The 141,488-nt window shown below is 49.0% G+C and overlaps 2 protein-coding genes across 2 annotated transcripts; one reads left to right on the plus strand and one right to left on the minus strand.

Annotated features, from left to right (window-relative positions):
* Positions 1 to 4,419: 4,419 nt before the first annotated feature.
* On the plus strand, positions 4,420 to 78,761 carry TTYH3 (tweety family member 3). Its single transcript, XM_059826298.1, has 14 exons — positions 4,420 to 4,542; positions 44,368 to 44,537; positions 51,891 to 52,002; positions 52,625 to 52,845; positions 53,633 to 53,728; positions 56,270 to 56,342; positions 56,671 to 56,746; positions 64,416 to 64,471; positions 65,743 to 65,835; positions 65,945 to 66,037; positions 66,786 to 66,922; positions 68,919 to 69,095; positions 70,028 to 70,103; positions 77,764 to 78,761. The coding sequence occupies exons 1-14, from the start codon at positions 4,420 to 4,422 to the stop codon at positions 77,833 to 77,835; spliced, it is 1,575 nt and encodes a 524-aa protein (XP_059682281.1). The 3' UTR covers positions 77,836 to 78,761.
* Positions 78,762 to 92,152: 13,391 nt separating this feature from the next.
* LFNG (LFNG O-fucosylpeptide 3-beta-N-acetylglucosaminyltransferase) lies at positions 92,153 to 102,506 on the minus strand. Its single transcript, XM_059826236.1, has 8 exons — positions 102,111 to 102,506; positions 94,771 to 94,819; positions 93,751 to 93,850; positions 93,449 to 93,602; positions 93,261 to 93,346; positions 92,804 to 92,969; positions 92,425 to 92,510; positions 92,153 to 92,336 (listed from the first exon to the last, which is right to left on the minus strand). Exons 1-8 carry the CDS (start codon positions 102,504 to 102,506, stop codon positions 92,270 to 92,272), a joined length of 1,104 nt encoding a protein of 367 aa, XP_059682219.1. The 3' UTR covers positions 92,153 to 92,269.
* Positions 102,507 to 141,488: the final 38,982 nt, after the last annotated feature.

The raw sequence follows: 141,488 nt of genomic DNA on the forward strand, positions 1-141,488 counted from the left end.
AGTATAAAAAGACCGGTAGAACATGAGAGGGAGCAAGCATTGCCTCAGGACTGGAAATGAGAGAATTAACCTTTTCATGTGATTTCTTTGAGTTTGCTTAAAGCTTTTTATGCTGTCCCTGATTGTGGCTATTCTTTCTTGAAACCCGTAAGTCCCTAGGAACTCTTCAGAGGGAAAGCAATGAAGACCCAGATGTATGTTCCTGCCTGCAGCTGCCTCTGCTCAGGGGAAATCCTTCAAGCCGGGAGGAAAAGTCAACTGGGAAGAGCCCTGGCAATGTGGCTTTGCTGGGAAGAGCAGAGGTTGGGGACTGAGCTGTTGTGGAGGGGGCAGCGAAATCTGGGGGAGGCTGGAGAGCAGCCCTGGCTTTGTTATTTCCTTTGACTTTCAGCAGAAAAATACAGAGGAAGCCCTGGGAGGAGAGGAAGGGTAATCTTAACAGAGGCACAGCCTAGCTCAGCGGGAAGGAGGCACGACTTGATGTAAGGGCAAAGTCTATGGAGCAGCAGAGGCAAGCGGGGCGGAGGTGTTGTCTAACAGTGGCAGCTGAGTGCTGAGACACGGTTGTCTTGCTGACCTCCCTCTGACTGCCCCTAGTTTGGTCCCTAGTGTTAAGAGGGCAACTCATCCATCTGCTGGCAGCTGGTGTTCAAACTTGCCTTTTTTTTAAAAAAAATCAGTGTTCTTGGCTCAAACCTTGCATAACGCATTTTAGGTCTGACAGTCAGGGGAAGAATGCTCGCTTCATAGTATGTTAAAAGCTGAATTATTTCATTTCATAGTGAATAAAAAAAAGCCAAGGGTATGGGATTGCTGCTTTAAAAGGCGCTCTCGTTGCAGGTATCACGTCAGCAGTAGGGATGTCTGGAGTCGGAGAGAAGCTTGTGAAGAGTGAAAAATGGTACATTTCTAGGAGTGCTTTTGCAGACGGCCTGATGGCCTCAAGGGGACAGCCCTGGCTGCCTTATTTTGGAGTTTTAAACTAGTTTTTTTATCTTCATTAATTTGGAACATCTCTCATTTGCCTATTTTGTCCAGTGATTCTTTAGCAAAGCCGCTGTCAAAGCAAGTTAGCGAACGCTAATACAGCTCTTAGGGTTACTTTTCAGCAGGATTACCAGCTAACAAGCTGACATTTGCAGTTTGCTTTGGTTGACTGTAGAACTGCTTTCCATGCAATGGTGATCTACTGTTAGTTTTTATTCCTGGGATATCACAGCAGTGGCTTGCCTGTTCATTTTGCTTTGGCAAAACAGAGAGTACCTATTTGTGTGGTGAGGGAAAAAGGCTGCTGTAATCTAAACGTGAGAGCCTTGATAACTGCCTTGTTGTCATGTAATCAAGAATTACCTGAATAGGATCAAATGAGAGATGCTAGACATCTAAGAAATGCAAACACCGCTTCCTGACGTGGTACAACAGGCGGAAGTGCCCTGCCATGGAAAGTATGGCTAGTGCTAGATCCTGCACTTTGTCCCTTATTCCAAGTTTGCTGAATTCATTTTACTCTTCATTTTCATATTTTCCCGTACCATTACAAATAATTGTGGGGGAGAAATTAAAACTGTGGATGCCTCTCTTTCTCTGTAATCCCAAATCCTCATTCTACTATAATTTAATCCAGTTGTCTGCACATCAAATGGCTGTGGCAGCGTTGCTGAGCCTGCTCCCTTTCCCACTTACCCCCGGCCCCCCGTATGGCACCTCAAACTGCCGCGCTGATACTCCAGTGCCTACCCCCCCATTTAATAGCATCCAGCTTTTTCTGTCATTTGTTCCAAAACATTTTATTTGGTTTGATTTACATCAATGCCGTCAAACAAGATCTCGGTGCAGAGTGCTTGCTGCATCTGTTTCTATTCCGTATCCATCGTTTTGCTGACAAAGGTACTCGGACTTGCAGCCTGGTGGGGTTTTTCTGCCTATCCAGAGGCTCGTGGCAGCAGTAACATCTGCAGGGCAGATTCCAGCCTTGAGCGTTTTAGTGCCGAATTGCATAAACTCTGCGGCATAAGTGGCTTATGCAGAAAGATCTCTTGCCCCCAGCGAGGTCTCTCCGCTCCTTCTCTTCGGGTTGTTTGAACTGGAGGTGAAATATGTTAGATCATTGGGCTTTAAAATAATTTCTTCCTCATTCTTGCTGGCACTGAGAAAAAGGAGACAAAAAAAAAGGCAAGAAAACAAAATTGGCTGTTGTTCTGCTGTCCTCCTGCAGAAAAATAAGGACTTTTCTTGGAGAAGGCTGGAGGGAGTTGAGGTCTTCTATCTCGTAGCCTTGATATCTTGTACTTCTGCACATACTGCGTGGCTGTGAACTCTCTGACGCGTGTCTTAATGCTATTTGTGAATGATAAGATTTCTTTTTAGTTATGTTGATAATGCTCACATGAAAATTCTGTCCTTGTCAAAAGCTATTGATGTTATATTTCAGAACATCAGCAGAAATATGTTTATTCGGTCCTAATGTGTTAAACAGCCCATTTTAGCGTTTTTGCTCTCCTTATTTATGTGTTGGTGAGGACTGCGTAAAGTATAAAGTCCTAGCTGCTTTTAGGGAAAGTAATAAAATCATGCTTGCAAAAGACACGTCTCTACACACTCTGCTGATCTGCCAGCATTTAGGAGAAAAAAGCAGTCGGTATTACCCTTTTTTTACACACAGGATACACAGCACTCCAATATTTTTTGAGTTTTCATGGGCCATAACAGTTTCTAACTCCAAACAGCACTAATTAGATGAGAGTTTCTCAAACCTGTGAGCCCAGTGAGACATTTGCTTGAAGTTTGTTAGGAGGCTGGATGGTCCTTTTTCCCCTTCCAACTCCAAGTTGCATTAGGTGATGTTTAAAGCACATTGCTTCCAGCTTGGCAAATCGGCAGTGGGTGAGGTGCGCTGCTGCAGAGCTGGGATGGGGAGACTTTGGTTCATATGACGGTACGGAGAGAGCGAAGGCCCAGGAGATGGTCTGAATAGACTGGCCAAATTTAGGAACCTCTGCATTAATGCTGGACCGCACTACATAGAGCAAGAGTGAAATTATTTGATTTGTTCCTTTCAGAAGAAAAGAGCAAATATTTTTATACATTTCAGTTTTAATTGGAACAGTACAATCTTTGTAATGAAGTGAATGAATCTGGGATTGGTGCAGCTTACTGTTTTTATCTTTTCTATTTTACCCTGCTATCCTAACGTTTTCCGGAGTATTTATGTACTTACTGGTTACTGACACGTCCCCCCGAAAGGGTATGCTCGTATTTTCTACCTTTAAGACTAAAAATAGTTTGGTTATGTTTTGTTTAGAAAGAAATTAAAAGCCTTTCTCATGGGATCAGAGTATAATCCTTGGGAAAGTTGTGTCTGAGCGGCTCTGAGGGGAGCACAATATGCTGTTACGCGCAGCTCCGCTGTGTTATGCGCTGAGATGCTGTCATTGCTTAAATACTGAGGTGTTTAATTCACGGCTCCGATTTACGTAGTCATCAAAACAAGCTGCCGATTCCAAGTCCATTGAAGTTAATGAACCAATGTAATTGGCTTTGGGTCAGGGTCTGGAAGAGGCCAAACCTTTGCCTGCAGAGAGAAGGGTGGAAGCTAAACCCGAGCGCTTCATGTCTCCATGAAACAGGTGAGGACTGGGTACACTTCAAAATCGCCCGAGGGGCCCGTCTGCATCTTTAGATGCCTCAGTACTTCCAGAAATTTCCACCGGGATTTTGGAAAAGCCAAGACGGGCTGGGGAAGCAAACAGGGAGCCGATGCCACGGGGCCAAGTGTGTTGCACGAAGTGCGTCAGCTTGAGTGGATGTGTTGCGTCTGAGGCCTGGGAACGGCGCCTTCCTCGGCGGCACCGAGGGACGTAAGGTGCCAAGCGGTCGGGTCCGCTTCGGGGCCATTTTGGAGGGAAAGGTGCTGGTGTGAGCGAAGGGGACATCGGCTGACGCCGGCTGTGGGACGTCCACCCTCTGCGACAGGCGACCCTGCGCCAAGGGGCCATGTTACAGCACGAGTGGCGGTGGCGGCGAAGCACGGCTGCCGAAGGGCGGGCGGCCCCGGGCGCTGGGGCAGCGGGCGGCGCGAAAGGCAGCGCGGGCCCCGCCGCCCCGCTCCGCGGGCCACCCCAGCCGAGGGCCCGGGGGAGCCCTGAGGGGCCGCGGCGGCCGGGGCGGGGCGGGGCGGGGCGCGGCGGCGCCAATGGGAGCGGGCGGGCGGCGCCGGGCGCGGAGGCGGCGGAGCCTCTCGGCGAACAAAGAGGGAGCGAGCGGCGCGGCGGGAGGGAGGGAGGAGGCGGAGGGTGCCGGCCATGCGGGGCCGCCAGCCGAGGCGCGGGTGAAGCGAGCGGGAGGGAGGCAGCCGAGCGAGCAGAGCGGGCGGCGGCGCTCCATGGCCGGCGGGTCGGGGTGAGGCGAGGCGAGGCGGGCATGGCGGGCGTCAGCTACTCGCCGCCCTGGTGGGTGAGCCTGCTGCACCGCCTGCCGCACCTCAGCCTGCGCTGGGAGCTCACCGCCGCCGACTTCCGACCGCACGACGCTGAGTACCAGCAGGTGGGTCCCCGCGCGGGGTCTCTGTGTGTGTCCCGCGGGGAGGCCCCTCGCAGCCCGGGCGGGGGCAGTTTCTTCCCCCGTGGGCTGTGCGGGGCAGGGGGCGCGGAGGGGGCTCGGCCCGCCTGGGCGCTGAGGAGGAGGTGGGGGGGCACGGCCCCGGCTGGGGCTCCTCGGGTGGGTGTCTGTGGGTGCCATGTCTCCCCCGTTCCGTGTGGTGTGTGCCCGCCCCACGAGGGGCAGGTGGGGGGCTGCCTCCCTGCTGGGGCGGGCCGGGATGCGGGGGTCCCTCCGGCCTGGGCCGGGGGCAGGAGGTCACCACCCCCCGGCGGGCTGAGCGGGAGCCCCGAGCTGCTTCCAGCTTGCTGGAAGCCCCAGTTCTTCTCGGGAGGAGGCGAACGACCCCCTGGAAGGGGAGGCAGGAGGCAGCCCTGGCCCAGTGCCCTCGCCGGGGCCCCGGCTGCCGCAAGCTGCGCTGTCCGGGCGCAGGCACCGGCCCAGCCTGGTGCCCCGGGCCGGCTCGTACCCCACCCCGCCGGTGGTAACTGCACCGCCCGCTGCGGGCCCCGCTCGTCACCGATCCCGCCAGCCCCGCACCGCCGCGACCTGCGGAGAGGCCAGCAGTGCCTCTCCAAAACCGGCTAATTGCCTGCTGGAAAACAGATGACTTAATGCATGAGAGCAGTGTTAGCGTCAAGTGCACGGGAAGATGCTCGCAGAATACTTGTCTGCCGCTTTTTTTTTTTTTTAATGCTGCTTAGCCTGTATCCTGTGCTTGGTTGGCTAGGCATGTAATTAAAATGATTGTGGAGTGAATCTGTGTGCTCTAACATCTGTGTTCTCTGCTGTCATCTTGGAACGGAGCTGCAGTGACTCTGCTGCCTCGTTTTGCCATGGTCTCTGGTTTTGAAAACACCATTTTGCTTTTCTGAACGTACTTGCAGTGTCCTATATATGCAGCCTGCTATCACGCACACGGGCAGAAAGGCTAGGGCATCTAAACACTTTTCATTTATCCCAGAAGTGAAAGTATTAGAAATACTTTAGAAATCAGTGTGTTTTGGCTTTTTGTTTTAAACAGATCTGTGGACTGAAGCTAAAGCACAATGTGAGGAGTGTATTTAAAGAGCAACGGGTGGATACAAAGAAACATCTTTAAACCGATAAACAAAGCAGACTTTTGACTTAACTTTTGTGTTTGGGGCTTCAATTTGTTGATTTGTTTTAGTTCCCTTGGCTTAGCAGAGTTCAAGATGGCCACACACAGATGTAACGCTGCACAGCAGCTTAACTGTATTTCCGTGACCTCAGAGGGTACCTGCCTTTAAAACGAGGGATATGAGGTGCTGAAGATCAGAAGTTTAGAATTCACAGAAAGATGTTCTTGGGAGTGTGTTATCATGAAACAAGCACTCGTTGACCTTTGAATAGATGGCAGGTGTACTGTTTTTCACTTAAATTGCTTAAAAGCATTCCTCACAACAATCTGGGGTTGTATTCATCTGTCAGATAATTTTTCTACAGTAATCATATTCTGACTTAAAGCCTTCTGCTGTTCTCCTGTGTAGCTGCCTCTCCTCCCTTGATGATATTAAGGACTACTTGCACAGCAGTAGATGGCCTTTTAGGTCTTAACATCAGCTCACAAGAAAATGTCTTATCAAATCCAAACCCGAATGTCTAGATTACTGAAGCGTCTGATCATCAAGAGAACGATTTGAGTAGCAGCAGCTTTGCTGGTTTTGGTGTTGGTGAGGGATAGCAAGCAGGCTCCAGTAACGTAGCCTGTGTTATCGGTGTCGCCGGTTATATAATGAAGCCGCTGTGGCTCTGCGAGTTGACTGTGGAGTTCGTAGCCACGTAGATTAATTCTAATGCAGTGAAACAGGGAAACTTAATCCAGGAGCGGGAACTGTAATGCTGAATGCTCTCTCATGCTTTAAATTGTTCTGAAGGCCTTTTGGTTTGAATTCTAGCTTTTTCTATTGGCTTTGTTATGAATTTGCATCTCTTGCTCTGTTTGCAGCCTATGCTGGCATAGTCTTCCCTTTTCTTTAGGAACCTTTTGTATTTAGCAGGCGAGATGGTATATGTCCTGAAAATAAGAAAAGTCCATTTTTAATTGAAATTTTGCATATTTTTCTTTTCTTTGTAGGTCTCATTGGCACAGATTGTGTGTGTTTTTGTTTTCTGTTCCATTAGTGGTTAATACCCCAATTCTTAAGTATAAACTGTTAAACTGCACGTTGCGTTTGAGTTCTCCAGTGGCTGAAGAGAGGTCAGTGGGGGATGCTAGCTGGGAGTTTATGGGGATGGGAAAGGGCAGAGTGTCCCTAGCTGTAGTAAGGAAGGAGTGCCTTTACTAAACTGAAAATACCTTTAAGTTTCCATGACTTCAAGTCATCAGGTAGCTAGACTGTTGTCATAAATAGGCATACAGCAGGGCTCAGTGTCCATTCTCATTCTGATTTGTTATGAGGAAGGAAGCAATGTATCCTTTCTGATTCTTCACTGCTTCTCTAGAAAAGATCTGCCAACCTATGACCAAAGGAAAACATTGCTTTCCTTGTAAAACTGTTTTCTTGAGTAACCTCTTAGTAAAGACCTACCTTTTTTTTTTTGTACTCCTGTTTTGATGATAGACTTTGAACTTGTGCATCAACTGAACATCCCATTTCAACCAAAAGTGAAATGCAGTGGCTTGGATTTGAATGTTGTCACGTCACTTGTTGCAGTGCCACGTGCTCTTGCAGGTGAGGAGGCTGCTGATTTAACAGGCTTTCCACCTCTACCTAGCGAGGATTACTGTAATGCGCAAGCCGCTATTCCACTGAAGCAGCAGACAAGCTATTGTCCCCTGAAACTGCTCTGAAGCGCGTGTAGCTCGTAGATAAGCACATACTGCCGGTCTTTGAAGGCTAGGTCTTTGTTGTGTCTTCTGGGCCCCTGGATGGTGGGGAATACCTAGAAGGATGTAGATCTAATGACTAGTTATGCTGTTCTGTCCTGTGTAGTCCCTTTCGTCAGAGTAGGAGGGACACCCGCTGTGCACCGGCCTGTCTCAAGGCGGCTGCGTCCATTGTGTACCAACCTACAGAGGCTTCCTCCTTTTGTCTGAGAGTGTGAGAAATACTTACAGCAATGTTGTTGCCAAGGGCTGAGATCAATGCAGCTGCAGGTTTTGGCTGCGTACCTTCTTCACCTGAGTCGGTCTCTAAAACTCTATCTCGTGGTGTTACTTCTTATCTTCTCTCACAGCATATCTTGTTGCATTAGGTTAGAATAGTGTGTGCGAGCGTGGAGGAGCAGAACAGATCCTTCCCCTCTGGATGAGATTGTTGAAAAATGTTTGTGTGTATGTATGTCCTTCAGATGCTTCACTTCCGTCATGACAAGCTGTCGACAGCAGTACAACTAGTTGTTTCCTTTTTCTGGGGGAAAGGAGGTGAGCCTCAATGTAGAATGAGCTGGGGTTGTGATCCTTCTTCTCCAGGGGCTTTGGCATGCTGGTGAGTCCTGTCAGAGCTGCCTTAGTGTGCTGCTTGCAGGACTTGCTCCACAGAGTCAGCCCTATAGAGGATCTTATCAGATCAGTTATTTTCCTAATCCTCCCATGAATCATTGGGGTTGAAGATATCTTGATACGAAGCAGTTTAGTTCTGGCTGTATTCTCATCTGAGTCATACTGCAGTGCTCTGCAAAGCCTTTTCATTGTGTAGTGAGTCACAAACTCTGGAGTGAAGGGAATGTAAAAATGGAGCAAAGCTCGTGTTCCTTCTGACAGCATCATGCTAATACGAGTTCTGGTCTCCATGCCTTTTGCTGCTGAACAAATGATGATGATCTTACCAGTACTGTCTACTTACTTTCCAGTTCAGTTAATCGGACCAGTAAGATGGTCCTGAGACTGCTGCTGTCACTAGTTTAATCTGTTCAGTAATGAAAGTACTTCTACTTTTGACTTATTTAGTTGCATGATATTGAATTCACTTTACTTCTAAGGCTAGAATTGATTAAGAGCCTTGAGGTAGTGTGGAGGTTACATGCTGGAAAGAAGCAGAAAAGCTGAATAGCTTTTTAATTCAGCACAAGAACAGGTAATGGGGTATCTGTTTGAGACAGGGTGTCTTTGGTACCGACAGAAGAGGAGCCTACAACACTTCATTGTAGCTCTTGAGTCTCACTGTGTGCTGAGAAGTGTACTATGAACAGTGAAGAAGAAAAGAGGCTGTAAAAGCTAAGCTACAGAGCACCTTGACTTGAATTTCTGCGTTTTCTTGATTGCTGGAAAATAGCAATGTTGACCTGAATCTGTGTAAACACATGGGTTATGCATGAATCGGGCTAGAAGAAAGCAAAATTCTCCAGCATCTTCGAAACTCTTTCCTTGCACTACTCTTGTCCTTTTCCTGCAAGAGTTAGAACTGCAAATGCATGGATAGTAGGTGTAATGGCAACTGTATGCCCTTTGGGAAAAAGCGGGATGATTGATTCACACCAATTAAGATGCAGAGCCATGCTAAAGGAGGCATTGGTAAGAACAGGGGTATGCTTGAGTCCCTGGTTTTGAGATGGTCTCTTTAGTGTTGTCACCCAGGAGTTTCCTGACATACATATGTCAGTGCTTTTGTGTTGTAACATTCTTTTTCTACTCCTGTATGTGTGTTGAGGGGTGGATCCAGCAGTGAAAGGTTCTGTGTAAGCTCAATGATGCTACCCTTTTTTTGGCTTGCAGATTCTAATCCACGGCATGTGTTTTTGAACCTGTAGGCAAAGGTTCAGCAAGGAATTAATTCTGTCAGGTACTTTCTGGCTCTGTGAGGCTGTTTCCCTACACATAACAGCTAATGTCGTCTTTGGAAGTATTTCTTGGCTGGGGAAATATGATGGAGCCTAAACTGCCAAAAAACTTGGATTAGAGAGATTGTTTTAGAACTTCCTCTACTGTACTGGCGTCTTATTTCAATTCTGAAACCAAGAGTCTTTCTGTAAATTGGAAACATGTGTATTAGTCAAGTTGGATGACGTGTTTTTGTCTAGTTGGCTCAAAGTCAGAGGGTAATGTGCCTTTCTTAAAGGGGTTAGACTGAAGGTTTCTTTCAAGAATAGATGGACCACTTCCAAGGTCTGATCAGCTATCCTGCTGCAGCACTAGTTTGCTGGTATTTCCAGACAGGTTAGGTGACCCTGGTTAGTAGAATCCAGTGTTTTCTAATTAAATTGAAGTTGCTTTTAGGTTTTTAAGAACTGATGGTAAATCCCCTCTTCCCTTTAGTCATCAGTCGTGGTTGCATGAGTAACCATGCAGTAATACTTTTTATCAGCAAATTGGTGCTGGAGTCTGACTCCTCAATTCTGCTCTGGAAGAGCCTTTACTAGGGAACTGCAGCATAATGAATAAACAAAAATGTAGAATCTAATTTTTACCAAAGGTACACATACAATGGCTTCTGGTGACCATACATGCAGTCATGCAGCAGCATATGGTATACAGACAGGAAAAAAGTCAACCTTTGCCAGCTTTGTGTCTGCAGCCTTACTTGTTTGCTGACCCATGCTGTGCTGCTATGTTTTCAGATGGTCTCCTGACAACTGGCAGTTTCTGGAAACCCTGACTGTAGATTACCTTACTCCAGGCAGAAAAAGTAACTGTTCTGAATGTATGGTTTTAGCAGACCAAAGTACACACAGAGGGGTAAAAGGTGACTTGGAGAAATGTGAAACGCATTGTGGGGGGAGGAGGGAAGGAGATGCAAGTGAGTGTGCGAAGATGCAAACCATGCTTGCTTCATCTGGGCAGAGTCCTGAAAGTATTAATCCCGCACAGAGAAGATGCCTTTGCCAGGCCTGGTGAGCTTCCTAGTCTTAGGAGGCCTCTGTGCAGCATGCGATGCTCTGAAGGTATCATGCTGGTCTTAGCTGGAAGAGCAGAACCATAGTTAGAAGCATTAGTCTGGTCAGGGGACAGACAGCCACTGACACCTTGGCGCTTCTGCACCAAGACAACGTGTGTCCTCTTGAAAAGCCTCTTTTTTTTTTTCCTACACGAGCGTAACAGCTTATGTCTCCCAGTCTAGATTTAAGTCCTTATGAAGTAAATCTTGGGTAATGCATCCACCTCCTCTGAGCGCTGCCTATATATTGCACTTACCTGGATGCACACAAGTGTTTATCGGTTTGGAGGAGCAGAAATTCAAGAACCTTTTGTTTTGCATTTGCTTTGGAAAAAGGAAGTCTACACAGGAACTGAAAATGCTGATGAGGGTGTCTAACCTTCAGTTTGCCACCAAAATTATACAGCTACTTAGGAAGCTTATCTTGGTGTCCAGCTGCAAATCCTGATCACTAGCATTCTGGAGGAAGGACTAATCAAAATCAGTTCAGTTTTACCATCTCTTCTCTTTTTTCTTCCCCTCAATTCTTAATGCCTTTTTGAGCAGAGGAAAATCCACACTTTTCAGGTTAACAAAAACCCTTTGTTTAAATGTTGATCCAATAAAACAAGCAGTGCTTCAAGCAGATGATGGTGTGGATTTTTAGTGCTCCTTATTTTTCATTATTAGGGAAAGTGAGGAATTCTCACCCAGAAGAACATCCCATTAGGCATGACTCTGGAGATTAAGGGTGGGAAGTCAGGTGCTTTCCTCTGACTTAATCCCAAGGTTTTGAATGTGCCACAAGTCGTCTTGATCCTTTACTTGTATTTGGGGATTAGATTTATTTTTGAACCTGTAAACAAAAATCTGTATTGAGAATGAGAGAGATGAAAGTTATAGGCCTTTGTCACATCAAGTTTCTTGACATGTGTCTTCAGAGCAGACAGCTGGAGGGACAAGCGCCCTCCAATCCCTTGGCATTTCTTTTTTTTTCCCCCCCCTTTCTTTTTATTTTTTCTCCTTCTTCTTCTAGGACAAGGCTAATTTTCCACCTCTTCTCCACCCCCCACCCCCCCCCAGCACACTTACTGATGGAAAGGGTGAAGTCCAGATTTGATGGTTCGTGCTGTTTGTGTTGATGTGGTAAGAGTGTTGTGGCAGAGCTTGCCCGGTGAGTTCTGTGCGACTCCTTTCTGGCGACACTTCTGTACCTGTAAGGACCAGTGTGTTGAAGACTAAGCAGTGATGGTTAACGCTTCTCCTGAAGTCATTCTTTTATGTTCTTTGATGTCAAGTGAATACACTTGGGTGGCTGCAAGCAAGCATTGAGTAAGATGGTGCTCACTCTCAATTTTCTTGAGATGGAGGGGAGTCAGCATCTCATTTGCAACTAACCTCTTGATGACTGTCAATTCTCCTCTCATTTCTGTTTTATCTTTTAGTAGTAAACTTTCCACCAGTTATGTTGAGATTTCCCATTCCCCTTGAGTGGGTAGGAGAACTTGGCTTGTTTTCAACTGAATGTAATTCCAATAGCTGGGGGAAGGGACGTGATGTCTGGGAATTTACTTGCTCTAAGATTCAGATGAGACGAGTAACTTCGGAATATATCAGGATTACCTTCTGTACTGAACTTTAATTCTCGCTTTTAAGACATGGATAAGACTCAAAATACTCAGGGACATACTGATATATGCTGGAGAGTTGTCTCTCATAATAATAATAATAAAACCAAACCCCAGTAACCCTGCTCCTCTCTCAGCAAGGCTGGCTGTACTTTCTGGGTATGTCATCCTACCAGTTCTTTGTTTTAGCTGATGATAATTAACAAGACAGGTGAGCTAAAATCAAAGAGGGTCAAGTTGATGCAAGATTTTTAGTCCTGGGGATGCACTCAGATAACAGTCTAAAAAAAGAAAAAAGCCGTCCCTGGTAGAAATCCTTCCTTTTCCTCCACTTCAAGGAGTGGCTGAGACTGTTGGTTGTATTTGAGTGGTGAAAAACTAGGAATTGGTTACATTTATCCCCAAACCAGAAATAACTTTTGCTGCATGGTGGAAAGGTCTGCAGGTATCTAGTGAATAGTCACTGTGGGGCAGTGCTTTTTTATTTTTTTCAGATTAGATGAACTAGGAAAGAGCAAAACACAGTGTACTTTAATGCTGCAAAGGCTTTAATTTCAAACTTTTTTTTTTTAGCTTTCTGGGTAATGAGCCACTTGTAGTTTTTGAGCCTGGTCTTGTAATTGTGAGCTTTAGGGTTTGGTAAGCCACAAATGTGCATGTTCTTGCAAAGCAGTCATTTGTGTACTTAAGGCTGCAAGGCTATTCTCTTGCAAAAAAAAAAAGTAGGTTAGCATGCAATACACAGACACAGCAGTTCGTGTGACTCAGTCATGATACTTGTACTGATTCCCTTCTCTAAGTACTTGGATGTGAGGGTAACATTTATAATAATGTGAGCTTTCACATGGCTATCAGGTTGCTTGCTTCAGCAGATATAATGTGTGCCAGATTTCTTTTAAGTTGTTGTTTTAACAAATGAGCATTATTTGGTCCATAGTAAGAGCAGCATTGAAACCAGCCAGGGGAAAGAGCTGAAACTCCCCTTCACCCTCACCTAAACTGGAGCTGCACCCTCAGAGTGCGATTTCCTCGGTCAGTGCTAAATGCTTTTTCTGGCTGATATGTCTCAGAATGGTGCCACACGTGCATATGCATGAAAGTCCTTTGTAGTGTGAAATTAGGGATGAAAGATATTGCTAATCAGTGCTAACAATGCCAGACTTATTCCTGGACAAGGGGAAATGGGAATGTGGGGAATGGATGTTTCACAAACGTGTAACACATTCAGACGCGTTGTTATGCCAGTGTTGGTGTCTGTGCATGGACACCCTTTTCAGTCTGCAAAATGCTGCTGTTCATGCAGAGAATTTAAACAAGCCTTCTATTCAACACTGAAATTCAAAATAACGCCAAAATCCAAATGGAGGCACTTCAGTTGCATAATAGTGTCTGTTACAAGGAGGACTCGGTGCAGTAGATGATGTCATGCTCCTTAAGATAAGGCCCAGGCTGGGGGGGGAGAGGGAAGAGGGTGTTGGTGAAGGAACCATTAAGAGTATTGGTAATGGTATCAAAGCTATCCATAGGGTGTTGATTAACAAACCTGAATAATCCCAAAGTTGATTGCTTTACAACTGTACATGTGGAAAAAATGACCCATTGCTTAGTGCTACCTGTTTTCTCTGATTATAATTGCTTTAGTGTTGAATAGTAGATTCTGAATAATATGGTGGGCAGAGTATGACCTCACCATACTTCATGCTCTTTTCTTGGGGTAAGCTTTCTTGCAGTTTAACAGTGTGCTCAGTTCCTGTAGCTGATACACTGGTAATTTTGATCCTTGGTATAGTAGCTAAGATTTCTTCAGCCCACTGAAGAGGTGCTCTCTGTTGCATTGCTGAAATTGTAATGCTTTGCATCTGGGCCATGCCTGTAGCCTTGCTATTTAAGTGCTAGTTGTAACAGATTATGTTATTGTTCTGAGGCCTCTGGCAGTTTATTTTCCTTCCTCCCTAAACTTACCATTTAGCATATACTGATTTTCTTCAGCTTAGGAATAGTCCTTCTGTGTGTCACTTCCTCGCTGCAAATGCCTCTGCAGTCTCTTCTCGGACTGGCATGGTCAGAGGGGTGGCATACGATTGCTGCCTCGCATACGGCCCCCCCAGCCCCCTTTCTCCCTTGTTTTACAGTATTCACTCCAGGAAATGCTGAGAAAGTCGAGAGTGATGGAATTCATGAAATTCAAGCTGTGCTTCAATGAAAACGTGTTTTCAATTTCTGCCTCCTTGGGAGCCTGAGACTGAACTGTAATTGTTGGCGCGGGGTGGGGGCTGGGGCTGTGGATGAATGAAAGCGGCGGAGTCAGCGCTCTGCCGAGCCTCCCGCCCGGCATCTCGCCGCTTCTCGCCATTCAAAGGCTGGTGTGTGCTTTGTGGCCGCTTCAGGAAGCGGTTTTGTATTCAGCTGTCCAAAAGGCCCAGGCATTTTCCTGCTGGGTTTCATCTGGCTGTCGGGGCCTGAATGACAGTGACATGGTGGAGAGGGACGTGATGGGGGAAGCATCAGCTGGGGGTGGTTTATCCCCCCTCTCTGTTCTTGATCCTGCTCATGCTGTCCTTCGAGTGTCCTGCACCGATTAAGGGTGAGAATTATAATGGTGACCCAAAAGCCTTTGGTAAAACTCATTAATTCATTCCTCCTTTAATTAGACACCCAGCCATGGGCTTATAATTATCAGAGCCTAGGAACGTTTGCAGCTGTAATATCTGTGCTGCATCAATTGCAGGAATCGTGGATTTTTGTCAAATGCAGATGTGGCAAGCTCTTACTCGGTTTGGTTTTTGGTGAGGAACGTGGAAGGGCATAGAAATGAAGGAAGTAGCTGAGAGTGCGTAGTGGCTGACCTTTGGCTGAATCTTGCCTCGTGGTGTTGAACTAAGAGGAAAGGGTGGAGTTGTCCTGCTTATAAATATTTTTTTTTTCCTTGGGAGGTGTAATAAGGTAACCTTCAAGGACAGAAAAGAGGAAGGAGAATCTAGTGAAAAGTTATGCAAACATCTTTTCTTAATACTTTAGGACCTGAGGAAATTTTACTTTTGTAATAAGAGTGTAACAGGAGCAGTTGCAGGCTTTGCAAACAGTGCCTGTTCTGTTTGGAAGTTAGGGAACGGCCGAGTGTTTTACAACAAAAAGTACCAGGTACTTTCTTTTGAGTCTTCTGGGGAGGGGGCAAAACCAGTAGTAAACTTCCATTATTTCGTAATCTCTTCTTGTTTCTCAAATATGAAGGAAGGTAATTTTCAGAACTAATTTGTGTGGGTGACCCCTGGCAACAGATGACAAGGGTCTTCTGAGAGAAGTTTGTGCTGCTTCTGGTATCTTTGAAATACTTGTTTTGTTTTTTTTTTTCAGAAGGAGAACTAGAGGGAAGGCTGAAAGGACTTCAGGGAAGGACTTGTTATTTCTACCCTACTGCAACTCTACTTGTAGTTACGATCACTGCAAATGCAATGGTAGAACCTGAAAACGTGATCTCCATTTAGCTTTGGACTGACAGGCTGTCAAGTGCAAGCAATACTGAAAGGCACAGACCTAGGAAAAGGCGAGGGACGGAGATAGCTGGCTGTCAATGGGCTTGGACAGATACGATTTAAAAAGATAGATTTGCACTTTTTTTCTTAGGATTTGAACTTGGGTAAGGTTATACTGAATGCCTTGGACTTGAGTAAGTGGGAGCTATTGTACAAGGCTAGCTTAGAGGTACTTCTAGTCAATGGCAAGTATTAATGTTTGTGCTCCCTTAAGAGGGAAATCGTTTCAGTTGTAGTAGGTGGCAGGAAAAAATGGATCAGCTGTGTTTTGGGTCTTTTTCTGTCTGGATGTATTGGAAAGTACAGATAGCACATCCAGTGAGGAGGGAATGATTTGCTTGACACTTCTGCTGTAGCTAAACAGGAGTCTTTACTTCGGATGAGAGTGCTGTATTAAAACCACCGTACAACACTTCCTGTGTGCCTTTTAGTATTTCAAAATGTGACCAATGTCTTCTGTTTGTCCTTCTCGTCCCCTCCCCGTGCAGTCTGAGTTACTGTCGGCTTACGAGACTGAGTAAGTGCATAGAGCTTGGGTAGGACAGGGTTTCATTCCTGGTCTCTGAGGTCAAATATGCTGGATTGCTGGCTGTTCCTTATATACCTATATATACAAAAATCTTACACGTTAGACAGCAGATGTTGAATCAACCTGAGTAGACAAACTAGTGGGAGCAACAAATTTAAAAGGTTAAAATAGCCTTTTGTTCTCATAAGTACAACTAGGTAAAAATCCTGGTAAAGTTCTTGGCTGGTCTCAGAGACCGTGTTCTGGGGCAGGTTGAGTGCTCTAACAGTGAACCTTTTCATCACTGCAGGGGTTGTTTTTTGAGCTTTTTCAGCTTGACTTGCTGCAAGTTAAAAGATCTTCCAACACAAGCTCTTCAAAAGCATTTTAAACGCTTTATTATTAAAGGGTAAACTAAAGGTGATGAATATAAAATATGTCCAGTGCTGTTGACAAAATTCTCGGCGTGGACAAGCAGTACTCTGCGACGTGTTTCCAATGCCTGTGTGTTAGCTTCTTGGAGAAGCCGTGTGAGTGATAGATGCTGGGAGCGTTCTGCTGAGGTGTAAATAACAAGGTTGGACAGTTTACGCTAGCTCTGCTGTTTTTATTAGTGCAGCTTAGCTTTCGCCTCGGGCAATGTGGAGGTTATGGAAGAAGGAGGAAGGGACAAGCTGTGAACTTTCCTACTCTCCCAGCAGAAGATGGTGAGAAGGTATGGGGATCTTGTTACCCTAATCCCCCCTTGGCCTGTTAATTCTTCTTGTCCGTGTACTTGTATCTTAAGTCTGAAATACTTACTGAGGCAACTGCTTGCTGGGTCACATGTGTGTCTCACTCCAGTGCCCTTTCAACCTTTTTGGTGTATGTGTGAATTTTGTTGCAGCTATTAAAATTCAGTTGTCTGCTATAGTATTTAATTGCTATTAATTTTGTTCTTAGGAAAATGTTGCTCTGTGAGACTGCTGCTTGTCTTATTACTGCTCCTAAATACATCTAGTAGCTATTCGCTAGCTATTGTGTCTTCTGACTGTGATTGACCCACCTCTTAACATGTTCCCAGTGCTGAAGAAGACTGCAGATACAAGTTTGTTTGGTGGGTAGATCTGAATCATCTTCTGCTGATGTCAGCTACACTTTGGCCTGGGAGGAGATGTGCCTCTTGTACCACAGCAGTGGCATATCCAACAGGTGAAATGTAGTTCTGCAGGTATAACCTATGGGCAGGACTTTCAGCACTAACTTAATTATTAGGTTTGGTTTACTTGTGCTGACTTAAGTAAGAGTGATCTTGATTATTTGATGCAATAAATAAAATATAAGGTTCCTAAGAAAGAACCAGTTTCAAGGATAGGCCTTGAATACTCATCAAGGTTCGAGTTCAAACCAGGCATGTCTGTATTTCTTTTCCCTTCCAAAGTGAAATTTGCTGCTTGATATCTGATGTAGTGAAGGCTGAGCTTTCTTTGTAACACCTGTCCCTTCAGAGGGGGTCCACCAGCAATTTAGTTCTCTACTTCCTACTCACAAACACATAACACCGCCACTTCTTTGATACTAAAACTAGTCCTACAAGACTTTTATCCTTGGGGATGTAGTCAAGTCCCCTTGACATGCTACTGCCTTCCAACAAGTCACCGGTCATTTCTGGGGGAGAGAGCAAACCAAGAGATCCTGAGTATTTTCTGTGTGGCTGCACCTGGACCTTGGTCAGTGTGCGATCTCTCCCATGTGCTATGAACATAGGCTAACTGTAAACAGGGCTGAGAGCTTCTGGAAGCTACAATGTAGTCCTCAGCTTTATTCTCAGCGAGGAATATTTTTTTTTCTCTTAAAACAGGACACGTGTGAAACGGAACCACAGCATTGTTCTAATGTTGCTGTAAGGAAGTATTACGTGGTGCAAAGTTTGATGTAAATTGCAAGCTATATATTCTTCTTGTAGTCAAAACATTAACTATACTGGGATAAGAATCTTGTTCTTGATGCAGCTGTGGTTTGGATTGTGCAATGGCTCTTTAGGTTCTACCACAGCATTTCTGTATTGCCTGATCTAGATAAGTGTCCTGATGGCTGAAACCGTGCTATAAGGCCAGGAAGAGTTCAGAAGCATGCATGCATACCTACATACCATCAGTTGGGGGAACAGTGCTACCCACTGCATGTGAGCATTGATGCTGTACTTGGGGTGCTGGCTCCTTGCACAATCCTGGCTTTAAAGATCTAAAGCTCCTCCAGTGCTGCTGAGTGGGGTCTCAGTAGGTAGGAAACTGTCTTGTTTAATTCCCAGCTGCCTGCAAGGAATGGGGTCTTTAAGCTATTTATGCTGCACTCTTAGCTGTCATGTATTTAACTTCCAGGCAGCACCTGGATAACTCCCTATCCTTGCGCCCCTGGTAAATAGGCTTCCAAGTGGGGTTATGCATTCCAAGCACGTACGCTGTCCTGCTCTGTAAGCTCAAGCTGGGTTAGTCATGCGTCTCACCGAGCGTGTCACATTCTGAGATGGTCTGTCTCTCTTGCTTCTGCTCTCTGAATCCTTGCGCTATAAAAGACAGTAATCAACAAAAGGACACTTAGAGTTGTGGAGCTTGGTTCCATGATCTTGTCACTTCTTTCACCCTCTTTGGACTAAGGAGATAGTGTTTTGAGTGCAGAAGAATTTTCAGGGTCTGGGAAAGTGTCTGGGACTGTACTGTTCAGCTGTAGGGCACTGTCTAAAATTAAATAGTTGGAGCCAGTGACAGGAAAATGAAGCACCTGATTCTTAGGAGAAAACCAAACAAAAACTTGATGCCATGCTATTCCTCATGGTCAGATTTTGCCTCTGGAAGCTACTGTTAAAGCTTCTAGTCATTACATGAGGATTGCACTATCATGTCTTTAAATGCATGCAAAAACCTGCTTATGTTCCTTCACTTACAGGTTTTCCACCTGAAGGTATAATCTAGTGACAATATAATCACTTCCATAGCAACCAGCATGTCATAAACAGGATTATGGTGCCTAGTAAGGATGGAGAGCACAAAGAATTTAGGAAAGAAGTATCCCCTCATGTAAATACCCTCATTAACGTGGAGCGAAGAAGGGTAAATTCAGTGACGTATGTGCAGAGAGCAGCATCCTGCTGCGTGGCACCTAGGGGCTGTGTCCTCAGGAGGACAAGGGAGGAGGAAGGGCACACATGCACGTGTAGCATGAGGTCCTTAAACTAATGCAGCAAGGCCTTAAGAAGGTGAATCTTTGTTGTTAGCAAACAGAGGTAAACTCTCCAGAGAGCCTTTTACTCATCTCAAGGTGCAAGGGTGGTTGGTTGCCTTATCTTGGCTAATGTGATTAAAACCCTGAATGAAGGCACTGGGGACATACTCTAGCCATCTCTTTTCCCACCTTCCTTCTTTCCATTCACCCATCAGGAACACCCTTACCCCCCAGTCTGGTGAGGGTAAGGTTTGTCTGCCACAAAGTACTGCGTTTTTTCTACTAGTACTATCTGTAGAGTTAAATTAAAATGCTTTCTCAATACACATTCAAGCTTGCTTTCTTTTTTTTTAGTAAAAACTTGAGCTGTTTTATTGTTAAAGATGATCGGAAGAACCAGTAAAATAAAAAGCGCTCTCTTTAATTCCTCCTGCAGTGAAGACTAACAGTGTCTTGCGACGTTCTTCTGCAGACCCATAAAGGAAAGAGAGCTACTTTACTTGCAAACAGTTACTGCCAGAGGTATCATGGTGGGTTTTATGCTGCATAGAGTTAAGTGAGAACAGTTATTGAATGCTTTGTAAGAGTGTTTGAGCAGATGCCCTGCTCTACTTTGTTCTGCAGTTTATGCACCACTTGCTTACATTCAATAAAAAGCAACATGACATGAGAGTTATTGCAGATATTTGCTTTGCGGCTTCTGGGTATCTTATCTTGGGGCTGCTCAAAACTTCTTTCTAGTGAATTGCTCTCACTTTTTGCAGTGTTTGGGTGATGTAACGAATGGTTTGATTGCTTCAGTGAGTCGAAAGTACTGCTTGGCTCTTTCCCAGAAGCTTTAACACCTGCTAAAAGGGTGAAGAATTCCAGGCAACTGCTGCCATCCCCTAAGCGCTGTGAAAAGTCTCTTGTCTAAGATTCAGTTTTCTGTATAGGTTGGGAGTCAGATAATGTGGTTGGTCGGAGCGGATCTAAATCCGTATTGCTGCCCAAACTACTTCTCGTGTTGATTGTGTTTTTAGTGAGCTGAGTTTGTAGCAAGGGATCATGATGGCTAGTGGTGATACAAAAGAGGTGATAAAGCTAAGAAGGGCCTGGCTCTCTTCTTTCTAGCTTCAGAGAATCTGCAATGGATATATGTATATTGCTGGTCCTGTACTTAGTGAGGTCTGCCAGCCTCACCTGATTAGAGAATAAGCTTCAGTAAGAGATGCTGAGTCCTCTACTGGAGCTTATAGTTTTCACTTCTCTTTGTTCCTGATTAGGATACTCTCTGAAAATAAGTTCACAAATGAGGCTTAAAATGCCCATCTATAAAGAGTAGAAAGGAGAATTATGTGTAGGGAGGGATGGATCTTAAGTTTGAGACTTCAAGTGCAAATTGAATGTCTGGTGCAACCTGGCTTAAAAAAATCTATAAAACTACTAAAAGGCGGAAAGATCCACCTGGCTCCCTTCTGTGGCATCTTTTATAGGAGAGTTCATAAACAACCTAGGGGATTTCTGCTTACGAACTGGTGAATCCCACTTTGTGATAATGTTCCAAATAGGTAAACTGCTGATCTGCACAGCTAACAAGATACTTAGTGCTTTGGAAGAACTATTTTCAAATGCAAAGTTACCTATGAAGATAAATGTAGGTATTAACACTGAGGGTTATTACAAAGCTAAAGAACGTGATTCACCAGTTGAGATAGCTGGCTGAAAGTCCATCCAGTCACAGTAGTGAACTGAAAGACAATGAACTAAAAATAAGCAAGCAGGAGATGGTTGGCAAATAGCAAATAAGTAACCAAGCACCAGTTCTTGGTGTAGATCTGATGAAAATGTGTTTCAGGAACCACAACAGCCAGAAAAGGTGAGATCGTGTATTTCTGCATTAGCATTGGGGAACCTCTAACTTGAGAATGCTGATCTGGTGGCAGCCCTAACAGCTGTTTTTAAATAGCCTTTTTTTTTTAAAGTTTCTGTAAGCACTCCCCGGAGGACTGGTAAATGCTTGGTTGTTGCTGTTGTTTAGTGGAAGTGGTCAACCTTGGTGACGTTGCAAACATACTGAAGTCATTGTAAAGCACCACAAGGTGCGTGTTGGATGGCTTGCCAAGCCAAAGGTCAGAGGAACCACAGGGACGGTTCATAGCAGGAATGGCCCACTGCTCGGCTGCCAGTGGCTGTGGCCTGGATGTTATACGGGAGACTGGATTAAATAGCTCTTTCCAAGAGTTTTCAGGCCAGGAATCTATCCTGACTCCAGATTGCTTCAAAGTGCTGCAGTACATGAGTGCTTAATAGCAAGTGGATGAGGCAGCTGGCTGTTGTCCATTGGATTTCTTCTTCCTTTGCTGGATCTCTCCTTGTACTTCCAGTTTGAATGTCAGGGGGCTGTGTTTCTAACCCCAGATGTGAGGTTAAAAACAAACCAGCAGAGTGAAGAAGAGTCTGTGCTCCGGGCTTTCTTTCTGAAAGACTTTGTAATGCAAAATCTGCCACTCTTCCACCAGCCAGTAGTTGTGAAGATTTTGGAGGAAGAGTCTGGTTTGTGGTTAGAAGTTAAAAGTCCCTCGCATGATCACGTGAGGACCTGGTGTGACTGCTGCTTGAGTCCTGCTCCGGTGGTGACTCTTACTCATGTGCCAGATGCAGATGCCATGACGGGGGTGTGTTCACAGCAGCTGTTTTGAGTGAAGAACCTTTCCCTTGAGGTTTATCGGGTGGCTGTGCAACACCTTGGACTTGACCTGTTAAGCTTTTCAGCTGTAGTGCTTCTGGTTTGTTGTGATTCTCCATGGATAGAAAGGGTTCATCTCAAGCACTAGTTATTAATCTAAAGGTAGCATTGAGAAGACATGGAAATATACAGTATATACAGTAATTACAGTATACCTAGCTAGAGACAAAGAAAAAGGGGTCGGTGGGAAGCATAGCTCAGGATTACACTGTTGGGGGGAGCTATCAGCCAGTTTAGGATGTGAAAGAAAATGTACTTCCTTCTTCTTCTTTGTAACTTTGTCCTCAGTGAGTAGTGTTGCTGCTGCTATCTGAAGGAAGGCTTCAGTGTGTTTAAGGTTTTCAAGGTCAAAGGCGCAGGGCTGCTGACTGGTGAGACTGTCTGTTGGTGGGAGGATGCAATGCTTTCAAAATGCAGGACAGCAGTGGTGAGATGAATAGCCTTTTAGTGGGTGGAGAAATGGGGACAGTCTCCGTATCAACAGCAAGTATCCAAAGTAGCTTAAATTTCCCAATGAAATGCAAAGGGTAAGTTGATCACAAATGGGGAAACCAATTTGCAGTCAGTGTCTTTTTATAAAAGGCACAAATTTTGCTTTTAGCTTGTGGGGATCTCTTTTTTTTTTTCCTAGACAAAAGTTGGCACTTTTGCAGTATGTAAATCATGCATTGAATGGTCCTAAAAGAACAGTGTTGCCAGATGAAGGCATGTCAGATGATGGCTTGCCTCTCTGTGGTTATCAGCAGGTGGCTGAGGCGTGACAATAACAACAGGGGAGCTGTTTGCTGTTATCTCTAGCACTGGTACTCCAGGCCCAGCTTCGGAGCAGCAGTCCCAGGTAATGAAGCATGCTTGGTGGCTGTGTCCAAGTGACACGCACATGGCTCAGTTAGCGCAGAGGGCTGGGGTGGCACTTATTGAGGAGGAATGGATCTATGAAGCTCTAAGCAGCTGAAGCTTCAGTAGAGCATACGGTGTTTGAATTTTCTGCCTCTAAAACTGATCCAAGTAGTGTTCTGCTGAGAGGTAGATGCTTTGCAGTAATTTCTTCTCCAGATGTAGCTGCTATGAAAACAAATGTTGAAGGACTTACTTTTTCACAATGGCCCTCCCTATCAAGGGCGCTTCAGTGTTCACAAGTTACTGGATTAGTATAACAGGGGTGGCTTGAAGCAATGCTGGTAAGAGCAGAGTGTTTGCTGCTAAAATTATGACTGAGTGACTTATAATTCTGCTGTCTTGCACATTTTTCAATCCTGGACTTAATAGGAAAGCTTTGGCTGCCTGAAGTGTCACCACTTCCTCTTTTGCATCTGTAAATTGCAGAAGGACTTGATGGTGTCCAAGCCTGCAGCACACAGACTGGGGTTAGTGCTAGAAGAGGTCCCTCTTTGTTCTGGGAACTGTGAAGCATTACAAACTGTTTCTTCCCTTGTGCTGTGTTTGGAAATACTATTCTTTCCAATAGCCCAGAAAAGCAGGGTGTTCTCAAGTCCTGTGTGGGTGTTTTTTTGTTAAAATTTTTTTTGCAACATGCAGGTGCTTAGATATGCTGAAAGGATCCAAGAGAAAGCTTACTATTGTCATTTCCTTTACAAGTTGGACAGAAGTTTTGAAGTTGTATAAAACTAACAAAAAAGCCACCTTTATATTGTAGAAGTCCATGCAAACGAATTGACTTTAGGTTTGCCTGTTTGTATACTGAAAACCCAGGAAATACCATAGTTGTATGCAGTCCAAACTTTGCTGCATGGTTTGTACTTGTGATCTGAATGTTTGAAGAATGAGTCCATTTCTCTGCGGAGCGGCAGATCTTTTTTTTTTTTATAGCTCCACAGATTGCTTCTGCTAGGCAGGCCATGACTGATTTTTGAAATGCACACTGGAAATCGCGCTTGCATAATGCACAGGAGAAGGTAATAATGTGCGGTGTACAGGTAACCTCTGCTCGTGGCTGAACTGGATGTCTGGGTTCTGTAGCTGCGTGCTTGGTTTGCGTGCACTGGAGGGTGGCTGTGCTGCAAACAGCAAGGGTGGAGCGTGCTGTTGCTGGCAATTCCTAAACCACCTAGAAATCTAAGGTAGTACATACTTGATTATTTGTCAGTGAAGTTATAAGTAAAGCAAAAAGTCAATAAAAGTTAGTACAGGTCTCCAAAGAAGGTTGTGGTGAATGCCGCACGAGAGTGCGCAAGCTGCAATGCTAAGCTGTGTTTACAGGGAGGTGTGGTTTATGGGGAGCAAGGTTCTAACTAGTGCTTTCTGGCATTATCTGTAGCTGTGTGCTCAGTCTCCTTATTCGCTTTCTCTGTAGATGTCTTTTGCACAAATTCAGCACTGAGCTGCAGCCTCGGAAAGCGGGATTATTTTTTAATGGCATCGAGGACTTTTTTGCTCCTGAACTCTTGTGGAATGGCACTGCTGTATCACTGCTGCAGTGCTAAAGACCTGTGTGCATTGGTGAAACTGCTTCCAGCACCCATTTGGAATAAATACATGCGTATTCCTTGTTGGATGATATTTCTGTACAAGAGAAAAAAATTGATGGTACTGTATTCTAACATGCTGAGCATGATTTAAAAGTAGATTTGGGCTATGAACATGGATATTTGTCTGTGCTAGGCCTCTTCAGGCAAGACCTCGGTGGAGAAATAGTGCAAAACTGTGGTTTCAGCATTGTGCCTTTGCTTGTGTAAACAGGACCTAAACCTCAGGGCCTGCATGGGGAATCTTAAAATTGATAGGACTCTTCCATCCCTAATAAAGTTTGCAGCTTCACACCTGTCTGAAGTGGAAGTTTGTGGCTCCTGAGGTCATGGTCCGGGAGGGCGGCTGGAACACTTTGCACCCTGGAGCTGCTCAGTGATGAAATCAAGGAACTGACCTGGCTGAAAACGGGTTTCAACACCAGCACAAAGGTATTTCTGATTTGAGTTACAGTGTAACTAGCCCTGCTGCGGAAAGAAGCAGTCCTGCTAACTAGAGGCCAGGGTATTTGAACGGCTGCCCAGTGAACCAGATCGAGCACCTGATCCAGGCGTAAAACACTGTTTCTTCTTGTCAGATGAGTTGTTGTAACCCTGGTCTGGCATAAACCTGGGGCAGGAACAAAGTACCTGTGCTTCATAGTGCTTCAACGCTAAGAGTTGGGTAGAAAAGTGTGGGGTGCACAAGTCTTTGTGTTGAATCTCCCTTTTGGAATATTTTGGGGTGTTGAATCAATAAGCAGAATTCCGGAGCCAAATAAAACATTCCTGGCTGATTTCTGTCTTCATGTGACCCCATAGGTTTTTCTAAACCATAGCTTTTTTTAAAACCATCATGGAAAAAACACACTTCTGGGTTTGTCTTATAGATTAGCTGTTTCCTGCTCTTTATGGCTTCTCTCTGTTCTGGAGTCAGCAACAATGCTGAAAGCTGATAGAACAAACCACTGTACCACCAGTGAAAGGGGTCTGTAATAGCGTTTTGTTTCTGCTTACTTTGTGACCTGTGGAATTGTAGCTGAGCAGGTAATATTCCTGTTAAAGTACTAGCATCAACCCATCCTTTTCAGAGCTTGTTCTTTCTTTGTTTCTCTCTGCCCTGAAGACCACGCTCTCCATCACTTTAACAGTCTTGAGCTGTTCTTGTTGCCACATGAGCAGCTGATCAATTTTTCACTTCTACAGAAGTAGATTATGTGTGATTTGATGCTCTCATTGGATGGTGCATGTGCATCTCCTCCTCGCCAAAGTGCATTAAAGCTTTGGATGTGACCTGTGAAATCACACACAGCCACAGTATGTTGACGTTGGGCGTCTTAAGGTGGTGGTGTAATGCCACTTTGCAGCTGGCCAAGCAGTAACACAAACGACTGTCTTCACTAGACCCCTGGAGTTGAGCTGCATGTCTGTAACGTAGCTACGGTCCTACAGTCCCCACCTTCCCTGCAAGTTCCTCTGTTGCAAGTCTGTCTGCATTCTGAAGCCCTTTGCAGAGCTGTACCTCTTTTAAAGAGTAATGAGGTTGAAAGCAAGATACAGGACTGTGTGACTAGTTTGGGCCCATCCATTTATCAGGGAAATTGTTTTCTAGTGCTGCAGACCGATAGAAAGTGTCAAGCTTGATAAATATGCTCGAGCTTCTTCACTTCCTCATTCTCCCTAGAGCTTAGTTTCTAGAAAGAAATATTGATATGTAAAATAATGGAGATACTCACCAGGGATCAACCTGGAGTGGAGACAGGGCAGGAATATTTTAATTTTGAAGCTGGCTGGATAAACAGTCAAACGAACCAAACAGTTTCTTTTGTTTTATGAAGACTTTATTTAACAAAAAAAAAGGAAGGGAACTGAACTTCATACATTGAAGTGTCTGGGAGGGAACATCCTTTCAGATGTTTGGTGTGTTGGAGATAACAGCACCCTTCCTTTAATCAGTAGCCTTTTTTCCAAGTGCTTTTTTAATGCAGTGCAGAGTCAGTGAGTCTGGGCTTCTGGGCATCTTATTTCTGTGCTCTGGTTGAAATAGCTCTTCCTGTGCTGGAATCAAAATCGGAAATGACCTGAGCAACACATGCTGAACAAGAGGAAGAGGGGGAGTGGCTTGCTGGCTGGAAACTTGTTAGTTCTGTTTATCTGTTCAGTAGCTTAGAAATAATTACTTTTGAAATGTTAGGGATTTGACTAGTGGGAGCATTTGCTATCTTGCTATCTATGGAAGTATAATGTCGGGAAAAAGTGGTATTCTCCTTGTAAGATTTTATTTACCGTAAAATTTGTGACTAATACGGTTACAAAACTTTTTTTTTCCCCCTAACACCACTTTAACAGAGAGAGTTGCGTTGAATCTGCACCAGAACTATTAGTCTGAATAAAGATTTCCACATGCTTGGTGAACAGGAGAACAGCAGTCAGATGATAGCTGTGCATGGGATATGGCTGGACATGCTTTAACCCCAGTCACATTGATTTGCAATGTCACATTGGCCATGTATGGTATTTAAATGTTATGCTGGTATTCCTGGGGTCCATGGGTGGAATTTTAAGTTAACTTTAGAACCGAGAACCTATTGAATAGTTTTTTCCTACAATATCAGCATACAGGTCAATATTCAAAAGAGTTGCTTTATTTTAAAGATCATAAGGTTGATACTTTTGAATGCTTTAGTCTAAAGTGCATAAATATGAAAGGGCTGCTTCTCCTATTTAATTGTTGTGGGAATAAATTTTTCCTAATGCCTGATTGCTAGGGAGTAGCCAAAGGATCTAGATCTTGGCTATGGCTTAAAGTTTGTCTTCTCGGTTGGAGGGGAGAAGAAAAGAAAAAGGGTGTCTCTGAAGCCCAGACTGAAGTGGCCAACACGTCTTAAATGTGAATGATCAGCTCTGCCTAAATGTAAATGCTTTGCTCTGGCAATCTATGGGTGCTTTTGTATTTGCTTTAGGATGGTCGCTATCTTCAGACTAGCCGTAGTTCCCAGGGATGGTCATGTTTTCCAGAGGAACAACTTTAAGTTGAGGAATGATTATAGTCATGGGCTTCTGTGAATAGCAGGTCTTCCCTATACCTGGGAGAGCCATTTTTGTGCTTGGAGCAATCACTAAGGATATGAGCAAAAAGGACAGAAGACTAAACATAGCTTGTCTAGAGATCAAATGGTGCACTAGAGTAAGTATTAAAAGTAGTTTGGGGAGCTAAGAAGGTCTTCGGTGCCTACAGCAATGAACTACATGAAATAAGCCTGCTCAAGTCCTGGGACATCAGAGGCTTATTTTGAGCTGACCTCCTGTTAAAGGACTTGAAAAGACAGCCCTTGCAATTCAGCTTGTACAACTTCATTAGATTTTATCTGGAGCTTGATTGAATTTGTGGACAAGATTATGAAAAGCAACATGACTGTCAATGAAGTGAGCAGTCTTTGAAGGGAAATACTCTAGTATCCCAGAGGGCAGTGTTTTTAAGTTCAGTTATGGAATATTAGAATTCTTGATTCAGTTACAGGTTTTTAATAGGATATTCTTGCTGCTGTGCTGTCAATGATACTAGTTTAACACGTAGCTTGCATGGTGCCTGTTACTCTGAACTCGGTGTTCGTTTGACTCTTAAGTATCCTGAAATTAGAGGGGTTTCTTCCCATCTCAGCTGTTGCCGAAGTGGTGGTCTTAGCCCCTGGGATCATAGCTTTTTAGGGAAAAGCTTTGATCCTCAAGCGCAGCAGCAAAAATAGCCTTGCTCGTGAGGGTGGACCTGTGTCTGCTGTGTTTTGTTGCTCTGGCAGGTCAGACTGGCTAGATGATGACCTCTGGATAGCTTACTTAACACATCTTAATATTTGTGTAGTGGATATCCAAGTCAGACTCTCCTTTGAGGACATAGGGATAGCCTTTTTGTAAGATGAGAGGAAAATGGAGGAAAGCCTCGGTATCTTCCCCTGTGGGTGGGGTGAATAACAAACTTCAGAAGCAGCTATGCTGCCTGCTCTTTCCTCCTTTTGCGGGCTCTGTTGTAGTAAAAGTGTGGCATTGTCTGCAGCTCAGAGACCGCACCACTGGCGTGTTGAGTGATTGCTTGAGCCCAGTGAGAGCCAGCCTACCCATCGCAGTGCTGAATTGTCACAACCTTTTCGTGTTGGTGTTCTTGCTTTTCTTCTGTTGCTAAATGTTCAGCAGCGATCCTGGAGAAGAGAAAGAAAAAAAATCTCTGACATGTTCATGTATAGCAGCAGCTGTTAATGGGGAAAGTAGTACTTTGTCAATACTGGGGAGATCTCGCTTGTTAAAACTATGCATTTCACCTTTTTTTTGTTGTTGAAGTAAAAGCGAGTTGATGCAGAAATAACAGTAATTTATAAGCTTGAGAACTATGCCCATATAAATGATTACGAACCTTTTTGGCTACTGCCGAATAAATGAAGAAATCTAATCTTTAGCTGTCTGCTTGTCAAGTATCTCCACAACTAGTTTTGCTGTATGTAACTCAAGGGTACTAACAAAAGATGTGACAGATTTTCAAATGAATTTGTTCTCATAGTCCCTGAAAATTTAAATTTTTTTGTACTGGGTATGCTGGCTGGATCTACCATGTCTCTCTGACAAGAAAGTGTATGGGGAAGATGCTGTATTTCTTGGAGATTTTTCTCCATTTGAGACAACCATAGCAGAAATGGGCATGTGTGTGCATGCAGGGAGTCTGTGGTTTTTGTCTTTAAGATATTAAATCTGCTTTATGCTCTATCCCCAACAGAGCTGGCAGCATGGATTGCTTCAGGGCCTCCCATTTCAGTGCAGAGTTTGGTTGTCAGGAGCCAAGCTTATCTATTTGACTTCATGCTAGTGCTTCTCATCTGCTTGAGTGCAGTGTGATCAGCTGAGGGGCAGGCAATTTAGGGGAGGCAGTGACATAAAACACAGTCGTTCCTGCAGTAGTTTGACTTTTGGTTTATAAATAGTGGAAAGCAGGTAGCTTTTACAGGCTGCATAAGCAATTGCTGTAATTACAGTTGTGTGATGGCAAAAGGGAGAGATGCTAATGCTTCTCCATCCTCTAACATGCTTTTCTTTGCTAGTGAAGAGATGGAGGTGACAGTGTATGTGGTGGACTCCTGAGGTTTGTAGCAGCTGGACCACTGAAAAAAGCTAGAGTTGTATGTGCCTGTGTTCTAAAATACCTTCTCCCTGTCCCAAAATTCTGTCGTCTTCCCCTGGGGCATGTTGTAACTTACCTGGGATCTTGTATGGGCCTCAGTAGTAGCCGGCATTGACTTGTCATGCTCTTTGTATGTTCACTATGTTGCCCTAAGACCTTGCCATGGTCTCTGGTTTTGTTTTCAGTGGCCAACTCAGGAATGTAACATCAGAGAACTTTGATTTGCTTTCTTTGAAAAATGATAAAAGTTGGGCTGTTTGTTTTTCTTTTCAGTTTTCAGCCTTGTTCTTTCTGCTAGCTCTGCTTTTCCAAGCTGAGAGTGAGCACTGTGTGATAAGGCGCTGTCTGCGAAAACTCACCTGATCAGAAACGACTGTTCAGAAGACGAGCTTCTCCTGTGCATACTGGGAAGTGGGGCAGAGGAGTTCATTCAGAGCGTCCTTTGCTTGGCTCTCAGTACTTCTGGGAGACAATAATTTTTGGTCGGGGCAGAAAGAATTCCACACCTTTCTTGTGCCAGAGCCTGCAAACCATTGCATTTGAGTTCTTTGTCCGGTTGCAACCTTGTTTGGTGTTTTTTTTTCCTTGTGTCTTAGATTAATTTTTGCTTACATCTAATGCTTTGGTTTAGGTGGTTGTGCTAGAGAAAAGCTGTAACAAGCTCTCCTGCTGTGAGCTGTCGTGCTCGGGTACTGGAACTAGTTTTCCTCCTCTGCATCCATAGTACGCTTCATGATCTGTTTTGTGGCTGCAGTGGTGGTAAGCCCAACAGCTGGATCAGTTGCTTTTCCACATTATGCCAGTTTCTGTACTCTCTCTTACTTCTCCTTCTGTGAGATGCTCTGATCTCCTTTTGTAAATGTCTGTGTGGTCTAGGACCCTGGGATTGAAGCTTCTTCCCTGCGGAAGCTGAGGCTGGGTAGCTTTCTCTGTTGTGACCGTTTCCTCCCTCACTTTCCTAAGTTAAGAGTGAAACACCTACAAGAGCAGCATTCATGCTATGCAGTGCTGCCTTAGGAGTATTAATACCTTTTGGGTGTCAGCACTTCTCCGACCTGTCAGACACAATCGTAACTGCGCATCTTACCCCTTCCCCTCCACCCCATCGTTATTTCTGCAGTACTGTCTTCCCGCTCGCCAAGGAAAACCTGAGCCGTGGACCGAGGTAGAACATGGGGTCGTCCTATCCTGCGTTTGTTGAAATAACCTGGTGTGGCTGCTCTGCATTCGACCCTGTCATTCATTTGACCGAGGTCCTGCCTGCTTTGGCTGTCTCTCCCTGATTGACCTCTGGTGGGGGAAGAGCGATCAATATTGCGATTCGCTGGAGAGCTGGAACGGTGTCGGTGCTTGTCAGGCTGGGCTGCGGGGATGCGGAGGAGGGGTTGAGCAGGGATCTCTCATGCGTGCTGGCAGCCTCCCACCGCCGGGCTCGTTGCTGTGCAGCTCTGGAAGGCGGCAGCCAATGGGAAGCACGAGCATCCGTGCAGTTGGGCTCACCGAATAACTCCCGAGGTACCTTGTTTTCAGTCTGAAGCGTGGAACTTCTCTATTGCTGCTTTTTTTTTCCTTCCCTACCTCTTGTTCCTCGCCCCCTTGGCTGTCTCATTTTGTTGTTTTGAGGAATAACATCCATGCTGTTGAGTCTCTCGCTTGGTCTCAAACGGTATTTGCTGCATTTCTCACGCCCACAGAGGGACTGTCTGTGCTGTTCGGCGTGGGGGGAGATCTGTCACCTTTTGGTGCTTCGTGACTGTATCAGGTGGGGTAGGTCATGCAGCTGGAGGCAAACGTGAGCTCTGAAGGCTTGTGCTTTGCCTAGCCCTCTAAGCAAGCTGAAAATAGCCCTAAAACGGGGTCATCAGCTATTTTGCGTGCACAGGCTCTCCTCCAGTTGTGTGTGCCAGCATAAATGCTGTAGAATTGCGTAATGATTTGGGGCCCCCAGTGCAGGAGAGATGTTGACTAACTGGAGCATGCCTTGGGGAAGGCCACTGAGATGGTTAGAGCCTGACCTGTGAAGAGAGGCTGGGAGGCTTGGGACTCTTCAGCCTAGAGAGGAGAAGGCAAAAGGACAGATCCGTGAGCAGCCTTCGCCTACCGGAAGGAGGGACTTGGAGAAGACGGCACCAGGCTCTTCTCAGAGGTGCCCACCAAAAGGACAAGTGACAACAACCACAAGTTTGAATGGGGAATGGCACTTTGGTGCAATCACTAATGAACATTTTTCTTTGTAGTGCTGGAGCAGGGCCTGAGGGAAGCTTGGGAAACTCTAGCCTTAGAGACACTTGAAACTTGGCTGGGCAAGGCTCTTAGCAACCTCATCTATCAAATTATCCCTACTTCTAGCAGCAGGTTGGACTACAGTGACCTCCAGAGGTCTTTTCCAGCCTATTGTTTTCTGTTGTTTTACGGGATCTGTGAATTTGAGGTTTGTCTCTGAAATCTCGTTGCAGTAACGTGTTGACTTAGTGGAGTGAATGCTATAAAACTGGAACTTTAAATGTGCACATTTAACATTTATGGGAATGAATCTTTCAGGACTCTGTGGTGCCTATTTTCAAGTTACTGGAAAGGACACCAGATGGCTGAATGCTGCTTTCCCTCTTCTCCATGGGACGCTGAGTTAAGGCTGAACGATGCTCTGTTTTCCCAGTTACCCCCACCCCAATTAGTGTGATCTTTATTTAAAAATGCCTTACATTCACATATTCCCCATATAGTCCTTTCAAAATATAGTGACTCCATGTCAAGAGTGACATGTAAAGAAACAGTCATTTTATCTTTAGCTATCAAAGTCCGGTGGTGTGCAAGTGGGTTACAATCTAACTGTAATGAAAAGGTAATCACCAGCCTTCTCCACCCTCTGGGACCCCAGGAGGTTACTGGAGCAGCACACTGCCCCAGTTTCTCTTCGTCATGTGTGTGATGATTGAATTTTTTTGTTTTGTTTGGTGTTTTAAGCATGACTCTTGATAAGCTAGTTTAGTTGGCTACTATGCGTAGGGCCAGCATTTGACAGATGACTTTAGAGGGGGAAAGCAACTTAAGTAGCTTAATAGGATTTAGCTCTGTCTACACTGTCCTGCCAGAGCACATTATAAACCACTTTAGTGGGATTCCTTCTTTAAATATAGCCATGACATCAGTGTAGGCAGAACCTCTAACAGCTCTGGGAACTTTCCTGTAAAATCAATCTCAAGATGCAGTTCAGAAGAATTGATGAATGAATGAATGCCTGCGCTGGAGCTTGAGGAATCCTACCAGCACTGATCTCGTGAGCAGGATAGAAGGATCTCTGAAGGTGGGCTGTGTGCGTATTAGTTTACCTATAAAGAGCATTGATTTCTAGTGGAAATGATGCATCTGTCTTGGGAAAGCAGAGCAGCTAACAAAAAATCCTGTTAGGAAACAGTGGGGCAAGCACCTGCTTCTTTTAACTGACATAACTACTATTACAGCAAAATAGCCCCATGTCCTATGTATTCCCAAAGTTTGGTGGTAAAGGAAGCTAAAAGTAGGTATATTTGTCCCTAAATAGCTGATTATTTTTTTTAGGTCAGTGATCCATGACGACTTTCGGCTTTGCAGGCAGACAAGTCCTATGAGAGTTGAATGGCTTTGCTTAGTTGAAAGGAGGCAGTTTCCCCTCTTCCCCATGGGGAAGTGGAGAAACTGTGAGAAGAGATGCTCAGACCCGAAGCTGCAAGGCGAGATGCCCTCTGTAAATACACGTTGTGGCACCAAGTTTGGGTTTTTTAATCTATGTGCACATCTACTGTTAGTTGTTTCCCTATTCTCATAAATGGCATTTGGGAGGTGAATTTAAAAAGTGTGCGTTCCCCTTTTTATCAGCATGACGACTGGGCAGCAGAAGTGGGGGACGTAAGGCTGTGACCGCTTGCCAGAATGCTGCTCTTGAGGGGGCAGCATCTGACTTTACCCTGGTTGCTGAGAGGGCCATCTGCAGCTCTGCACTGCTTAATGGGGAAAGCTGTAAAGAAAGCATCTCTATTCAAATTGTATTTCTCTTCAGTATAGCTGCCGGAGGCCCTAATCCCTTCTCGGTATTTGGCGAGGAGCCTGCATGAGGCCTTTCTCAGCTCTGTAGCTTCCCTCGCGCAGGCTGCAGCGCTGAGCGGAGAAGTGGTTAATGACGCTCCCAGTCTTGTCAGTGGTGCAGAAACACAGGCTCCAGCTGTGACTGTGGTGGGTCTTGGCTAGCTTGGATAGTTTTTTTGATCTGCTTCCTCTGTTAGTCTCTGTATGGTATTTTTTTTCCTGGGTTTCAAGGTTCTCAATAGTGAATATTGGTTGTCTTTGTCCCTGAGGATTTTTTGAGAGCTTTTTTTTCTTTAAAGAAAGAAAAGGGGAAAAAACCCACTCAAAAAAACCCAAAATAAAACCAAGGAAAACTCGATGTGGAAATGTTTCCTGCACATGAATGAGCTTCTTTTGGGGGAGGGAAATGTACAGCTTTAAGTTGAAGGCAGAGGTTTCCTCCTTTTTTTTTTCCCCCCTGTTCTTTTTTTTTTAACCCCAACTCAGGTAGTCTTCAAAAAGGAAGTTTGGAGTGAATTTATGGTGAGAACTGTGACACTTGTTTGTCTCTGACAGTTAAGTGGCACGTTTGCATTGTTTGTGCAAGGAGGTCAGTTCAGGTCCACAGTCAATAGATGGGTCAGAGGTCTGTGTTCCTCCTTCCCCAACTTACAGAAGATAACCCTATGGGATATTGCCCCTTTCCAGTTCTTCGCAGCCTCTCCGCATGACTGACACGCTGCATTAAAGCCAACTTCAAATACAAACTATTTTAAGGAAGATGTCATATGGACTGCTAGCTGTAGCACAATGGGCTGTGACTTTCTAAAGATGTAGGGCAGCTTGCCTTTGATTTTGCTCTTTATCCCCTCCCAGAGGTCAGCCATCAGGGCAGCTAGACCAGTGTAATTTGCTGATGTAATTGAGTGTGCTATTTCTCTCACCCTGTAGTAGGCTTAATGTGTATTATGAACTACACTAAGTTTTTGCTGTGTAAACAGCCATTTGGTCTGCTTCGGTTGTGTAGACAAATGCTGGTGAAACTGAATGGTGTAAATATCAATGGAAATGCAGTGCCCCATTTTTATTTTCGTTGGTCTTTTTCTTGTTGTTCCAAAATTCTGACTCGATTCTGAAGATTGATTTCAGGTTGCAAACTGAGCATGAACTGGATGTGGATCTTCGTGTTAAAGACACCTGAGTAGCACCAATCTAACCCATTCCCATCACTGATGTATAAATGCAGTAGGCCAATTATAGCAACTTACCTTCCTGTCCATTCAGTGCTAATAGAAGCAGTTTATGAAGCCATTTGCAGTGGATTTGTTATCTTGGCCAGAAAGTATCTCTTTTTCTCCTAATTAATTTTTTTTAAACTCAGGTGCCTCTAAATGCCAAAATGTGTACTAGAGCTTCTTACTGTGGCTTAAACATTTTCCTCATAGCTGCTGTTTAGAAAAAGACCTCTTTACGGTGCTAATGATATGAAACAAGTTGTATAAATGTTAGCAGGCGCCTTAAGTTGCCTTCTAAGTCTAACATTAGTAACAATTTGATGTTGGAGTTTCCATTCCAATTTGGACTCTCTCAAATTATTCTGCATCGCTTATGTGGTTCAATGCAGCAAATGTTATGCTTGAGTTTATAGTGTGCAGCAGGAGATGCATGGCGCAAAAACTCCTAAGACATAAATGGGATTAAAATGGTGCCTGCAGAGATATTGCCATTGAGAATTTTCTGGGCAAGACATAATTCTGCAAGTGAGTCATGGACACAACCCTATTGGTCCAGTGATGATCACATTTTCTACATTTGTCTAAAACTTTTTTATATCTCTTGGGTTTCTTCATACTTTCTGTGTTCCTGTGGTACAGTCAGGACATTTTCATAATCCTTCTGATTACAAGGAGTACTAATTCCTTGTTTACAGGTATAGCTGATTAAAAAGTGTTTAATGTTCTTTGCAGATCAGTTATGGGTCTTGCCATTAATCATTGCTCTACCCTGAATAGGCTCCTTAAAAATGAGCTTGGTAAGTCTGAGCAGATGTTGGACTACGTTATTTGCACACAGCGCTTGGGAACCAAGGTAAAGTTGCTGCTTCTGTTAGTCGTGTTGTTGCACTTCTCCCCAAAGTGAATGAGCTTCCCTGCCTGTTCGGGCCTGATCAGCGAGCCTTACCAAATCCTGGTTACAGTCCCACCAAAATTACTTGGCAGTGGAAGGTTGCAGTGATGTTGTGAAGGGAATGAGGTGCCGTGCACGGTCCCATAGTGGAAACCCATGAAAGGCAGCCTGCTCTGGCTTTCCAGAATCACTTCAGTCCAAGTGTGGTGGTTAAAAATATCTTCTCTTAAAATGAACTACTTTCATGTGGAAATTTTGGAGACAAATTTGGAAACTCAGTGTGGGTTTTTTATCACTTGGGGTAGATGGGAAGTGGCCATACTTGAACTGTTTTCCTCTCAGCTGCTTTGATATGTCTGCAAGCCATGAGCTGCATAGAGAAGATGCCAGAAAAGTACAGTGAGAGGAGGAATGCTTGTGCTGGATGTCTGTGCTTGTATTCTATGCAACTGAATGTATGTGTTGCTAAGAAATTCAAACAAATCTTTGCCCAGCAAAGCCTCTTGACTAACACAAGTGATGTGATACTGTACCACTGAAGACAAACCAGCAAGTTCAAAATAACGGCAGAAGCGAGAAGAACCGTGTTATCTACAGCAGTCATGCTTATGGAAACGCTCCCGACCCTGATGATGGGATGGGGTAACCCTGTTGAATGGGTTGATGTTCCTTTGGCGAAACTTTCCACAACTGGGACAAGTTTTTGTTTTCTGTTCCGCTTAGGGGTGGCTCTGCTTGTTTCCGCTCTCCTTGTCCTCCCTCCCCCATGCCTTGTTTATCTTCTTCCAAATAGAAATGGCGTGTGAAAGCCTCTCTCAAAGCAGCCTGCGAAGGGAGTACTGCATGGTGTACGCAGCTTGCAGTGACCTCCCTGCCAGGCCTTTCCTGCTCTGGACATCAGAGCCGAGGGTTGAGCTCAGTGTCTTCAAACTCTGTAGTGGCTGATCTCTTCTGATTTTTTTTTTTTTTGTCAGTTTAAAAGGAGATGATTAAGAAGATTGAGAAGCTGCTGTGAGCCTAAATACGGCATTTAATCTTAACGGGTGCCATGTCATTACCTATCCAGCCCTGGAAAGGACAGGGTTTAGGTCCTACAGAGGAATAGGAGACTTGTAGGTGATGCATGTAATCATCTCTACTGAAAGACCCTATCTTTGTGGAGAACTCTTGAAATTCACAGGAGCAGTACGAATACTTGGGTTTCAAACCATATCTAATAAGAAGCAGCAACAGCTAAAGAGCAGCTAGCCAGCAGTAAAACACAGATTCCTTACAGCTGGAGTCTCAAAAGAAAATCCTTGAGGTTGGCGTCCACTCCAGAGCATGCATGGTCAGCATAGATAGATTAAAAAAAAAGCAATGTCCTAGTGCTTTGCTTGATAGTGTGTAAGGATAGGCACATAGGAGAGATTTCCCCCCCGCCCCCCAAATGAAGTGTATTGTCTCTGAGAGCTCACGTTATAGGAGGGGGAAGGGAAAAAGGATGGAAATTGGATTAAGTCACTGGGCTTCAGGCCTAAGCATTTCCTGCTTTTTTCTTTTTTTTTTAATACACCAGTGCTGCCTAGCTCGTGTGCTGGGCTGTGCGAGCATGCCCTGGTCCCTGCCTGCATGCAACAGGCAGCTTGGCAGTGCCACGTCTTGCCTTCAGGGAGTTCCAGGCCAGCAGAAGCGTAGCTGAGCTCCGGCTGCAGAGCTGGGGATGGGGAATTGTCTTGGCATGGGAATTTATACAGCACTTGGGCTTGAGCCAGGTAATGCAGGCAGTGCTTGCTTATCCCTGAGTTGTAGGAGCATTAAGTTCATACTTCCTTTATAGCATGGGGTTTCTTTCCATTATCCAGTTTGCTGGAAAATTACCTTGTGAGGAGATTGTGTTCTAAGACTTTAATGGATGATACAGCTTTCTAACCAAGGAAATAAAAGCTGCTTCTAAAAGATCTCGAGTAGAGAAGCTGCTGTCGGGTGGGAACATGTGAGCTAATCCGTTGTGGGAAAGGAATGCCTGGTGAAATTGTGCAGATCTGCCATGGGAGAGCTGGGCAAGCTGAGCGTGGACACAAGCAGTGCAGGAGACCCACCGTTCTTCCAGCTATCCTTTTGGTGCCTTTCGCCTCAATATTCCAAATATTTATCTGATTCTTGCCTTTAAACAAAGTTAACTGATGATTTTAACTTTGTCCAACTGGGAATACTAGGAAGGAGTAAACTTCTAAAGCTGAAGGCCTGTTCCCAAGAGGATTCCTTACACATTTTGCTGGTCTGGGATTTGGGGCAGACCTGCATGAACACTGATGCATCCGTGGTGGTTTTCTTTTGAGCACTGCAAGGGAATTTGCAGAATCCCCAGAAAGGAAATCCGCCTTTTCAGCGAGAATGCTCATTTGACAAGCTGCCAGTTCTGAGCTAAGCCTCATTTAATAAAGATTTAGTCTGTGGGGACCTGTCAGTGGAAACTGAATTTGGTGAGAGTGTCTCATTCTTTTCATCGCTGTAGTGCATAGAGGCTTTCAGCCAGCATTATGGAGAAACTAGGGATAAGAACATCCAATTTAGAGGACCCCCTTACCTCTGGGAACATTTCCTTGCTGTGTAAGATGGAGATTGCTGAGTTGGTAACAGCTAAGGGAATAAATGGATTGTTATTTGACTTCAACCCAATAGGATTCCGGTGTTCACTGCTGATTAGCATGGCTTAGATTTGCATTTGTGGGCAGAAAAAGAAAATCCAAGGAAATTGCTAAGCAAATCCTTTCTACTCTGTGCTTTCCATCTCTCTTTGGTTTCTGATACGAGATGCTCTGAATTCTAGCACCTGCCCCCATGTAACCTGTGGAAGTTGAGGTGTGCAGACGTACCTGCGCTATATGTTGTTTTAACCATGGCTCTCAAAACTCTGGTGGTGATTGTATTGTGTGTTGGTTATTGCCATAAACCAAGTATCACAAGGTTGTGTCTTTTCAGCCTCTGCACTGATGGCTTCTGTGTATTGGACCAAATATAAAGGCAGTGTTGAAAGTCTTTAATTATGAGATAAGGGGTCAGAATGTTAGTATGGAGGAAATGATGATGAATCTTTAATCAACCTAGCCGCCTTCTCGGTTGTTGACTGCACAAGGGCACTTGAGAAATTAATCTGAATTAACTGGAGGAATAAATTCAAAGCACATTAGTTAAACCACTTTAAATGCACTAAAGTGAATTAAACTACACTGAATTAAGGCTGTTCTAGTTAAACTACATTAAAACCCCGTGTGAACACTCATTTGTAATTAAAGTGGCTTTAGTTCATGGCTCTAATACCAATTAACTGTGGAATGCCCTTGCCTGTGTAGATAGCTTCTCCGCATTGAGGAAGGTAGCCTGTTTATTTAACCAGCTTGGTTAAATAGATTTGAGCTATATAGTCATGCTAGGAGATGTTTCAACTGTGGAGATGTTTAAACTGTAGATCTGTTTCATTCTAATGTGTCTGCTCTATTGTCTTAAGGTGACTAAAAAAAAAATGACATCATCCTTGGCATTTTCTCTTTCCCAGAAAGGAAAGCCAATAGCCAAAAAAAAGCTAAAGGCAAAGTGTTGGCTTATATTGCTTGCTCCAGTGTGGACTTGCCCTAAAAATATATATATATAAAAAAAAATCTACTGCAGTCCCCTAACATCATGCTTTCTTTGGGAGATGTCTGTATAAGGAGATGAGACGGTGGAACCTGTCCTCTGTTTCCATGGTGCTCTTCCATGCTGCTGAGGGATCCCTCACGAAGGAGGGAGAATACATCTCAGTACTGTGGGAAAAGCCTCTTCCGCAGCACGTTTCCTGCTCAGCCTTGTTCCTCTACTGTGTTCAGTACAGTAATTGGCCTGGGAAGGCCTGTCCCCTGGGCAGAGGAGATATGGATGGTTTAGTGCTGAGATAGCAGTGGTTTCCACATCCTCCCCCCACATTACATCTGCCTCTACGCAGCTGGCTGCCTTCCCTACCAAAGCCTACATCCTTCCGTAGAGGCTGTAGGATGAATGACGTCCTGAGACACTTAAGTATCTCAACAAACACCACGTACAACATTTTTCAGAAATTAAAATGGAGTGTCTGAACACACAGCATGTTTAGAACAAGTTGATGAGGGGGTCAGAGTGTGTTCCTTGTGTTGCCAGTGTTACAAAAAAAAAAATCACTTTGGGTAGAACATACTTATCATCAATGAGTACGTAAGCTTCTTCGAGATGTCCTGAAGCCTGCAAAAAAACCGATGTAGGAACTAGTGTAGGCTTGACACTATCCCACAGCAGTTTCTTTTCTTGCTAAGATGACTTCCGTCCTTCATGGAATAAATAGAGATGAGTGCTCCTTTGGCAGCAACCCAATTTGCTTCGTTTGTTCTTCTGGGTGAACGTTTTTCTCTTCCCACACTCCTTTAACCTCTTCTCTCTGTTTTATCATCACAATCTTAAGTCGCTGCTTGGAAATCCAGAAGGAACATTAGTTGCAAATTCAGTGGAAAACTTTCTTTTGGCAAAAGCTAACTTTAAGGTAAAATGATAAACAGTTTTCAATCTGGCAATGATTAAGACAGCTGTGTTGTTGAGATGCTCAAAAGCTGTAGCTGTTTTGTCCTGTGGGTTGAAATTGTGAAGTTTTAAGATGAAATAACTTTAAAACTATTGATGGAAGATTAAAAGTAAAACTGCATGCTTTTCAGGAACCACCCGAAGGCTTCAGCTTTACTCTCAAGTTTCTCAAGGAGGTTTTAGTGGACTTTCTAACTAGTAGTAAAATAGCTATCATCTATTCCATGTGAAGAGCTGCCCACTATGCCATGCTGCTGTTAGTGCAGTTAAGGACTAAAGAATGTGGTAATTGGAAGTCGGATAGGTTGAGGTTGGTAAAACTTGTACTTAATAAACATATAGATTATTTTGAACCCATGTGTATTCAGAATGAACATTCTACACCTGTTCTGTCACCAGGACTTCTTGGGCCAAATAACCTTCATGGCAGAGGGGAGATGGTGGTGTGAGGGGGTGTCCCTAAGCCAACACTCCTCGATACAGTCGAGTAAGAAACAAACAGCACTTACAGCAGTGCTAAACCTTGACGCTTAGGTGAATGCAACCCAACATTTACCTCCTGTGTTACAATGCTTTGTGGCTTTATTTAGGCTTTCCCTTCTAAGGAAACATACTCACATGTATCTTGTGTATCCTTTTCTAACGTTATGTGGATCAGTTCTCTTTGTGACTGCATATGTAGGATGGGATGGAGTACACATTCCCTTAAGTGCAGTTTCAGCAGCTAAAATTAGCCTTCCAGGACCACAGTGATCAGAGATGCGTTCAGGTAATTAATGCTGTAGATCTCAGTTTGGAACTTGTGGTCTGAGACCTGAAACCAGCTGTCTTGTATGGAAATTTTTCATCCAGTAGACAAGTATATTGGTTGAATCGATCCACAGTAACGTAAGGCATGGTCTCGGAGACCAAGGATTGTGCTAACTGAAGGCTGATCTACGTATGTGTCCTTAGGTATAATATCTGCACCTATGGGTACCCTTACACCATGTGGAAGCTAATCAGCCCCAGGTATTTTTGCAGGAGATGTTTTTGCTGTACCCTGTGTTTCTTACTGTGATGGTGACCCTCTCTGGGCATGGGGACTTAGGTATTTTCTGCCCCTTTTTTGGCTTCTTACTCCCATTGAGAGAGTAAATACCATAAATGCTGGCAACCATGCTGGAGCTGAGAAAGGCTGTTAACACTGCAGTAGGCTGTCGAGCACTGTCCCTGCACAAGACCAAGTATATTCAGGTTTCATGGTGCCTTTCCAAGCTAGCAATGCTGCTCATGGTTACTTCTCTGTGTACTGCTCTTAACTTTTATTTTGAAAGTGCTTCCTAACACTGTAGCTTCAACTCCTGCCAGTCTGGCTGATACCGCTTGGATTTACACTCATTTTCAGGGACTGCTCTGTCTCCACTTCTGCCATTAGTGTCAGCACAGTGGTAAAATGTTGCTCCTCCAAGTTGTCTCCATTTTCCTGTAAGGGCAGTTCATGCATCACTTGCTATAAAGGTTCTGATAGCTCAGCAAATGTTCGAAGACGAATTGATGCTCTTTTGTGGCAGAAGGCCCAGTGCGTAATTTTACATTTACTCAGGATAACGTGGCCTTGGATAACCGAGTCCCAGATTTACTGTTGCAGGATAGAGTGTCTGAGGGTTTATCCAGCCTCAACCCCCCTTTTTTAAATACTGTCATTTAATCCTGACAAGCAGGCACAGGCATATCTTTGGTTGCAACCAGGCTTTCACTGCCAGCTAGTCTCTGGGTCCTAAACTGACTCATCAAGTCAGAAAGATTAATAACTGCTCTGCTGGATGATTTCACTTGTTGTCATGGCACATATCCATTAATGGAAAACAAATATTCTCTGGAAAATGAAACACAGATCGTGGTGTAGTGGCCAGCCAAGTCCTTTTGGCTAGATGCATAAATTAAAGCATATATTAAGTGTCAAGAACTTCAGGTTGCTTGCTGCATGGCAGTCTTGAATTTTTCTTTCTTTTTAGTGTTTCCTTTTTTCCTTTTAATGGGGGCTGTTCCCCTACATTTGGAGCTGCAGTGTGAATTTTTTGCTGATAAAGAGTTGCTGGGAGGATGTTTTCATCTGGGTTTGTCTTTCCAGCGGTAATGCCTTTTAGCATGTGCAGGAAGGTTGAGGGTGTAAAGAAAGAAGTGCAGGAAAGCTTTGCATTACAGCAGCCTGACGTGTTTAAAGAATATCCCCGAGGAGCTTTGGTATGCCGAATAGTGTTAGTTAAATTACTATTGAGTGCTCGTACATGGCAAGCCTTCAGAAGTGGGAGAACGTGGGGCTCTGAACACAGCTTCCCTCTCGAAGGCCCCTTTCTGCTCAGGAACTTAAACAGTGCGCACACCATCTGGCCTAATCATGGGAAAGGGGGATAGGGTTTTTTCCCTTCCACCCCCACTCTTCTCCATTACGGCTCCCAAACTTCACTTTCTACAGTGGGACCAAGTTTCTGCTGTTTAGTTTGGGAAAGCGGCACCTGTAAGCTCCCCCATCCCCGTGCGCTTGATGGGCTTTGGGTGGGTTTCTTAAGGCTGGGAAAGCAAACAGCACATGGCTATGTGGAGTATCTGTGATGCAGCAGTTAGGTTTAACCAGCGTGAATCTCGTTATGTATGGCTGATGGGCCCTACAGTCTGTACGCACTGACGTTAGCTTGGCTGGGAAGTATGTAGTATGGCTCGTGTAGTTTGCCAGGATAATAACTCAGCAGGGAGTACCTATGGAGCAGATGCGGGGGAGGAAAGAAGGGGAAGAAAACCCTATGAAGAGCAAGTCACTACCAGACCCTGTTAGAAACGGTCACCGGTTTTGTTGAGAATCTTACTTTAATCGCAGCATTCTTTGTTTTATTTCTTTAACCAGGAGGGAAGTTATTGTTTCAATCAGGAGGAAGCACATCAATGTTCCTTAAGGAATTTCTGCATGAGAAGGAAAAGAGATACTGATTTAAAACCCCCATACCTTTGTTTTAGGTTTGCTGATACAGATCTATGTCTGCCTTCCCAGCATTGGGGCAGCAGTAGGTGACTTAGGCCCTTTCCAGATATTTAAATCATTTCTAATAACTTGGCATTTGTCACCACTACCAAGGGTTTATCCAAAAAAGCTTATGGATAAAGTAACATCTTTTTACTTGATTCATTCATGTGGGAAAGTGTGGCTGGATTTGGTGTTAGAATGGATTTTAATTTTTTTAATTTGCATTTTTGGGTTTCACCCAGGATTTTCCAAATAAAAAGAAATTGGAATGGAGTTAAATGAAATTGGAATGGAATTAAACACTTATTGCTTCCTTTTCCTCCCAGGAACATCTGACTAGAAATAGGTATAACACAATAATTCAGCTTGTGATGGCTTCAAGCCAGTGTGTCTGTAGCATCCACGTTTGTTGTACCTATATATGTGGATGGTATATGGAGGGCTTTAGCATTTATTCTAGGTCTACCTTGAACAGAAGCATTGCATGGGGATTCATTTTTTTTAAAAATCAATCTCACGCATGTATAATAAATTCCACCCCCTTTCAAACCCACTCATGCACTTGGATTTCTAATGAATAAGCCTGCATATTTATTCATGAAGATTAAAGAACTCTACAGATAGAGGCAGCTGGCTGAACTATTTTTTTTTTTTCTTTTAAATCTGGTGACCTCTGATCAGGAGTGAAGAGGAAACCTTCTCTGATTCACTTACGCTGTTTGCGGACTGGGACAGACAAAACGGCTCAGCTATTTACCACTTGGCTACAGAACATGGTTTCATTTGGTGGGATGCAGAGAGAGGAGAAAGTGGGGCTACAAATCTCCTGTTTATATTTAAAAATGTACAAAACCCACAAAACGACTTGTTTTCAAGGTGTGCCTTCAGCGCTGCCTTATTGCAGAGCCCTCAAACATCTGGGCGCCAATTCACATCCCCTGCTGTGGCTGTGCCGTGGTCAGATGTGACGCCTGTCTCTGTTTTCCGCAGGCCCTGTTGCTGTTGGGTGGCATCGCTCTTTCCTGCCTCGCTCTGGACCTGCTCTTTCTCTTGTTCTACTCGTTTTGGCTGTGTTGCCGCCATCGGAAGAGTGAAGAACATCTAAATGCTGACTGCTGCTGTACGGCATGGTGTGTCATCATTGCAACCCTGGTGTGCAGGTATGGTCAATGCCTGAAAGGGATCTTCCCTGTTACTTGGGGTGGTGTATCCTGTGCATGCATTTTCATACTTGGTATGCTGTATCTGTAGTTAATGATTGTTAGCAGTAATCCCTCTTTTCACTTGGTGTATATATATGTTTTAAATATTTGTAATGTATTTCCTTCCTTTCTACCACTTGCTGAATTGCCTAATGGTTTGAGCAATGTGAAAAGGAATAGCTAATGTCCTGCTCTTTTCTACTTTGCAAGTGGTAAATCAAGGACACTGCGTCCTCGGGAGCTTATCACTTAAATAGGATGGGTACAGTTGAAATATTTATCAGGTCTAGATGGAGATTTCTTAGAATATGGCATCCAAAAAGAGTCATTACGTGGGAGAGTAGATTAGGAAGAAAGAGGCACAGATGATTCTTTTTGATTTGGAATTATTGGTATTTGACTGGAGTGGACATTCAGATTTTGCAGCCTGGGTAAGACACTGCTGCATTTCATTGTCTGTACTAATGTGCCATCTCCAAGGGTTGCTAGTAATGGTGTTAGAGTCAGCACTGTTTCAGGTTATGACTGAGCAATAGAAGCTTTTGGAGGTGAGGTGTAAAGAAGGGTCGCTGAAAAACAAGAAAAATTAAGTAATTAGCAGAGAACATGTGCAGAAGAAGTTAAAAGGAGAGAATTCACATCTTCTTTGTTTTTCTGGGTTGGTTTTTTTTTTCAGTCAACACAGATGAGGATCCCATTTCCTAGAAAGTTAATGATGGGGCATCTGAGAGCAGGGATGTATTTGCAGACTTCTGAAGGAGCCTTGGACTTAGTTGGGTTTGACTTGGGCAGAATGAAAATTCTGAGCTCTATGGACATGTGCCCTGAGATTGAGTACTGCGTTTCTTTACCAATTCCAAGCATCATCTACTCTTGCCCAAGACTCCAGGGTTAGTTGCCCCTCCGCAGGGCTAGCAGGTCTGGGAGCAGTCCCATATTCAGAAAGAAGATAACAGTGAGGCAATTGTATTTTGCAGTGGCTTGTGGTTTGCTTTTTCCATTAACCTGCTGATAGGTGGTGGATCTGGTATGTGATCTTTTTGGAGGCGAGCATGTTGCTTGAAGGCCAGGCTTAGCTGTTCAAGGACTAGATTGTGCCACTAATGCATTTATGTATTTGCTCTTTCAAGGCACATACTTAAGAGAATAGAAAACCCCTGAAGTACTGGAACAAACACTGCAGAGCAGACATGATGTTGTGAGTTTAGCAGCTGGGGATGGATTTGCCTGTAGAGGCAGGGGCTCAGCGTTGAGGAGGCGAGCTAGTGCACTAGCCAATATTGCCATCTTTGCAGGGAGCTCTTCCGTGCTTTGCTGACTGCAAATAGGTGCCTGGAATGGAAAGGTAAACCAGAGAACAACTTGCAAAGAAGAAATCTCAGCCTCATTCACCTTTCTTCTTAGTGATCTCAAGAGCTTCAGCTGCATCCATTCCAATCCACTGAAAGTGCTGTGGTCCTAACCCTTTCTTACAGAAGCTCTAGCTGATGCTATTTATAGTTGTGCTGCTGCTACAGGCTCTTGTTAGCCATTGTTATGCAGCATATGTGTCCAAGACAGCTGCTGCGGAGTGTGGTAGTTGTGTTTCTTTTTAATTGTGAAGGGGTGAGAAGGAGGTATTCTGCACGTCTCCCAGAGCGTGCATGAGACAATTTACAGTTGGAAGGTAAGCATATAAATTCTGGTAAACTTGATGCGACTCCCAGTCAAATCCGCAAACTGGAAAACTGCTAGGCTTCCTCAAAATCTGAACCATTGGTTCTTATCCTTGATGTACCATTTGTTTTTAAAAGTATTAAATGCAGGAGTATCCTTAAAATTAAGAGTCTACCTGAATCTACAGTGATGCTGCATGAATATTTGTCTTGACCTTTTTAAGTTTTAGATTTGCACTCTGAAGTTGGTGTGCATGAGCAATAGCAGGTTGGTACCATCCGTGGTGAGTGAAGGTGCTGTCCAAGTGCTGCCGCTCTCCTGCAAAGCCGAGATCAGTTTTCTGCCCCTCTTAGAGTGGCTGGATGTGTCAGTGCACTCGAACCGGTGCCTCTTGGCACTCTGTGCTCAGCGTCTGGCTGGGAATGCAAATACAGCTTCTGTGATAAGCAAAGAATCTAGTCTGTGCTAGCAGGAAGTCCCAGTTAGATACCAACAGTTAGGGTATATCCAGTGGACTAATCTTTACCTTAGCTGTGCGTTACACATAACAGAAGTGCCAGACTGGCAGATGCTGTTATGTTTCAGAGTGATTGGGAATAAGGCTATTCTGAAGGTCTGCCTGACAGTGGGCTGACCTGAGAGGCAGTAGACCATGAAGTAGACTGTTGTCTTCCTAGCTGAGAACTAGTTAACTCTGGTTAAGTCCAGCCGTGCCTTAGTGGATGCTTATCTAGGTGTACTTAATCCTAGAGGGCTGTTTGTACTGTGAATCCTGCTGAGTAGTATGGATCGCTGTTTCTTAATGACTCGATATTTCTTGCACAAAAGGGAGAATGCTGAGCCAGCAGGAAGGCATAACTGGTTAATAGGGCCTCTCCAGCAAAATGTCTCTCTAATGAGTCTTCCCAGTTGCTCTAGCCACAAAGATGCAGGAATGATTGCCTAGATTATTCCTTGAATATTTAGTTCATTTCTAGTCTTTACCAATTTCAGTCAGTTTCTGTGCAAGGGGAGTTGTCTTACAAATCATCTCATTCACCAGTTAGGTTGACCCTAACTCTCCCAGAAGGGAGCTCAGCTCCGAAGGTGGGTAGGAAGCTTCATGGAGAGGGTACCTGAAAGAAATGGTAAAAATAGATGGTGAAAACTTGCTTTCTCAAGTGCCAGTAATAGCACTTCCCTTTGGTGCGAAAGTGCAAGGTGGTAATTAGACAGACAAATTAACATTCCTCCTGAGAACATGAAGTCTAAAAAGGGCTCTCCTTATGAAGTTCCTGTAATTAAAGATGACTTGGTGTAGTTAGATTATTCATTTCTAAGGATGTGATGTGAATGGCTAGTGTTCGTCTTTTCAGACTGGTGACTGGGTACCCAGAGGGGTTTTCACTGTGTGTGCGTGGGTATTGCAAGGGGAGGATCTCTGCACCAGAAGGCATGTATATGCTCTCTGCATAAGATTAACGCTTTGCTGTTCACGTATACCTTGCATAATCCAGAAAATGGTTTTTTTGCAGGTCGTGTTGCAAGTGGATTTGGAATTACACTTGATAAAGAACCAGAAAAGAAAAATCAAGGGATGTCCTAAGCCCGTGTGACTCTTGCATACAAACAACAGGAAATCTGTTGTCCAGACTTGACTTTCTTGAGTCTTGCTGAAAAGTGATACTGAAGTGTGTGTATACAACCTGCAGTACTTTAAATCATACTGTTGTATCTGTAGGAATGCATAGAAATCATGGCATGCTGCTCTTCTGTCTCAGGTCATAGAACTCTTGGAAGAGCTGGTATAGCGTACTGTCTCTCTAGTGTGTTTCTGTGGCTGTGCACCGGTGATGATAATGTTAATCTCGGGAGTACAGTGGTTTTTTGACTTAACATAAGTTCCTAAAACTTACCAAAATGACTGAGTAGCCAAGTGGCTTTTTAAATTGCAGTATTGAACAGCAGGAGCAACTTTTTAAATGGCCCGTGAGAGCTTGGTAGATTGATTTGATTTTAGAACTTTTTTTTAAAAAAAGATTTTTATTCAAAAATATGAGTGAGAAGGAAGGCAAGGGAGAGGTGGGGGTAGTAGAAGCAACAGGAGACTGACAAAGGTAGGTTTGGAAGGAAGAACTGAGGATGGGATGGTGTGGATTCAGGAGGAAAGGTGTGTGTGCTAGGGCAGGGAGTGTGACAGAAGCAAGAATAGCACAAGTGGAGATGACTTTCCTATAGAAGCATTGAAAATGCGTTGGAGTATCTGCCAGAGGGTGCTAGGGTGGAAAAAAGCTGTGTCATTCAGGAATGCTGTTCTTGTATCCACACTGCGTGACAGAAATGCAGGCTTCCCCATTGGGCGATGATTTTGTCATCTTGTACTGGGAGATGGATCTGCTGAATCTTAGGCTACAGAGCCTCCCGGGGTTTGTGCAAAAAGCCATGTGATTTGTCCTGACCTCAAGGAATTATGCTGTTGGGTTAAGATGAGTTGATCTATTTTTACTTTTAAAGAATGTGCTTAAATAGAAGGAGCCCCTCTGTTTCCCTTTAATCAAATAAAAGGTAGTTTAGGGATTTGCACTAGTTGTTAATCTGCTTTAAACAATAGCAACTTACACCAGTGTGTGTAGGCAGGGATTTGAAACAACTGTTGGATTTAGATGAAGCCAAATGCAAACAGAAAATTAAACAGCAGAGGTTCTCTCCTCTTCCCCCACCGGCAGTTCCCCCCGCTGCCTGCCCTTCAGCTCTGCCCCCTCCTCAGTCACCACGTGGGTCCGGACAGCTGCCCCCAGCATGGGCTTTGGGGATGGTTTCCTTCCCTCTCTAGCATGATAGAAAGGGCAACTGCCACCAAACTGTACATCTTGCTCCTAGGAGAAGGAATGGATGTGTAAATGGCTCTTGCTAGCACAGGATGTGAATGCAGAGCTGGCTTTTGCTGGGTACTAGTGGAATAATCAATGCTTTTTGTGTAGTTTCCAGTGAATGTGTGATATGCATGTCTACAGGAATTTGTTACTTGAATTAAATGGCTCTTATCCCAATTCCTGTCGCTCCACTGTTTTCTTTCAGGAGTACTGACTGTGCCTAGAGGGTGGGTTAAGAGCGGCTGAAGCTGTGGTTCGTGCAGGGCTGGATAGGAAGCCTACGAGGATGGCTGCTGGGGTGTTCTGCCTTGAATAGGGTAACAAGTTTCGAGTCACTTGCCCGTAGTTGCTAGCACTTCATAAATGGTACCTTTGAGTTAACTGGCTAATATACCTAGCTGTGCTGCATCTTTAAGGACAAGATGACTGTAGCTACTTCAGAGTGCTGTTTCGGAGTCTTTTCCACCAAAACAGTGCTACTGTGCTGAGAATACTGAGAGGCAAGCAGCAGGTTTTGGGCACTTACCAAGCCTTTGCTGAAAGAATAGGCTTCTAGTAGCTGTAACAGGCTGAATAAAAATCGCTCACCGATTAAAGGGGTCAGATCTGCATATTCAATGTCAAGAATGTTCTGGGGTTTGTTTGGTGTCTATAGTAGAAACAACTGTTAAAGTTTTCTGCAGCTCAGGAGAGTGAAAGGGTCTGTCTGAATCTCTTTGCTCTGATAAGACAAGGGGAAATTCAAGCCAGAGGTTTGTAGTTTCCACGATGGGATGCTGAGTTGCCTTATCCTGGGCATAGCTCTGGATCTGTAATCTCTCTAGTTCAGGGGGAGGGGTGTGTGCATATTTCGTACCCCCTCCACCCCCGTGCACCCTAGGCATGCGTTATCAAGCTCTGATAATAGCTGCAACCAGGGAGGAATGCAGAGGGCTTTTCTCTCTCTAATTATCAGCATCATTTGCATTAGGAAGATGTTTGAGGAATGGTGTTGTGAAGAAAGAGGCTGATTTCTTCTATTAACACTAAATATTAAGAGTCACATACCTGCTGCCTCTCTTTCTGTATATGACGTAGGCTGCCTACTGTCCCAGGAAGACTCTTCAGCTGAGGCTTTTATGAGCCAAGCTCTCTATAATCTATGGAGATTCAATTGCTGGAAAAAGCATGAGGCTGATACAGATTTTCATCATGGATCCGCTTCCAGTGCGTGATCTTTGCTTCCATTTCTTGTATGTATGAGGAGAAAGTAGAAATGCAGCCAGGTGAACTATATTGTTCTTCTCAGTCTTTCTGAAGTGGATGAGCCCAGGAAAGGAGGGATGCCCTCTTCCTGCAGGAGAGGAGCAAGAGCACAAACAGTCGTTTGGACTGCAGATTGACGTACGTGCCAGAGCAAATCTGTGCAAGGGTCTGTTATCTAGACAAAGCCCCGTCTGGCCTGCCTGCTTGGGTTCACTTCCCAGCTGGGTGGTGATGGTGGTGAAGAATGCCCAACATCCTTTAGTGACCCTTCCTGTTAAAAGCACTGCGCTTACTTGTTCTGAAAGCTTTTGTTTCGCTTGTTCCCTTCCTCTTTCATTCCTCTCTCAAACCAACTCTGTGTGGGCAGTGCTATAACCCAAGCACAAAGCTGTTGTAAAGAAGCTAAGTGTTTCATCCAGAATCACTTAGACTTACACCAAAACCACCGCCACGTTCCTTTCCACTACCACAAACTCAACCTTGGTGTCTTGAGAACCTTCCCAGAAATGATCCTGGGTGCTCTGAAGCTAAATATGACATGAGAATAGGAAACTTGTATCTTGGTAAAATTTGTTTGCCCTGAGTTTAGTTGTGTGACCCCCTCACAAGTTCTTTCTTCCTCTATTATTAGGAAAGATGGGCTTGGGAAGAGGAACTGTGAGTTCCTGCAGCGATGTCTTAATAGAAGAGGTATCGCTGACTTGCATGAGATAATCTCCTGGTTGCAACTCATTTACAGGATCTTCCTCCTTTAAGTGAGGCTTAAGCTAATATGGTTTACTTCATAATTGGGACAGACTGATATGTGCGGACAGTTATGGCAAATCAGCTGATAGGTGGTAATTTGCTAAGCAGCTGGAGTTGAATTGTGTCTGCAAGCTTGAAATTCACTTGCTTTAAAAATAAATAAACCTTTTGTCTCAGTAAGTTATTAAGCCTTCCTTCCCAGTACTCTAAATCAGTGTGACACAAATGCTTCTAATGGGAAGATAAATCAAGATAGATGATGTTCATAGATATTTCACAGTGCAGAGAAGAGGGTGTGGATAATGTATCTAGAGAAACCACCACCATGGGCAAGTAGTCAATGCAAACTCTGTGTGTCCTGCTTTTAAAAAAAAGTAACGAAACAATCTGTATTTCATGCCCAGAAGAAGGCACGCATCTCCTGACACAGCAATGGTAGCTTTTGCAGGAACCACTGGAGAGCTGCTTGGCTGGCTGGATTTCTGGTTGCCTGTGGCTAGATCTGAACTCTAACAGTTCTCGAACAGATTTTCATTGTTGTACCATAAGTGAAACATACATGTTCTGCTGGATGCTGTAAAGAGAATTGTTGGCTGTGTGGAAGACACAGGTGAATGTTTACAGGTGAATTTTTTTTAGTGGTGGCTGAGGAGCATGACTACCCCAGCTACCCTTTGTGGAGGCACACGGCTTCCCTTTCTGTGGAGAGTGCTGATGTGACTACAAAAGGTGCTGTGTAGCAGTAAGCTGTGCATTATATAGCTTGCCTTTTAGCTTTAACTCCACCCTTTCTTGCTGGCTTTCTCTGCAGTGCTGGAATTGCTGTTGGCTTCTACGGGAATGGAGAGACCAGTGACGGCATTCACCGGCTGACGTACTCGCTACGCCATGCAAACCGCACTGTGGCAGGTGTCCAGGACCGGGTAAGCACCAGGGGAGACGTGCTAGCAAATGGGGAGTGTGGGAATGAGCAGACTTGCTCAGCACCTCTTCTCTTGAATCTGGCTGTGCCTGTGTCTCTTCCTCTTTTTTTTTTGTTAGTCTCTGGGCTTAGAGATGTGCTAAAATTTCCGTTAATGGAGTGGTGCTTTCTTCAGCTCTTCTAAAAATATCAAAGCAAACACAGCTTGTTAAATGAAGTCTTCTCTTCGCTAAGTTTAAAAACAGCTTCTGATCAGCTCTCTTCTACACCCGGAAGAGGAGGCAGGCCAAAGCACACAAGTCTCTTAGTAAAATGTATCATTTTAGAACAATCAGTTGTTACTGTGCTACCTCTAATTTCATGGTATCATTCTGCAACCCTGATGGCTGTAAAATGTGTACATGTCTTAAAGGCTCAGCTGAGATGCCATCATTGGACTCCTTGCAACCAATCTACTTCATAGATGCTTAGAAGTTGCTTTTGAAGGGTAAGCAGTCTGAGCTTCTTAAGACAGAGGACTGGTAATCTGGAAGGTGTCCGTAACTTGTTAGTAAGGATGAATTCTCTTTTACTTCCTTGACTGCCTGTCTTTTAATTATTTTTTTTTCTTTGCCATACTATAGGTACTAGATACTGCAGTGGCCCTGAACCAAACAGTGGAACCAAACTTGCTCATCCTGGAGGAGATGTTCACGAAGCAGACAGACTACCTGCATGTTATCCAGAAACTGCAAGGTCTCTTGGATGATCTGGTCAGGCAAACAACTGAGATCCCCTTTTGGAAGAATGAAGAGCTGTCTCTGGAGGAGCTGGCAATTCAGATTGACCTCTATGACTGGTACAGGTGCGTAGCATGCTGTAGTGTAGTGGTTGTAACATCTGTTTTGGCCTGTCTTGCAACAGTGATGTGCATGTTCTGGGTGGCTGAGCCAAAGGCTGTATATATTACTGCAGGTGTTCATGGCCCACACAGCTGATTTGTTTCTTATAGTAAAATTGCATATCACTTAAATCAAAATGCATGGCAGCAACTCTTTTTCTTAACTATATTTATCACCAGCTGAAGGGAAACTTACTCTCAATGTACAAAATCTGTAGCTTGTGTTATAACACTGGGGAAAAAAACCAGCCCCAGAGATAGCTACTCTTGTGTTCTAATAAGTGCATTGTAGTTGTGTGACACTAACTAAATAGAGTGGAAAACTGAACTAGTTCCATATGTTAACACTGTACCCTAATGTTCCTTTTTATTAAACTTCTTCAATAAAAGATTGCGTGTAATGGATTCCACAAAAAAATCCTCTATCCACACATGTGGAATAACTGAAGCATTTTCTAACAAATGTCTAGGAAGTTCAAGAAGCTGCAATGCCTGTTCTTCACCTGATGGTGTCCAGTTGCGTTCTCAACAACTGTGTATGCTGGTGGTGTTGTATAAATGCTTTTATCTGCCTCGAGTCCAGATCCAGCAAATATCCAGAGCTCTCTGGAAATTAATCATTAGTGGTGGCTTTTACTTGAAGGAAAGAAGGGCTACATTTTTCCCCAGAGGTCACACTAGCTTCTTGATCTGTGCCTTTTATACACCAGTTTTCCTTTGCAGATTATGTGTTGTGGTTTTTTTGCTGCAGGTGGCTGGGGTACCTGGGCCTGCTCCTGTTCCATGTCCTGATTTGCTTGCTGGTGCTCTTTGGGCTCATTAGAAACTCCAGGGCCATTCTTATGGGGTAAGTCCTGACCCAGGCACAGCGCATAAAAGGTCAGCTGAATGCAAGTGCCTGCTAGTTTAAACCTCTAGACTCTTGTCAGTTGATTTCAAGGACTTCTGAGACTGAACATCTTAAATTTGCCCCTCAGTGTAGACAAACTTTGTGGAGTGTAGCTCTGTGGGTAGGATTACGGCTACATGAGAGATGTTCACAGGAAGGTTCTTGAGCTATAAAATGTGATGGTACTGGTGTCCATTGCATCAAAAACCAGGAACTCATCTGGGCAGTCTGCCTTTCGCTGGGTAGCGTCTGTTTGCTGGGAGATAGTAATGTGAACATCCTCCCTTAAATTTACAGGTTTTAAAAAAAAAAAAATCTGCCTTTAATTCTCTACAGTGGTGGAAGGCATTTGCTAATGGATGATAAGCATTGCATATGTCAACACAACCTGGTAGCATGCCTTTTGTGTCACGATCTGCTCTTGTTTACCTTTGGCTGTCACACCTGTAGAAATGTTAAACTGAGAACAAGCAATGGTTTGTACAGTTGTGAGGAGGAGTCTTGTTGCCATGGTACCACACTATTAATGCGTGTCTGTTTCTAAAAAGCACTGCAAATGCTGCTGTGCTCAGGCCCCATTACAAGAAAAAAATATTCCTCTCCCTACCTTGTAGCTTGGTTTAGCTTGGCATATTTGGCAAAGATACCGGTATCATAAACACAGTGACAGTTTGACAGCTGACATGGCCAAGAGTTTATCCTGGTACATGGTGATGCCATTAATAATTGGAATGCGTATTCAGATTTACTGTTTGCCAGATGACTTCATACCTGGCAGGTTATACAGACTAAAGTCCAAGTGTATGCACAGATGGTAAACCCAGGGTTTAAATTAGAATCTCATTCCCTGTTAGCCAGAAGTTCATATTAAGGCATTCCCCAAAGGGAGCACATGGCATAAAGAAGCAAGTGTATCACAGCCAAGCAAGATGGTGAAATGCCAGTTTTAGATCTTTTAGCCAAGCAATCAGTTACTGACCCGGTCATCTTCATTTGAAGTAAAACAACAAATGTGTCTTATTGATTACCATGCTCAGCTGGAGGCACCAAGCTGTGTTGTCCTTATGTCGTAACCCCATAGAACCTTGCTGATCCATGGCTCATAATTTTTGCACCCATTTGGAAAAAGTATAATAAAGTTTTTAGCGTCTTATTCCAGAGTGCTGCGCAGAGGTCAGTCTGGTGAAGCTCCGTTATTTCTGTAAGATGAACCATGGATCCATTCACTGAATAGGGATTATTTAGAATTAAAATAAGTTGGTAAACTGAGAGGTTTTTTATTTTTTTTTCAAATGGAGACCCATGGATTTGTTTTTTTCTTTTTGAAGCTGCAGTCTTCAATGAGACAAATGTAGCAGAAAAGACATATGTCCCTTCCTCACAGAGGTGCTTGCACTAGGGTTGAATAAAGAATATCTTGGTTATGAACAGGTTTTTCTTTTGTTTTCTTCAGGAGGTGGGCAGGAGGAACCTACTTGTGTTTCAAAGTCTGAAGGAAAAAGCATCCCTGAAAGAGCAAGCCAGTGTCCCTTTACTTTGAAGACAGGGATACATAAAACAAAACTGCTTATTAGTCTGCATCCCCATACCTGAGGAGCACTTTTGCCTAAGTATCTCTAGTGCTCATACTGACAGCAAAGGTGAAGAGCTGATGTGCTGGTTGGGGAAGTGCAAAAGCCTTTTCCACTGATGTGTGCTAGCTGAATGTCACTGAGACCACTGCTCTGTCATCCCTCTGCCTTGTGTCTGCTTGATAGCAGACACTTCCCACTATTTCTGTCAGTAATGAGGTCCAGCTATTAGAGCAAAACTTTCAAATCTGCGCAGAGATGGATTAGCATGGCAGTGGTAGGCACCTAAACTGTTGCTCTGAACTGTTTGCCTGCAGGTGACTGACTGTCTCCTGGATGCTTTAGGTGCTGTTCAGATGCATGCAGCTTGGAACCAAAGTCAGGTGTCCTAACAGGGGCTGAGTATTCCCTCCCACTGTCTGTAGCTGTGCAGTGCTTATACCTGACAACCTCATTTATTCTAGAAACACGATGTATTTGTCTAATTTTGGATCAGTATTGTTTTGTGGTTTTTTGACATGACATATTTTTCTTTGAAAATCTTTGGACTGGGGAGGTAAAGTCCAGAATGGGAATAGTGAAAGTGATGGGATTGTAGTTATCCATCTCTCAATCTGCCTTCCCTACAGCCATCCCTTTGTCTCTGTGCCTTTGGCTTCCCTGCTAGAAGCAGGGTAAGACCTTGCTTCCACCCTCTTCTTCCTTCTCTATGGCCCCAGGGCCAGGTAGTGTGGGAACCAACTGCTGGACATAAACTTCTCTGGTTGCTGCTGTCCACGCTGTATAAAATGGGTTGGTTTATCTGAAGATACAGTGGTTGATAATTTCTTGGGTTTTGTAATTGCTTTGGATTCCAAATAATACATCTTGTGAAAGGATCTGCTTGAAATCAGAGCTTCTACATCTGCCATCTGTCTGTCTCCCACAGGGTGTGCTTGCTTGGGGTGTTTGCCCTGATTGTCAGCTGGGGATCCTTGGGTCTGGAGTTGGCTGTCGCTGTGGTAAGTGGCTCTGATCCAAGCCCCATTCACCCTTTGCTGCAGGTTTATCAGACACAAGATTAATTTTACACTGTGCCTGTTTTATAGTGCATCTTGTTCTAAGTAGCTGTCCTAGAAATTTGCATCTGTGAAAAGTATAGAGCTCCTCCTTCCTCCGTGGTGTGCTAGCTAGTACTGCTGTGGTTGTGTAAAGCAGTGCTAGTGGAGAGACTTCAGCATCTGAAACACCCCTGTAATAGAGGGTTCCTTGATGTTAACCTGGCTCAACTGCTCTTTGATATTGGTGTTCTTTGATACTCCTTTTCCCATTTGTCTTGCATCTATCTAGGGCTCCAGTGACTTCTGTATTAACCCCGATGCTTATGTCTCAAAAGTGGTTGAAGAGAACGCGGTGCTTAGTGCTGGTAAGTGCTGGGACTGGCTTTGGCATGGGGTACTTTGGCTCCAGCTGTCACATAGGAGCATGGCAGTAGCTGAGAATTTAAGGCTGTTTGGAACAGAGGAGCTTGCATACAGTGGGAAAAGCATATGTGTGTGGAGCTCTGGAAAACCAATGTTCTTCCCAAAGAAGCATTTATATTCCAGTCAGAAGTGCGTGTGTATGCTTTTTTTTGTCAGAAGGGCCTTCAGAACCTTTCTTCTGTCTTGGCCCTTAGGTGGAAGTAACTGATAAGACAGAATAACAGAAGTCCCTGGATTATTTTGCTTTAAATGTAGCACTCTTGAGTCTTGTTCTCCTCTCTAAGTGACAGAACTGTGGCAATAGCAGTGTGCAGTTTGAGTTGTAATTTTTAAAACTTGCTCTTGAGTCTGTGTTCCAGAATCTAGAATACTTACTTTTATATCTGTTATCAACAAATATATATAATTTTCTCTTTTATGGTGGCTATGAATTAGGAGTCTCCTTAAAGCTAATTTAAAGGGTAGATGAATGGAAACAGCCACAAAGAGAAGTATGAATTTCCCTTTCCATTATAAATGTAGTATTTTGACTGCTTTGTTTATCCTGTTCCATTTAAAGCAATATGCCTGCATCACAGTGGCATCCAGCTGAAGCACTGATGGATTTGGGGTTTGTTGCTCCTAATTTAGACTCAAGTGGTTGGTGAGATGAGGGGTGCCTCCCATTTGGACCTCGGGGGGGCAAAAGTGGTTCAGAACTGTGGCTTAATAAAACAGTGGTTGAGCACCTGCCAACAGAGATACCATTAGTGCTCAAAAGGAAAAGTATTTTTCAGGACTGAGTTTGCTGATTAACAAAGTTAACTTTTCTTTTCTCTGACCTTCTCTTTTCCCTGATAGTTCTTCTATGTAGTTCTGTGTATGATAAAACACAAATAAGCAATGACACTGATTTGCAAAAAGAGCCAGTTGTGTTTTTCCTGGTTCTTTAGCAGAATTGGAGAATCTTCACCTTGTGTACAGAAGGTCTAGTGTACGGCCATGTGCTTAGCCAGATGTTGCCTCTTACTGTGCAACTGATAGGGAATTAGGTATGTAGCTATAGCTGAGGATGCAGGGGTTGGATGCAATAAGAAATGTTTTATGTCTGGAGGCAGAATGTAGTATAAAAGAGTGTATGCAGGTTGACATTACCCCCCTACAGTTTATTTTTGGAATGCCTTATTTATTGATTTCCCAGGAAGGAGAGGATAGAGCCAGGCAGCTCAATACAGAAGGGTCTTTGTAACAAAGAAATGCAATAAGGGAAGAGAATGAGTGTTTAACACTGCACAAGATGAAAATTCTCTCTTGGCTGTGAAGGTGGTGAAGGTGTGGCTTCAGGTACTAAGCTAGCCTCCTAGTTGTTCAAGGAGGCAAATGGGTCAGTGAGGCCAAGGGGAAATATCTGATGCTAATACCAGCTGCGCTTGTAATAATGTGGTAACCCAAATCAGCTCTGGAGCATGTTTGGTAACAATTAGATTGACCCTGGGAAACTGAAGAAATGCCCCTTTGTGCTACTTCTCCATTTCAGTTGTCCTTGTCTGCTTGGCTCCTGCAGTTTTCTGTTTATCAGTAGCATTCATTTGGACGCTAACGGTGAGTGCAGAACTGACATTCCTGTCCCTCCTCCCGCTTCCCCCGGCAGGGACAGTCAGCTCCCCTGGGTGAAATCAGGCTCTGTTCTGGCAGCACCATCAGTTATAACAGTTGTTAAGGCTCCATAAATAACAGTGAATGGGTCTAAGCAAAACGCTGAAGAGGAGGGAAGAGCAGGTGTTGTCACAGGCTTGAGTTGGAAGGGTGGCCCCTTCCGTGGGCTGCTGGTGTGTCAGCTCCCTGCTGTTAGGCAGACGTTGAGTGTTCGTGAGCGCCTTTTCCTTTTTTTCAGAAGCAAATCAGTCTAACTTCTGAGCCTGCCATAGCACGAGGCAGCTGGTTGGGAGATGATCGAATGTTCTGCCTTCCCATGTGGATTTTCACTGCTGTGTCAGTTTATGATCAGGAAGCTACAGAAATAGCTCTTGGTCCCCAATGTCGGGACCATCCTGTGCACCTGAGCAGGAAGGAAAATCACAACACGAGGACTGCAGTGTGGCACTGCTCAATGACACTTTAATCCCAATAATGGCTCCTTAGAAACATCTTTAAAAGTCTGAAATAAGTGTTGGCATCCCTTAATATGCTTGGCTGTAAATTGTAGCAGCTGCTTTGTGATCAGTTGAGCCGTTTATACAAGAGCAATGAGCTCGAGGAGACAGGGCAGGCAGCTGGGAGCCCGCATCGATACTGTCCTCTTGGAGGAAGCTGCCCTGTTTGAAGGCTCCCAGTTCTAGTGCACAGACTCTTCACACTCTCTGGTTTGCTGCCTCTGCTTTGTGAGTGATGGTCTCTGACATTAACAGCAGTATAGACAGATGAGGCAGAAACACTTTAAGATTGCTCCAGCTAGTTTCACCAGAGTGTATCCGACCATGCATTTTTCAGTTCAGAAAAGAGATGACTAAGAGGGTGTGAGTGGATGGAGGGGCTCATGGAAGAAGAATCCTTTGGGAGTTACCATATAAGAATCACATTTATCTTGGGAATCACTTGAGCTGAAGTTGGACTGAGAGGGCACTCGTGTTTTCAGTCTTGCCTAGCTGTCTGCTTTTGGCCAGTGCTGGGGTATGGTGTACTGGGCTAGGTGCTGCCATCTGTTTTTAAGGATATAAGAACCAACAAGTAATCTTAAGCTTTGTAGTGCTGGGTCAATTTTTCCATTCAATCACTACTTTTAGCTGGTTTTAAATATAATGTGTTGTAATATTCCCAGCCCTGTGCTCTGGCATTCAGACTAGGACTGAGTCCTCTAGGTTTCCATATTTGCAATGCTTTTTTGTTGGTGGTGGTTACAGTAGTTTTCACAGAAAAATAACTGTGTTGGATGCTCGGCAACTAGTATGTTAATATTCCTGTTTGTGTATTAATTGCTGTTTGCAAATCAAATAGAATTAATGGAGCTGAGAATAATCTGATTAAGTGCATTATTATTGTAATGTTTTTAGCTGGAGAAGAGATGTCACGTCCTTGTTTTGTAGATAAAATGTGCTGCATTTAAAAAAAGGAGGGGGAACGGCGGGGCTAAGAGCCTTAATGCAGGTTTCCTGAAGAAGGAAGGACTTAACTTGTTTTGCAGAAGAGGCTAATACATGTGCCTAACTTGCCCAGTATTCATTACTCGAGATAAAGCCAATGAAGTTGAACAGTGGCTGTATAATCGGCTCCTGCTGCTAGTAACAAGACTTGGTGCAGCCAAGATGTTTATTTTCAAAGCAGGAGGCCATCTTCTAGTCTCATTCTTTTTCATTGATATTATGTTACTATCAATGTCTTATTACATAAAATTAAATAAAAAGGCACAATCTGTCTAAACAACAGGAAGAGCTTTCTCCAGATTCTCTTACTAGAAACCTGCCTGGTGAACAGCCATTCGCTTCATCTAAAGGAACTGTAAACCTCAGGGGATGGATAATGCAGCCTTTTACCTCTGCTCCAGCCAAGTTGGTCAGGCTGGATGCTGAGACTTAGCTGCTCAGATATAAGCAGCAAGTGTTCTTGTTGCGCGCAGCCTCCTATTTGACCTGTCACTGATTCACTCTCATCTTAGAAGCCCAGAGCTGAATTAACTGGAGGACTGACACCACCACCACCTCCCTTTCCTCTCTAGAAGTAAGGTCAGGATAAAACCTCATGTGGGGCTTGTGGTGGTTGCACAGTTGTTATTGAGCTCAACGGGCACTGCAGAAAAGAGTTTGCCCGAAGAAGCGCTCTCGAGAATCCTGCTGCGCTCATGTCGGCATTGAGAAGCTGTGTTTTGCTGTGTGGTTTTGTTGGACTCCTGATTAGCAGAAAGCTTTGAGTGCAGGGCATGCGGGATGGCTACGAGCTCTTTGCTGAAGGCTTGCGATGACTGATTTCACCAGTGCAAGAGTGGTGTATATGAGAGAAATATAAATGTGATGCAGATACTTCCCTTTGCTGTCAGACTGTTGCCTTAGGGAAACAAAACTCCTAGTGGAGAACATCTTACCTGGGCAAGAAAATCTGGCCAGAAGAGTCGTCTTCCTTTGACATCACAGGCGATATCCTTCAACTTTCTCTGATGGTTGAACCCACAGAGACAGTCTCATCTGGGTGTATATGTAAAATGCAAGCTGCTTCGAGAATGCTCAAATAAAGATGAAGGGATGGGAAAAGCTGTTCTAGGTGTGGGGATTTTTTTAACTAGGATCATTTTTCTGATTGCTTTTTACCCTACAGACCTCGCTGCCTTTTGGTGGGTGCATAATGCCATTTTTGCGTTTCGGTTGGGCTTTGAAGTCAATAGTAAGTCTCCATGGTTGCAGAAGCAATAAGTAGTTCTAGCAGCTGAATCTATCTTTAGTAGGCAGTTCTACTTTCCTTTCTAGGAAAAACAGACTTCGCAAAAATAAAGCATTTTGGGTAGTTCCCTTCCTTGCCTTCTGCTCCCACACTGCCTGTGCTCCAAGAGAGTGGGTCAGGAGGATTGCTGCTAGCAACAGCAGGCATAGGCAGCTGCAGATGTGACCCTGCCTAACCCTTCTCCTATAAACTAGATCACCTAAAGGCCGGCTTCAAAAATCAGATCTAACCTTCAGGAATTTTCCCTGAGAGGAAAATGCATCAGAAGGATAATTATAGAAAGCAATTGCCTGGAGCTGTTAGCAGAGTGCAAATGATGGGTTAGTATAGCTGTTTTCTGGATAGAAATGTGAGATTTGGTGTTGTACAGGACAGCCTCCACCAGGTTTAAAATGGGTGAACGGGCCTCCTTGCTCTTTCCTCTTTCCCATTCTGGTGGTATGGAGGCAGGGGTCATGCTCCTTTTAATTTCCAGGCTTTGCAGCAGAGGATCACTTTGAGGCAGCTTCACTGCCTATTGTAGCTTTAGTTTTAAAGCACCACAGCGATTAGCCCAGTGGGTTCAGTGTAGGGGAAGCTGCTCCTGCTGGCTTTTGCCATTTTGGAAAGCATGTTTTATGTACGGAGTGTCACACTTGTCAGCTGCAAAGCCAGTGCTGCCACAGTGAAGCCTTGTTGATCCTGCCTTCCAGGGTGAGGCAAGGCAAGCACTTATTTCACTGTACTGCTTTTCGCTTCACTTGTAACCAGCAATCTTTATCCTGGGCTTACAAGCTGCAAACTATGATGATATCAGGAAGTCTCATCTGTAATCTGCCCACCAGGGATGATCCAGAAGGCCCTGAAGAAGCATATCTGGAGCTATGTATTAGCGGCATGTCATGCAACTTAATGCACCTACAAAGGTGACGTAAACTTGAAACCACTGTTGGAGCTTAAGAGAAACTTCTAGCGGTTTGTTGTTCTAAAATAAACAGGTGACAAGATCATGGTTCCTTTAGGTCACTGTGTGTGATGCTGTGGATTGCTGTTGCTATGCTGTTCTCTCAGTGCAGGTGCGTTTTAATCCATTTTTCCGTAGCCATTGAGTGTGATCTATGAGCCTGGGAGGAGCAGTCCTTTCCTTGGCTCAGTGGTTGTGGACAGTCATTTGAGTGGTCTGCCCAAAGTGAGGTGCATAAAGCAGTTCTTGCTGCCATCCTATCTGCCCAGATTTTGCTAATTGCTGTTTAGAGGCTTGGCTGGGGAGATGTAAGTCATCCCAGAGAAAGAGTTGCGGGGCGGGGAGGAGGGGGGGAGAGATGGAGCAGCTGGCAGAAGCTGCCCCAAAGTAGGCTAATGAATTATAAATAACATCTGTCAGGTTGCATTGCCAGTGTGCAAGAGCTGACAGTCTGTGTTGTACCACTTGGTCTCCAGTGTGTTGGCTTGCTGAAAGGTGCATTCAATATTTATGGGAAGCACGGCAGAGTCAGAATACACTCAGGTCTGCTTCCTTCACAGCTCCGCTCACTTGTTGTGCCTTTTACTGATTTCTGAGTTGGGATTGAGTAGAATGCCTTTGCAGCCTGGAATATGCATTACTGAAAGTCTCAGACAGAAGATTAAAAAGAATGGAGAAAAGGATGCTAGCGGGGGGGAAAGGCAGAGTATATGTGTGTTTTGGAGCTTTTCTCATCTTTACCAAGCAAATGTCATCCTTGCTTTTGCTGAGCTGACACTCTTCCATTCATCTGAAGAACAACTGTGAATGTTTGAGAAATAATCGAAAGGTATTTGGGTGATCAAGTCTTTCAAGCTCCCTCTGTCAATAGCATTATTGAGAATGGCAGGGGAAGGCCTGGTATTTTAACTTGTGCATGCTGGCAGTTGGTATAGATTTACGGAGGGCTCATGAGGGCACCAGGCTGGTTTCATACGCATCTGAGTGAAGAGAAATAAGACTGTGTCTTCAAGCCTGGAAATAAGTGATGCTGCTAGCAGAGCACTTTAACAGTCTTATCTGGAAGTTTACGAGTATGTCTTCACTGTACTGTGATTACTGGTAGAGGTACTCAGTATTAAGATTAACTTTTGGGATGTTACCAGCAAATTATCTGAGGTCCCTTGAACAGATAAGATGTTGCTGTTATCCTAATACATGGCAAGAGCTTTCTTTCCTGATCAAGTCAGCAGTATTGACTCAATACCGAAAATACCTAAAAAGGGTAAGTCAAAGAAGGGTGCAAAACAAATGATGCATAAATTTTTTAGTTAAAGTCTACTTAAAGCCTTCTAATTAAAATCTAATAGTGTACAAGTGACATCTATCAGAAGACAGGCTACTATATACTTGTTCATCCCTAATACATGTCAGAAAGACAAGAACTTGTTGTTTTCTGTCCATTTCCTTGCTTGCTTTCAAAGTTATACCATTTTTAGGAAATGGTATTACTGAAAGTTTTATGGTTTTGTTGAATTAGGAGGACTTTCTTATGTTCTTCTACAGAACACTGCCTAAAACCAGTCTCTCCTTGAACAAGGCAGAAGCATCCCAGTTGATGTCTTTTTTTCCCTTTTTTCTTTTAAATGCTTGAACTTGTACATTTAGGAAGCGGTATATTCAGCATTGTGTAGTAGCACAGGGATGTGAGTATGCACCTCCTTTGGCCCAAGAGCATGCTTCCACAGGTATTTTTGATAGCAGCCTTTATTTATATTACTGTGACTACCTCTCCTGTGCTAATATTTTGTGGCTGTGTAGTGACCTAGCTGGTGAACTGAATTGGCTGAAAGTTGAGTTGTCTCTTTGCTATGTGCCCTAGGCAGCAGTCTGTGGTTGCTTTCAGTGACCGTAGAATGGTGTTCTGACACTGGAAATTGCAGAAATTAAACATCCAGTTAAATTTATCCTAGACTGAGGTCTTGTCTTATGTTTATGCTGTGGATAGTGCTGACTTGTGAATAAAACTTTTTGGTTGTTACATCTAACTATTTAAGTGGGGCAGCCCCATTGCTTTCACCGTTCAAAAAAAACCGTACCTTTCTCTAGTGCCATCCATGCACTGTAGTCCTACATGGAGTGAAAGAAGTGATATCATTTATATTGCATTTTCATTTTGTGTGTTGCTTTCAGAACTTAACACCTCCCTTGAAGCAGTCATAAAATACTGCAAAGCTGGAACTATGTATCTAGTGTGACTTTCTTTTCTTTTGTCTTTGTAGATACTCTCCGCTATTACATTACCTGTAGTGCTGGATACCCCAACCCTTTCCAGCAGGTGAGTGTAAGCATCCTAGCTCCCTTCACCTCTTCTCAGCATCCTGCAGGGTATTAGTTAAAAGCTTTTGATGCCAGTGTGCAGCAAGTTGCAAGCTGTTAGCTTTAGAGCACTCCACCTGTTGGTAAAGCTTTGGTAGCTACTTTCAGCAGTGCAAGAGGTGGCACTGTGATTTAGTGAGCAGTTTTCTCAACTTCATCACTGCCTACATAGCTTCAGGTCAGGATGCCCTCTTAGAAGGGCCCATGTGTGATGTGGTGAGGACCATGGCTTTGTTCATGGTACCTATGTTTACATGGCACTCTTCTAAGAGCGGCAATGTGGAGACAGAGCACCCACAATTAATGCCAGGGTGGGAAACTACATACTTTCTGCTTTGAGCATCTTCTTGCAGGTTCTTTTGGGTTAAACAATGGCAACACTCCACTCCCAAAACGCAGCCACTTCTGTGGGTGAGGGAGTGATTCTCACATATGCCTCTTAAATGCCTTGAATGTTGAAGGGTTTGTATCCTGAAGTATAAATGTGAGTCATTATTCTTTTGTGTGGGGGCTGAGGAACAGCACCTGGGCCCATCCCAAACTTTGTCTTATGTATCAGAGGCCAGAATGAACCCACACCACCCACCATTTGGCAGACACCAGCTGCTTCACCATTTATATTTAGGATTTTTTTGAGTCTTGTCTTCCTCTGTTTTAAGGGTGGGGTAGGAACACTTCAAGCTGTGGTATGATGCACCGTTGCCATCTGTTGCATTTCTGGTTGCTCAGTATACTCTCTGACATGCTATTGCGTGTGAAATTCCCATGGATGCTTTAATGGGATGTGAAGGCTGCACCCCAATACAAACAACTTCTAATGTTAACATTAAATCTTTCTCAGCCATCTGATTTAGCAGAAAAATCCAGCTGTGGTCTGTTGGTCTGTAGTAAGAACATGAGTGCTTTCTTTTCTTTCTCCCTTCTCCTCTGTCCTGGAGCCGGCCCCAGCTGTGTGTATGGTTTTTGTGCGTATGAGTTATGGCTTGTTTTTTTTTTTCTTTTGGTTCTTCCCTTCTCCTCCTCTTTTTGTCTGTACTTCTTCCAGGTTGGTAAAAGTAAAACATAACCTTATCGTAGCTGCACCCATGTCAGTTGAGACATCCTTACTTGTACTGTTCATACAGATGATGCTTCAGTATTTGGAAACAGGATTTAAGCCTTATTTCTCAGGAGTTCTGCTGGTTCACGTGGTCTGAATTGCTGAAATACTGCATGTTTTTTGTTGAGCAGAAGCTGTCAGGAAGTCACAAGGCTCTGGTGGAAATGCAAGATGATGTTACAGAACTCATGAGGTCAGCAAGCAGAGAGCACCCCACCTCCAAGGTAACTCTCCTCACATGTGCTTTCTGGCTTCCCTTACCCTTGTACAAAGCCCAAGATCAGCTCCTGCTAAGCCATTTCCTTGCCGTAATCGCTAGCTTGTTGCTTTCAGGAGTATCTTACTCGGATCCAGGAGGTTTTAAATTCAACAGAGATCAACTTGCAGCAACTGACAGCTTTAGTAGACTGTCGGAGTCTGCATTTGGTGAGTATATGGTAACTGGGCTTGAGCTAAGAAAGAACAAAATGAGTGTAGAGCCTGTAGTGTACTGATTATTTTGGAGTTTCAGATCTCTGATGTGCCAAAACAGTTTACAACAGCTTTTACTGATTGACGCCAGCAGAAAGGAGAATGGGAATTTGGTTCAAGTTAGCTTTGTGTTTAAAGATCAGCACAGGAAAGTAGATAACATCCCTTTATACATATACAAGCTTCAGCCCTAAGGTTTCAGGGACCTTCATTTTATTTTTTTTTCTATAGCTCATAGCTTGTTCCCTTTCCCATGGAATGCCTTATAACTGCAGCATAGCATGGCCTAACTGTTGCCCTAGCTGCTTGTCCAAAGGTAGAGAAATGGATAGTCCATGCTTGTGTTCTTGGGCAGTGGGACATAGTGAAGGATTTGAGAGGCTTAATGAAAAATGTGACATCTTAAGTTAGGTGGATAAGTTTGTTTTGGCTATTTTTTTTGTCTTTTAAACTCTTATTGTGTGGGGTTGAAAATATTCCCACGTCTATATCTGAGTTGGGCTTTATGAGGGGGAAATAAGGGTTAAGATCAGTTATGGAAAACACTTGAGGTCCCCAAAATTAAGGTAGAGGTATGCTCTGGAAAAGGGACTACAATCTTATAAGTTGTTTCGGAGAACGTAGTTCAGGGGAAGGGCTTTTGAATTAGAGCTCAATGTTAACTCTGTAGTGATCAGGAAACTCTGCTCATTTCTCTCTCCAGGATTACGTCCAGGCTTTGACGGGCTTTTGCTATGATGGAGTGGAAGGCCTCATCTACCTAGTTCTCTTCTCCTTTGTCACAGCCCTCATGTTCAGTTCCATTGTGTGCAGCGTCCCTCACACTTGGCAGCAAAAGAGGTATAGAGAGGGTTTAGATCCTGTAGCGTTGTAGAGCTCTTTCCTAATGAAGACTGGCTATTGGATTTGTGCCCATGAGCATATGGAGCTCTTTTCCATATGATCCCAGGAGTGTGAGGGATGAGGCTTTATAAGCACAGGTCCAACAGAAAAAAAAAAACTGTTGGCTTTTGCTCTGGCTGTGGTTAATATTTACATCTGAACCTTATTGCACTGGAATACTACATGTGCAGAGTATTCAGTACACTGTAGGACTATGAGTCAAGTCAGAGATGAATGATTATAGCTGTAGAGAGAGGTAATGCTTGAACTATGTGCTAACTCTGTAAAATACCTATTCTCGTGCATTGCTTTGAGGCGTTTGTTCTAGTATGTGGAAGAGAATTGGAATCAGAAGCAGTTCACACTTGCCTTTTTGGCTTTGCTCATGCTGGGGCGACTGACTTGCATAGCTAATAGAAAATGGGAACTGTCTTGCTGGAAATAGCATGGGCAGATGAGATACTCGCAAATTGGTGGCAATCGTCTAACAGCAGAGTTGTTTGGATCTAGTATTAGTGATGGTAACCAGGCTGATGGGCAAGTCTTGAGCAAACCTTCACTTCACTCACTGGCTGCTGCATCGCATGCAGCTATTAAAATAGCTTTGAGTTTTCTGTTCTTGCAGAAGAGCAGTAGACTCTGCAGCAAATTCTCTTCTGTGGTCCCGAAACATGATTTTTGTGGTCTAAGCCCAGGCTCAAGGTTCAAAGTGAAATGGAACATCCTGAACAATAGCAGGAAGCCAGAGCCCACGAGGCCTGCAGTGCCCACAGAGAAAGCCTTGGGAAATGTCAGAGTAGCACTTAAGAAAATGGCTGGTTTCCTTACCTCGTCCACATGCAGCTGCAGACGTGTTATCAAGAAGAGAATGGTAGTCTGCCTGTTTGAAGGAGAAAGGTTTACACAGTGTTACCTCTTGTGCTGCCTGCCGTGCCAACCCCAGCAAGGCTCAAGATGCTGCTGTCAACTAAAGGATTCCCTCTTGCATTCTCTGGAGCACCATTTCTTCCTCTGCCTCCCTCCAGGAGGTGGAGGATGTCGTATTTACTGCCTGTAAGAGACTGTGCAGGCTGCAATTCCCTGAATAAATCTTCAGTGCCACCTTGTGGTGCAGAAGCTGCAGGTGATGTTTGGGATGTTCTAGCAATGTCCCTGCTCTCTCCCCCAGCAGCAAAGTGCTTCCTGAAGAACCTTTTACTAGCTTTGTCAAGCATTGCTAAAATATATTTCAAACCTTGGTGCTTCATCCCATAATTACGGAGATAAAATAGCAGTGTATATTAAATAGGAGGGGCCAGAGAATGCTATGGGAAGGAACCAGCTGGCAAACAGCTCTGCTCTGCATTAAAATTGATTTAAAATCCTGGCATTTTTGAGAGAATAAAGCCTTTAGATACAAATGTTGCAACTTAGTCTCTGTAAAGACTTCTGAGATTTGCTAGAAGTTGAAGCAGACCCTTCGTAACCAAAATGGGAGTTCAGAGAAGTCTACAGAGACTTATCCTTAAAAGCTCTTCAGACATGGCTACAAGAAATGGAAGGACACAGATTGCAGTTTTGAAGGATGCTTCCTGTGGGGGGCATGGCACTACATCCCCACTGCCTGCCTCTCTCTTTTTTCTTTAAGTGCTGTGTATTTTAGGATGTGTGTCCATCGTTTGGTTGTATGACTGGGCAGTCGCAGAACTGTGCCGTCTGCCAAGCCCTGAGAGAAGACCGTAGGGAGACTGTAGGGGATCACGCAGTGTAAAAGCCCAGATGGTATCTGTGGGAGGTTTGAGTCACTGTGGTGTAGGCTGTGTTTGACACTGCCACCCTGAGGCATCCCAAATGGGTATAAATGTGGAGGTGTGGAAGATGGTTGGGAGGTTCCTAGGATTACCATGGTTTCCTGCAAACCCCACATGTGGGGTAATTGTAGGGTTCTAGGAGGAACTTTTTCTCCTTCTTGCAGAAGCTCAGATGATGATGGGGAAGAAGAATCAGCTGCTCAAGGGAGTAGACAAACACATGATAATCTTTACAGAGTGCACATGCCCAGCCTCTATAGCTGTGGGAGTAGTTATGGCAGTGAGACCAGCATTCCAGCAGCAGCACACACAGTCAGCAATGCTCCCGTCACAGAGTACATGTGAGTATCCCAACAAGAAGGCTGTATTGCGGCTTGTCCAGGTTGCTTCGCTCTGACTTCTGTTGTCGCAAAGTGCTGCGAGGCTGGCACTTTCGACAAAGCAGTAGAAAGTGATGAAGGATTTTGTCCGAAGTGTCAAAAGACATGTTTTCTGATTGGCATCTACTGGGAGAAGGGAATAGCTTAAAAGTGCTGCAGTAGACAGAGTTGTATTAGACAGTATGCTCCATAAATGTGAACAGCTTTGTCCTGCAGGGTTTAGAAATCTGTCTAGAGAAAAGTAGGAAAGTATTGTCTGGGCTCCTTATTACAAAATGATACTGATCACCAGAAGACAATTCTTCAGACAGAGCAGTCTTGCCAGAAGATTTTAAGCCTCCTGAGAGACTGAGAGCCAAGACAAAACCTGCAGGCTCTGTCTTTCTGCAATATTTGCAGTCAGCTCTGTCATCTGTTGCAGTCTGGAGCTACCTAGTCCAGGTGGGGTCTTCAGAGCTTTCTCCAGAAGTGCCTAACCCTGATCACACTTGGACTACCTTCAGGGCCCATCTTTTTTAGGCTGGCACATCATTTTGTTCTTCCCCTTAGACTTTGTCCTCATTTTATCTCCATTTTTGCAGCTTGGCAGTTCTGATGCTGCAGGGAGGCAGATTTTCACACGGACCTATTTTTAAATCACTTGACATGATTCAGTGTGGGCCTTTCTGAGTAAGAGTGTAAAGATAGTGCTTAATCTGAGGAAAATAATGCTAGTTTTGTGCCCGTTTCTAAAAAAGGGGATCCACCTGGCCTGTAAGAAAAGCTTTGAGGGAGACTGACCTGATACGGTAGTTCTGGGGGTGCGTATGCTCTGTCCCATGTCACCATCAGAGACCTTCCCCAGAGAAGCATGGCACGTACCCCCTGTTACCATGTGTGTCTTCCTTTCCTAGGAGCCAGAATGCAAATTTCCAGAACCCCCGTTGCGAGAATACCCCGCTCATTGGCCGGGAGTCCCCACCTCCCTCAGTAAGTCTCTCTTTACTGCTCCTCTCTGCTTCAGCAACTTTGGGGAATACACGTTTACCACTCCTGTATACTCTCAAGGGAGCTGATTGTGCAGCCAAGCACAGGATCTGGCCCATAAATGGCAGCAATTTGAATAGACAAGCCATGTCTCACCTGCCATGGAGTATAAAACCCTGCTATGCTACTTTGGACACTGCACATAAAAAGAATAAAACTCACTCTATTAACACTGGTAATCCTATGGGCCCAGTCCTGCCACCACTGAAGTGCATGAGTATCTTGGTGGGTGACTTCAGCAGGATGATTCACTTGCATGCAGTGTACTTGCTATCTGTGGCATTGGTTCCTCAAGTTTAAAAAGAAACTTGTTAAAACAGTAAATTCAGAGTTATTGCTGAACCTCTCTCCTTAATCTGCCCTAAAGAAATGGTAGGATGAAACCTGTATTATTTTTCGTTGAGTTTTTTTAAAATCTTTCTTTCACGACTGTTTTACTTTCTTTAGAATCTATTTTTGTATTTAATTTCCTATGGAGGAAAAAAAAAAACTTTCATGGAAGGTTTTGGTATTTGGAGTGGCCTGATAGCCATTTCTGTATGCTGGGTAAAACATGGGCTTGCTGTGTAAGAACTAGATGAATCTTGCCCTCCTTCACTGGATCCTGTAAGCCTTACTTAAACCAGAATTTGGAGAACATGACATCGCAGTGCTCACGAACTTGGTGGTGTGATTACAGAGGATGAGTAGTAGCATGCTTAATAATCAAACAGTCTTCAGGTATAGGTGAAGGAAATACACTCTGTGGTGCATGGTTCAAATTCATGGAAAGAGGAGGTTGGAGGATGAAGTAGCAGGAATTGTGGTGGAAAAAAGGGCATCACATTCATGTTTTCACTCCAAAAGGACCAGTTCATCTTGCTGTAGAGAAAGTGGAAAAGTGGAGAGTTGATCCTTGTCTCTGTACTTGGCCAGACTGCTTTCAACCTTCACAAAGAGTTTTTCCTGATACCTGGTGGTACTCTGATTGCAAGCTCTGGTAGCATTACCTGCTTTCAGCAACAAGATGGTCCTCAGAAGAAGAGCTGATGTGCTGCACACAGTACAGTGTGGCAAATGCTTTACCACTGGCATTTCCTGTTGTAGGACCCTCTGGTACTGCCAAGGCATATGTTTGTTCAATGTCTGTAGACCAAGGTCCTGCTTCCCCTTCCCCTACAGCTCTTCTGCTTCAGAGAAAGCACACCCCTTTCTGCAGGGACTTTAGTTATGCAAGAAGTTCCCTGGTTCTTCAGTAGCTGTTTGCATTAATACCCTGAGGGGAAATCTGAGTCCTGGTGCCTTAGGCTGGTTTCTGAGAGTAGGTAAAGATGTAACTTGGCTTGGCAGCCATCAGTAGGGGCTATAGGGAAGTGCAGGGGCTGGGGGAGGAAGATAGTGCAGCTCTGCACCTATAGACAAGGGGAGCTTCTCCCTAGACGAGGCAAGGAATGGACTATAGGATAAATGCGTTGTCTGGAGGGACGTAGTAGATGGGCAGTGGAGAGAAGAAAAATAATGTCTACTCTATTGGCAGGCAGCAGGGAAGGGGGCTTTTCTGGGATTTTTGTATTCACAGCTCTCCATAGCAGGTGGCTGAGACCATACTGAGGCAGAAGAAATTGTAACTTTTCACAGCAAATAATCTGTGGGAGGAGAGATGAAAAGGGAATACCAATGCACGTGTCCCTGCCTCTTTTTGGGAGGGAGGAGAGGGGAATAACCATCCAAATAGGTTATGTCCAGTGGGTGGACAGAGCTGATATATTCCATTTAGCTTTCTGTGAACAGATGGTGAAAACTAAGACATGATGATCCTGCTGCATTGTTTGTCCGTTACTTTTCCTAGCTTTTTGTTTGTTTGTTGTTTTTCCCTTCTCTCATTCCTTCTGTTTTCTCCTTCTTGCCACAGGGCTATTCCCTTAGGGTTGTAGAGCCCACCTTGTCGCTGACACACACCACAGCGTTTCACTTGCTTGCACTGTGTTTTTCATGCACGTTGAGGCTGCACTCTCTTTTTCTCTCTCTTTCTTGCGTCATCACAGTTGTATTTGGCTGCCATGGACAGTAGCAGCCATATGAGCTGGCAGCTTAAGCCCTCGGACAGTGCACGGACATACTGGTAACAGCGCCCGCAAATGGAACAGGTACTGGAAAAAAGGTCCTTCTTGCTCAACCCCTTCTCCACTCCCAACCACTCCCTTCATCCCTGCACTGTTTATCCCAGGCCAGTGCCTTTTATTTCTTCACATTCCTTCCCTCTGCACCTCCCACCCCATTTCCTTCTGCCAAGGGATAAAATTAAAATCGGTGTTGCTCTGGTGCAGACTCAAGGAGCAGTATCAACCTTGCAAAGGCTTCTGGTGCACGTTGTGAGGGTTATAGGCACCCATGCCTCACAAAAGCTAACTCACAGCAGCTTCAACTCAGAGTCCACGCTTGAGAACAGCTTGAACACTTAATACTGAATGCTGCTCGAATGTAGAACTAACCTTGCCCTCCAAATGCAGAATGCAAGCTCTGCCATCACAAGAAGCCATTTTCTAGAAGTAAACAGAACTAGTCTAGCAGCTTTTCAGTCGGGACTGGTTGTCTTAATTCAGCTTTTGGCTTCCCTTGAGCCATACTGCTGTTCTGTTTGTCTTGACTGGTCATAACAGCGTGTGCCCAAAAGCACCGATACTTACCTGCCACAAGCTTTAAGTTCCTCAGTAGGATTTTTAATTTCTTGAAAGATCCTAGCTGGTAACGGTGGCCTGTCCTGAAGAGTTACTTCATTGCCTGTTAGATCTGTGTGCAGCTTCTCCTTTTATCCTTGCATTTTAAGTCAGAAAGGAGCAAGTTTAAAAAAACCTTCCCTATGGATCCAGACGTAACCACTAAGATCTGTTTCATTCTGTTTCAAAACCTTTTACTGTTTTGTTTTTTTCTGTTCTGTGTGTGTCCAAATCATCCCATCCATGTCCCGCAGGCTCTGTGGACAGGGCCCTCCTAGTACCATTTCACTGTCTGAACTCCTAATAGACTGTAGTTGCTGATGTTCTCCAAGATAGCCAGTGTTTCTTCCCTCACAGTGGTCCATGACAGCGCCATGTGCTTACAGAGTAGGTGGTCTGCATTAGGCCTTGTAGTTTTTTAGCTTGATTGAATATAGGGTATAATTAGAGCTACCAGGCAACTCACCTGGTGTGAAGGACAGTGCTCCTTCAAGGGACTACCGTCACAGAATAACTGGAAGGTGTTGGTTCCAGTTGGAACAGAGGGCCCATTGCTTTTGGCTCATGCAATCAATGACCTGTATCTCACATTCCGTTCTCAGAAATACATGTCCATAAAGCTGCTGTTCCTTCTTTTCTGCCGTTCTCATTGGTACTTTTGTCAGCCTTGCATTGGATTCCTTTCTGTCATGTTGCTGCTTGGTCTGCATTCTTGCTGCCTCTTGCCGTTTGTCTGCCTGCCTTGTGACATGCTGGGAAGGGTGCCGTCTGAACCGGGTGTCTTGATGCCCTCTGCTGTGGTGCATGAATGCAAACAAACTGGTCTTGAAGCATGGTGCTAGTGCCCTTGAAAGGGTCACAACTTTCTTCAGTGTTAAGTCTTGCAAAGACTTGCTCTTGGGCATCAGCTTATGGTGGGTTTTCTGCTTTTTGGTTCCTGCAGGTGGTATTGTAGTGATGTTAGATGGGTCTATTCCATGAAATAAAATATTGTTTGGGGGTGGAAATTCTAGTGTCTTCATTCTGGAATTGAAATCTCTTCTGGGCTGAAACATAACCTAATCTCAGTCTGTACTGTCTTCTGTTTACCTAAGATCACACCCAGAGTTTAATGTGGCTGTCTGCAGGGCTAAGAAAAAGGCATTGTATTCTTTCCAAGACTTTAGAAACAAACAAAACAAACAGAAGCTCTGTTCTTTTGAGTTGGAAAACTTAAGTCCCTTTGAATTCAGAACCCACTGGCTGGAATTGGCTGTTTCCCTGCATCTTGTACCTCCCATACATAATGATACCAAACCCTGTGTGTTTGCTGTGCTCTAGCTATTTGAAAGGTGGATCAACCTTTAAGAACTTGAATCCAGACGCTTTGGTCTTTATTGGATTACCTGAATAGCTATGGCAGGAAATCAAAGTCAGGGTAGCTGAAGAGAGATACATGTGGGTTTTTAAACCATTTACTATTTGTGGTTAATACTCAGAGTCATGGTTTCATATGGTAAGTGATCTTCCAGCGTAGCTCAGTTAGCTGTGAAGTACTCATGGTCTGTAAAGTTCACAGGAGATGGTAAAATTTATGATCTCTAAAATTAACTGATTATTGCCATTAATTTTTTTTTTGCAACCAGCGATTCCTTTGTGCACAGGCTATATGTGTTGAGCACCTAAATAGTATGTGCTGGCAAACCATACCTATGAAAGCTTACACCCTCAACAAGGCTGAATGTGAAGGAGAGACCTTTTTTCTTTGGAGAAATACAAAAATAAACTTGTGTGCAATCAGCTGTGTTTGTCCTAGCTGACTGGTAAGTGACTGAGAGGTGTGCTGTGTTGAATAGCACAAGCCACCAGGAGAAAGGGAAACAAGCAGTCTTTCAGGTGCTCTTTTTAGGATAGCTGACAGCGTGGTGAAGCTATGGGTTGAAATTTGTCCTCCGTGCTGTTTTTGAAAGGGTAAATGAGGATGTATAGGCACATGGGTACTTCCAGCAAGAGTACTGGAAGAATGACTGCATTGTGCATGTTCTTTAACCTTCTATGAAAGCTCCTCTTTTTAAAGGAAACTAAATGCAACTGTATACCTTTATAGCTGTGTCGGGCACTGCATCCAGGTTACCTCAGAGTAGAGTCCAAGGCCTCCTTAGCTCTGAATTGTGCTCAGGCTTTAAGTCTTTAGAATTACTTTTTAAAGGAGCTAAAGACTTGGTTATTTTAACAATGGATAATATAGTTTGGTTTCATATCCATGTGACTGGCAAGTGTCTGCTGACACATCTTCATCTGCTGGCCTGTCCAGATGTTGGGATCTGTGTATTCCACAGCATCTTTCCTCTGCTTCCCAGCAGAGGATGCACTGAAGGACTTGGATGAGGGACTACTGTCAACAGCATGTGGAGCAAAGCATTAGTGCGTGGAGTCTAATGCAGTGACTGAAGATCCAGTGCATGCTGATAGAGCTGAGCTGGTTATGAGAGGTGCACAGTGAAGTGTTAGCTCTCTACTTCCAGGTTTCAATTGTACTTACAATGGTCATTAAAAATACACTTTAACGAAAGGAGTAACTTGTTCAAACTGTAATGGGAAAAGGTACAAAGGTACAAAAATCCTGAGTTAAGGAGAGAACATCAGCCCTAACTCTGACTACTCTGAGTCTTGATTTGTTCCTTGTGGTGGATTGCAGGTAGGTTTGAATGTAAAATGCCCTCTGCTTGACTCTCCAAATCTTGTGTTCCTGCTTACTTTGTTTTAGTGACACTTAAACAACTGTGGGGTGTTTTCTTGGTGGAGGAAGGAGTGAATTCTTTTTGACTTCTCGCTCCATGATGGGTGTACTTTGTACATCCTTGAAATGCAGTTCATCAAGTGGCCCTTACTGGTTTTAATGCTCTAAAGAAAATTGATGTTGCATGTTTTGTGCTGAACCTGGATGACTTGTCCAGGAAGATGCACAATAACCTTCCATGATCTGAGATTTTTTAAAATACTTCTTATGAAAGCTTAGTACCTGGAAGTTCTCTGTTCATACTCATGTCCTATCTCATGTCACCATACTGAATACAAATGGAAAATGAGCAATCAAATGCATTTTCCCTTCCAAGACCCTCTTCTTATTGCAATGCTGACATTACCAGCCAAACATCATGCTATGTGAAATGTGCCCTACTTACTCTCTGAGAAAGTTCTTTGACTTCTAAGCCTCTCTGAGCCTGCTGGGTTAGTCTCATATGTTTCAATAATGCCCTAAACTTTATTTCTGAAACAGAATTCACATTTAATAAACTATATAGAATATAGTCCTTAAACTGGCTCAGCTTGGTATTTTCTACCTTTTTCCTTCTCACTGACAAAAAAATACATCTTTAAAAGAGAAAGAATAGATGTACCCTTTCTCTTCTAAATATAGATGCCATTTCTGGGCCAGAGCTTTATATTAAGATCCATGTTCTGCAGAAAGTTTTCCAATTATGGAAGACACTAAAAGATGAGTGTGCAAATAAGCCACAGGTGTCTTCATCTTGTGCCGATGGGGTCAGCTCTGCCAAAGCGGCAGATTCTCTCTTCTATTGTACAGAGGTTCAGCCTGGGTCAGTCTTTGAAGGAAAACTGATAAAATACTGTTAATTTGCTGAAAACCCCTTTGGACATCTGAGCTTTTGAGAGCCTAAAGATGCCTCATAATGTTCTTCCCTGTGGGCAAGATAAATCATACCTCCTGGTGTGGAACTACCTTTCAGTTGTCTCTTTGCCAGCTTAACTGGCTATTTTATGTGGCTTGGTTTTAAAGGTGATAAGAAGTCAGTATGCTGAAGAGCACTCTTGGGAAGTAAGATGTGGGTATTATAGCATTATTCAAGCTCCAGCTGGTATAAAAAGAGGAATAAAATGTCTGTCCTCATTGCTTGGTTGTCAGTATTATGGTAGCAGAATCCCAGAAGCAGTAATGTGGTCATGATGAAGGCATTGAACACATTGGCATAAAGAGGCAAAATCTTTTGTTCTTACTGCTGGGCAAGAACATTATTTAGATGCTTTTCAGCTCGTTATTCAAAGCTGAATGGTGTATGTTACCTCAGTAGCTTCTGGGAGCTATTTTGGAATTACCTTGCTTAGAATAAAAAAGAAAATAAGAAAGAACAACCCCCCCAAACCAAAACAACCTCTCATCTTCCTGACTTTCTCTTCTCACCCCCAAGCTGGAGTCTGGTCTACTGCTGTATGGTACACAGGTCGGATCCCAAACTACAGTGGTGGATTATTACCTGTCTGATAACTGTTAGCTGATATCATCTTGTTTGATGGCAGCCTGGTTCCAGCCTGACAGGGTCTGTTCGTTCTTGGGTGTAAATTGTTCAGAGATTCATTCTTCCACACTTTTCTTTCAAACTGCCCATCTGCAATGCATGCAGTCTTCTGATGCCCTCATTGCTGTAAAATGCAATGGAAAAATGCAGTGTACACCCCTTTTTTTTTTTTTCTTCTTTTAACCTCCTTTTCTGGCATGGTTGAAAGCAACAACATGACTAAGAGAGGATGAAGGTATAAGGTGGGTTTTTACAACTGCATCACTTCCATTTCCCTCTCTTCTCCCCAGTGAAGTATGGCATATTTCGACTCAATGACTATTGGATTTCCTTCTCTGTAGAGAGCTTGGATGAATCATTAGCCCATCTGCACTGACCTGGCCAGCATCCTTGCAGCAGGCTGACAGTGTGTTGCTCACACTTGACTATGCAGTGGCTTGTGAAACTTTCCTTGTCAGACCAAGCCAGCAGCAGCTCCTTGATATGCTTGCTGTAAATACAGACCGTTTTATGCTGGGAGGTGGTCATAATCTGTGGTTCTGTGTTTACATTAGTCATTCTGACTTTTCTGTTCTGTTTGTTTTGTTTTTTTGTCTTCTCTTCCTCCAGTACACCTCCAGCATGAGAGCCAAATACCTCGCCACCAACCAACCTCGTCCAGATGCTGGCAGTGTGCATTAAAATGAAAAAGCAAAAGCAAAAAAACAAAACCCACACGTGCAGTCAGACTAAACAATGTGCCAACTGCTGTGCCCCTGTGCTGTCCTCGTAGAACAATCCTGCTGTTCTGCCCAAAATCCAGTGCAGCTCCTTCTGTTTCTCCAGTCCAGACCACCCCTCCAACCTGGTATCTGCCCACTGGAGTGGAAGCCCCTTTTGAGTTTAAGCCTTCACCTTGTTGTACCTGATGTGCAAGAGAGATTGAACACGTGCAGGCGAGCAACTGAGAGCACCCAGGCAAGAAACTGGGTCCACCTGCCTGGGGCCAACTTTATCAGAGTAGCCTAACAGAAAAAGTTGGTGAATATCTTCCGCCCCCTTTTTTCCCCTTATGTTCCCCAGAGGGACTTGGTGAAAGATGGTGGTAGATCTTCTTCACTTCTGCAGTGGGAGCAGCAGTCTGTCAAACACTGAAGAAGCAGAGGCTTGGTGCTAGCGTACAGTGAGGGGATGCTGAGTCAATGTGTGATGCAGCATTTTGGTGGGAGTCCTCTGGTCCGGTGCCCTGTGTGAGGGAGGAGGGAGACTCCTGCCTCATGGTGTCACTGCATATCCACTGTAATTTGGGAGCCTGGGGCTCTTCTGGAGCAAACCATTCCACTACTGTGGTTAACTTCTTTAAAAATTCCATTAAGAAAATGCCTTTTTCTTTCCTACTGTATCTAGCATGTGAATTCTCGAGGAGGAGCAGGGGGGCCCCAGCACTAGTCAACTACCCTGTCCATTGCTCTGAACCTGACCTCTCTGCTCCATCAGGGAAGCCCAGGTACTTGCAGATGGCATTCTGGGTGCTGCCTTTACGAGGCCGACACACAGATCAGACAGGAGCCAGCCATCCACTTGGTGCCAAATTTTCCCAGTAGAAGACTTGTAAGACTTTAGGCGGGGGGGGGGGGGGTATTTTTGCACTAAAGAGTTTCAGCTCTCTGATGCTACATCTCACGGGATAGTCAGCTTGCAAAAGCAAGAGAGACTGGAAGCACCAGTGGATTTATAGGGAATGCAGGCTCTTCCTGCAGGAGTGACCTGTGAACTCTGCTGGGCTTATTTTCTTTTTTTTTTTTTAAATCATAATTTACAGCACAGGGTTGCTGAACTGGCATTGAAGGAGGTTTTTTGGAGCCTCAGTCCTAACAAACTCACAATATTGTCAGTATAATCAGAAACCCAAACGACATCTGGAGAACATTGTGACTGTCAGAACTGTTTTTTTATTTTATTCTATTTTATTTTGTTTTGTTTTTCAAGGCATGTTGCTAACCACTATCTGACCATGTTGAGGCACATGTAAAGCATTTTTCTAGTCATGAGGCAGAACAAGGCTTGCAAAGGGGCAGCTGCGTGCCCTCAGAGGGCAACATCCTCCATTGGTGCTGTACTTCCCACTGAAGAGCAGTGCTCTGAAGGGCACTGACAGCTTCCTCCTGGAAGAGGAGACTGCTTCTTGGGAGGTGCTGTCGAGTCCTGCCCTTTCAGTAGGGTAACTATGATGTTCCTTTTTGTCTTTTTACCTCTGAGTGAGGGCATCTTAGTGTAGCTGCTGAGCATTATATAAAATAACTGGCAGAGTAAATAAAGTGGGAAACGTCTCTCCAACTGGAGTTGAGCCATTGGCAGAGGCAGTCTTCACCTCAGTGATGTTCAGACTCGATGTCTGTTTACCCAGCGTTTGCTGTATGGGGCACAGAATCTACCAATCTGCCTTTACTCGTCAGTTGCCTTCTTGCAGTGAGGTAGGAATTGCTCCTAGCAGGTAGCTAACTAGGATGATGGTATCTGCTCTAAAATGGTACCAGCTCTGTGGAAGGGCAAGCTTTGAGACTCCTCTTAAGATAGAAACCACTAGTAGACTGCAAAAGCTGTAGGCCAGCTATTACCATTCAGAGGAGCAAGGGAGACGGGGAGGAGGCACCACCATGCAGACAGGAAGGGAAGGTTTTGGAGAAAACTTCACACTTCACAGTAAATCTCTGGAAGCAGGATTTTCTTGCTCAGGACTGAATATGCCCTTTCAGACACATTTGATGGGCTTCACACTGAAACATACCTCTGTTATCAAATAACAAGGGCAGGGAAATGTAGTCACAGGTGGTATGGAGGGACACTGTGGCTCATGTGCACCAGGTTTCCCACCCTATCTTAAAGCCTACCAGGAGACCCGGGTGTGCAAGCATGTGGCGTGGTTAGCTTGCAGGGCCCAAAGCATGCAACTGCTATCTGGGGGGAACTGAACCTTCCGCCCGCTTTGAAGAAAGAAGCAAGAGCCATATAATCCTTATTAAGACTGAATTGTTCTGCCATCATCTCTCCTTGCAAGGATGTGCTTGGATTGCTACTTAGACTGTCAATTTTAGGGGAGCTGCCCTAAAATCTGTGGCCTGGTCCTACTCATTGAAGGCAAGTGTTTTGAAGGCTGGAGGGTGTGGGGAATCCTGTGAAAACAAGTGCTTCTGTATATTGACTTTTCTGTATACAGAATGCATCCTGAACATGTGTGTGACTGCACTTCGGGTTGGATCTAAATTGTCACAGTGGTATTGTCTGTGCCAGCATGAATAACGGGGGAGCGAGCCTATGCCTTTTTGTTTGTGGCATCTAATGGAGCAGCCACCTTGGCCTGCTTCCTTCCAAGGTTTGGCATAGCCACTCGTAACACCCAGAATAACTTCTGACAATGTACAGGGCTTGCAGCAAGGCACAGATGGGGAGATACGTGCTCTGTGACTTCAAAATATAACTGGAAAGAATGTTACGGAGATAACATTTTGCTCTCTGGAGGCCAGCGTAACGTGACTGCAGTGTGAGCTGTGTACCTTTGTCCAGCCAGCACTTCCTTTACTTGACATGGATATTGCACTTTCGTAAAGCATCCTGGAACTCTGCTGCCCCACCGCATGCTGTGCAGAGCGCTGGATAGGAAACACAGACAAATGGGTTTCTTTTGGTTTATTATTATTACTACTTTTTTTTTTACTGGAACCTTGAGCAAGAGTGTGGCATTTCTGCAGGCTGGCTGGTTTGAACAGGTCTGCTGAAGAACAGATGGCCTTTGCCTATTCTTATGGCTGCGACATAATCAGCCTCATCCATATGGTCACATTTTGTCTGAGGAGTGGACTTTCAAAAGCCAAGATCTCCCAGACTCTGTGCCTCCCTCTCGGGTGAACAGCAGGTGCTACGTGGCGAAGACTCATCTGTTCTCCATGGCATTCATGGTTGAGGGAGTCCAAACTCTTCAAGCTGTAGGAGGTAAAGCTGTAGAGACTTCTCTCTCTTCCATTGTGTCTCTCTGTTTTTAATGTGACAAAACGCCAAGGCCATATCACTTGGTGTGTCCCAGCTGACCTTTTTGGAACATTACTCATGTTACTGGTTGCTAGCAAAAGGGTCCAGAATTCAGGGGAGATGAGATCGGCCTCTGGACACCTCGCTGACTGCAAAATGGAAGGCAGCTTCTCCGGTTGAAGGTGACTGCATCAGTGAAGACACTTCATGTTACTTTTTCAGAAGCACAAATGTGGTCATTGGCTTGTCTGGTTGGCTTGGTTTATTTCCACTGCATCATCATGTGTGAATGACGCTTTCTTTTGGAACTGAGAACTCTTCCAAGCACACAAACATCTCCACAATGTGAAATGTAAATAGCATGTTGGACTCTTGTGTCCAGTGTTCAAGACTGCATTGTAATTGTAAAGGAAATCGAATCAAGACTTGGCTGTGAATTTCTTGTGCTGTCTTGGGAATATAACTGTAGTGTTTGTATCCTGTATGTATTATTAAACTGAGTTCATTTTATGTGCTGATAAAAGGGTTCAAGCTAAGATTTTTAGCGTGCATCCATGTATTCAAATGTGAAGGATGGAGTGCTCCCTTCCCCTCCTGTCCTTTTTAAGTTTCCTCCATTTGATAGGTGTTAATTTTCCGTGTACAGTCATCTCAGCCAAGATGCAAGGATGTTCATTTGAGTGCTTTGAGGGGGACACAGTGCATGGGGTTTTAAGTGATCCTAAGTTAGGATTTCTATAGCAGTTCCCTGAAAATACATGAAAAGTTTGGCCTTTTTGAGAGTAAACCATTTCTCAGAGGGCTGCTTAGCCATTGCTCATGAGAGCTTTGGGTGCTGCAGGGTGATAGCAGACAGGAGTGGGTGGATACCTGTAAGAGCAAGGTACAGTACCTGTATGGATAAACCATGCTTCACTTCTGGTCCTGCCTTCTCTTCCTTCTAGCAGCAACTGAAATACCATGCTGAGCCCTTTGAAGAAGAAAGAAGTGTCTTGGCTTGTTGATTCTAGCCACCCCACCTCATTCAGGAGAAGATGAGGTGGGTGGATTTTCCTTTAGCTAGGGAGAGGAGCTGTCTTTGAAGTACTTCCTACCTGGGGACCAAGGAGAAGCCAGGGTCTTCCCCACCTCAGCAAGTCTGTTAGTGTAACTCAGTGAACATCTCTGGATGGGAGGGGGAAAAGCCCTCCAGGGGGGTACCAAGGAGTTAGATCTAATGCCTTGAGAGAAGAGACCTGACGGCTTAATCTGTACCTTTAACCAGGTGGCTTCTTTCATCACAGCCTACTCCCCTTTTCTAGAAATTATTTGTGTGCATGCTATGGATGGCTTCCCTAGTCATTCCAGGAGGCCCAGCAGAAGTGTGGGATGTTTTGGTAGCAGTTCCTAGATGGTGAGCAAGTGATCTGTGCTTTCGGGGGGCAGGGAGATCTCCTGCCGAGCCGTGATGGTGAGCGTGTTGCCCAGCTGGGAGAAAGGATGGGTTACTGGTGGCCTGGAGCTCCCAGGTGCTCACCCAACCCCTGTGGCTGCCTGCATGAACAAAGTGGAACATAAATTGATGTACAACCAGAAAGTTCAAAATACTCCTTTCCTAAAGAGGATAACTGTAGCATGAAGCTCTTAGGTGCTCTGCATATTTGATACCACATTGCTCCTCACTATGCAATTCCCAACTCCTTCCTTCCTGTTCTCTAATCTCACACCAAGACTTCTCCAGTGGCCTCTGCCCAGGAGGCCACTGAAGTCCCAGAAAAAACTTCATTTCTTTCATTGTCCTCTGCATTGGGTCCAGGTGCCCAGCCGTCACGTCGCGTGCCTCAGGTCCCTTGTTAACGGGAGGCCCCATGAGTTTTATTTGCATCATTCAGAGGGAAGTTTATTTTCTTGGACACTGTGCACAGAAACCTAATGGTGAACATGTACCTGGCCTTTTTGTAACTTTTCTGTTTTTTCTTCTTAACCATAATGGTTGTATATCATACCACTTTATATACATATATAATATATAAATATATATAATTTTTTTTAAAACTTTGGACCTGCTAGTTTCTTTCAAGTGTTCCTGCACTTACCCAAAATGTTTTTAAATTGTGAGGGTTAAAGAGGATTGAGCCCATTTTTGTATCTTTACTTTTAATTCTGTAGTTCTATTGATTGTAATGTAGCTATTTTTTACTGTAACTTTTTGGTTTGCAAATACTAAACAAAAAAACCTAAATGTAATTTCTGTGGTTTCTATTCAGCTTGGGTTTCATGTTTTAAAAATAAACAATTTAAAACCACTGTTCCTATTTATTGATTCTTACTTTCTCTCTTTTTTTTTTTTTCCTTATTCATAAACCTGTCTGAATTTTTGTTACCTTTCATACATTGTGGTAGATCCATGAAGTGAGGATGGGTAACAGAGCTATAAAGTCTAATAGCTAGTAGAGGGTGGAAGCAGTAGGAATGTGAGTGCCCTGTACTACAGACACCAAATTATTAGTGTCGGTCCTGCTCTGTGAGATGAAGTGTGTGCACAGGTATAGGCAGGGCTGCTTTCTTCCTTCGCTTGTAGGTCTCAGCCTGATCTGGTTGCTGCTAGAAATCACAGACCTTGGGATTCCTACCTAATCCAATTTGAAGATGACTGTTAAAATTGAATTGGACAGCTTCAAAAGAACCTCTGAAGAAAAATGGTCGATACTGACATTTCCTCCGGGGGAAGCTGCACTAACCCTGCTTTAGAAAGGAGGTGGCTGGCACCCCTCCTGAGCGCTCTGCAGCTGGGGGCCTGGGAGGCGAGGTTTGGCAGGGGGGAGCCTGGATGGGGGCACGGAGCTGGGCTGGTGCCTGCTGCGGGGCCGTCCTCGTAATCGGGACCTGCGGGGGCTACAGGCACCGCTGCAGAAGATGCTGGAGCAGCTGGGGGACGTGGACATCAGCCTGTGCATGGTGCCACGGCGTGGGATACCTGAGCCGCGTCTGCTGCTTTGCTTATGCTGGAGCAGCAGTGAACGCGAGCAGTTTGTTTTCACCAGCAGAAGTGTGGAAAAATGGTGGGGGGGGTACAACACCAGCTCAGTCAGTGCAAAGGCGTCCCGTCAGGAGACGATGAAACGTATGTACGTGCCTTCGGTAGCATCACATGGAGCGGTGCAGCTCAGCGTGGGCTTGTCTTTCTCGGCTCTGCCCCAGGCTATCGTGGGTTTCTTTTTAGTTCTTCGTTTGTACTGTTCTCTGATTGCAGGCCCATTCTGCCGCGTTTATCAAGTAGTGAACAAAAACCTTTACCTTCCTGTAGTTCTCTTGATCTGTTTTCTGCCTGATCCTGCCAGTCAAATTGAGGGATTGGTCTCCGTCCTGCGCTGTTCTTGCCCCCAACCTCAGCCCATTGCTTACCAGCTGCTGGTCATAGAATCATAGAATCATTTAGGTTGGAAAAGACCTTTAAGATCATCAAGTCCAACTATAAACCTAACTCTGCTAAGTCCACCACTAAACCATGTCCCTAAGCACCTCATCCACATGTCTCTTAAATACGGGGCATGGTGGTTCAGCCACCTCCCTGGTCAGCCTGTTCCAGTGTCTGACAACCCTTTCAGTGAAGAAATTTTTCCTAATATCCAGTCTAAACTTCCCCTGACGCAACTTGTGGCCATTTCCTCTTGTCCTATCACTTGTTATTTGGGAGGAGAGACCAGCACCCACCTCCCTGCAGCCTCCTTCCAGGTAGGTCCTTGGGAAACATTCCCACCCCAAACTGCTGTAAAGCCAAACCGTATCTCCTGCTGCCGAATGCCCCCGTGCCTGAACTCGATGCCTAGGATGAGGGATGGGGGGAGCAGAGCAGCTCCTCACGTGGGAGTGTGGGTCTTTTAGCGGGGGAGAGGAAACAACTGTGAAGTGGGAAGGGGCATGGAAAAGCCCCTCGGCAGGGTTTGGTGACAGCAGGTAGCTCCAGCAGTGCTGACTGCTCTTGATCCAACCGTGGGTTAAAGCAGAAAGCTGCCAAACTACCCGGTGATGCTGTAAGGACCAGGCTGACGGACCTGGATGTCACCACGAAGTGGCAGAGCCAGTTTGAAGGCTCCTGAGAGGGAACCGCATCCCGCAGCCCTGCGACCTGAGCTGGGCTCCCGGGCACGCTCCTCCGTGGTGCCGCTGGTCCTGCCCTGCTCCCCGTGACAGTGTGCGTGCACAGGTATGTCCTGTTGCCTTGGAAGGCCAGACTGGTCTAAGCAATAATTTAACTCTTTGCTAATGCTATACTTTTTTAGTGCTGTGTGTGTTTGTATGGCAGAAACCCACACCTTTGCTCTCCAGTCCTGCCCGTCGGTACGGTGCAGAACCACAGAAGACTTTTTGCTGCCTTTCATCCTCACGGCTGTGAATCTCCACAGACATCAGTTTTCCTCCCTTCACTAATAATTGACAGATCTGCCTCCCCTCTCTTTTTTTCCCCCCTAAAGGAAGAACCCACGTTTTACATCTTCATCCTTGATCTGAGATGATTAAACCTGCTCTCTGGTGCAAAGGGCTTGGAGCAGTCAAGGGAATCGATGGTGTGAAGGAAAATAAAGTCCCCTCAGAGTCTGCATGTAAATATTTTACCAGGTTTATGGACTCCCACCAGGGATGGGACCATGTGAAGGCCACCTGCCCAGTGACCTTTCCCAGTGCTTGCCAGCTAGCCGTCCACAGCAGCCGCAGGCTTCGCTCACCCTGCTGCACCTCTGTCCCAGTGGGAGCAGGGCAGGGCTCTCTCCGGAGCCATACAGAGCTGGGGGAAAACAGAGGGGAGGGTAAAGTATGTGTTTGAATAAACCCTGCCTTCTGATCAGCCTTCAGTAGTGGTCTGTTAGATCTCTGTCCTCAAAGATAAGGCAGGGAGAGATGCCCTGGGGAGATGCTTTCAAATACATTTGTTCCTGTGGAGTGCTGAGCTGTGCTAACAGCAGCCTTGCCTCTGGGAGCTGTTGGTGGGTTGGCAGCTGGAAAACCGGCAGGCAGAGCTGGTGGCTGCCGCGTGCTCGCTGGGACGCAGTTACTGACCAAATGCCCCCATCTCCTGTCACCGCTTGGGGTGGAAAATGGCCTGTGCTACAGGTAATGTTTTCTGTTGAATGTGGTGCGGTGCATGCCGCGTCTGATGCTGATGCTGAAGCCTGGATCTCCCTAGCTTCTTCCATCGGATGCATTTGAGAGCTGGAGTCACGGCTGTCCTTTGGTAGGGTCTCCTCAGGACTCTGCCTCCCCATGTGTCCAGGGAAGGGAGCAGGCAGCTGAAATTGCAGCTCATCTCCTCTAAGCCCTTCTGAAGCACCCTTGTCCCCAAGGAATTACCCCATCTCCCTGTCCCACGCTGCCAGACCCCATTCAGGAGGTCATGGCCTCGCCTTGCACTGCGAGGGAGGCCAGCACAGAGAGCTGAGCGCCCGCTGGCCCATCGGCTTGAAAGAAAAGCCTAAACAGGGAGACTCAGATCTGTCTGACCACATGGGGATGCTGAAGCCCTGCTCTTGGCAGTTGGAAGGGTTTGCAAGCAGAGGCAGCCACAGGAGGGGAGAGATGCTGCTGGGCTGCAGCCCTGGGGCTCACTCAGTGGGGCTCCTCCGCACCCCGCATTTGCAGCCCGGCCGGCACCAGCTCCGTGGGTCACAGCATCGCAGCACAGAGGGATGTGACCACCCGGCACGGTTGCCAGCAGCCTTCACCCGCTCAGGGGGCTGGGCAGGGAAGGAGGGTGGCCTGGCTGCGGCCACCTCGGGTCACCGGTCCAGCCACGACAAGGGAGCTAATGGTCACACTACCGTGCCCTCGTGCCATTGCGTTCAGTGTGCTGGAGAAGGGACGGGTGGTGGCAGGAGCAGAAGGACTTTTCCTTCTGTCGCTGATGACTCTATTGCTGCACGCAGGACCGCAGGCTGCAGGCAGGAAGGTCTTCGCCTGGAGCAGGCAGCATTTCTCACCATGACCTCGGCGAAAATCCCTGCTCAGGGATTTTTAATCCCTCCCGGTCCATGGAGGGGAGTGGGAGGAAGCACAGCTCCCTTCTCACTCCGAGGTGTTGCAGATGCTGATGCTGGAGCACTTCTCCCACCCGCTTCCTCTTCCCACCGGCTGAGCACCACGGGACCTGGCGCTTGCACCCCATAAATCACTCGGTCACTTATGATCCTCTCCAAATGCTGCTGCTCCAGAGCCAGTGAAGGACTGCTTGAGCAGGGAGCCGGCATGGCCCCCTCCCCGCTCCCCAAGGGGTTTCCTAACAAAACAGCCCCTCCTGTGTCCCCCTAAATACGGGCGGGACTCCTTGGGCTGATGTGGAGGTGGTCAGAACATCACTCGACACTGACCACTGTGGTGCTGCTGCTTTGCTGTGTGGTGCCACTGCTGCTTTCGGTCTCCTGCCCTTAGCAGGGACAGGAACAAACCTGGCACCGTCCCCCCCGGTGAAGCCACCCTGGTTTGGGTGGGATGGAGGGGGACACGTCCGCTGAGGAGGAGGAAGGAGGGGTTGGGAGTGGGGCCGTACAGTGGTGCTGCAGCTTCACAGGGTCTCGTCCGGCAGCACCGTGGGAAGTGTTTCCAGCCGCTCTTAAGATGCTCAATTCATCTCCACCTACACTCTTGGCTTGCCAAATGGCTACAGGAGCAGAGCTGGCCCCGCTGCAGGGCTGAGGCAGACCAGAAGCGGCGGGTGCTGGGAGCTCCGGGGCGGGCAGCGGGGAACCGAATTGGTTTTGATAGATTCAAGGCTGGTCTTAAAGGTCAGGAAGAGAAAAGTAAACTTTGGTGGTCTTGGGAGGGGTGGTGGTATTTCTTTTAACCACCTTCAGGTGATGCAGGGGTGGGAAATAGTAGAAAGGTGGAAAAAAATGAAGGGGATATGGGTGATGGCTGGGAGCTGCTTTTGGGGGGGCTGCCCTGCACACCCCGGCACTGCACCTCGGCCATCCTGCAGCCATCATTACCTGCGGCAAGGCTTTGCAGCCCCTCGCTCCAAGACAGACGATGCTGCTGGGGGATTTAGTAGCCTCCAGCTGCACAGAGGTGGTGGGGTGCAGCTCGTGTCCCCACGGGGACCCAGCGCTCTCCTCTCCCAGCACTGGGACGGGCGACTCCCAAAGCCGCAGCTGGAGTGTTGTGTGCATTGCTCAGGCCCTGCGATTCAGCCGCTTTTATGTTCGGTTCCCACAAATATTCCAGTTTGCTGGGCCAGAGAGGCTGGAAGTAGCACTTGGAGCCAATTCACACAAGTTTCATCATCTCCCAACACCCCCTCCCAGCCCGAGTCTCAAATATTTCTCGCCGCTGTTAGTGCCAGGACGGGTGTTTGTCCCATCGCAGCGCAGGCACAGCTCCCCAGCAAGAAGTCCCCGCGCCACGAAGCTCCTGCGCTGCAGCTGGGCTGGGAACGCAGCGTTTCACACAAAGTCCGGGATAGCAAGTGACCTAAATGCAAATTAAAACAAAAAAGGAGGTAGGGGAGCAATAAAAAGGACTAAACCAGCATGTTACTCCCCACCCCGGATGCTGCAGCCACGCAGAGACCTGGAAAGCCTTTGGCCAGGCACGGTGCTGGAGCATCCCTTGGGCATGACGGTGTCAACAGCAGTGGTCCCTGTAAAACGGCAGTGTCCCCATCAAGCCAGGCTTGTCCCCACAGCACCACACCAGCACACTCCAAAAGGTGCAGCCGCCTTATCAGCTGCCGCGAGCTGGTGAGAGTAAACAGGACGTCCCACAACAGCGCCGGGGCGCAGATGAAAGCAGGCTGGCCTGATGAGCCCGCCAAGTATGCGAGAGCACCAGGCTTTGCTTTTGTTTTCCTTTTGTTTATTAATGCGTGTATTTATTTACTTTTCGGCCCACGAGTAGGGTGGGAGGAGGGAGAGGCTGGGAGCCTGGTGTGGGACAAAGCAGAGGGCTAGTGTGCTGCCTGCTCCTGCTCCCGAAGGCCCAGCGGGGTGTTTTTACTTTATTTTATTTTATTTTATTTTATTTTATTTTATTTTATTTTATTTTATTTTATTTTATTTTATTTTTTAAGCTCCCTCCAGGTGTTGCACCATGCCCAGCACCACCCCAACCTTTACCCCTGCCAAGGGGCTCCTGCTCCTTGCAGCAGCATCCCAGCCCCGTGCCACAGCCCCCGGCTCCCTAGTGCCTCGGTGGAGGCTTAACCCAAGATTTGGGTTGTTTTGCAGTAAACAGGCCCCTAGCACCCAGCCCTGCATGGGGCGGGATGGGTGCTGCCCTGTGCTGGCTGCATCTCCCCATCCCGCCCCGGGGAGCCGAGGGAGGGCCAGGCTGCAGAAAGGGTGACGGCACCGCTGCCGGGAAGCGCCCGCGCTGCCGAAACCGCGGCCCTGTGAGCAATAGGAAAATACGCGGGCGAGCGGCGGGTGGCTCAGCTTCCTGAGCCTGATGCAGTTCCCCTTCGCTGACCCGGCGCTGGGACGGGGGGGCCAAGGGGCACCAAATCCTGCACCCGCCATGCAGTCCCTGGCCCCAGTCAATGTGTGCTGGGGACAGGCAGCGTGGCTGGGTTTGCTCTTCACCCTTCCAGGGTGCTACACTCTCCAGGGAGCTTTTTGGGTACCTGTGGGTTTTTTTGGTGGGCTGGGTAAGGGCAAGGCTCAGTTCCCTCGGGCAGGAGCCAGAGCCCCCCCGCCAACCCACAGCAGCCCAAGGGCTGCAGAGTTTGGGGGACTTTTGATTTTTGGGGCTGTCTGAAGGGTGTGCGGGTGTTGGGAGGAGGGGGGGGTGTTGCTTTAGCACACGCTGACTTCCTGCTAGGTTGTATTTTTAGCAAGGCCAACCCCTGATAACCCAGAGAGTCAAGCAAAACTGTAAAGTAAGTAAGTGTGCCTCAAAAAGAGAAAAAAAAAAGAGATGCTGTGTATGGAGGAAGACGGGGGGAGGAGAGGATGGCGCAGGCGAAAGCTGGTACCAGTGCGGCACAAACAGGGCTGGTTTCAGGAAGGGGGGGGCAGATCTTACGCTGTTGCCACAGCCCATGAAAGCTGGGGCTTGTTACTGGCAGGTGGGTGCTTGGTGTCGGCTAAACCGGCAGCAGAGAGGGCAAAGGGAGGGCTGGGAGGGAAGGGGCTCAGCCCCCGGCAGCCCCCAACCTTCCCACGCAGACGCCTGTCCGCCGGCTGTTAACAGCACCCTGCTAACAACCGGCTCTCCCCTCGCCCCGCCGCCTCCGCTCCCAGCCCAGAGCCTGGGAAAAAGCAGCCCCGAGGTGCCAAGCCCCACCATGGCCTTTTGGGGTGGGGAAGGAGGAGACGACCCTCACACCCTGGGATGCAAATGGCCGGCGGACCCTGGTACCCGTGGGAAAAGAGAGGGATGCAGGCGCAAGCCCTCCTCCGTGCATCCCTGAGAGCTTCGTGAGAGGCGATAACATCCATGGGGGGAATGAGGGGTGTTCAGCGGAGCCCATCCATAAAGAGACGCCGGAGCCCAAGACCAGGTGACTGTGGTCAGCAAAAAAGCTGCTTTATTGGTGACGGCTCCCACGGGAACCCCGTGGCAGCGATCGGGTTCGAGTCCCTGAGAACACACTGTCCATGCTGGTTCCCCATCCCACATCTATTGCTTTAAACACATCCTAGTTACAAAAAGCACAGAGTGACGTTCCAGATACTGGAACATATAAATTAAGGTAAGTGATAGTTACAAGACATCGCAAATTTTTTTTTCTTTCTTAAACAGATTATCAGAAGGTTGGGGTTGTTTTTTTTTCCGATCCACAGAAAACGTATAAAAAGCATTTTAAATTCTACATATTTCTCAATGTGGTTTTTTTTTTTTAAAAAAAGGCACAGTAAAAAAAATACTGGCACAATAACATATTTACAACGCACCCATTATGGGCTATTTTCACTCAGCTTTGGGTTGGAATCGTTCAGCTCCGGCTCAGCCCACTGACCCCAGGGGCGCAGGGCTGGCGGCAGCAGGCAGGGTGGCCATGGGGGGATGCGGGGTCCCTCTCCCTCCCCGGCTAAACCCCTCCCCAGCTCCCCGTTAGGGAGAGCGCAACAGCCGGGCTGGGAAACGCTGCCTACCTGCAGCGGGTGCTCCGGCCACCCCAGCAGCATCTGCAGCCAGGCCGGGGGCTGGAGGATGCTCCAGCCCCACGGTGCAGGGGGGACACCCATGCAGCCCCCGGCCGGCCCATGAAGTGCTCCTTTGGAAAGGTGCGGGGCTGCCCGCGCTCAGCCTGCCTGCACCCGCTGCCTGTGGCTGGCCCGCGAGCAGGCAGGGAGGTGGCACTGAAGGGAGACTCTGTATAAACACAGCACCCATGCCGCACCGGCGGCTCCGGAAAAGCTGTCCTCCGGCCCCCTGTATTTATAGACAGTCTTTACATTAGTCTCTATAAATAATGCATAGATCGATGCTGCTGGCGACACTTCAGCCAGACGGGGGGAGCTCCAGGAAACGGAGCGAACACCAACGCCGGCTTCCAGCCCACCCCACCGTCTCCCTCCAGTGCCGCCATCGAGCACCCAGCAGCTTTGCAGCACCCTGGAGCAGCGTTTCCCCTGCCCGCACTCTGCCTGCCCGCCGAGCCGGGAGCAAAACTCGCCGGTGAGCCTTCATCTGAATCGGGAGCCGGAGCTTCGCTGCTGAGATTCTGGGGCTGGGAGAGAGGATGGGGTGGGTGAGGGGTTATGGGAGCGGGGTGGTGGGTGGAGGCAAGAAGGGGAGGCACACACCAAAAAACTTAACATTTGAAAGGAAAAAAAAAAAAAGACACGCAAGCCCGGGGGAGGCAGAGCCCCACAGCGCCTGCGGTTGCTCCCCACGCATGGCGTGGGGCCCGGCAGCGCCGCGGGGGTGCCCAGCGGTTAAGTGCTCAGGACCCATCCCTCCCCGCCGTCCCGGCCGGAGCAGGCACAGGCAGCCGGGCAGGCAGGGCAGGCAGGGCAGGGGACAAGGGGCCGCACAGCAGCCTTCAGTACACACACACTGTGCAATACCACAGCAACGACGTCCGTCCATCCGTCCACCTCACGGCGAGGCCGGACCGACACACCCGCACGCAGGTCCCGCACGCCCGTCGGATACCGGGGAAACGCGGGACGAGGTTGGAGGGGACATGCGCCTCCTAGTAAACCACGTTGGCGGGGCACCACGGCGTGTCAGGGTACAGCAGGCAGTGCACGGAGCGAAACCTGCAGAGGAGAGGAGCGATGCTGAGCGTGGGGCAGCGGTGGCCCCGCAGCACCCCGGCTCTGGGGGGACAGGGTCCCCCCATCTCACCTGGATGGGTCCTCCTCAACGGAGAAGGCTCCCTTCATGTGGATGGAGTTCCGCTTGTTTTCGAACATGCCGTAGCTTAGTGTCACCTGGGGGGAGGAAACATGGGGGGGGGTGTCAAGCAGCTGCTGTGGCCACGAGGATCAAGCCGGGGCATGGGAGGGCCTGCAAAATTCACCCCTTTTTCAAAAGTCTCCAGTCATGCTCTGCATCACCCCACAGGGATGGACTGACAGGGTTTTCCCCCTCCGCTGATGTTTTGGAAGCACGCCAATCAATATCTTAGCTGCGATGCCCAATTTTTAGGTGACAACATGAAACCAATGATGGTACCATCCATCCCAACCCCTCCATCCACCCCAGGGCATCAGGACAGGGATACCTGTTTGTGGATCTCCGTCTTGGGCACCTGGTGGAGGTTCTCCAGGTGCGAGTGGAAGAGGTTGCTCCGGATGAGCTTCACCCCCAGCACAGACTCGATGATGTAGCCGATGGTGCAGTCGTCAGGCAGGCGGATCTTCTCCGCTGTGCTCATGAAGTGGCCCCCGCTGCGGGGAGAGAGAGAGGAGCTGCAGAGGAGCAAAGCCTGGAGGGACGTGGGCACCCCATGGGGTCTGGGCTTGGCCAGTGGGTGCCCAGCTCTAGCTCTAATTAAAAGTCATTTAGACTGGGGGGAACTGAGGTCCTTCCCAACTTGTTTCCAAGCCCCCTGCAGGAACCCCCAGCAAGGCAACAAGAGCGAGGCAGTAGGACACGGTCCAACGTCCGTCCCCAAAGAAGTTGTCGCCGCTCTGTGCCCTACTGGGACCGTGATGGGAGACCAACGCCAACGCTCTTACCTGGCCCATGGGCTCATCTTCAGCGCCAGCCCCCGGCTGATACAAAAACCTGCTCCGCCCGTGGCAAACCAGAAATGCACAGGGTGCTACGAGAGAGGGGAAGCAACAGCAGTGAGATGACCTCCCACCAACCAGGGAGCAAACTCCAGCCCAAATTAAGCCAGCCCCAACCTCTCACCCCCCCTCACCATCTTGTTCTCGCTGATCCTCTCGGTAGCCTGGATGGGCCGGTCCAGGCTGGGCTTCCCGATGTAGATGTCCTGCGTGTGGGGGTAGCTGGAGAGCAGCTTCACCAGCATCCGCACGTTCACGTAGTTGTCATCGTCCACGTGGCAGAACCACCTGCGGTGGCAGCAGTGTCATGCCGGGCTGGGGCAACCCCCCAGACCCAATGCTGAGATATGGCCCCAAAACGCGAACGGCCTCTGCCTACACTGTCCCTCCCCTCGCAGCCCCGCCGTCCCCCCCAGCAGCCCCGGGCGCTGCTTACTTTCTGCCGGACTCGATGAACTTGTCGTACTCCACGGCCATCTTGCAGGACAGGGCCTGGCGGCTGTGGGCGGCCGAGCAGTTGGTGTTGATGACGTTTCCTGCGGGAAGAGACGGGGGTCAAAGCCCGGTGCCGGGGTATCCCACACCTCCGTGCTTGCTCAAACAGAGATGCTTCACCACGCACATTCCAGGGGCACCAGGGGGATGGAAACCCCACGGATGTCCTTGATGCTCGGTGGCCTCCCTGCCACATCATTTTGGGCAAAGAATGAATTTTGGGGGGAATGGCTTTTGGATCCACATGAGACAAGGGAAGGGATGAGCAAGGGATGTGGATGCAGCAGATGCACCAGGGTTGAGCCGTATCCCACGTGCTATGCATGATGCCACCCTACATCACCTTGCCCATCCCGGGGCCATGCACCAGCCACCCCGGGAGCGAGGGGGTGTCCATGCACCAGCCTCTCCACCCAGGACAAAAAATCCTGCCCTGTTCCTGCTGCCTTTCCCTGCAGTGGCCACCTGTTATTTGCTTGCCCAGCTCAAAGGCAATTGCTTCCTGGCCTGAAAAGGAGTCATTTGCATGGGGAGAATAGACCCAGCTGACCCTGGACCCTGGGAGCGGCTGCCAGGGAAATGCTCCCATGAGACCCTGGCAGTGGTGCGCACCAATCCCAGCTCGCCCCAGGGACAACTTGGCACAAAGGCACCCCTCCCCATTAGTGTGCTCCCCAGCAGCATCATGCAGGAGATGGGCTGGGACGACTGGGAAGGAAACCCACCCCCAGGCTCCTGGGCAGAGGGTACATTAGACACCATCACTGAAACGAGTGGCCTGGTTCTCAGCCCACGTCCCTATGGCGAGGACTCCTGAGATTAGTGTCTAACTGGTGGCATTTTGACCGTTTTTTCAGAGCTCCCCAGGGCAGGCTCCACACCAGCCGTGCTCCCCGCGCGGGGGCTCCTCAGGGGACCTGGCCAAGTCACGCACGCAAAGGGATAAGGGCCACAGACTCACGTGCTTGCTTCTTCAGCTCCTCATCCTCCCCGTCTGTGAAGATGAAGGTCTGAAATAGAAGACAAGGCACCTTTGAGGACTGAGGCCACGCAGCTTTGGATGCCATCTGGCATCCCTCGGCAGCACTGGGGCTCGGTCCCCCCTGGGCCTTGGTGTTGACTTCTTCCCCCTCACTAAAACCCAAAGCAGCACCAGAGAGCTGGGCATCCCTGCGACGCGCTCGACCTCAGACAGGGAAGGGTGCAAAGCCATCCTGGCAGAACATGGCATGCGACGCCATGCCTCACTGGGGTGCAAACCCCAGTCCCCCGCAGCACCCGTGCTGAGCATCCCTATCCTCTCGCCTTTTCCACGGGGCAGCAGCAGGCAGGAGGATTTTGGGCAACGCCAGGGCCGTCCCCAGCACGAGGTGGGCGCGCAGAGAGGAGCAGGTGATGGGGAGCGGGTGCAGAGCGCAGCTCAATCTGAGCGGAGACTTCAGACTTTAGCCGGTGTGACCAGCACGTGTGGCCGGGGAATGCCAAAGCAGCCGCCCGGCAGCTCCCCCTGCCCAGGCAGGTGTGTTTGCCTGCGGTGCCGGCTGCCAACTGCGTCCCCACCTGTGTCAACAGCACGTGGCCGTCCCTGGCTACTTGCACAACACCACCATGGCTCCTCTCTGCGCCTTGTCCCTACCCAGGATGACTGAGCCGGTGGGTGCCTCTCACCAGCCCCGAGGAGGGGATGGTCCCTCGCTGCTCACCCCAGCACGGTCCATGTGGTGCCAGGCAGCACCCTACCTCCTCCCCGGGCACTCAAGCTGCCCGCCTGGCTGCACTCCTCTATTTACACAGCTAATTCCCGGCATATGCCGCCTGGGAAGGGGGATTGGTGGGGGCTGCCGTTGGCCTGGGATTTGGGGAAGGGCGAGAAGCAGGAGGAGAGAGCAGGGGGTGGGGAAGGCATCGCCATCAATCAGCGGGCAGCAAACAAAGCTGGAGGAGAGAAACCACAACCAGCTGCCAAGCGCTATTAAAAACCAGACGTGCACAAAAGGGCAAAGGAAGAAAGACAAAAGGGCTGGGGAGGGGGAAGGCAGGAGGCGGCAGAGTGGGGACGATGGAGCCCAAGCGCTGGGGATGATGAATTACAAGTGAGCTGGAAATTGGGTGCCACCCCGCAGCCGGCCGGCCCCAGGAACGCGCTGGGGTTTTGTGGTTTGTTTGAGGAGGTGGGTACAATAGCTGGGTTGACTTTACTCAGCGGAGGAGAGTTAAGCGGGCAGCGGCGACCATTAGCATACAGCTGCGCTGGTTAACCCGGCCGGCCCGTGTTTGCTCAGGTCCCGAGCGGGGAAGCTGGTGGGGAGAGCCCAGAGCTGCAGGAAGGCTGAATGGGAGGGGAGGAGGGCGCGTTCCTGGGGACAGGGCTACAAGTGACCTTTTGGACTTGAAAAGGAGAAAAGAAAAAGAAAAAAAAAAAAGGAAAAAGAAAAGGATGGAGGAGGTGGGAAGGCAAGTTCTCACAAATGCGCAGCCCGCCGCGCAGCTCGGCTTTTGGGGAGGGACGGAAGTCAGCTCCCCGTGGGTCAGGGATGCTGTGAGCAAAGGGTTAGGGGATGGGGGACCCTCTGATGAGGAGGGGACAGGGACCTTAGCCCATTAGCTGCAGGGCCATGGATGCCCGTGGTCCTCATGGCCCTGGGACACGGGTCACTGCTGGGGTGGGACAGGGTCAGTGCTGTGTGTGGCGGAGGAGAACATCACCCCCAACCAATGCGGGGTCCAGCCAGCATCTTGCTGCTGATCCCCATTTCCCCCGGGTGCTCAGGGAGGGGTCAGGAGGCTGCTGGGGCTACGAGCTGACCCAGGGCAGGGGAGGACCATGCAAAGATGCTCAAGATGACCCCAACACAAGCCCTTTCTCATCCACCCCGAGACACATGGTGCCCGGGTACATCCCCTCCAGGCTCCAGCCCCACTGGAGGGGGACGGGGGAAGCCGGGGGACACACAGCCTCCGCGCAGGCGAGACAGAAAATGTTTGCTCGATTAGCTCAGAAGCGCCGTCCAGCAACTGTGCCTTCAGCTGCTCCAAAAATAACCCCGCAACTAATCCTCCAGCTCAGCTGCTATAAATAGACCACAGGGACAATTGTTTATTACTCGCCCGCACCGAAAGGCTTCATCCTAACGAGGCATCTTCCCTCTGGCCTCTCCCCATGCACATCCCCCTAATTTTCCTGGTGCGGGTGGACCACGTGGCACCTTGGGGACCAGGACAGGGGCACACAGCCCTGCAAGTCACCTCACAGGGGCTATCGGGGCCTCACAGGTTCCCCACCTCCCTCCCAGCTCCACCACAAAATACAATTAAAACTAAAAAATTGTAAGCCTCTCTTTTTTTAATTAATTTGTCTGCATTTCTTGGGGCCGGGGGGTGGGGGGGGGCCCTTCCTGCTCAGCCCCCTTTCCCCAGGGCTGCAGGGGAGAAGAGCAGAGGTGCCAGCTGAGCCTGGGAGGGGACAGGCCAGGAAAGGATGGGGACAAGAAAACCCCATGTTGGTGTGACAAGGAAAAACCACGGGTCAGCCTTCGGCATCCCTGATGCAGGGCACTGGGCATCAGGGCAGCGCCCGGTTTGCAGTGGGGTAAGAGGGATGGGACGTGGTAACTGAGCTGTCACCTACCAAGCCACCGTCTCCAGACCCAAAAGCAGCAGGGTCAGGCCCCCACCCCATCCAGGCAGAAAGCACCCAAAGCCCTTACACCCGCTTCCCTCCACCTCTCCCCCACTTGGCCCCCATGCCAGCCGTGGCACCGAGGGGTGCCAGGACCTCTTGGGCTGCCCCCGCAGTAACTTTTCCTGGGGGGTGCAGGAGAGGAAGGGCCCGCTGCCCCCCCCAGCCCCTGCAGGAAACCTCATTGTTCTCAAAACTGCAGCTTCAAGAAACACAGGATGCCAAATCCCTCTGAACAATAGCTGCCACCGCTCCATACAGCCCCGCACAATGCGCGGCCCCTGTGTACGGGGACTGAGAGGCACCCGGGGTCCCTACGGCTGGGATGGGGTCAGCCCCCACCAGCTGCCTGCAAGGAGCCAGGCAGCTGCCGGCAGCCCCCCACCTCCTCCTTGCCCTTGGGGAGGGCCCATTTCTTTTTTTTTTTTTTTTGCCCTCCCCTTCATTTCTCCTTTCGCAGTGACTCATTTCCCCCTCCAACAACGGAGCTCGTGGGTTGCTCATGGCTGGGTGCCGCAGAAGGCGTCCCACCAGCCGGGGCCACGCCGGGGTCACCCTGCCCTGGCTGCGCGGTACAGCTGGCTTCCCGGGGTGACACATGCACAGCAGACCCCACGCCCGCCACCGTCCCCACTTTCCCCAGCAGCACACCCACCAGAAAGGGGAACCTCGGCCGGGCAGGCACCCCTTTGACCCTGCAGTGCACAAATCTTGCCCCCGTGCCGTGTCTCACTTCCCCATGCTCGGAGAGGATGGAGCACCCCGGCACCCAGCTACGCAGCATCCGGGGTGGGGGCTGGACCCCCTGTCACCCCAAGGACAAGGGGGACTCACCCACTGCACTTGGGTGCGGGGGGAAGGAGGCAGCAAAGAGGTGCTGGGGGGGCTCAGCCTCCAGCTGGGCAAGGCGCAAGGATGCTGCTGGAGCAGGTCCCTGCCTGGCTTTGTGTCCCCAGCAGCAGATGCTTTCCTTCCAGACCATGGGGGTGAGGAGGGAAAGTCCCCACCCCACTTCAACAGGTTGGGAAGAGCACAATGGCAGCATCCCTGTGATGGTAGCGTCCCCATCCCATGGGACCATGGCTTTCCCCAGGATGGGGCAGGGGGGGGTCTGTGCTGGCACAGGGGTGCCAGGGCTGGGACCCGCAGAGACAGGGAAGGGGCTTGCAAGGCCGCGGGCCCTTCCTCCCCCCGCTCCTTTCGGCAAGAGGAAGAATCCTCCACTGTAATTTTAAATGCTATAATTTTTTAATAACCTCCTCGCAAACAATGAGCTCATTGTGCGGCGAGGGTCCCCCACCCTCCCGCCTGGCGCTCCACACACGCCGCTCACTGGCTCGGGGGCTTTTATGGACAAGGACAACGGCATCATTTGGGGCAGGCAATTAAGGGGCCCCCACCCCACCAAAACCACACAGGCTGCCCAGGGGGGCAGCAGGGAGGGATCCTCACACATGAGCTGAGTTCAGCAGTGCTCAGCAGGCCCTGGCACACAGCCCAGGGCTGGGGATGGAGCCGGCTGCACTGTGGAGCTGGTTTGGGATGAGCAGCCTCCATGGTCCCAGCCGCTCTGGTGGGAGCCCAAGTGGGACATGCCTGCCAGTGTGCTCCGCCACGGCCACCCCGAGGATGGGGACCCTGGCCAAGGTGCTAGAGAAATTTGGGAGCCGCCATCAGAGGAGCGTGCTCTCCGGAAGGCAAACCCGTTCCCTCTGCCCCGAGAGCAGGAATTTTTCAAAGCCTGCAATTACGGCGCCGAGCTGGAGGAAGCCAGCAGATCCCACGCTGGCGGGACGGCAGCCCAGCCCAGACCCCTCGCAGGCACTGCGGCGTGTGCCGAGCCGCCCGGCCGCCTTCGGGGTGCCCTGGGGACAGGGGATGTTTCTTAGGCAACTCTGCCACTGCAAATCACCCGACTCAGCAGGAAAGCAGTGGGTTTGGACTCACTCCTGTCCAGGATTTCTGCCTAATGGCCATTTTCCTCCCCTCTCTCTTTTCTTTCAAGTGCAACGTTTCCCCGGACTGCACTCCAGCATCCTAAGGATACCGAGACAGCTGGAAACTCTCCCCAAAGCAAGGAGGGGAAAAGCCATAACTCTCCTCCAACAGCAGCTTGTCCAGCCTGGATTGTGCAACCCGAGGAGCAGATTTAGAAGGGAATAGGGATCTGCCCTCCCAGTGCAGAGAGAAGCAGGAAGGAGAAGGGGGTGCCCTTTGCAATGTCTTGGAGGGGACAGAGGGCAGGAAACAGGGACTATTGTGGGCAGAACAAAGAGCAGCCAAGGAAGGACACAATAGCTATTCCCCTATCTGCCAGGGTCCAGTCTGGAGCTACCTGCTGGATTTAACCCCTTCTTGCCAGTGCCTGCATCCCGTCTGCCCAGAGAGCTGCCTGGCTAATGAACAGCCAAGAGAGAAGTTGGGGTTTGAAGCAAGAGGAGGATCTGGGGAAGGAGATGTGTCATCGGGCATGGGGGATTCTCAGCCCTTGTGCAGGAACTTCCCCGCGTCGGCGAGGCAGGACACGTGGCTGAGTACTGTTAGTGAAACAAGAGCGAGAGAGGGACAGGATGAGCAGAGATGGGCCTGACTCAGACCAAGAGAGACGTTTGAGCAGAGGCAGTGCACTGCTGTTACCACACCACCCTCGTGGGGCAGAAACCATGAGGCCAGGCAAGGAGGGGATGCAGGAACCACACAGTCCCCGCCCCGGGACAGGGAAGCAAGGGAGAGGAGCCCCACGACACCAATCCTGCGCTCTGCAGGCAAAAAACCCCCAACCTGATGCCAAGTTTGGGGGAGCCCAGAGTGCCCCAAAGCTTCCCAGAGACAGTGGCCAGGTCAGCGTGGGAAGACTGGAGCCGATTGCCGCTGGCAGCACATGTTCATCCCCTCTGCCTCCATGTGTCCCCCCAGCCCTCGCTTTGCTCCGCAGGAGTTTGTGCCGCCTCCCGCTCTCTCGGCAGCTCCTTGTCCTCAAGTGCTGTACAAGAGCCGTCACTCAGCGGCTTGGCTTGTCAGGCGGGCACCTCGCCGGGCTGCGGCCCCCCTGGCTTCATGGCCCTCATCTCTAGGCAACCTGACCTGGACACCGCCGGCTCCAGCTCCCCCGTTCCCATGGAAAGTGCCACACAAGAGGCTGCGAAGCCTTTTCTCTGCGCCAGGAGAAAAGGGGCTTTGTTAGCTTGCCCAGGGGGACAGCGTGAGAGCCGAGCCTCGGGTCTCTGGGAATCCAAACGGACAAACGAAGCACAACAAAAAAAAAAACTTAGAAGAAAGCCGGAGCTCACAAGAGGGAGGGGGAAAAAAAAGAGCAGCCATTCCCAGGATCATCTGTAGGTGCTCAAAGAGCGTTTCCCCCACCACCGCCACTCACCACCCCCTTGCAGTGACAGCAGAGCATAAAAGAGGTTTCCATTAAATAACTGTACCAGGGAAAGACTGCAGAGCCACTGCCAAGCCCAGAAGACCTGAGCAAAAAAAGGGACAAGATTCACAGGGGGAAAAAAAATAGCAAGAGAATGCTCAGGGTAAGTTGCAGGAGCCAAGACCCCACAGGATCCGGCAGACTCAGGTGAAGGAGGCTGGGGCAGGTCAATCCCCCCCTGCCTCCCCTCCCTCCCTCCCCAACCACTTCAGATTTCTTAGAAAAAAAAAACAAAAAGCAACTGACAAAAACCAGTTTGCAAGCAAGAAACAAGATTCCAGGCTAGGAGGAAACACGTGAAGACAGTAGGATGGAAAGGTTAGGACCAGGCATAACTTACTTGGGAAGCTGTCTAAGGATAGAAAAAGTGTCTTAAGAGCAGATGGCAAGGCACATTTCCTAAGGAAACAGCTTTTTTTCCTCTTCAATTTTGCTTCAGTACTTGAAGGACAGAGTAAGGGACTGCCAGGGCTCAGGGCAAGACACCAGTAAGCTCAGGAATTGGACTAGCTGCAACTGCCCCAGTGCAGGTGAGCCAGAGCAGACCTGCAAGAGCCCCCAGCCACTCCAGTCCTGCCCAGTTCCTGGCAAGAGAGCCTCAGCACATCCCAGTGCTCTCCCAGCCCTGGGCTGCTAAACTGGGTGTCCTTTAGGCAACCCAACTGCTGGCACCCCGTGGGGCCCTGCCGAACCTGACCCACAGCCAGGCCCTGCAGCCCAGGAGAGCACCCGCAGGGACCTGACCCCACATCAGGCACCGGTGGATTGCATTGCATCCCTACACCGTGCCTCAGTTTCCCCAGTGGAAGGCAATTCAGGGCAAGCTCTACAATGGGAGCCGCTCAGTAGGAAGGACCCCAGAGCAGCATTTTGGGGGGCTGCTGAGTGCAAGGAGCCCAGGTCAGGCTCCCTCCATTACTCACCCATCCCAAACTCACCCTGCAACACTGCATTTCACCCTCCCAAAATCACGGCTAGCTCCAGACAGCCTCAAAATAACCCCCCTTTTCAGCGATACGGGGGGAGCAGAAAGGAGAGGTGGCATTTGTCAGGCCACAGCACCCCACAGCACCCCACAGACCCGCAGGGCGAGGGGCCGGGACCGCGGCTGACACCCGTGGGCTGCAGCCCAGCCCGTGCGCTCCATCCCGGCCGGCGGCGGGGACCGGCCCCGGCCCCATCCCCGTCCCCGTACCATGTCGCGGTTGCGGGAGATCCAGGTGTCGAGCAGCAGCTCCAGCCGCGCCTTGTGAAACTTCTTGGTGGTCTTGACGGCGATGAAGACATCGCGGGGGGAGATGTCCTCGGCCGGCGGCCGCGGGGGGCTCGGCGGGGCGGCGGGCAGCTCCCGCCGCGCTCGGCTCAGCCGCCCGAAGTAGTCGGCGAAGCTGCGGAGACCGGAGGGACCCTGCGCCGCCGGGGGGGCCACCGCCGCCGCCGCCCCCAGGCTCTGCAGCGCCCGCTGCGCCCCGCCGGCCTCCCCCCGGGCCAGCCCCGGCCTCCCCGGCGGCTCCACCATGAGCACCAGGAGGCAGGTGAACATGGAGCCCACGAGGGACAGCAGCAGTTTCCTCCCGCAGCTCTTCAGCATCCTCCCGCCGCTCCTCTCCGCGCCGCCGCCACCGGCCGCGCTCCGCCCGCCCCACCGCCGGCCCCCGCCGCGCCACCGCCTTTAAACCGCCCCCGCCCCGCCCGGGGAGGGACGTACCCGGCACCGCCCCCACGCGGGGCGTGGGCAGCGCGCGCCCGGCCCTGCCCGCAGCCTGCCCGCGCCCCGCAGCTTCCCCGCCAGCCCCCTGCACGCGTCCTGCCCGCCCCCTGGCCCCGGCCCGCCCGGCCCCTGCCCCGCCCGGCCCCGGCTCGCCTCCCGCCTGTGCTTCGCCCTGCCTTGCCCACGGCCGGGAGCAGGCAGGCTGCCCGGGGATGGTGGGCAGGGTGCAGGATGAGGGTTCGCCGGTCCCTGCAGCCCCCAGCATGCCGGGAGCATGGCTCGCTGCTTCATCGGCACCAACGGGCGCGTTCCCCATCCCGCTCATCCTGAGCTGTCATTTCCCAGAGCGCTGCACAGAGGTTTTCTCACAGCCGTGTCCAAGAGGTTACCAGAAAGCCGACCAGCCTGACCAAACTCCAGGCAGTTTCCCATCAGCCTCTTCTGAGGCCAAGCATAATTAAAAAAAAAACCAAAAAACCCAAACCCCAAAAACCCACAGCACTCCTCTCACTTCCACCAAGCTCCAGTCTGGGGGGTAAATCTGGGAACGGGGCACTGGGGGGTCGGATCCCACCCCTGCTTGGGGAGACCTGGAGACACTCACAGACCTGGCTAACCTCGTCCCGGGTGCAGCGCTGTGCTCTGGAGCCGGTGCTGACGGGCAGCCCCACGGTGCAGGGCTGCCTGAAAAGAAATACTATACAGATGACAAGCAAGCTGCCCCCAGTGATTGCTAACCATGATAATGATGCCTTGTTAAATGAGACATCATTTTTTCCAGCCAGGCAGTGGGAGAAGTGGTGGCTGGGAGGGAAAACTGGGTTGAAACCTGGTTCTGGATGTGCCACCAACCTGCTATTTTACTGACGCCAAAACCCAGGGCCTCTTTTCCCCCTTATCCTCCCTCTCTGCAGGCAGGGACCTCTTGGGGTTTTCTCTCCCAGTGTGTGTTCTGCTACAGGGAGGTGGATTTGGGTTTGGGCCTGGGCTGCAATGTAATGCCATAATCAGGGGCTGCTGCATTTTTGGGCAGGGACCTTGTCCAACTTGCATTTTTCCTGCTGTCACGTGCTCCATTCATCTCTGGCACTGGATAAACAATACCATAATACCAGGCAGGACGAAGCAGGGAGGTTGCTTCCTCAGACAAGCCCCAGCGTTTGCCTTCTCCTGATTTTAGGCTATACATTCCCCTGGTCAGCCCTTGAACCATGGCCCTGGGCTAGAAAAGCTCCGGGAGGCTGTGGGGTTTGGTTTTCCATGGCACTGCCCGTGTCTGGGGAGAGACCTGTGCTGCCAAAAGAGCCTCCCGTAATAAAAGAAAAAATAAAGCAGTGAGACTGTACAAACACAGGAACCGAATCCCACACTCCCCACTTCCCGCTATTGCTGCAGAGCCCAGCCTTCCAGTCTCAATTTGCTTTTTTTTTCGGGCGCCCTTTGTCTCCAACCCGATGGCACAGCAACAGCGGCTCGAGAGGCAGCTGAAAAGCCCGATCGGCAAAACCCTGAATGAAGAAAGAGCCCCTTTCTCCAGGAGCCAAAAGGGGACGAAAGGCACTTTTCCCCCGACCAGCTGCTCTCCCGCTCCTGCAGCCTCGGCGCTGGCTGGGGACACGCGCCGCAGCCAGATGTTGGGGTCCCGGCTGGCACCGCGGGGCGAGCGACAATATGGGCTCTGTGTGCTGCCGGCCCCCGAGCGATGCGGCGGGGTCTGCCGAGCCGCCGTGCCGCTGCCAGCACTGGCGCAAGGGTTCTCCTGGCCCCCCGGTGCTGCCCATAACCCCCTTCCCGGGGCTGGCGCTCAGCTCAGCCCGCCTGCCTGGGGTCAGTGAGCTGGGGCGGCAAGGGGAAGCCGTTCTTTTGGCGGCATTGTCCCACCGGAGCGAGACTCCCCGGGGATCAGCCGGCTGCTGGCCGCGTCCCTGCAGGCTTCCTCTCCAGGCGCCTGGCCTCCTGGCTCAGCCCTCACCCGCCATGCGGGCGTCCCCAGCGAGGCACCGTCCCCCTTGGGGAAACGGTGACGGGGTAAGCGGTCACCCTGCTTACCCCTCAGTGGGCACAGGATGGTACCCAAGGGGCGGGGAGCAGGAGGCTGCCGTGGGGAGGATGCTCTTAGGAACGCCCTGTGCCCCGCTCGTTGGCTTTCAGCCACTCTTCTGGGTACAAAGAGCCTAACCCTAACCAGGATGGCCCCAGTGCCAGAAAAGTTTGGGTGCCCAGTAAATACAAGAGCCAGAGGAGAGGGACGGTCATGTCTGCTCCGCAGGAGGGATGCCAGGGCTTGACAAGGAGGGGTGTCTCACTTCCTCCCCCAAAAGGGATCCCATAACTTGCCCTGCTGAGATGTTGCAGGGTGAGCCCGGCTGCAGCTGCGGGGTGGCGGTGTGTTCTCCTCTCTGGGATGGGTCTGAGCCAGAACCCGCTGCCCAAGTCCCCCAAATCTCAAGGATACGCCCTTTGCAGAGGAACCCCACCAGCTCACTCCCAGTGCAAAATAACCTCGCTGAAGCTGGTTTTCCACTGGAGCTGGCTGGATTCAGCCCTGCGCCAACCCAGAGCCAAGGCTGCACGTGGGACATCTCCCTTTCAGCCGTACCGCGGTATTAGGTCAGTTTAAATTGGTTTAAACCCTCCACATCGCCCCCGCTCGCAGCCTGACCCCGGCGCTCGATAGGTGGTCCCTAAGAGGCTCCCAGGTTCTCAGGGCTGCTAAAAATGGTTAATAAATCCCCAGTAATAAAGTGTTCAGGTCATCCGAGAGAAACGCCACGCTGGGGCTGCAAAGCTGCATTGTCCGCCCAGAACGATTTACGCGCTTCGTCGGACAGGGGTTAAAAGCTCTGTCAGGCGCCGACTCTGCTGCCATCGTATTGTCGTGGGTATTTAACGGGATTCGGCCCTGACGCGCAGCTGGGCAGCCGCCGCTCCGACCGCATGGCTGAGGTGTGCGAGGGACAAGTTGGAGGAGGGCAGCCGGGGAGCCGGATCCTGCCCGCAGTCCCCCTCTCACCCCCTGCTTTTTCTTTCTGGGATTTTCTGAGAGCACAAAAGAGACTTTGCATCAATTACTGGTAGGAAAATGGCAGCGCCCCGCGGCAGACTTCTGTGCTCCCAGCCCGGGTTTGGTTAACTTCCCATTGTCTGATGGGCTCTGCTATTCAGGGCCAGCGCGAGAGCTCATTTTTTTCATCTATCGGGTTTTTTTCATCGCCCTGGGAATGTAAACCTTCCTGCCCTTGTAGCAGAGGGTCTGGCAGTGCCATTGGGGTGGCTGCGGAGAGTGGAGCACGCTGGTGCCTCTCCATCCAGCACCCAAACCTCACGCAGCAGGTGCTCATGATGCATCTCCTGATGCTGAACTGTCCCCGTCCCCATCGTCCCCCGATGTGCTCCAGCTCTGGCGCCACTCTACACCGGGACCTGCCGCAAAGCCATCCGCCCTCCGTGGCCTCAGAGTCTACATCGCTTTCCCCCTCCACCTCGGGGGCCTGCGGGTCCCCTCGGCAGGGCGGGGGGGCACGATGCGATCCGTGCAGGGCACTTGGAGATCCCACGGGGCCGGGGGGCTATACAAATGCAAAGCGTTATTATTTTCTCGGGGCTGAAGCAGAGGCCTGAGAAAGGTTGAGCGAGAGAGGCAGCGAGCGGGGAACAGCGGGGGATTTAGCTCCTGAAAAGGAGCTGGAGAAAAAAGCGGGCGAAGAGCTGCATTGTGCGCTGGGCAGAGGGGGTCACGAGCAAGTTAAACTGGTTAATGTATTGGAGCAGCTTCCTCCGAGCTGCCGGGAGCAAGCAAAGCCCTGCAACAAAAGGCCGAGGGAGCATTCTTGCGGGGAAAGTGGGCTCTCTTTAAAAGGATTTGATTTCTTTTCTGTCATTTGAATGGAATTTGGTGGTGACTCCTCCAGGTCTAAGAATTTGGGGCTTTGGCGGTGGCGGTGGCGGGAGGGGACGGTCCCGGTCCCCCCCTCCCTGCTCCTGCATTCTTCTCCATCTCCAAGCCTGCTGCCCCCAGATTACAGCCCCCGGTGTTGCGAGGGGAGAGGGGCTTGGGGAACACAAGCGGCCCCGTAGATGCGCTGATCCTGAAAGAAAGCGAGGGGCATGGGGCCATCCCCGCCCGGCCTGGTTTCTCATGCTCCCTATTCAGCCCAGGGGAGGGGAGGTAGATGTGGGGAGAGGGGATGGTGGTGGGATGACCGCCGATGATTTAATGCCTCTCTTGGGGCTTCGCGGTTGAGGTGGATCTCAGGGGAGTTTCAGCAGTGCGAGGGGAGCTTTCCACTCCGCCCTTTGGGGAGTGAATTTTTAATGTTAAAACCATGGAACGAAGGTAAAAACAGGAGGGAAAGGGAACCCGAACTAGCAAACCAGCTGGATCCAACCCCACTTTCCCGCAGCCTGTGCACCTCTCTCCTCCCAACAGCAGCTCCTGGGGCAGACCTGGCCTTACAGACCTGGCTCTCCCACCCTAAAATCCCCTGGCTGGCAGGCCGGAGCCCCCCCTCTTCTCAAGGCCATGGAGGGGGAAGCTGTTGCTGGCCAGGGATGCTGGGCTGGGCTGGATGCCGGCTGTCTCCGGCTGCAGGTCTCTTACTTGGTATTGACCCTGACAGCAAACCAGGGAGCTTTAGAGCTCTCCTGGGCTGGAGGCTTGCTCTCGCACACTGCTTAGGTTTCACTGGCAGTGTGGGTTTGGGGTGGTAAAAGAAAATAATTAATTACGCAGAGCTTAAGTGACTCGTGGCCCTGCACTGCACGAGCTATTGCAGATCCCGAGCCTTCAGCAGCGGTCAGGTGGGTGGACAGACAGACAGACAGACAGAGGCAAGTGTGGCAGCAGGCTCACACTGACTGTGCCCAGCTCACTGTGCCTCAGTTTCCCAAGAGGCAGCATGCCTCTGGCAGAGATCCCATGGTCCCTGTCCCCTGGGCAGCTGCCTGTTAGGGAGATTCCCTTATGGGCTGTCCATGGAGCTCGTACGTGTCCGTCTGTACAGGCAGGGCCAGAGCACAAGCTGAGATCACAGTTTGCTGCAAAGATGGACAGCCTGTCCCAAGCTCCTTCCAGCCCGAGGTGGGGTCAGAGGAGCTTGCAGTTCCTGGCCTTTAATTTCTGGCCTCTCATTCTTTCTGGCCCCAAATTTTTTCACATTCCTGTCCTGAGCTGTCCCCCTCCCCACTGCCTTTCTGAAGATGAGCCAGAAGCTGATGTCAGGGGAAGCACTTAGAGATTACCCCAAGGAGGAGGCAGGAATCAAGTCTCATACTGGGCTGGACAAAGGCCCAGTGAACCCAGGGTCCCATCTCCAGCAACAGCAGAACTGGAGTATAAGGAACAGCAAATAAAGGGGGGCTGCTCCCAGACCCCATCCCAGCCAAGCCCTGCGCTGTTCGGCAGCCACCGCTGTGGGTCCTGTGCAAAGGGAGTGGAGGCAAGAACCGAGGGAGGCAGCAAGCGGGAGCAGGTGAGGTCTGGCCCCGAAACACTGCACCTCAGCCCAGCCTAGGGCAGAGCCCAGCTGTGCCCAGCTGTTCCAGCAGCCACGGGCAAGAGCAGTGCCAGGACCCTGCTTGCTGGGGACAGCCCTGGTGCTGCACTGGGGAGCTGGGATGAGCCCAGGTGGCTGCTTCCCCCCGGGGCTCCCCTCCAGCTCAGCACCTGCCGCAATAACTCCCTAAATCTCCTGCTTTAAGGTCCACATTTGATGCAGCAGCTGGTCCCCCCCCCACGATGGGACACCAGCTGCTCCTTTCCTGCCCACAGCTACCTAAGCTCCAGGTCTCCAAAACCTCCAGGGGAGAGGGAGCCAGGGAGAGGATCGGGAAGGCTTTTTAACTCCCTGCCCAGACCTGAGCATCTCAGTGCCCGCAGCTCGCCCCAGAGCAGCAATAGCTCCCGCAGCCACCTGCGCACACCCTCTGCATCCAATCCAGATCAGATACGTGTGTCACCCTGGCCCCGATACGCTCCTGCCAAGGCTATTTCCAAATGTTGGCTGCCCCCAGGGAACTTGGCTTCTCTCTGGGCCCTCACAGCTTCTTGGCTTCTTCCTTGCCCCTGGGGTGTCCCGATGAATTTGCCGAGCGGTTTTTCAAAGGTAGATCAGTGAGTGAGGCAATGTTCACCCACCACTTCCCCAGCTTGCCCTGGTCTCCAAAAGCCCCTTCCCCATCACACCCCTGGGAAGTAGTTTGTTCCCTTCCCATCCCCCCTGCAAAGGGGATTAAAAGCAACAGTTCATTTTTCATGTGATGTTAGTTTAAATAGGAATTTCGCTGCTCTGGCTTCGCCTGGTTTCCGGGAGCCGAAGCCGAGAGAGGGTGGTATTAATGCTGTGCGAGGCAGGGAGGAGGAGGAGGGAGGTGGGAGTTGAAAGGGGGAAAGGACGGGGCGGGGGGGATGTGCGGGGGTGAAGATGGGATTAAAACATCCCATTAGAATTTCTGTTTTTGGAAAGCTCACAAAAATGTTGACATGTAGCATGACTAACATAGTGCAAATGTCAGCCCGGCTCTGTGAACGGGGGCCCTCGCTCTCCTCCCAGCACGCTGGCCCCCTTTTAAGGCAAAAATATACAATGAGCTGCACAATGGCGGAATTCCAGAGAGCAACGCTAATTGTTCCTCACTCACATCGTCGGGCTAATTGCTTTGCTGAAACCATTCGTGCCTGGCCTGGATCCCACGTGTTTTTACCATTTAATTAGGAGAGAAAAGCTGGGGCCAGGAAACGGGATGAGATAAAGGTAGGCAGAGATGGAGGACAGGTCGGGTGCCCTAACCTGGAGAGGAGATGTGCTACACGTGCTCCGGCAGGCAAGCGGGCAGGGAATAGCCTCTGCACCGCACCAGCCTCCAGCAGGATTGAAGCTGTGCAGGCACCCAGGAGAGGAGCGGGAGACTGGGACGGCTCATGAGCCTGGTGAGACCAAATGTGAGATGGAGAAATGCCACCAGCAGCAAACACTTGCAAGAAACACCTTCATCCAGCTGCTCAGTGACTGCCCCAAGGCTCATGCAGACAGCAAGAGCTCTGCACCCGGTGCCATAATGAGAAGGTCTGTCTGTTTGCAGACCATGTGCAAAGCTTGATCAGGACCCAGGGAGGGGAACAATAGATGGGCAGGAAATGCCTTTTGGTGGCTGCTTATTGTCTTCCACCTCTGGGGGAACTGGAAGTTTAACTATAGTCTTCCTCTTTCAGGTATTCCTGTATGGCTTGGTCCTCAGAGGATGCGCCTGGACCACAGCATGGTCTGGCGCTGGGCTCCATTGTGCTGAGGAATGTGCATGTGGTTTTCCCCTTGAATAGCTCCTCTGAGACTGCAGCGACCCAGAAACACTGCAGGGCCCCAGCACATCCCCTCCAGGGCAGAAGGGTTTGCTTATGGGTGCCACTGTCTCCTCCAAGGCAAAGTGCAGCATCTCTGCTGCCTCTCACTCCACCGCTCTGCTGCAGGTGATGCCACTCCCCATGTTGTAAACAGGGATGTGTGCACAGAGTTTAATATTAGCATTTCCTTCCCTTTCTCCTCATCCATCTTACAGAGCACTGCTTGCTCCACAGCATCCTCTGGGAAGCCTTCATCCAGGCTGCACGGTTCATAGGCAGAGAAAGCCACTTAATATATATGGTCTGACACGGAATTGCAGCATCTTCTAGGGTGGGCCCTGATGGAGCTGATCTGTAACTCCTGGAGGCATTTCATCTCCCTGTGAATGCAAACAGATGGGGATTCCTCCATTGCCCATCTACACATCTTCCTCTGGTGAGAGCAACCAGCAAGAAGCCACCAGCCTTGTTCATGCAAAAGGGGTTTGATTCATTGGTCTCACAGAAACCTGTACGACCCTTCATCTCCCCACAAGTGCTCCCAGCACTTAGGATCACAGCAATACAATTTGCACTTGGCAAGTTTAATTGCTCGGCAGCCTCCCTGTCAGAACAGCTCTTGGCCTTATAAGCAATACGCCTGGTGGGTTTGGGCACTCAGCACAATCACTTCAGATTGGTGTGAAAAGATTGTGGCACAGTTCAAAGTGCAAGTCTCAAAGTGAACCTGGCTCCAGCCTCCACTAGTGCTGCAGAATAGCCTCAGGAGCTCTGCTGATGCACTGTCACGCTGGTGTGGGCAGAGGACATCTGTGGCGGAGATGTTTTCTTCCAGCTCTCCTGGAGGTGAGGGGTGTGCTTGGACTCTGCATCCCTCCCAACCCAAGGCTCTTGGCTTTCAGGTCTCTTGAAAATAGGAAGCATTTTGCCCAACTGCAGACGAAGGAGGAATTAGCTACACAGAGCTCAACCATGAGCAGATATGGAAACCACTGAAAACGGAGAAACCAAACTTCAAACATTCACCAGAAAATCTGCAGTTCTCTCTCCCAGTATAACAAGGGTGATCTTCTCTTTGTGTTTCCATGAAAGCCCATAAGAGCACACCCACACCCTGAGGACAAGGATGTTAACAAACACTGGAATTTACAACAGTGATTTATTCAGAAGAAAGGCTCCAGGTGAAAAGGACTGATGCTTAAAAAAGAGAGAAAGAATTCTTCATAGATGCAAATGCAATACTTGTAAGTCAATATTTGCTCTTGCAATACTGGCACACGCAGAAACCATAGGTTTCAGCCCAGCTGCTCTGGGATCGAGTTGTTCAGAAGCATTCAGATCCACTTCTTAAACGTCATTAAAAATGTGGTTTTTTTAAAGCCTTTGGGGAGCTAAGAGTCTTTTATGACAAGTCCTTCTAGCCATTGAAATCCACCAGCGCCATGGGGTGGCCTTGTGGTAGCTAACCAAGAACAGATGATCCCTTTGGGAAAAGAATATTTAAAACCCTAAAACATAGGCAAGTCAGAACAAATCCATGTGGCAATAAGAGAGTTGAGAACATTTCTTCCCAGATCAGTCGGTCGTAGACAAACCACCAGATGATATTAAGTCCAGGACTAACCCCCCAGCCCACGCATGTTTCTAGCTCCCTCCATGTGCTGGAACCTCACACCAAGATGCCCAGCGCTGGTCACTCATTTGAGGTTTTGCACAGTCCTCTTGAAGTTACTGTCACGTGTGCATGAGCAGGGTGCCTGGGAAGCCCAGGTGACATTAGGACCTGCTGGCCAGGCACGGCCCATGTGTACTGCAAGCCGATGTCCCTGCCCCGGTCCCCTATGCCTGTCCCACACACAGAGCCCAGTGGGGAAGTCCCCAGCTAAGGGATGTGGAAAGATGCTCCCAACACCCAGAGAGTCCAAGAGCCTTTCTTCAGACCTGGCTTTATTTACACAAAAGAGGAAACAGAGGCAAAATTCTTGGAATTAATTTTCCTGTCTGGGAGGGGAGAAAATGGCCCAGCCTAGCCACTGCACCGGGTGCTCTGGGAGCAGCTGTCCCAGTTTGTGAGGTACCCTGGGACTCGTGGACAGCCTGCGTTGCCTGCTGTCCTGCTGTAACAAGATGAGCCAAGAAGCAAGCAAGTGTACTGTAGGCTGGGAAACAAAGATGTAGTGGAGAATTGTGCAGTATTTCTGCATACCACCTGGGAAAAACTTAGGTCAGTGATAATCATCAAAATCTGGTAGAAAAAATGAGGAAACTCCTTATTCCTGTTCCCCATGGCTCAGAAAGGTTTGCGTCAGGAAGGGTGGAGGTGACGCGTTTTGTACTCTTGAAAGGGACTAGGCGTCCTCGACAAAGCGATTGCTGCTCTTGTTGCTGCAGAACGGACTCTGTCCTTTGCCCTGTGAGGGTCTCTTTCGTCCCCCGGGTCCCTGACCTTGAAAGACCATGTCTAAGGATAGCAGGGCATTTCTTTTGGGTTTATTTCAAGTGTTGACCAATTACAGAATTAACTGCTATCTCCATTTAGGAATAGCATCCTGGGTATGGGCTGTCCACTCTGGTGGAGAAAGGACATTATTCAAGAATAGTTACCCTGGTTTTTACACTCGGAATGACATGACTTTTATTCTGGAATAAGCTGGTCACTGGCTGCTCATCTGGAACAGGGCGCAGGGAGCGTGCCAAGCCCACGGAGGGGATGCAGCCACCTGCCCCGTAGGAAGTGGGACGGCAGCCAGACAGCGTGGTTTGCACACACCGCTGGACAGGCACCCAGCGGCAACGGCGTCCTCCACTACCGACCTGGGCTGGATTCAAACTGGCAGCTGAGAGGGAAGAGGAAACCATATTATATCGTTATCTCTCACCTTGCTTCCCTTTCGTAACAACCCCATCCCTTTGCAAAACAGAAAAACACACCGGTGCTTTGCAGGGGCTGCCAGAGCCCATGCGCTGAGCCGAGGCCAGCCAGGGCTTGGAGCTTCCCTCGCCGAGGGCCGTGCACAGACAAGCTGTCACTTCCCCCAAGCCCAAACTAGGTCAAATGCAAAAGGGAAAAGCTCAGGGAACAGCAAGACTTTGTTTCCCAGCTCGATCCCAGCCTCTGCAGGTTGGGATGCTGTTGCAGACATCCTTTCCCCAGGAGGCAGGACCGTGCTCCTGCCGGTGCGCCAACCCCAGCCCTGAGACCCTGCAGTGCCACCTCATCACTTTTACCGGGAGCATATATTACAAATGCCCAAACTAGCCAGAGATATGAATCAGAAATGTGTGGCGAAAGAGAGACTAAGCTCCCAAGATGGCTGCTGTCATGCTCTCCCCTTGCGCTGCGCGACGGTCACGTCTTTTCGGTTTAAGCTCCTGATGTCTCAATCCCAGGGTCTAACAGAGTGCCTGGCTGTCAGCTCTGCCCACCCTAATCCATTCAGGAGGCTCCTATAGAGGCTCTCAGGAGCGATGGAGGCCGTTTCTCTTTTTTTCACATTGAGAAAATTCATGAGCTGGTTTCACATTTGTTTTTCTTTCAAACTTGAGGCTTTGCAGATATTAAAATATAATCCAGGAAGAATTTGCTTTGTGAAGGAAGAGTGTGGGATCATGGAGGGGAGAGGGGTCAGTGGGGGAGCGCAGGGAGGTGGGGGTGGCAAAGGGATTTTCATTTCCCCTCTGTGTCCCATTGGGATCGAAGTTTTTACCTCCCTGCAAATAATAATGGCCCGTATGGGACCAGTTAGAGGCTTTGGGAGACTCCAGACTTCCCCGAGCTGGGAATTTCTGTTTGCAGCAGGAATTTTAGACATTGCCCATGGTGAGGGCAGAAGAAACGCTCTTTGCAGGTGGTAAGAACTGGAGAAGATGGCCGAGATCATGGAGAAATGAGTAGAAAGGAGAAAAGAAAACATCTCTCCTGGTACCAAGTTGTTACTTTGCATTAAAAAAACCCAAACAAACAAATATAATTTGTATTATAGGTAAACAGAGGAACTGGCCAGGCAGGACAGGAAGGCAGGGCCCCGGCATGGCCCCGGCAGAGCCCCGTGCCGCGCGGGATGATAAACAAGAATCCTAGAAATGTGGAGAGAGGCTTAAGGTGATTGCTCAATGCACAAGGAAATACGGGGCAAAAGCCAGATATCAGGGAGAGGAAGCTGGAAAAGGGCAGGCTGATACGAGCAATGAGGTCAGCACTGCAAAAATAGTGCAGGAAGGCTTCCTGGAGGCAGCGAGCCGGCAGAGCACACGTGCCCCTGCTGCTCCTCCTGCCTTAGGTGCACAGGTGGCAAGGGCTTATTAGCCCAATATCGGGTTAAAATTACTCAGTGGCAGTGAGTTCAGTCCATCGAAGGCTCCTAAGCTGCAAATCCCACTTCACGGCACCTGCAGCTGAGCTGCGTTTCTGAGGGAGTACTTCCAGATTGATGCAGCTCCATTGGCAAAGTCCGTTGAATTGCCCTAGCTGAGGCCATCACCCAAAATGCATGGAGGAATGTGCGGCTGCATCCACTCAAACCAGCCATTTTTCTTGAATGAGTATCAAAACTGGCCCCAGCTCGCTGTCAGAGCGAGCACAAGACAGACAGACTGCCCTCCCGGCTTGGGTTTGATCTCCAGCCCCGTTGCATGGTGAGCTCATCTCTTCTGGACCGCAAGACACACTGCTGGGAGAGCAGCCAGCTGACCTGCAGCCCCGCGAGCACTGGCAGCACGGTTTGTTTGGGTTCCTGATATGCCAGGGGTCTTGAGGCTTATTTTGAGTTCATCTCAGTTTGGCGGTTTTGATGGATTCTGCCTTTCTGCTCTGGTCACAAGCAGTTGGATGTTCATACCGATCTTGCTCTAAGACAAACAGCATCCGTAAATCTCTGGGTGAAGCCAAGAGAGTCTTGCCTTTCATTGCTCCTTGCTGTCCCCGCCACCCTTTGAACCCCTGATGCCCTCACAAGCATGGAAGCCTTAATCATTGTCCTATCAAAAGGAGCAGAATAAATCTCGTTATCCTGTGAGACAAGGTCACACTCCCTGTGTGGCCATCTGGCAACAGATGGGGCTGCTCCTTGGGTTGTCTTCTCGTTGCAGGAAGTCTTCCATCAACTCTTGCAACGCATGAACCTCTATATGTCTCCAAAATGCAATTTCAGCAGTTGGCCCTGCTGTGGCTCGTTCGGTGGGTCACTGCTCAAAGCAGAGGACTTCCCATTTTGGTCCACCCTACCAGTCCATCCTGCTCCAAGGAGACAATATGACACGCCTCCAGCTCTGCCCCCAGGATCTCACTAGGTGATGTCCCATTAGGATCCTATGTAGTATTGAGTAACTTCTCCAGTTTCTTTGAAATATGACTGCTTTGTTCAGTCACCTATAGAACGAGGGATCTCTTTCAGGAGCAGGCCATGCATTACAGTCCCTTGTGCTCGGTTGAATTTGTTTCTCTAGCTCATCTGTCCTCTGCTCCTGCTGCTCTGCCTCCTCCCATGTTCCCAGTGATTCGTTAAAAGATCACACCAAAGCCGAACAAAATCAGTGGGAAAACTGCCTCTAATATTAATGATTTCTGGGTCAGACCTTGAGCTTGAACCTGTAGAAAAGCCTATTTTCCTGCCCCAGGCTGTGCTGGCCCAGGCATGGACCTGCTGCTGGGGCCAGTGGCCCAGGTGGCCGTGCTGACACAAACGTGTTTTTAGACAATTTTCCCTTCCACCCTCCGGCAGGGAAGAGGACAGGGACGTTCTGCGGCTGTTTGAAGAGGACGCACAGCTGATAGTGACCACATTCGTGACAGTGTTTATTTGCATTTCCAGCAAGCCTTTGATAAAGCCTGGCTCCTGCCTGTGCTGCCCAAGCTCCAGGGACCATGGGAACGCTGGGAGGACCATCTCCCCATCTGGGAGAGGACACGGGAGAGCCAGCGACCAGCCCGCTGGCCCAGCGGCTCATTCAGCTGGACACACATCCCCTTCAAGGGACAAAGGGGCTCGTTGAGAGAGGAAGAAAGCATGTGTGGCCTACAGGAAGGAGGGGGCTGAAGAGGACTTGACTTCACCGGCAGCGGGGAGGGAAGATAAGGATGGAAAATCAGATTGTTTCCAGCTCACGTCCGGGCAGTCCGTGGGGAAGAGGCTATTGGATCCATGTGTGGTGTGAAGGGGCTGGAAGCCAGGGGAATTTGGGAGGGCCTCCAGGAGACCCTGTGAAGCCTCTTTGTCCCCAGGAAGGTGATGTCTCTTGCCACAGTGGCACAAGGAGGGTCTGAGCGTGGCAGAGTGAAGCCAACCCCCCCCCCCGCCACTGCCCTCCAACCTCTGCTGGATCTCATCACAGTTGCCCTTCTCAGAGCCCAGAAAGGATTTTATGGGGAGCATCAAAGCACCTCACCCCATATGAAATACCATATAGGGTAGCTGGAGAGACACGGAGTAATGATGGCGTGTTTCCCCTTCTCCTTGGGCACCCTCCAGCCCTGTCTGCTCACAAGCTGCTGGGCAGAGGCATCTGCTCACCCTCCCCGAGAACAGGGACCCTTTTCTGCATGTCACCCTATAGCCATGACCCAATTTCACTGAGGCATTTCTCAACCCTGGGCTTTTTCCTTTTTGTCTCCTCTCTCGCCATTCCCCGCCCTCCCCTTTGGCACCGGTATTTGATATTTACTTTCAGGCTGGGAGGGACAGAGGAGGCTTTTCCTTGCATTGCCCCCACATTGTTCCCCGCTGGTATTTGGGAACAAGTGTGACATTCAGGGGAGCTGGAGCGGACAAAGCCTGCCTGGAGGTAATCATACCGCAGACGGGCGTATCGGGTATCTGTGGACACAGGGCATCCAAGAGCTTTTGACTGTGTCTTTTTTAGGAAGAGCTTTCTCAGCCTCGGTATCTCTCAGATTAGGTTTTGTCCCCAGAGGAGACTGTTGTGCCTCCATTGTAGCGCAGCTGTGGGAACCCGTGGCACCGCTCGGCACAGGAGCGGTAGGACAATGCCGAAAGGCACCAGCGCTCCTGACCTATCCGATGGGCGGCTCTTCCTGCGGTCCAGAGGGACTGATCTCTAACGAGGAGGTTGTGTCGACATCTGCTTCCCAGTGCTTTCTCTTCTGTACTCAGATGTCCTCAAAAGAGCAGGTATGGATGGAAGCCCTGTGTCCTTGGCAAGCATCCCCAAGCCTGTTGCACGGAGACGGAGAGTGTGACACACGCATACATACACACACATCACTGGGGAATGGACGGTGACTGGTACACCACATACAAATCTGGGTTTGTACCTTGGGTATTCAAGGAGGAGGCAACAGAAGGAAACCATCTCATCATCCCTGCTCTGCCAGGGCGCTGGGGGAACAGCAGCAACCTCAAAAGCTCAGTGATGAGTGAGCAAATGCAGAGGAAAGCCCAGGGCTGTCTCCCTTTCCTTCCACGCACCCTTCGGCAGGGCCAGACAGAGCTGACCCTGGGCACAGAACACCCACAGCCTCTTGCAAAAAGTAGGAGACACTTGTCTGTCTCTGACTATCTTTTGCACTTAGGGATTTGCAGGACTGGGATGCTAAATGCTTCCCAGAGACATAGGAAGGGATATCTGTCCTCAGCCTCTGCTGCCGGGTGTCCCATCCGAAGATGTCCAGCCCCATCCAGCATCAACAGAGCCTGGCTGCTGACTGACCCTGCCTGTCCTGGGATGGGATGACATCTAGAGCACTGACAAGTTGAAGGAGACTGCAGTGTCTCTTCTTCTCAAAGAAATCAGCACCCGCCCCTCCTCAATCCCATTAAAAAGCCTGATTTAGTACAGATACTAACTGCGTTTAGTCCATGTAAAGCCACTTCTGGCTCCTCTCTGCTGAGGAGCTGCGTAACCCCGGTGAAGCCTTGCTGATATAAACCAGCCATTGACTGATCCCTTATCTCCAGCCTTCTTGTGCTGACTGATTGGTTCCTCCCTCTTCTCTCGGCCGAGCCTCTGCTCTGGATTCATACAGACTTTTCATCACTTTTAAAATCCTGGCCCAATAAAACATTAAAGCACTCGAACATGAATGGGACTGTTTACTTGCTTAAACCTAAACATGGGATGTAGTTGGATCAAGACCTTTCTCTTCCTGCCCAGTGCTTCCTCCTCCAGTGTCCTGGCTGCTCTCCTCGGCATCGTCTGTGATTTCTCTCCGCTACGGTGTAATGTCACAGAGAATTTGCAGTTTCCCATTTGTGACACACTGGTTTTGCCTAAGGTGACAAATGACCTCCTCCCTTAGCGATAAACCAATTTACTCATCCCAGGCTGCATCTGCTGGTTAGTCACAGTCTGCCCAAGGAGCCGAGGCTTTCGGTTCTGCTCAGCATCTGCACTACAGCTGGTTGCCATTGACTTTCCCCTGTTGTCTTTAGCACCCAGCCACTCGCTTCCTATTGCACTTCAGCTCATTATGTTTCCTTTTATTATTCTCAGTTCTCTAAACCAAGCTGGCTCCTTGCTACGTCTTCTGGGAATAGCAATCCTCTGTCAGGCTGTGAGGCAGCCCTTGGTGGCTCGGTGTGATTGAGCACGTCGAGTTTGGTGCAAAATCATGAGCATTTCTGGGGATGACGGGACAGGCACGGGGGAGATGCTGCTAGGGTGGTTTCCATCCAGGATGGCTGGCTGGGGAGGGGACATGACCTGCCGCTGTGTCCCTGGATAGGGAGGGATGTTCTCAGAGGAGTAGGAATGTCTGTGCAGCAGCTGGGGAGTGTGGTGGCGAGGCTGGCGCAAGGCTGGTCTCTCCCCAACACTGAGCAGGGCTGGCTGCCTGTAGCTGCCGAGCCGCCGCGGCATGCGCGAGCGTGCAGCCCATCGGACGTGGCCCTGACCGAGGTGTTTGGGAGCAGGTCCAGGCTTATGCAAGTCGGGCTGGCTGCCGAACACAGGCATCCTCCGTGCAAGGAAAAGATGTCTTAGCGGGGATACAAAGCACACGATGGGCAGGTCCCTGGATGAAGCCACTTCCCTCCAGCACATCTGGAAAATTGCTCCCATCCTCTGGTAAACAGGCTTGTAGAGGAAGATCTGTGTTAGCATTGTCCTCCCTTTGGGACATGGTGGAGCCAAGGTAGGAAAATCCAGCGGGATGGGAGGATATAGGCTCTCCTAGAATAACTTACAGCTGTCCTGGAAGCTCAGAGACCTGGAGGGCTGAGGAGCATGTTGGCAAAGTCACAGATTCCATCAATTATTTTCTTTATTCTTGGCAATGGGCCGGGGGAAGACACTGTTTCCGCAGGACAGCAGGGATGATGGAGCTCCATCTGGAATCCCTGGTGAGTTCAGCCTTTTCTCCCACCTCCATAGACCCAGAGGACTGGCAGCACAGGTGGGTCTCCGGGCCAGGCTCAAGAGAAAGCCTGGAGGAGCCAGCACAGCTGACCCTCCTCCTCCTGAGCAGAGGAGGTCTCAGGAACCCTCAGCGATGTGGTATCTTTAAAAATCATTGCATAACATCCTGCATCACTGAGGATGGGTTATTGTTTTAAGAGGCTGGTGAGAAGAGAAAAGAAGCGCTGTCATGGTATGAAGTCCTCCAAGGAAGGGGAAGGATCCAAGAGAAGGACATCAGGTCCTCAGCCCCGGAGCAGAAATTTGGGAGGGGCTATTTCAGGGCTCCTTCTTCAGCGCAGGGAGAAGTGGTGAGAAAGTGCTCTAGTGCTTGGAGAGCAAAGGGAGGGTTTGCTTAAATCTTTGGTAACAATAATTAGGTCACATCTGCCAAGGAGACGGCCCAGAGCTATTTTGTTAGAGATTGTAAGCCCAGATATGGGTAAATAGGGAAGCTTAACTCTCTCTTCAGAGGGGGGATAAGCAAGGAGGTTGTTCTCCAGTGTTGATGGACGTGGAGTCCTGTGTTCCCTCCAGGCACCACAGATAGATGTCACACGTGAAAGAAAAGAAAACAGAGGCATGATTCATGGTACACTGAATGTGATGCTGAGGTCTCACTCCAGGACTGTGCTCCAGCCTTGTCCAGCAGCCCCAGGCACAGAAACCTCCTGCGTACTGGAAGGAGACTCCTCTTAGGAAACCAGGAACCTGCTAAGTTCAGCTCTGGCTACAGCCTTAAACCATCATGTCATAAATCTTTTTTGCAGCATCCTTGGCGAGGGTATTCTCCACCAAACGCCTTGCTCAGCAATGTGGCGAATGTGGCAGCTGTTTTTGGGGGTGTATCTCTCTGTTATGGGGAGGGCCACCCCAAAGTAGCCCTCAGGGCACATTTGGGCCTCAGAAGCTCAGCATCATGGCACTGGGGATGTGACAGAAGATGTGACTTTTCCAGCCTCCCCAAGGCCTCTCCCAGCAGAGCCTCCCTGGGCAGCCTGACGAGGCACACAGAGCTGGACACGAGGATCTGAATGTGCCAACCCTCCTTCCAGCGAGACGACGTGCCCAGGCAGGCTGACCAAAGCCAGAGCGGTCTCTCCTCCCCGCACCGATGTCCGTGCGCTCAATGGCATGAGAGCCAGGAGGTCCCAGTACCGCTCTGTGGCTGGGACACAGGTCCCCTGGGAGAGAAGTGCTGGGTGACAGCCCATGAGCTAAGGATGGGGGCTCTGGGTGAAGGAGTCAGCACTGAGCTCTGGAGGCTTTTTAAAGAAAAAAACACCTACAGGACCCTGACTGAGCATTTCAGAGCCCTCCCAGGCACCTCTTTCCTGCTCCTCTCCCTCCACCCCCACCCCATGCAGCTCAGCCCCTTCTCCTGCGAAATCTCCAAGTGACAAAAGGCTCTTTGGGGCTCAGCATCAGCCACAGCCCATCACCCGCCTGCCTGGCCAGCATGGATGGAGGACAGGACCATCTGCTCCAGGGCAAATGAACCCCATGGCCAGATGCTCTGCTTTGCTAAAGAGGCTGTAAAAGCCTTGGACCCGGTTCATGGGAACCGCTTTGCTCTCCCCCGCCTCCTCCTCCCACACACATTAACCTCTTTACTGCCACTGATGTCTTTATAGCAACATCTGAGGGGGGAGGAGGAGGAGGGTGAGAAGGCACGGGGGGCGGAGGGGCAGGATGCTGCGGAGGTGTGCTGGGAGCTTGCCTGACACGGTGGTGTGAAGTTTGCCATCCTTCCTCCCCGCTTTGGGAAGGTGGGGAATGAGAATCCCTTCCTGGCGGGGAGGCCACAGGCAGCACGGGAGCGGGTGCGGAGGCGCCGCAGGGGTGGGAAAGGAGGTGGCAGGATTGGCACTTGCTTTGGAAGTGTCCCCGTGGGGGTTTGCTCTCCATCACTGCCGATTCCCACGAGCCGACAGAGCCCCATCCCCCAAAGCCTGTCCCAAGGTTTCCATGAACTGTCCTGACGGTTCCCATCTTTAGGGCAGCGGGAAAAGCACCTGGTATTTGCTCTGGGTGCATTGGCTCTGGTGGAGAGGACAGGAGAGACCGTGGCTGCTGCCACGTCTCTGCAGCTGTGGTCCCCATTGCAGCCCATCCCTGCACTGGTCTCCCCCCAGCTGGCTGCTGGGAGGGGGGGACACACAGCCCAGCATGGGGAACGGGGTGCCACGGTCCAGGCCTGGGTCTGCCCTGCCGGTCACAGCTGATGTCCTGCCTTCACAGCATTGTTAGCGATAGCATACTTTTGCAACAGCGTATGACATACATTTGCAGCAAACAGCATGGTTTTAGGGGGGACAGGGACCCAGAAGTCCTGCCTGGTAGTCCCTCTTATGCTGCTAATTGGGAAGAAGCCACATAACCTCTCTGCTGCCCCTCTTCCTGCCAGTGACAGAAAGGGGGTATCAGTCCCATTTGACAGGGTGCTCCCATGTAGCACCCCAGCTTTTGGCAGAGCATCTGTACCATGTGAATGTACCACCTGCGTACTCTCAGCAGTACGAAGCCCACGATGTAGCAGGTGAGCAACCGCTGATCCAGGCTGGATCCAACCCTCCTGCCTGGACAGGGAGGCTTTCAACCTATTAACAGCCACAGGGCAATGCAGCTTCTATGGCAGCACTATGTCTGCCTTTCGCCTCCCTCCCCTATGTGTTTTCTGTCCCTCTAAATTTATTTCCAGTTACCCAGGCCACCAAGGGTTAATGCTGCCCTGCTCCGGTGGGCTATCTGGGGGGGGGGACTGGAACTGGGGACATCACAGGTGGGATGCGAGCTTGCAAGGCACGGTGGCCTGCTGGAAAAGACCTTGACTATTGAACCCTGAAAAATCTCCTCCTTTCTACCAGAGCCGTCCTCGCCCTGGTTCCCACAGGGCTCCTCAGCCACCCCACACCTCCGGGAAGGTCACACGCCGCTGCTGTATCTCGCCCGGCGCGGTGGGAATCCGATTAACAACCGGCCCCCGGCTCTGGGATTGGGCAACGATGGGCAAGAGAAGGGCCCCGCGCCTGGAGAAGAGCTTTCCCACACTCTGTCCCCGCTCGTTGGCGACGGCGGAGGAAATCGTCCATATCTAAATGTGTCCTGATAGCTGCGCTAATCTAGGGCTGAATGTGCAGCTCGGGGTGGGCTCGCTGGCAGCATTAGCGCAACACATGGCCCATATTCAGATCACACAATGGGCCGTATTCTTCCTTGCCCTGCTCAGACTTCACATGCTCGAGTGGAAAAACAGCGGTGCCGGGGGTGAGAGAAGAGGGGAGACCGTTGAGATGGAGCAGCTGGCTCCCCTCGGGGACGCGGGGGCATTTCTGACCCCGGGGAGGCTTTGCTTTTTGCCCGATGCCTGTGCCCACAGGACTGCGTGATGCTGCATTTGCAGCTCTGAAAATTTGGCAGAGAGAAGGGAAAAAAGGGGTTTTCTAAGCAGCAGAGGGGTATTTTGGGTGGCTGTGTGGCAAACTCCGTCCCTGGTTCACAGCGGTGCGCTGCGGGATGGGGTTTCTCCACTCATTCTCTGCACCAAAAAAATAGCAAGGGGAAAAAAGTTTGCAAGACGTCAAAAAAAAGTCATTTCAGCTCAACCTGAAACATCCCTCCAACCAAACCCACAATGTTTTCTTCCCTTTCTGGGGTCTTTTTTGCACCTTTTTAACCCTTCTTCTCCTTTTGGCTCACAGCACGGTTCAAATAGGAAAAGCTGTTTTGAAATAAAGAAGCCAAAAAAATGTTTTGTTTTGAAAAAATGTTGAAACAAGATGTTTCGACATCTTCCAAATGATCTCCCTCACTTGTTTTGGCTGAAGCCTTGCATTTGCATTTGACCTGGATTTGCACATTGTTGGTTCCCCACAAAAGGGCGCATTTTTTGCTGAACTCAATCCTGTTCACCAAAAAGCAGCTTGGCTCCGGGGCCAAGCTTCTGCAAGCAGAAATTTTCAAAACGGTGGACTAAGTGGTTGGTCTGGGTAAAAGTGAAGATCCTCTTCTCCAAAGGATCTTAAAATGCGCCTCTTTGCCCCACAAAGTTCCCCTTTCCTGTTCTCCCTTTTTCTGCACTCTCTCTTCTCTTTTTGCCTCCATGCTTAGACCAACCTCTCACCTAAACCTCTTTCTTTCGCAAACTCCCTTTTTCTGGGTCATTTAGTGAATAAATGCTGCTGCCAGGCTTGGATGCAAATTCTTAGAGCCCCGGAGAGCCCAGAAAACCATAAAGTCCAACTCCACGATGGGGTAATCTCCGCTTGGGGACGGTTCTTGGCCACTGGAGAAACTCTTCAGCCTTGGATAAGGGAAAATTTCCCCCTGGGAAAGAGATGCCCCAGCCCTGCCCCCCCTTCCTGAGCCTTGGGGATGCCTTGGGGCCCTGAATGAGGGAGCAGTGGGGCAGGGCGCTTGCGCATGCAGGGATGCTGGGGCTGTGAGCAGCCCTTGCCTAATCACCCTTCAGCTCACATTAGCAGCAAAGTCCCCACCCTTGCTTGGAGCCCTGTCGCGTGGCTCCCCATCACCTCCCCACCCTGCCACCAGCGGGGAGATCTTCCTCCCCTTTGCCAGGGACCAGCTCCTTCGCATCAGGTCTGGTGGGCGCCGATGGGGGAGAAGACCCCCGTGCCGGGAGCTGGGAAAGCAGCGACCTTCCTGATTTCCACTGGGAAGGGTGGGGAGCGAGGGGAGGCAGTGCTTCCGTGCCTGGCAGATCCTCCACCATCCTCTTTCTGGGCCCTGTTGAAATCTGCCTGTTTTAACTTGTCTGTATGTCTCACTGGGGAGATGGACTGGAAAACACAAGGCAGATCCAAGCAGCTTTCCATGGGGAAAGCTTTCAGCACATAATAGTCTGGAGCTTGTTTGATGCCTGGTGTAAGATGCAGCTGAATAAAACCACGTAGAAGGAGCTTGAATAGTAAAGGGCATCTCGAGAAACAAGCAGCCTTTTCTTCCCTCTCCCGCTGCAGAAGCTGCCCCAGAGCTGCCGTGTGTGCAGGGAGAGGGGTTGGTTCCCATTTCATCTCAGGATGAAGGCTGCCACTATAAATGAAAGTAAATATATAATTCCTCCTCTTCCCGCCCGGTTGCTATGGAGACCACAGTTTAATTAACCACAATGCTGATGCCCTGCATGCCACAAAGCTGCCCGGGAAAATATTACGGATGTCTCTATATGTGTCAGTCCTGCATTTATTTCTTGGTTTTACTCACTTCCAGAATTTGCCAAAAGTACTTTGATGGGCACGTGGTGCAACCTGGCATCATCATTGTACAAGCCGTGCTCACACTTCCCACAAGGGATGGACCGGGAGGGCAGGAGCCACCAAAACTGGATTCCTTGCTACAATGTGCAGGATGGATGGAAAAACCCATACACACAGGGAATTTCCAGACAAGAAGGGGGAGAGATGAACCCTATTTTAGTCTTCTCAGGATTTTGGTTGGAAAACCCACGGAGATATGGTTCATGCGATCCCAGTTACTTCTGTCTTGTGGACTGCAGTTTGGCAGGAGGCAGCGGAGCCAGTGCAGAAGGCGGCTGCACCTCTCACCGGTGCACGGTTAGCTCCTGAGATAGCCTCCGGCTGGGCCCTGGGGCAACCTGTGCAAAGAGCTGGGCTTCGAAGGGGTTTTACCTTCCTACCGGAGACCTGCTGTAGTATTTCCATCACACCCAGTCTCTATTTGAGGGTTGAAGCTGCTCTGCTCTGCTCCAAGACCCTATCCCCTGCAGCCCCTCCCCGGCGGGAGCACTGGGGCGAATCCATCAGGAAAGCTGCCTGTGTGGCGGCAGGTTTGCAGACCTCTTGCTGCACCCCGGATTTCTCCAACTGCTCATCTGCAGGGGAGCAGCGGCCCCCAGGAGCTGCACGGGGACTGGGGAGAGACCTGCGGCAGGGAGCTGGCACAGGCACAGGAAATCCAGCTGTCAAGAAGACTCCGGCATGTTTACCCATCCCTGCCTCCCGGCACCTTTTTCTGGTGTGCATTTGTGTTTCAGACAGCGCTGATCCTGCCGGCCAGCCCTTACCTGCCAGCATCTGTCAGACACCGCAGTAAAGAGTAGCCCCAAGGCACGAACAGCCCGCCATAGGGGCCGCACCTACATCCACCTCCGTGATGCAACGTCTTGCTGCGCAGCTGCTCGCCTCACTGCCAACAGCCCCCACGGCTCCGCCGGAGACCGGGTCTCCGAAATCGGAGCTTTGGCACCTCCCCAGATGTTTGCTCAGCCCCAGCCTTGAAAGTGAATCTCAACAAAAGCCAGAAAAAGCTTTCTCCTGCTCCGGGGAGAGAAGTTGAGGGGTGAAGGCTTGACTTGGTCAGTTGAGAGAAGGAGGGATGAGCAATATGAAAGACCCGTCCCTGTGCCCTTGCAGCCGCTGTCACCATGCGAGTCAGGGAGAATAGCAAAACTCATCTCAGCTGCTGTCAGCAGGATGAGAGCCAAGCCTGGATGGCCACCCCAGCTGCTGTCACAGGGACCCCGGTGAAGGTGCACCATGGTGGGAGGTCGAGCCATGCCCTGGTCACATAGGTGCTGTCATGGGGTGTCACTACAGGACTTGGAGGCAACGTGATCAACTGTGCAGCCACATTGTGTTGTGTGTGACAGCAGATGCCAGTTAATAAATAAAAGGAGGGCAACAGGCAGGGTGTTTTTGGGGACAAATTTAACCATCTGGGTCCTGGTGAAAGGTGGCGCAGGATAGCTCTGCCGTCATCCCAGCAATAGAATCCGCACGGGATACACTGGTATTACCACATGCTCTCACCCGCATCCCTGGGTGCAGTGTTAGCACAGAAAACACCGCAGAAACCCAAAACTCAGCCAAAGACATGGGAGACACAAGCCCAGGCCCCAAAGTGACAAAGCCGGGGGATTGCAGAGGAGAACGAGCTGTCTGGCTGCTCCAAATTTTCAGATCATCTTGACCTCGTCTGGAGGGACTCACCTCTCTGGCTCATAGGGAGGGTTTATTTTTCCTATTGGAAAGTTTAGACCCTCATTTCCATTCCCGAGCTCCCCGGGGCTCTGGAGGAATACTTCACTGTTTTTACAGTTTGCGTTGCTTCCCCTTGCCCTCTGTTTTCCTTTTCCTCTTCTCCGTGACACGGAGCTTAACTAAACTCTGGGGAGGGGAGAAGGGAGGGGGGAACAAGATGCTAATTCTGGCTTAGCATTTCTGTAAGATCCTCAGAGATACAGGTATGGCTTTAAGCGCCCTGCAGTGTGCAGGCAGAGGGAGAGCCAGAGGATTGCCCTTTGGGCCAGCCAGAGCTGGCTGAGTAATTCGCATCGCTCTTCTTCACCTTTTCCATGGGCCATTCCAGTCTCTTCATCTGGGCTCTGATCAGACCATGCACGGCAGCCGGGACAGCTGTGTTTTTCTGGGATGGTTTCACCTGCTCTTTCTCAGTGCGGGAGGTTGGTATCATTAGAGTTTCTGCCCTTTCTGCTCTCTCGGGTAAGATATTAGTATAGCAGGGGATTTTTATTGCTGAAGAAACCTGTAAGATGCTCTCAATGAACTGCAGCTTGGCAGTTAGGAAGCCCGTTCGCAGCCTCGCCAGGCTGCCTGCCATGCTGCACCTCGCTGGGAAGCTGACGCCCATTTGGCCCATGTGATGGGAATTGAGCCGAAGATCTCCGAAACACAGGATAGCTTTAAAAAGCTGGTTAGCAGGGGACTGTCATCATGACTCTGATCCCCGCGGGACATGCAACATGCGGAGCAGCAGACATCCGTTCAGGCTGGGTTTGGCATATAGCAAGGCTGCTGGTTTTGGCGCAGGTATTGCACTGCCAAAACACAGCCGGTGCCTCCTCAGTGGCTCGTCTGCCAGCTTAGGGACGAGGGGGACAGCACTCTTGGGAACAGCCCTGGCTTGAGGGCCATAAATCACAGCCAGTGGGAACAACAAAGGCACTCATTGGATGGGGTGTGGGGCAAGAGGCATCGCTCGGGGCCACCTGAATTTATGGCACCCTCTGGCTCCTTTAGCAATGGATGCTTTCGACCCAGGACTCAAAGCAACAGCCTCAGAGGGGGAGATAAAAGGCTGGGAGAAAAGAAAGGATCATCTTTTTTCTCCTCTTTCATTTTTTTTTTTTTTAAATCAGCAGAGGGAGAGGAGGCACCATGGCAACGCCAAGCTCCTCTGGCGGGATGCTCGTTGGTGGAGGCCCCATGCTCACCACCCTTCTCCCATCGCCCAGCCCTCAGCAAGCCCCACTGCGAGGCCATCCCTACCTCTGTTGCCCCACGCATCACGCACCCATCACTGGCACTGCCCGCCTGGCTGGCAGGAGAACCCATTCCCAAGGATGGGATCAGCCCTGGCCTCAGCTCCTCGTGCAGAGGAGGAGGCAGCGGGGAGGGAAGGGAGGAGGAGGACGACCCTGTTAACAAACCTCGGCTAAACAGGCTGTTGGGGCTGTGCAGGCAGAGCCGATGCCCTCATTGATATTGAAATCAGGTGCAATCCATCACGGGCGAACAGGCTCCTTTCATAGGAAGCTGAAAAGAGCCACTCTCAAAGGGAGGGGGAAAACTTGTCCAGGGGAAGGGCGAACCAAAGCGTGGCAGGTGTGGTATGGAGAGGGACGCTGTCCGCGCCAGACGGTGATTCATTGCCGAGCGGCACCATGCCATTGCCAGGGTGGGCGCAGAGTGCGGGCGACAAAGTGTCCCCTGGACGGTGGGAGGACAGCGGGCATGGGGACGTGTTTGGCTTTGTCGGGTTCTGGCGAGAACGCTGGCATTGCAGAGGGAGAACGGCTTTGGTTTGCACCCCAGCGTGGGAAAGTCCCTGCTGGAGGAGTCAGCATGACCAAGGCGGGCAGTTTGTGGGTGTCGGGAGAGGAGGGGGCATCAGGCACAGCCATGGGACACATGTCTCCTGGCCCACCCTGGCTGCTTTCACCTGTGACTGAGCTCCCGCCCCAGTGAGCGAAAATGCAACTTTGCACTTTCACCCGTGGGCGCTGTGGGTCCCTGCGGGGCAGCACAGAGCTACCGCACGCAGGGCAAGTTATGATAAGTCTTCTCACTCCTCATTTCAATCAGCATCCCTGCAGCTCCGGGGGGCCCGGGGCTGGCACCTGCACCGGGGGGGCAACATCGAGACTGCCCTGGGGACTCCCCAGGCAGGGATGGAGACCAGACTGCAAAGGCCCTTGAACTTGGGTTGCTCTCAGATCTGTAGGTCATTTAAAATAATGCTCAGCATTTAAAAAAATATAACAACCCAAAGTGAAACTGAGTTTGGTTTCCTGTGTCTCAAACCAACTTTCCACCAAGCTTGAGGGCCACCACTGGCTTCAGCATGGCCTGATGTGATGGGGACCACCTCCCTGGAGAGGGGTGTGAGAGCTGGGTCAATGGGAGGAGAGGATGCTGGGGATGGTGACCAGCCTCATGAGTTCCCCAAAACTGCCTCCCTACTGCAGACAGCCTGTGGTCTCGAGGCACGGTTGCTCTCACCCCACGGGGTCTTGTCTTTCAATGTATGTATCAAGGGTCAGCCCAGAGTCATCCCATTGCAGCCAACACTGTTCAAGCAGAACGATGCCAAATCTGTCCCAGCATCTCAGCGCTCAGCCTCCGGTCTCAGCTCCCCGCACCTGGATGCAATCACAGAGCAGGCTGGAGAATGGGAAAAAGCCGTCGGATCCAGTTCACCAACAGCTGCTGTTTATTTACCCGGGATCCTTCCTACTGAGGAAAGATGGAGTGGGGGACAAAGCACTTCCCACCCCCTCGGGAGTGCCACTCCAGGGACAGTGTGGGGTGCGGGGGATGCCCCGGCAGGGGTGACGTTCTCGGCAGAGCTGCGAAAGGACCGTGGCGGGTTTGGCCTTTCCCAGCGCAGCGGCGGGGGCCCGGGGGAAGCCCACATCTGTGTGCGGGGGAGCTGGGCCAGCGCCGGTGTCCTGCGGAGGCGGGTGGCGGAGGAAGCCAGCCGCGGGGCTGCAGACCCACGCTACCCCGTGGAGGCGGGGGGCGTTTTCAAAAATTGCATTCTTCTCTGCTTTTCTTTCTGTTTTTTTTTTCCCCCAAAAAAAAGAATACCATACAAGCTCTGGAGTTAATTAAGCAAAGGACAGAGAGGCTGGGATGTGCTGGGGTGCCGCTATGAAAGCAATTCTGCTCCAACGGGAAAAGGATTTTGCTTCTTGAAGGTTTCCCCTTGCACGGTGTCATGCTTTGCATTGGCTGGGGATCGAGCCCCGGAGCTGGCAGGGTTGCTCCGTGCCCCCCGTGGCGTCCCCCATACTCCCTCTGATGATCATCCCTGATGATGTGAGTGGGGCAGAACTGAGCTTCAGTGCTGCTGTAGAGTTTGACACTGCAGCAGAGAGTGAGTTATAGCCGATACCAAGCCTCTGTCCCCTCCTTGCCAAGCGGACTTGGGCATGTCATGTCTCTGCTTCGTGCCTTAGTTTTCTCTCTGCCTTTTGCTTGCTGTATATAAACTCTAAACAGGTTTTTGGCAGAGCAGCTCTGTACAGTGCCTTGCACCATAGTGTGCTAGTGAGACTTGCGATACTCCCGCTTCAACTTATAACAGTGACTTGAAAGGCACATGAAACAGGAGCCCACCAAGGGAATCTCCTCTTCTAGCCCTGGGCATTTATCCCACAATATGGGCTCTGCCACACCAGAGCAGGCAGGCATCCCTCTGGGGAAGGAGAAACATCCCAGGCTGCATCTGTGCCATTGTGCTCAGCTGAATGATGGGAAGGGGAGCGAAGGGGAAAATTAAATTTGCACCCTGAGCCTGGAGATTAGTTTCCCCTTATTGTTGTAGGAATAATTAAAAATTGTTGGCCACATTGTTCCTTTTCACTGTCTCATAACGTATTTGCTGTATTTGATTCCTCAACCTCCTCCTGATAATTACAAGTTGCAGTGTGCTTTTACGGTCCTGCACATTCCTTGTGACCGTGGGCTCTTTCTCATTGCCACCCTTCCTTTTCACTCTGCCATTTGCTGGTAGCACTTCACCCGCCCGCCTGAGCAAGGGTCCTTCATCCCTAGTGCTGGGCTGGGAGGCCAGGATGGGACCCAGGGACCAACATGGGGCAGTGAGGAACGCACACGTTGCCCTAAATGACCTAGCACAGGTACGGAGGGGAAAGAGCCACCTCCACGTGATGCTCTCCTGGGCTTACCAAGGAGCAGAGCTATTATCCCGGATGGGTTATTGCTGCTTTATTCCTTCCCATGTTGCTGGAGCTGGGTTTGACTGGGCTCTGCCTTGGCAGGCCTGCCTTGCGCTTATATAGACCACAGCAGAAAAATGCGGAGAAAGCTGCTGTCCAGGGAAAGCACTCTCCCAGCCCTGGGGATCGACAGCATGATCCAGGCGGGAAAGCACCAGCATCGCTGGGATGAAGGCTGCCAGCTGAGCAGGGCCGGCGGGGACCAGCTCTTTCGGCTGCGTTAGACAAATAAACAGCGAGCCCTGGGCTGGCGGGGGCTCGCAGGCAGTGACCGGTGGCGGTTTAACAGGTCACCCGGCCCCCGCGGCTGCCATCTGCTACTGCAACCTGCGGGTCCCCCGGGGCTGGCGGGAGGCTGCGTGTGGGGGTCCCTGAGGGAACGGGGATGACGGGATGGGGATGACAGACCAGGGATGAGGAAGAGGAGGAGGAGGGAAAGCTGCTCCTGGCAGCTTTGGGAGTGGGGCTGATGTGAGGCCATGAGCTGGAGGAGGCATATTCTGGCAGAATAATAATGAAAATAAACCTCACTAGACTTATTTTTAGTCCTGCTGATGATGCTGGGACTATTTAGAGGCTGGCTGACACTGTGGTCTGGGGCTTTTCGACGAGCCCCAGTTATCTTGTGTTTCATCCTTCAATTGTACAACTTGGTGGGAAAGAATAATTTCTGCGTGTTGGTCAAGGACCCCATGCCTAGGATGCCTGAGCCCTTTGGTGTGGGAAATAACAAATACAAATAATGATTCACCAAGAATTTACTACGTCTGATACAAACTATCCAGCTGTTCAAATGGGGAGAAGGAAATCCACAGGGGTGAGGTTGTTGGGGCACGGACTTCGGTCAGTCTAAGAACGAGATGGCTGCAGGATCGGGCAGGTAACTCGTGAGACTACAAGGCAGATGTTTAAAGTCTTTTCCAAATACACATGGGCAATGTCAGTGAAAAAAAAACCACCTTTGTGGAGGTGAAATGAGAATCAAAGAAGAAGAGGAGGCGGTAAGGTCTTGCTGTGGGCACACTGGAGAGGGAGATGGGGTAGCTGGGTTTCAGTGATGATCGGCAACTCATTAAACCTCACGTGCTCCCATAGGCGGGTGGGGGACAACAGCAAAGCTGTCCTTCTCACAGGGCACAGCCAGCCCCTCGGGATGCATCCCAGCTTTGCTGCGCGGGGTCCGGAGGGCCCTAGAGTCAACATCATGCACAACGAACCACTAGCTCTTACATTTTAGTCCTTGCAGCAAAGAAACTTTTAGGGAAACTAACACAAACCATTTTTTTAATGGCTTTAAACCCTTCCTGCAAGAAGGTTTGACAAGGCAGGCACATGCAGACCCATAAATTAGCTGTAATAGCTGAAGCCCCATTGTGTAGCAATGGCTCGCAGCACACAACAGCTACTCCCGATTAACAATGCGAGGAAAGTCACTCTGCACATTTTTTATCCTTTGACACAAAGTGCAGCTGCAGGAATACCTCAAGTGGGATTTTAATAAAAGACAATCATGTTCTTGCAGCTCTGCACATTTGAGAATGAACCCGTGGAGATAACGGGCCTGGGCTCACAGTGATAAACATGTCAAGATAATTAAAATTATGTCTTTCGTCTAACAGAAAGGGCAAGATCCTCATCTGATGCAAGCTGTTGTAGCTCCGTATGGTCAGTGGAGTCACTCTTGCTCACCCCACTGGAGACTGAGCCCACGGAATTGGCGGCAATGAAATGGGATCTAGCAACCAGGCTCTGCAAATGCAATGTGGACAGAGAGGTCACTGTTTGGTTGTACGAGCCAAATTCTCATCTTTCTCCATCCAAAATAAATCCGGGATTTTTGTATGTGTGTGCAAATGTCATTTAGGACTAAGCTGAAGGCAGACAAGCCGCCTGTGCAATAGGGGAGCCAGCTTTCAGGGCTGCAGGCAAAGCAGAAATGACTGGGTGATAAGGGAAGGACCCAAATGAATTTTCAAAGTGGGAGTGATGCCAAATTTGGCTGGGAGGCTGTTGCAGGGAGCAGGGGCAGCAGGAGAGCAAGGTCATACACACGCTTGGGAAGGGCTGGGGGCAGCTTTCGCTGGGATGAGAAACACCAAAGTCCACAAGACAGCCTGGGCCACGTTCCTGGAGGACTTTCAGGCAGGGAGAAGAGCTGGAAAATGGCAGCCTGAAGGAAAAAGTCTGGAGGAGCCTCTGGCAGCAGGAGGGGAGAGCATTCAGGCAGGATTGCCCTGCAGAGGAGGAGCGGGAGCGTGCACGGGGCCGGTGTCAGGGCTTGTCGGCACAGAGGAGCATAGCAAAGCTGCTATTGTGGAATAAAATATGCTGGAATGTGGACACGCCTATTCCAGAATAAAGCTGCTTTTTCCTAATTTAACTTAATCCACTATTTGTTTTTATTATTTTTATCATCATCAGATGCAGCTAATTTGGAAAAGCTGTTCCAATTAATTTCCCTGCATAGACAAGCAGTTACACGCTGGAAAGCCTTTGTCTGTTCGGTGGCAGCCTGACCAGCAGCTTCTATTCATTTCAAAACCAGCTCCTTTCTTCTCCCCTCTGACCATTTTTTCTACTTTGTCTCATCAGACCATGAAGGGAACAGGAGTGGGAATTTTTCCTGGGAGTGTGGAGCCTGGTAGCCCTCTTTACTGGAGGGAGAGCAGGAAAAAAAGTGTTATTTAAAGGGAGGGAAGACAAAGACCTCAGGAGAACGAGAGTCCAGGGCAATGGTCAAGAAAGCCACGATGACCTCATGGATTGCCATGAGGGACTTGGCATGAGGTAGTGTCTGCCATCCCCTCTCTTTAGACTATTTAAGCCACAGCTAGTACTCGGCCTGAGACCTCAGCAGGGGGGCAGGAGGCTGGACTGCACTGGGTTGTCCATGTTGGAGAGAGCCTCAGCTTGAATCAGGGGCAGAACAACAGCTGTTGGAGGCACCAAGACTATGCCCAGGATCGAGCAGCCCCCTTGGATGCACCCACGGTGCTAGACGGCGGGAGCATCCCGTGCCTGGGGGGGCTGCGGTGACTGTGCTGCTCCTGACGAGGCAGAGCCGGCTCTCGTGGAGCCCAGATGTTGCAGAGGAAGCTGCTGAAGAATGATCCATCCTTTCCTTTGGCTCGGAGATGAAAGCAGCTCACAGGAGCTCCGGGCTATGAGCGAGTAACTGATTAACCAGCACTGCAGCCGCCGGGCTCTGCAGATGCAGCGAGAGCGCTGTACTGTTTTTGCACAGCTCATTCAATGGTCCCTCTCCAGCTTTCAGCCAGAGCGACCTGAGACTGGGGGGACCTGCACATAGCGAAAAGCTAAGACACAACCCCCTGTCTCCAAGCTGATTTTCTCCCTTGATTATGCAGTCTGTCTTTTTTCCTACTCTTTTCCTGATCTTCCACCCTTTTGCTTTGGGACTCCGCCATCTCCTTACTCCATCCCACGTGGTCTTGTCCTTTGGCACTTCAGAGACTTGGCATATCCTCCTGCCGACTGGCAAATGTTGGGAGGCCACAGCTACACATTCGTCTCCAAAAGCAACCTGAAAATGGTCCAGTCCATCGTCCCCTGTGGTCTGCACAATGGAGCCAGTGCCAGCAGAAAGAGCCAAGCGTATCCATTGCTTGTGTGGCAGGGAGCTCGTGAGATAGAGACGTTGGGGGAGAAGGATGCAAGCTAAAAACCCAAAGCCTCCTGCCTGATGTTGGGTGCACCTAAAGAGGTGGCAGTGGCTGATACTGAAAGGAAGGACAGCCATATTTTCTCCCTTCCAGGCAATTCCTACGTTGTTTGTGGAGTCTCTTTCCCTCCCAAGGCTTGACCTTGAGAGCCACTATAAATGCCTTAAAATCTTGGTGCAGGACTGTTGCAAGCTATTTCAGTGTGAAATCAGGTTATCATTTGGTACAGTGCCCTTTTCCCTTCTTCTCCTTGTACCTTTGAGAAGGCTCTGTTCAGGGGAAGCTCATGGGCAATCTCCCCATGCCCAACTTCTGATGAGTCAAAAAATGAAGTCTTCTGCCCCACCAATGTATTTGGTCCCCCTCATCCAGTTCTTGCTGGAGCTGTACCTCTGTGCTAATAAAGCCTGGTACTTTGTAGGGGCAGGCCCACAAGAAAACAACAAACAGCTTCAATAAAAGGGATGTGCTGCCAGCCCCCTCCCTTCTCCCGCGAGTGTTTGTACAGTCCTGATTTCTGCACAGAGACTCTGATCTGCAAGTTGTATTCGCGACCATAAAACAGAGATTAGCTCTTATCTCTGGCAGGCAGCAATATCAGGCACCAGCCCTCGCTCCAGAGCGTTGGCAGCTGAGGACCAGCCCAGCACACGAAGATGAACTTGTTGGAAGAGGAGGAGGTAAACAACATGGGGAAAACCAGTTGTGGGAGGTGAACCTGGAGGATGGGATGATGCCAACCTGCCCTGGGCTGCAAGGGAGCCCCGAGCCCCGACACAGGGCGAGAAGCAGGGAGGAAGCGGTGATTAGACACCAGCATCTGCAATCAAGAGGCAGGAAGTGTAATCGCCGGGAAATGCTCGCCTCTCTTACCATTCGTGATAAGCTGTCGAGTACCCCGTGGAGGAGGCACCCAGCCCTTCCGTGCACAAGGAGCTGGTCCTCACCACTGAGCCGCTGGCTACATTTCCCGTGGTTTCCAGTGGCCACGAATTGCCAGGGCTGCTACAGAAATCCCCATACCTGCTTGCTTGCAGGAGGGGTGTCCCAGCAGGGAAGTGTTCCCAACATCAACCCTTCTCTTTCCCTGGCAGTGGGGTATTGTACCTGGATGGAGGAGCTGTATAGACAGGCAAAAACCTGGGGCTGGTTTGGAGTCTTACTCAGAGAAAGACAAACACAGCTCTGCTTGCGTAGGGGTTTGGATCTATTCGGCAGTGGTGTGTGTGGGAACAGGCTTTGGTCATCAGATGGCTGCAGGAGAGAAAGAGCAAGAGAGAGAGAGTGAAAGAGAGGTGGGGGAGAAAAAAAGAAAGAGAAAGAGAGAGAAGAGAAGAGAAGAGAAGAGAAGAGAAGAGAAGAGAAGAGAAGAGAAGAGAAGAGAAGAGAAGAGAAGAGAAAGGAAAAGAAAAGAAAAGAAAAGAAAAGAAAAGAAAAGAAAAGAAAAGAAAAGAAAAGAAAAGAAAAGAAAAGAAAAGAAAAGAGAAAAGAAAAGAAAAGAAAAGAAGAAAGGAAGAGAAAAGAAGAGAAAAGAAAAGAAGAGAAAGAAGAGAAAAGAAGAGAAAAGAAGAGAAAAGAAGAGAAAAGAAAAGAAAAGAAAAGAAAAGAAAAGAAAAGAAAAGAAAAGAAAAGAAAAGAAAAGAAAAGAAAAGAAAAGAAAAGAAAAGAAAAGAAAAGAAAAGAAAAGAAAAGAAAAGAAAAGAAAAGAAAAGAAGAAAAGAAAGACAGAGAGAGAGAAAAAAGACTTTTGAAAGCCTGAAACCTGCCTCTTTATCTCCCTAATCTGTATTTCCCCCCCAAAGCCTCTTTCTGTACAGGATGAAAGCAGATTTCTCCTCTTTATTTTCGTTTTCTGTGTCCTTTAGGAAGGCATTTGCTCGAGACTAATTGAATTTTCTGCCCGTGGAGAGAAAGACACGACACAGAGTGAGTTAAAGTCCGACACCAGGACAGGGCGCAGGAGCCGTGTTAACTGGTGTGGAGGACAGCCCCTCACTTAACAAAAGTGTTTAATTCTGTCCCCTCTTGTTAAGAAGGGGCGGAAGGAGGGGATATTTATTCTGTTCTTTTCTCAAGGTTTTTCCTTTCGGGTCACAAAGTGCCCCCCACGCTCCCGGCCCCCCTCCTCTCCCCGCTTTTGTGGCAGCAGCAGCTGGTGGGTTGCAAAGGGGACAGGCTTTGTCTTTTGACACACTTGAACATTTCTGCACAGAGCTGGGGAAACCTTTCCCTTCCCCACCTCTTGCCTTTCCGGGCGAGGAGGAGGGAGCGAGGGGCAAGCGGCAGAGTTACGGCCGAGGGGATAAAATGGCACAAAGGGTTGTGGAGCCGCGGTGGACGAGGGATCGGGGCCGGGCTGCGCGGGGTTGCAGCGAGCAGATGGTGATGGGCGCTGGGGAGGGGGTGGGATGGCCCTGAATGCCAGGGAGGCTTGTGTCGAGCAACTGGCTGAAGGGAGGAAGAAAGCAATGCAAGAGGCAGCAATCCCATAAAGGAGAGTGCAGGGGCTGCCTCTTCCCAAATCCAACAAAGAAACCTCTTCTTTCTCTTTGTCACCCTCCCAGGGACGGGCCCCAGTTAATCTTCTGGCCAGGACACGTGGAGGATTCGCCTGGTTTGTGCTACAACTCCATAAAAAGAACTCCTTTTTCTGCAAGCAGCACCCTCGAGTCTTCCATGAAGGATGTGCAAACCCTGCAGTCCCTCCACGAAGGGTGTGCAAACCCTTTGGTCCCTCCACGACTCCTCCAGGGAGGGGCCATCGGGGCTGAGCCCCGGAACAGGTGCAATCCAGCTGTGTGTGACACCAGGACCACTGCCAGATGTGAGGAACACCGCGGTGAAACCCAGCAGCGGTGGCCTGGGGCTGGAATGAGATCAGGCTCCACATGGGCATGAGCAGGAAATTGGGGCTTGACCCCTGAGCTAACCCTGCAGCAGTTAGCGCAACCTGCCTGTGCCCACCCCATACGGTATGGGTTTGCAGCCTGAGAACAGCCCCAGCACCTTCTTTGTCCTGGGCAAAGTGAAAAGTAGAAAGCTAAAAACCAGCTTAAAGTAGAAAGCTAAAACCCAACTCTTTCATGACCTCACACCTTGAATCGAAGACTCCACTGTCTTCTCCACGACCAAGCACCTCGTATGAGACCCCAGCCCTTACCCTGGGGCAAGACCATGTCTTTATTCTGCAGTGAAAACTAAGCTCTTGCAGCCTAATTGCTGTTGCTGGGTGTTTACCTACAACTGACACCCAACAGCCTCCACAGGAGAAGGTCCTCCCTTCTTGGGCTGAAGATGGGAGCACGTGTGGACACTGAAGAACAAGCCTCCCGAATTGCAGCCAATGGCCTGATTAAAGTCCGTCCCTCTCTCCCTTATACTGGTGCAAGCTGGCAGCTTTAGTGGGCGGACACTGGGGTAAAACCAGTATGACATGAGTGAGAACAGAGATGTGAGTTTTAACCTTTGCGCGGCACTGGACACTTAACAAGAAGCTTTGGGAAATGCCTGCTTCCGCAGGAGCTTTCAGGAGAGTCCTTATGAGTGGAAAATAAATAGATACATTCATTATCCAAATTGTCTTATTTTTGTGGTGCCTCTTGAGTAAACCCACTTCTGAGGCTGTCCTAATTGCTTTGCAATAGAGCAGAGATAAATATTTATCAAACAGCTACATCAGGAAACCACAGTTCAGAGAACCAGTATCAGGCAATGTGTGTCGGGAAGGATGAGTCTGAGTGGTTTTAGCTTGCTGACCTGTCAGGCTTCCTCCCTCGCACGAGGCAGAGCTTCACCCAAGCCTGGACCCACGTGGCACCACACCAGTCCCATACCATCGCTTGGAGCTGGTCACATAGAGCCTTTGGAGGACTCTTCTTCACGCTGGAGTCCCCCGTGGCCCTGACCCATTGACCCGGTGTTTTCTGATGCCTTTTCTTCCTCTGACTTCATGGCCTTGCTCACTTTCTATTAAAAACCCCAGAGATGTGGCCCATATTCCTCTGGGAGCCCCAGTGCTAAAAGAGGCCCACGTGCAATATTTAGCCACACTATTATTAGCGCAGGAACATCCAACCAGATGGCAACATTTCTAGGTCTTGCTGTGCAAAACTGGCTCTTCAGAATAAAACAGGCTGGGACGGAGCTCTGGGATCGCCCGCTGCTCCCTGAGATCCCAGACCGCTGTGCCAAGGCAGCGAGACACACGGGACAAGGGCTTTTCTAGCATCTTGCACATGTGGGACATCCCCTCAGCAAGCGGCGTTTCATTTAAAAAGAGAGGAAATTATGCTGACAATCACATTTTGAGGTTTTGTGTGTCAGACAAGAGGGCTGGCTTACATGCATTCACAGCATGGGTGTGCAGGTCTCCCCTTGCTCCAGGCGTACTTGATCCCTCAGCAGAGAGGAGGCGTTTTGCATTGACCACAATCCGGCACGTGCTATCCACAGCTGCGGAGGGCAGAAACCCTTCTGTTAATATCAGCATTAAGCAGCCTCAATAGCAAAGAGGAGCAGAATTTGCTCTGCTGCACAGTTTGTGCCCATCTTCTAAAAAAATTATCCTCCCAGGAACACTCTTTCAAGCTAGAAATGCCCAAGGAGATGATTTTAATGCCAAGCACGAGCCAGATGAAGTGCCGGTCTAAACTTCAGATGGATGATGTTCCTGTTTAATTGGGAGCCGGTGTTTTTTTGATTCATGCAAAGGGCATGCTATTTTTATAATAAGCTGATTTCAGATCACAGCCTCCTTATGTTAGGCTCTGCACAAACATCTAATGAAAGCCAGGTCCTGCCTAGAAGCCCATACAACAGGCTGAGAGTTGGGAAGAGCGCTCAGAAACATCTCACCCAGGGGCTTTGTGAGGTTGCCCGCCAGGGTCTATTTTTTCCATCCTCACTCATGTCGGAGTAGTTAAATATTTACTGGAGCTATTAAATATTTACGCTAAGCTGCTCCTCCCGTGGGGAGGCATCCTATTGCCGGCTCTTGGGGTTCTGCAGCCAACTCACTCACGTGCCTGTGCTCAGCTCAGCTCCAGAGTGCAAACACGCAGGGACTTCATGGGGCTGCCATGTACCCTTAGGGAGGGGAAGGCTCTTGTTTTGGCACCAATAATACTATTAGGTGATGGACTTGATGGTTCTTTGAGTGTCTTCGTTAAAGATCGAGTCCTTCAGGAAGAAGTGGGTTGCTCTTTGCTGTCCTTCCCCCCATGGTTTGTGATGACACTTCATCCCTGGTGTGCTGGAAGCTGGGTGAGAACATCCAGCCTGACCCAGCTCTGGCTCCCTCCATCCTCCCAGCAGGTCACCACCATCACCGGGAGAGCAGCAGGACTCGAGGCAGCGGGTCCCTAATCCATAGTGTCCAAGGTGATCCATGGTCAACACAGTAAGAGCAGGAAACCCGGTGGCAATGCCAAACCTTACTGCTCTGCAAAGCACAAGCCAAGTGGGAGAAGCCCCATCCCTAGGGGAGCCAACAGCAACCCTGGGACAAGCTCCCTGCTCCCACCCGCTCTGAGTGGGTTAACATTGCTGCGCCTCTGCGCTGGAACGGGGCCAGAGGAAAAAGGCTCCACCATTTCCCCGTCTGCCTGGAAAACAGGCCGGCTGTTTTCTCCAGAGGCAGAAGGCTGTTTATTCTGGGCCAGATTCAACAGCACGTCGTCCCCCCCCACCCCGAGCCTCGGCCCGCGGGGAGGCTGAAGGGCACAACCTGCCCGGGGGGAGCCAGGCGCTCTCCCCGCCTGGCGTGACCCCCCTGGTCGCCGCTCTGCCCTTCCTGTCCCGGTTCCTTTCCTTTCCTCCCTGTCCTGCTCCGTGCGGGGCTGGGGACGCCCTTTCCTGCCTGGCACCCGGCTGGCTCAATGACAGAGACAGTGCCGCCGAGTGCCACGACACCGTCCCTCCTTCCCACTCCTGGCCAAAGCCTCGCCATGTTACCACCCTCTCCGTCATGCTGTCGACCTGAAAAACATGCCTGGGAAAGAAAGAAGAAAGAAAGGAAAAAGAAAGGAAGAAAGAAACCAGCCTTTGGCTCAAGTGTGCCAAAGGGAGTGACAGTGTGCGCGGGTTTGGCTCACTTTCTCGCCAGCTTTTTTCCCAGCAGAGCGATAAGAGACAGGGCGAGCGCAATCACCAGCAGAGCAGGTCCCAGCGGCTCAGCCGGCTCTGGGCTGGGATGGCCGAGGGACGCTGAGTGCTCCACAGGGACATATTTCCAAAATAAAGTCATTCTGGTGCTCCTCCAACACCGCCAGCCACCCGACAGCCTGCTGCAAAGCATCACTGCCGCCCCCCCGGCCAAAATAAAGCTGTGAGGAGCTCTGACCCTGCAGAGGCTCATTTGAGTGCTCCCCAGGCAGCCCCCTCCTCCGGCTGCGGCAGTTTTCGGTACAAAGAGCAACACATGGGGCCCTGCAGCCTCCCCAGCGCTCCCACATTGCCCTCCGCCCCATCTCCTCTCCCTCCCATCCTCTCCATCTCCCATTTCTCCCCCTACATCACTGCCTTCCTCGCGGGCGACGTCCACGCACTCTCGATGGGGCACAGATGTGGTGTGAGTGCACCAGTCTGGTTTGCTCATTGCAAACTTAACTCGGCTCATCCCAAGCACAGGACTGATATGGCTGGCGTTGGAATCACACAGCTCAGAGGTTCGTTTTGAGCCCACTCCTCACTCACAGCGCTACACCTGAGTTGGAGGATGGGGTCTGTGTGCTTTGGTCACTGGGGGAAGGAGGACACTTTCAAGCATGCAAGCCATGGGTGTGAGACACCGGTTGTTCTGGGAGAGGGCTCTAGAGGAACTTGCTAGTTGGAAATTAAATCTGGAAGAGGCTTGAAGACATCCCTGGAGATAGATCCACGAGGTCCAGCCTGCAGTGCCTTCAAAGTCTCCATTGTCACCCCAACCTGTCCAACGCCCCCCCCTACTCCAGCCCCACAACCAAGTGCCAAAGCCCCTCTCCACCCCTCAGCAGCCCTACAGCTAATCATCTCCACGCATATGGATGAAGAGCAAACCCTGTCTATCTGCTCTCCAACTCATTTAACACTATTCCATGCTGTCCTAGAGGTCCTGGAAGTGCACAGGATCGGGAGACCATCATCCATCCCCATGCAATGGTGTCATACAAGGGTCCCTGGAAGATGACAGCCCCAGCCCTGAGCTCTTTGTGGAGTAACCTCTGAAATCAGAAGGCCCCGCAGGGTTTGCCCACCTCAGTCTCCAGCAC

This window comes from Gavia stellata, chromosome 18, assembly GCF_030936135.1.
Source record: "Gavia stellata isolate bGavSte3 chromosome 18, bGavSte3.hap2, whole genome shotgun sequence".
Classification (NCBI taxonomy): domain Eukaryota; kingdom Metazoa; phylum Chordata; class Aves; order Gaviiformes; family Gaviidae; genus Gavia; species Gavia stellata.

Excerpts from the sequence above, each read along its gene's own strand:
- TTYH3 (XM_059826298.1), top strand. The coding sequence starts at position 4,420 with ATGGCGGGCGTCAGCTACTCGCCGCCCTGGTGGGTGAGCCTGCTGCAC. Across the intron at positions 4,543-44,367 it reads ACGACGCTGAGTACCAGCAG|GCCCTGTTGCTGTTGGGTGG; the intron begins GTGGGTCCCCGC and ends TGTTTTCCGCAG. Across the intron at positions 69,096-70,027 it reads GCTCCCGTCACAGAGTACAT|GAGCCAGAATGCAAATTTCC; the intron begins GTGAGTATCCCA and ends TTCCTTTCCTAG.
- LFNG (XM_059826236.1), bottom strand. The coding sequence starts at position 102,506 with ATGCTGAAGAGCTGCGGGAGGAAACTGCTGCTGTCCCTCGTGGGCTCC. Across the intron at positions 94,820-102,110 it reads TCTCCCGCAACCGCGACATG|ACCTTCATCTTCACAGACGG; the intron begins GTACGGGGACGG and ends CTTCTATTTCAG. Across the intron at positions 93,851-94,770 it reads GGAGCTGAAGAAGCAAGCAC|GAAACGTCATCAACACCAAC; the intron begins GTGAGTCTGTGG and ends CTCTTCCCGCAG.